This window comes from Mauremys mutica, chromosome 14 (assembly GCF_020497125.1).
Source record: "Mauremys mutica isolate MM-2020 ecotype Southern chromosome 14, ASM2049712v1, whole genome shotgun sequence".
Classification (NCBI taxonomy): Eukaryota; Metazoa; Chordata; order Testudines; family Geoemydidae; genus Mauremys; species Mauremys mutica.
In genome coordinates this window covers 19,064,593-19,208,771 of record NC_059085.1, presented here as the reverse complement: position 1 = coordinate 19,208,771, position 144,179 = coordinate 19,064,593, and the positions used below count along the sequence as shown (strand labels likewise).

General features: G+C 41.6%; 2 protein-coding genes and 1 long non-coding RNA gene across 4 annotated transcripts; 1 reads left to right on the top strand and 2 right to left on the bottom strand.

Annotated features, from left to right (window-relative positions):
• Positions 1-289: 289 nt before the first annotated feature.
• On the bottom strand, positions 290-16,102 carry SALL1 (spalt like transcription factor 1). 2 transcript variants are annotated; one of them, XM_044987195.1, is made up of 3 exons: positions 15,730-16,102; positions 2,842-6,254; positions 290-1,806 (listed from the first exon to the last, which is right to left on the bottom strand). In XM_044987195.1, the coding sequence occupies exons 1-3, from the start codon at positions 15,803-15,805 to the stop codon at positions 1,366-1,368; spliced, it is 3,930 nt and encodes a 1,309-aa protein (XP_044843130.1). In that variant the 5' UTR covers positions 15,806-16,102; the 3' UTR covers positions 290-1,365. The 2 variants fall into 2 exon arrangements, with proteins under 2 accessions (XP_044843130.1, XP_044843131.1); XM_044987196.1 differs by having other exon boundaries at positions 2,842-6,251.
• Positions 16,103-30,311: 14,209 nt separating this feature from the next.
• Positions 30,312-81,210, bottom strand: LOC123349383. Its single transcript, XR_006573514.1, has 6 exons — positions 80,833-81,210; positions 47,817-47,882; positions 37,020-37,188; positions 32,077-32,225; positions 31,882-31,989; positions 30,312-30,519 (listed from the first exon to the last, which is right to left on the bottom strand). It is a non-coding gene; the product is annotated as an uncharacterized LOC123349383 (long non-coding RNA).
• Positions 81,211-93,802: 12,592 nt separating this feature from the next.
• On the top strand, positions 93,803-95,110 carry LOC123349528 (uncharacterized protein F54H12.2-like). Its single transcript, XM_044987679.1, has one exon. The coding sequence runs from the start codon at positions 93,803-93,805 to the stop codon at positions 95,108-95,110; it is 1,308 nt and encodes a 435-aa protein (XP_044843614.1).
• Positions 95,111-144,179: the final 49,069 nt, after the last annotated feature.

Below are 144,179 nucleotides of genomic sequence, written 5' to 3'. Positions count from 1 at the left end.
GTTAGCAGCATTTTTTATAAAGAGATGAAGAATACCAAAATACCTCCAATTTGATGATTGGGAGTAGTGATATCACTGAATAGTTAAAAGGACAATGTTCCCACTCTTAGTGGAGATGCAAATATATACTAACCATTAATATGCAATAAACATATGTATACCACACATACATATAGATACACACACATACACATACCTGGATAGTCCTCTAATACCCAGGCGTAAGGTTAAATAATACATTCAAAGACATTACTAAATACAAATACACTTTAAAAACACAGAGACAACATTTTATCTGTTGCAAAAATGTATTTGATTACTCAAGTAAAATTACAGTATCTCTGTTGTTAGTATTAAATGTTAAAGAAACTGGACCTCTTTTCCTTTCAACTTTCCAAGAAAGTGCATGTAACAGTCCAAAGTTGTGTTTTTTTCCCCCCATATCTAATACAAAATAAACAAACACTATCCTTGTTCCCTTGGTCAAGAAGTAGGGCTTGGTCTTGCAAGGAACATTATGTACATTTTAATGAAAGTGATATTTCTTATTGTATATACAGGAGCATCTACATTTGTCCATGGAAGGTTGTTCAAGATGCTATACTTAGCAGCATTGTGAAAGTCCAGCACATTTTCTATAATGAATATACCTACAAGGCAAAATGTTACGTCTCAGTTTCAACTACCAAAACAACACTTTTGTATCTTCTCTAATAATCTGCGTGCTTATTACTGTACAGAAACTTATGAACATTTAAGACGACTCAAGTAAAAAGCACAATACAAATAACAGTTCAAAACGAAAAATGTTAAATCTACAAAAATTAAAGCAGTTTTAATTTTATAATAAAAATCAAAAACTGAGCTTGTAAAGGACCCACACTGTTCAGTCATATTCTCAGCTTTCAGTCCTTTTCTTAATTCTGTTTGGAAAATTAAACAATGTGTTGCTGACAAAATTTCCAGCGAGATCAAAGTATACATTTATATACAGACTTTTATTAGAGATCTAATGCACCACTGAGGTGGTGCATCAATACCAGAGTTCATGTTAAACTGGATATAGAAAATAAGTTAATGCCAGAAAAAGATCACCTAGCAGAACAGACTTGCAACTGCCATAAATGTTACAGCATGTTTACAGCACTCTAGTCGATTAGTATTTAGTTCAAAATACAGGAGACCAAAGTTAATGCTTGCATTTGTTTGCAAAGCAAGGTTATATCACTAATAAATAAGCTCTCTTAGAACTCTAGAAGTAGAACATAGTACAAAAGAATGTCTTTATAATGTTGTTGTTTGTAGACTTGTAAAAAGCAACCCTAGGTTGCACTATTTGCAGGAATGTTATTGATAAGATTTATTCTAATTTGTTACAATTTCTTTGTTGTCTTCCACAAAACGTGTAAAACGGAAGTTTGTCCCATTTTCATTGCTTGCCATTTTCTCCAGACCAGCTAGAGGTGCATTAGGTTCAGAATTCTGGAGCTTCTCCAGGCTTCCAGTCAACCCACTAATAGGTGAACTGCCACCATTGCCCAGGCTTCCAGGAATTGGAGGGATGCCACCATTCTGAATGACTGAGATCTCATTGGTCTTCATAGCCAAGCCATTAGAGAGTGCAGCTGCATACTGATTCCAGAAGCTGGAAGGGTCTCCGTTTCCTGACCTTGCAGCCAAATCTTTCTGAAACATTTCTGGGAATTTTACAGGATTGCCTCCTAGAAATGTCATGGGACCGTCCACCGAAAGTCGTCTGCCTCGTCTCGCAGGAGTGCTGTTCCACATGTGAGTGCCCATGTGAACCTGCAAGAAGGGAGTGGGTGGGGGAAGGAAGGCGGTTAGCAGTGGAATTCATTCTGACTGATCAAATATACCTTACCACAAAACAAAGAAGGCAGTCCATGTGTCTATTCTTATTTATGTAAAGAATACCACTAAAGGTAAAGGATGTAATATTCCAGTTCAGATCAGTAACAACAAATAAGATTCATCTGGACCTAGATGCCAGATATGCAGAATGCCCATATTTTTCCTGCTGAACAATACATTGCTTATTACTCTTTTTCATTACATGTATTTAGTTTATAATAGCCTTATGTTATCCAGTCAATTGCAGCTAGCTACTTTCAGGATTAAAATTGTTATGTCCACTTTCATTGCAATGGCAAGTATTGTATTTGACACTCTTTACCCTATAAATGTCCTTTTCAGACAGGAAGAAAGTATCCTTTACTGATTGCTCATCGGAGAGCCTCGTGTATAGACAGAATGGCCTGAAAGTAATTATTCATCTCACATTACTGGCAGAAATCTCTAGAGAAATACTCTGTCAACAGAAACATGTACACAGTAAAGTGCTCAACTAGTGTTCTAGAACTTGAGTATATTTGCTTTTTCAACAGATCAGTAGGAAATGTTAGTTACATAATCAAATCAAATAATGCCTATTAGTTCAAGAATTATTAGTTAGAAACAAGTCTGTTGTGCGAGTTATGAAAATAGTATATTTAAGATGCAGTGCTTAATAAGTAATGTACGCAGTACACTTCATGCATATCTTAATTAAACACCCTCTAGCAACATTCGGCTATCCTGTTTCATAGGCTACATAGTGAGTTTGGTGCATTTTATCAAACCAGAAATATCTTGCTGCATTAAAACTCTTCAATCCCATTCAAAACGCCAGGTGCCCAGCATGTGACAACCAAATAAAACCATTTTTCATACCCCGGATATCTAAAAGGAGCACTGTTTACAACACTGCAGATGTAAATGTAAACAAACAAAAACAATACAAAAAACCCCACAACAGCATAAGAACAGCAAGAAGGAAAGTACCTTAAGATTGCCTTTTGTCGTGAAAGCTCTTCCACATATAGTGCAGGCAAAAGGCTTTTCGCCAGTGTGTGTCCTTTCATGAATCTGCAAAGCACTAGAAGATGAAAATGTTTTCCCACATGTGTTGCAGTAGTGCTGTTTGGGAGTTCTTCGGGGTAGAGTTGGAAGCAGAACTGGTGATGTGGCAGAAGATGGCAAAGGCCCCAGAGCAACAAGACCAGGCGGTGTCTCTTTGCTATCCTGAGGAGAGCCGTGCAGAAAGCCATTAACCTCAGTTTTTATGAGAGATGACAATGAATTAGCAGGTATAACTGAAGAGTTCTGATTAGGGCCAATACTGGAATTGGGCTCAAAAAGCTGTGATGGCAGATCTCGCATTTGATGTGTCAACATATGCTGCTTCAAATTACCCTTTGTGGAAAAGCCACGATTGCAAACTGTGCAAATAAATGGTCTCTCTTTGGTATGACTTCTGTAATGAATGTCCAAGGCACTCTGACAAGCAAACGTTTTGCCACAAATGTCACACGCTGTGTTTTTAAATTTACCTCTATCTCTGAAAGGAAAGAGCATACTCAAAGATTCTTCTTTAATTATTTTATCTGTGTTACTAGATGTCAAGTCCAAAGCACCACCGTTAGCAGGGGTCGGAGACAAACCATTGGCAAACTCACTTGGTAAAGCTCTTAGTTGTTTCTCTTCAATACTTGGTGACTTGTGGTAATCATTAGTGCTGTTGGATGGGGACAAGGCCTGCATAGAAGAGGTAGACTCTGAGATAGCAGGACTTCCAGCACTTTGGCTTTCCATATCACCACCAATAGATGATGAATCATTTGTCATAACATCCCCCTCCACTGACCCATTTTCAACTGATTTTAAACTAGCTTGAAGTTGTTCAGCAAGTCCTGCATTGATCATCTTCATTTGTTTTTCTAAAGCAGCAATACTTGACATTTCCAGTGGCAGAGGGGAAGAAGATAAGCTGTCTTGGGACGCATCAACAGATTTAGGTGTATCTGGCACGCTGCTGTCAGGACAGTCTTCCATGTTCTCGTCTGAGAAGTTGTCTAGATCATCAAAATTCTTCTCATCAAAAGATCCTGTGTCAGATTCCATTGACTCTGGATAGTTTTCTGTGACAGGCGTATTGGGAATCTGTCCTCCCATATGCATTCGGATATGCTGCTGTAGCACGACAGCATTGGTGAACTTTTTCTGGCAGATCGGGCATGAATGTTGTACTCTCAGCGGGGGCATGGCACGATGAACACTGTAATGAGTCTTTAAATTTCCTTTAGTAGTGAAAGCACGACCACAAATTTTACATTTAAATGGCCTTTCACCAGTATGTGTGCGATAATGCATTTTTAATGCACTCTGGCAACTGAGAATTCGATGGCAAATAATACACTCATTAGGATCGGTTGCCTTTTTGTCAATATTTTCTACCAGTTGCTGCAATTTTGATGTTTCTGATGCCGATGTTGAATCTAGTAGTCCTCCAAATGGAAACTTTGCCTTAAATTGCTCCGACATTAGAGGCATCAGTGGATTTGTAAAAGTGACAATGCTGTTGGAGCCGGAGTCTGCTGCCGGTGAGCTCACAGAGCTGTTAATATTAGTGAAGGAGTTTGAAGTGTGAGTGTTTTCTTCTGTTTTGCCATTTGTGGTAGGCAAAGCACTGACCTCTGCCTCATCTGAATGTCCATTTGAATTTTTTACAGCAGGATCAGCTACTCCCAAGTCGCTTTTGACAGAACATGGAGGGCTAGCCGAATGATGGCTAATGGGAATAGGTTGAGGCTCCTCAGTTTTGATAAATGGTGTCAAGCTTGGAATTGTTGGGGGGAGTGGCAGGCCAACAGAAGTAGTCAAAGTAGACAAAACTGGCTTGCTGTCCAGCCAGCTGGTTACAGGTTTCTCTGGTGGGATAGACATCCCGTAAGGAATACCTGTGCTTGTAGGAATATTGTCCAAATGCTCTGGCACTGGGTATGGATTCATTTGAATATGAGGGTATTTTTCTTTATGACGCTGAAAGTGGACTTTTAAGTTTCCCTTTGTGGAGAATCTGTTTCCACATATGTTGCATTTGAAGGGCCTCTCGCCAGTGTGAGAACGTAAGTGAATCTGCAAGGCACTGTCACTCCCAAAGACTTTCGCACAGAACCTGCATTTATGTTTAAAGAATGCCTCATCAGAAGTACTTTTTGCTTCAAAAGCAGTTACATTTGGTGGCTTGCTTTTTCTTTGCTGTGCCAAGGCAGTCAAGGAGTTTAAATCCTCTGCAGGTGTTCCAAGATTGGACAAGGGGTTGGAGAAAACCGAGTTATTAGGGGCGGGTTGAGGTAGAAGTGGATTAGATGCAGGACTTAATAAACTGCTTATTGCAAAAGCTGGTGAAGATGATGCTGATACTGGTGGGTTGCTGAGCTGTGAGCCACCAACATTTGAAGCCACTTGTTCCGAGGACGGTGTTGTAACTGCTGCTGCCAGTATGTTAATATTTGAAGAAGAGCCACTACTGGATGGAATTATAGTATTGCCAGAGTTGCTCTGAGGTAGCTGTATAGGGGGTAGTTGTTTCAAACCACTGATGCTGGCAGATTGACTAGCAAGGCTTTGTGCTAATCCAGCTGCCGCAGCCAGCTGCTGGGATAAATGGGAACTTAGTGTGGACAAGGGGTTGGCAGATGTTCGTAAAGTACCTTGAGAAGGGCTAGAAGATGTTGACACGTCTGCGTTTTGGGAAGCCAACAATAATATTTGGTGACGAATTTGTTCAATCAGTTGCAACTGGTGGATCTGCTGTTGCTGTAAAGCCAACAGTTGCTCCATGAGGGCAGGTACAGCAAGCTTATTATTTGATGCACCATTACATCTCGCTTCCTGTGAGAACTGTGCTACTGCCACTTTCGTACTCTGAAGGTTTTCTATGATGACATTGCTATTTATCACTGAAAAGTTGCCTAATGCTGTCAGATCCCCTATTTGAGGTAGAGAGGTTGTTATAGCTGAGGTACCCATTGTGGAGCTGTTACTGCTTGTAATACTATTGTTGATGCTCTTGGAACTGCTACTGCTATTGTTAATGCTGGAAGCCTCCACATCCATGGATTCTTCCTTGTCAAGTTTGTTATGCTCTGAAAGGTCACTGCAGTCTACTTGATCTGTGTTATTAACTGTGTCATTCATCTGTTCATCAGGATTATCAGAAGGGGAACAAGGAGGGAAGGTTTCAGAAGGAGAAGCTGGATTTTCGTTCACAATTAAAACTAATTGATTTTTAGTACAGTTCTTCTTGTGTTGCAGGAGATCTGATAATTCAAAGAACTCAGCACAGCACCTGCCACAGACATGGGCATCCTTGTTCTTAGTGGTTCGATTTGCGTGACCCTTTTCTGTGTCTCCTAAAACATCAAAAGATGATGGATTAGAAACTGAGCAGAAACACAGAAATTTCTCTAGGACATTTTTATTTTAAATCTACTGTTTTTAACTCTCAGACTACAACACGCAAAGATTGTATGTGAGAAGAGATCAATATTAGTGCTTTCTAAATATTGCTCATGACTGATTTTAAGACTGTACATGGGTGTTGTATTAATCCCTATGTTTTAGATGATCATTTCCTTCAGATAATCCATCAAAATATAAAATACTATGAACTGAAGACATTGGGGCATAATGAAATTCCATAGCAAAGTATTGATTTCCAATATTTCATACTGCTTATTGTCTAGTTGTCCACTGAGCGCAAATCAACCATTTGAAGGACCCATTAGACTCTCAAGTTCCTGTCAACCTTGTTCATTTTCAACGGATTCAAAGATATCTGTGACAGTTGCCCCTGTCACTAAACTAATTTGTAGTCATTCAAGGTCCCAATCAGTTGTTGACAAGAAAAAAGTGCATATCACTAAGCTACAGACTGACAACTCAAAAACAAAACAAACAAAAAAAATATATATATATATATCGCTTTTGAGTTTCCACATAAGACCTAAGCTAACTTTGATTGTATAGCAAAGATTAACTTTTGATGTGAAAGCTAATTCCACTGTAACTGGAGACTTCGAGCTGAATAAAAAGGAAAAATCCCCAATAAATAAAAAAAGTAAATAAAGTATTTTTTCTAAACCCATTTATTATGCTTTGACTCATATTTGGTTTTAAGACTGAAGAATGATAAATCTGCTACTCTTCAGCAAAAGAACACTTTGTGGGATAGATTTAGAGCTCAGTTATGCTAGTGTAAATCTGGAGTAGCTCCATTAACACAGAGGAAATACTGTGGATTTACACCAGCCAAACTGAGATCAGGATCTGACCTCAAATCTATAAACTCTGCATAAGTTTTACATTTCTGAATAAACATCAAGAAAGATGATCAGTTAAAAGGAAATGTTCACATACAATAAGAAATAAGTCTTCGTTTTAAGTTTGATAATTCTATGCAATTTTACTTGTCTGAATGCATTTAAAAACTATTTGCACTTAACTGTTGTCAATTGTTTAACAGATTGTACTGAACCTCTCATTATAAAATCCTTTCATTTCATGTTTGTTTCCACTAGTTGCTCACATTTCTTATCACTGGGATCCATTTGTAAATTAAACATTAAAAAAATCTCTGACTCTAAACTAGCTGATCCTATTCAAAGACAGGATGGCTCCCTATTGTTTGCTCAGCATGAGGACACCAACTTCTGTTGTAGAAATGGTGTGTGGTCATCTTGGAAGGCTGTGAAAAAAAAAAACTGTTTAATTCAAGGATTACCTCCCTGCATGTTTCTCTCCAGTATTAAATCAGATAATAGGCGGTTTCCATTACTTCCAAATTAAATCTCAAAGAAAACGAAAATAAAAGTTCCTGTAAAAAGTTGAGAAACAAACTAATGATTTGTCTTAACAAATGAGAATTTGAAACTAAAGAGCCATTTCTTTTATAATGCAAACAAAGTGAGATGTGATGCAGATTATTAGCATTATTTTTTTTTTAAAAGATTTTGTTCCCTCTCTCGCTTTACCCAAGTATATATTGTATCTACTATGATGTAGAGCTTAGCATGAACACCCCAAAAATGCAGAATATCTGTTGCAATTGATATTTTGTTTAATTAACTAGTTGGTTCCATATTTTATAGATCTTTTACTGATGCATCTCTCAAAAAAGTTAAATGTAGGTGTGAAAATAGGTTTATATATACACATCTGTATTAACAAGCTATAAGGTATGAGAAGAAAGCAACAATTATGATTCAGTTTTTAAGTTAAAGTTTACTCATACTAATTAGTGTTGGATTCCAATACCATTTTATGTACTTTTAGAAATATTGTATAGTGTTCAAAAATAAAGGAAAATATTAAATGAAATTTATTAAAGTTGTGTACTTTTCTTTAGTCATTGTGCTATTTAACTCCAGATAAAAATAATATGACAAACATTCCACTTAAGGCTTTTTATTTTGACAACCTATTTCAAATGATGCATCCATTTCAGAAGCTTATTTTAAACTAGGAAATGCAATTCCTAATATATTCAACAGAAATGTTATTTCTTTCTCTTTGCCATTTCCATATGTAATGGTTATGTTTCCATCTACTTTTACAGCCAATTATGAAGGAACAAAAGCTATTCTGTTTGTTCACACATTTTCAACAAAATGCATTAAAACTATTATGTCAGCATGTTCTATTAAGCTCTGCATTCAGTGGAAAATACTTTTCAACCAGATCACATTTATCAAAACATAAAGCCACTTTAAAACACAGTTTTGCTTGGTCAGCTGTGCTTAGATAAATAATGGCAGATTCAGAACTAAATAACTAGCAAGGGAAATCAGAAAACTGACAATCAATTAAACACATTACAACAATTTGCTTCAAATATTTAGCACTTCTGTATGGAGATTAAAGAATATTTTAGTTCTTTAGTTATTTTTAGTTATTTTTTACTTGCAAAGTATTTGATATTCTTGCTTTACAAAGAAAGGTGATTTTGTACACATATTTAACTGCTACTTTTCCATACCAGAAATTGACTAGTGTTCTAGCACAATACAATACATATTAAAACATGAAATAAAGTATGTGTATATATTTATATTTTTAAATAGTTTAAGCACATGAATACTGCAGAAGTTAAGACGTCTGTCATATCATAAGAACAACAATAAACTACATCCATAGATCAAGCAAAAATAATATTGAGGGCTTAGATTTTTGTAACATTTTTTATCTTGATATTTGTTCATGAACTGCATTCACTAGGTTTAATTTTTGTTTTCTTAAATGCAAAAAATAGGCTTCTCTATATTAAAATAGATCTTAATTTTACAGTTACCTGTAGATTATAATGACTTCTACTATGGGGGGGGGGAGGGGAGTGACACTATTAAGTAATAATTGAGGTTTAAAATGACAGATCTTGAAAAGTAGATTTTGTAAAACTGATAGTAAGACATACAGCGTGCTTTCTACTGCATATTTAATCTCTATTGTATTCTAATCAGATCTGTTAGCTTTCTAAGTATTTCCTTGAATGATCTGTTCTAAATAATAGTAATTGGTGACCTGACTAAATGAAGTTTCTTTGTTGTGCCTATCATGGTGAAGAAATCTTCCATCTTGCTTTTATGTATCCTGTAAAGAATTAACAGTAAAATCAAATCTGCAGTGGGTAGCTATATAGAAAATTCAAACAGCAGTAATTATGAAAAAAAGTCCACAACTTTTTAAACGACATTAATGACACTTTGGATTGTTCCTTGTCAGATGTTGATTTTTCAGTTTACAGGTTTCTTAAGGATTGTGAAAAAAATTTTAGTGCTCAAACATTACTCATTTCAAACTTGGGAATTTTGAACCACTTGAGATGCATATTCTAGAATGAGAACCAAAACATTCCATAATCCTCAAACTTGTGAAATGAAAAAAAAAATCTGCTTTGCTTAGCGAGATGACTGAACAAGGACTTAAAATATTTAGAAGGTTTTGAACTGTAAGTGTATTTGTTTTCAAAATGATTGCTCACCAAAATTTCCATTATAATAATGATATGCTTCTGTGTCTATAAACTTTTAGCCAAACCTCTCTCTCAGTTAAGCAACTCAGAAACGTAATCTAAATCCCAGTTTGCATTAATTTTTTAAAAAGTGTCCCTGGTGAATAAAAATATTTTAATTAACTGCCCCCTTAACTGATCTACTAAGTGGGAAATTTAAAATCACAAGATGTTATTCTGAAGAAAACAAGTTATAATATATGGGGGGGGGGTGTTCACATTCAATTCAGTTTCTTAATTTTTCTGTGTTATAACTCGTAATTTGCTCAAACTATTTATTCATATATTAAATTCAAACAAGGAGTCTACAATTTAATAATAAAAAACCAACTAAAAAAGATTACCAAGCTATTTTAAAACTAGGAACAAATCCATCTAATGAACACAATTAAAAAATGTCTTCCCTACGGATGAATCAAAATGAACACTAGATGGGGTTCCAGTTGCAACAGTTTCTTCAAAAAGTTGAGTGTAGTTTCACTGTTCCAGTGACACGTAAAAGAAAGGCTCCTTAAGGTTATATCTAAACTTTGGCTACATAAACATTGGCAAAAGGACAAGAAACTAAATCCCTGTTGTTTGGAGGGTAAAACGGAGCTATGGGAACTACCTGTCAATCTCCTCTTCGGGGGTCTGGCATCTAAGGGGACAGGGGAATAGGGTTAGCAAAAGCAGCAAAGCTGATAAGGCAAAGCTAAAATAAACTACTAACTTCCTGCTATGCGACCAGTAAGACTCAATTCGGGGGTCACTGGCAAGATATTGAAGTACATATTGTGATCTGAACCCTGTCACCTTTCAATGGAAGGAAGCTAGCAAAGGTTAAAACAGCTAACACTTAAGTAACTCCTAGCACCACTCATACAAACTTTCTTGACTATATGCTCGTGTAGCAACCACTTCACTTGTATATTCCAATTTTTAATTCTTAAAGAAGATTTTATGAGATATAAGTCTGATGCACCTTAAACGGTTAGAAAAAAACAGCAATCAGTGCTATCTTCATCAGCGAATGTCTGTTTTGCTTTTTACTGTTTTGCAACTGTATTTTTCCCCTAATATGATTGCTTCAGTAAAAATGGACTGTTTCCACATATGGTTAAAACTGACTTGCACAGAAAACTTGAAGATGGTTAAATATATGAAAAGCACAGCCTGTAGATACCGAGTTGTGACTTATCACCACATGTTATATTAGATGCATGATAAGCAAAATAAATCTGGGAGAGTTGGAGAGAAATAGTGAGTGTGAAGGGAAACCCACACAACATGCCAGTTTAACCCCACTGACTTCAGTAGAACTACTTCTGACTTACATCAGCATAAGCAATATCTGATAAGGCCCACTACATCTAGTGCGCTGCCTTGCCAAAAAATGTAAGAAATATATATAAATTGTAATCAAGACTGATCAAATACAGTTATCTCACAGATGTTTAGTAAGGCTTCTTTTAGCTTATTATATCATGTACTCCTACCAAGCATTTGGTCTTGCAAGTGTTATTAAATAAACAACAAAATAACCCTAGTTCTGGGAACCATCTAATGCTACAGTGAATAATGAAATTCTATTATTTACTAACATGATGAACTGATTCCTCTACATGGAAGAGAAGCAAGTATTATATCTGCAGCAAATGCTAGCTGCATTGCTCTTCTGATAGAACCTTTGCCTTGAAAAGCTATGCTTCAAAATAATATTCTGCTGTATGATTAGGCCAGGAAGCTCCTATAATCTAAAAACCCTCCAAAAAACAAAAACAAAAAACACAAACCAACCCCCAACCAAAAAAAAAAAAGAAAAAAGAAAAAATAAGCTCAAAATGTAATAAGAAAATCTCACAATCTCAGTTATTAACAAAAAGAAATAATCCAACTGCCTTTTATACATTTTCCACCAGTTACTTGTTGAATATAATTTATGTCAAAAGTCGCTTCTATTAGTCCGATTTCTGTCCTGTTTATGCCAGTACAAAGGTATTCTGCGTGCACATTCACAGGATATAATGAAGCCAAGCTTCCTTATTCAATGACTGCACCAAAAATACATTTGAATTATTAAATCTTCAGAGTAAGGATGTACTGCATTGACCCTAAACTTTGAAAGAAAGTGTTCTAAAAAAAATAAAATGTATGTTGTCATAAGACATGGATGAAGTTTCTTTTCAAACTACTTTCTATTGACCTTTAACTATGAATACTGTGAATACAGTTCTAAACTAGAACTCAAAACAGATACGACAAATTTTTGACAGAAACATGATTTTTCATTTATTCTTAAATATTCCTTCATTTCACATTATTGCAAGTGTTGTTAAAGTAGCAGCGATGCCAAACCTGTCTGATTCCTGAAATTGTAACTGAGCTAACAAACCTGAATTCACTGCATCAAAAAAAGAAGAAGGGGGAATTTTTTGTTTGTTTTGTTTTTTTGCAATTTTGAGGCATATCATGAAAAAAATGTTTCGCACCTATCTCAAATGTATCCACTATAAATTTAAGAACATCTCAAATGCATAAAGCATTCCTTTAATTCACTTCTATAGGGTTAGTTTTACACTAATATTGCAACAGCATTCTAAATCCTGTAACACTATTACAAAACATACCCTCCAGGCAATGTAGTCAGAACTTATTGTCCAAGCATGTAAAACAGTCATAACCTAAAACCATTACTACTGAAAGGAGGGGAAAAGCTCCTAACACGGTTTCTAATAACCTACTGCTTTTTCTAGAGAACCAACGTTTAAAAAAAAATGTACAAAAACCCCTTAATTATTTACTTAGTTAACTTAAGTTACTAGCCAGGAAAACCAAATGAAAGATTATCTAATGCCATCATTTTAGGTGAAATCCAACTATTTTAAGTACATCATTTAGCAACAGGCAAGAAAGCTTCTCAGTTAACATTCCTTTCTCACACCCCCAGTGTCTTGCATCTGAAAACATGTGCAAAATCAGATCAAAAGACTAAAAACAGGAAAGAAAAAAAGGGGTGAGAGTGCAGGCGCGATTTTATTAAGATACTTGAAGGTGCTTTTATCAGCGTCCTTTAGCAAAAATTTTAAAAAATAAAGACTTTGTCAAGAGATGTGATTAAACAAACTGAAGATGTGAAAAATAGCCCTTTGATTCTCAAGCAAGATAAGTTAACTTCCATCTATGCTTTCCCTCTTTGCTTACTTTGTAAAGTTCAGAGCTCTTTTTAGGGCACTGGTGAAAGGATAAATAAAACCTAACCTTTCCCCAACTCATGCTTGAAATTTCAAAGCTGAAGGAAAAAAACATTTCAAGTTAAAATAAGTGTCTTAAAGTGAAATTAAATTAATTGAATTGAACCCGGTGGCAAAATAGCAATGCATCCAGACACATGAAAATTCACCACCCCGCCTCAAAATAAATAAAATAAAATAAAAAAGTTTCCTTCCAGAAATCAAAATACTTCACAGAAACTTTTAAACGGTTACAAGAAATGGGTGCTATTTATTTATTATGATCATGATGATGCAAAGAAAGGTGTCTCAATATTTAAAAAAAAAAAACCTGAATGATAACAAAGCTACCATAACATCCTTCCAGCTTTCCCAGGGAGACCCGATTTACTCTGCAGAGCTTGGTATCTTAGGTTACATTTGTTCCGAAACTCCTCAGCAGCCCCCGTGCAACTTGGGGGGAGGGAAGGGAAAGGGAGGGGGCTGATAAATGGAAAATGAATTAGGACAGTTCAGAGATCACAGCTCCCATGTCCCCAAACCTACCTCAGTGGCGACCCTGATATGCATGGTGCTGAAGGGGGGTGGGGAGGGTGGGAGAAGAGGGTTGTTTCCTGGCTGCTGCTTTCATGACTAATGCAGGGGGTTAATGGGGCTGAGGGAGAGCAGCTCCGGGCTCCTCTCCATGACTCACATCGCACACTGGCACGTCAGCTTCTGGCCAAGTCCCTCCGCAGCCAGCAATGTGCTCGCTTTAGGAGCGTGCAGGGTTTGCAAAGAGGGACGACTCCGAGCTTTTCTCGGAGAAGACGAGGAGCCCAGCACACCGAGCGGCTCGGAAAGTTCGCTGGGGAAGCCAAAGGTGCTGCCTCGCCTCGGGGCTGAGAAGTGCCACCGTGCCCAGCCCCGGGCAGGCGAAGGAAAAGGAAACGAGTTATTTATTCAGGGCCAGCTCTCTTCATCCCCATGCGATGTGCCCTGAGCACCGCCTTACGCCCCAGGACAGAGGGAAGAGCTCGGGAGATGACCCCTCCTGAGAGAGAGATTTGGGCTGAGATCTCAGCCACCCTCTTACCCACCAAAACCTGCCACAATGTCCAGAGCCTCAGGAAGTGCCCTGCAGACATGAAAGAGAAGCGCCCCCCCCCCAACTTTCCATCTTGTCCTTCCTCCCAATCTATAGTATCCAGATCTGCAGCCAGCCTCTTGCACGGACACCCGGGAACAGTTTTCATGTAACTTCCTGAATGGCCTGTTTATCCCCCGCGCCCGCCCCCCCATTTCAAACTCTGCCCCAAGGTGTGGGTCCCGCGGGTCGGCAGGCGCAGCACTGCCCGGCCGGGGAGAAGACCCAGGGGAGAAGACCCCCTCCCGTGCTCCCCGGCTGCTCAGCCTTACTGGGGCTCCCCCGCAAGCTGGTTGTGAAGTTCAGGCATCCGCCACCTCGAGGTGCGCTGCGCTGGGGCAGGGCAGGGGAGCGGGCCTGGCCTTTGGGACACAGGACGCGGAGACCCTCTGCCACCTTCGCCCCTGGCCCTCGAGCCTCACTCATCAGCCAGGCGCTTCCCAATCGCCCACTTTCTCGCTTGGATTTTCCCCCGTCCCACAACCACACCCCCCTCCTCAGCCGGTTTATAAAGTCCAAGCAGACACAGGTACAAGCACCCCCCTCCCCTTCAATAAAACTGCCTTTCCCTGCACCAACGCCGGGCTTCCGGACCCCCTTTAAAAAAAAATCACAGGCTCTCCAAAGCCAGCTACAGAGCAAGCCACCCTGGTTCCTCCTTTACCGGCTTCACACCCAAAAAAGCCCCCAAGGGAGAAAGGAAACAACCAGCCCCCCCCCCCCCCAACTAAAGCCAGCCGCAAAGCCGCCCTCGCCGGAGCCGCTGCGAGCCCGGATCCCGCAGATGCCAGGCGGCCAGAGCGAAGAGCGAGAAAAGTTACCAGGGGCAGGGAGGGAGCCAGCCAGCGCGTCAGTGCGGCGAGAAAGACTTTTATCTCCAGCACGCAAACTTTCTCCCCCCTTTAAAAGTGGGGGTTCAAATGCTCCGGAGGCGAGGGCTGCCTGGCAGCGCAGGTTTCCCAGCTATAGCGGGACTCCAGGGGGAAAAGGGGGCAGGCAGGAAAAAAAAAGTAGGAAAGGGGCTTTTCCCCTTGTTATGGGGGGTGGGCGCAGAGAGTAAGCGCGGTCGGCTCGGTGCATCCTTAGGAAACACACACCCCAACCCAAACCTGACTTTCGTCCCGCTCCTCACCAGCCTCTGGGGTGTGGACTACAGAGGGGGTGTGGGGGAGAAATCCATCTCTTCTGGGGTCAGACTGCCAGATCATCAACAAAAAAAAAGGGGGGGGGGAGAGACACACACAAATGCAACAAACACAGGAAACAGAAGGTTAATAAAATAATACAAACCCATCCTCAACCAGGGCCAAAATAGTACTATTAAAAAAAAAAACCACCACCACCAAAAAAACTCCAGCAGCTCCAGCGCTCTCTTCCCTTTCCCGGTGCAGTTTCCTAGCTGTCTCGAAGGTAAGTTGATCTATTTTGCGGGTGCGTGTTTGTGTTAAAATGTGTGCGAGAGAGAGATGGGAAGAACTCACCATTTCGCTGGGATAACGAGGCCAGCTCGGGGTCGGACTGGAAATGCTGAGGCTTCGCCTGCTTCCTCCGCGACATGCTGGCTCAAACATCAGCTGGGGCAGAATAAAAAATTACTAAAAAAAAATCTTCTCAAAATTACGGAAATCGAGCCTCCCCCCTCCCCAAGCCACGCCGCACCGCGCATGTGTCCTGCTATAATTATGATTATCAATAATGCATTGCGATTAATCATAGAGGGGCTCTTTGAAAGGCGATTGGCACATGGCCAGCTCTATTCAAACCCGCTCGCCTTAATCAATTAGGCGCTGATTTGCTGGAGACCCTTGTCTCTCTGCAGCTCCCACCCAATGAGTCGGTCCATGTGGCAAGAGAGGGGGCTGGATTTCCCCAAAGCTGTTTGGATACAGTTTAACCCTCTTAGCAACCAGCTGGGACTGTTTCACGCCATCCCTGTTACTATAGGAATGTGCCGAAAGCCTCCGCCCGCCCCCCCGCTAGCTGCTGTCCCGAGCTCCTGGTGGGGGGGGGGTTCTCGTTACAAAAGGGGGCCCAGAAGCAAATGAAATTCTCTCTTCTCGTTGCGCCCCCGGGAGCGGGGACTAATCCGGACGGGTCCTGCCCCCAGGCAGCAAACGCAGCGCGAGACAGGACCCCCGGGAGCAGCTCGCCCCGCCGCGGGGAAGCGCCCCGGCTCTGCCCGCGCAGCGGGGACACCCACCGGGGCCGGGGGGGGGGGGTAGGGGGTGACAGGCCGGGCTTTCCCCGACTACCCTGCCCCGCGCTCGGGCGGTGCCACCGCCTCTGCCCGGGACCGTCCCATCCCCGCTCCGCCGGCGGCCAAGTTCGGTGTCTTGGTGTAACCGCTGCCCCCATCGCAGCGGCACCGTCCCGCCCCCCCGGGGCCCGGGCAAGGGCGGGGCGGGTCGGTTCAGCGGCCGCCGGGCTGGCCGCAACCTCACACGTTTCCCAGGACAATTACAGCAAAGTTTGTGCCCGGCTACGTCACGAGCCCGGCCGGGGAGGGGGGGAGGCTCCGCCCCTGGCGGCGGCGCCGCCGCCGGTTGGCTGAGGCCGACGTCAATCCGCGGGAGGCGGCGGCCGGAGAGGGCTGGCGGCGGAAACCCGCCGACTCATCTGCCCGGCGGAGTCCGGGGCACCGGGGGGCGGAGCCCGGAGGGCACCGGGCGGCTGAACACGTTCCCCGGCGGGGGCGCGGCTGCGCCCCTCTGCCCGGGGTTGTCGGCGGGAAGGGGTGTGAATTCGGAGTGACACCCCCCTGCCCCACAGCGAATTCGCGCCCGACTTTGGTTTTCTGCCCGAGAGTCCGAGGCTGAGCCGCGCGGGGCTCCCAGCCCCAGCTCCCGGGCAGCCGCCCGCAGCCTGAGCGCGCGGGCCCCGCCGCCCTGCCAAGCGCCCCCTCCGCTCCACTCCGCCCGCTCGGCCGCCCCGCCGGAGCCCCGGGAGGTCGGTGCCTCGCCTCTTCCCGCGTGCGGCCCGGCGCGCAGAGCCAGCGCGATGGGCTCTGGGCAGGCAGCTGCGCGGGGAAACTTCTTCCCACTCCGGCCACGTACTTTTAACTCCGGGAGTCAGAACGGAGTTTATGACCGAGCAGCTCTTCGTGTGGGTCAACACGTTTAAGACTGGACCGCTCCCCCCGCCCCCGTGTGTGGACACATCGGTGTCTCTCTGCCTCTTTCTATGCACGTGTACAGTCGCGCACACACACACTCCTGTGTGTAACACTAGATTAACCACAGACGTGGTGTCTGCTAGACGTGCAGCAATTGAATACATCCTGCCCGAATCGCTCGGGCAGCACGAACACATCGTCAACCAATTTCGTAATCGCGGAAGACAAAGTTCCGTCCCAAAGTTAGGAAGGTTCTCTCCAGCCCCAGGATTGGGACGTTGCACCCACACAAATGCACCTACAGCCCAGCACGGGCAGATTATGTTTGGTTTATGGGTAGCGATGGAGCCCTTTGTATTCCTCGTTCCTCTGCACGTCAAATTCCTCCGTACTGTATACGAAAAGTTGGTGTGCAGGGTTATCTTGGTCTGAAGACGAGCAAGCGTGCTGCTGCTGTAGTCAGTTTCTGTTTCTGGGCCATTCACAGCACCCTCCTCCCACCCTCCCCTCTGGATTATTTACTCTGTGATTGAAACGACTCCTTTCCCCCGGTATCAATATTAACAAACTCTGTAAAAGCAAGAGGCTGATCAGATACAACTCATTTCAATTTCAAATGAGCCGGTGAAACCTAGAGAGCGAGAATCTCTCTCTCCAATCGAGGAACCGACTCACTCGGATTTTCTTCTCCCTATTAAACGAACTAGACTTTAAAATGTTTACCAAGGTGGGTGACAAAACATCAGTAACCCCTCTCCTCCCCCCAAGTGCCAGCCAAATATTTAGTCAGCTTTAGCAAACCGGACACTGAATGTGCTTTTCTTTTCTGTATAGGGTGGGCTTTTCTCCCCCTCTCTCTCTTTCCTCTCCCCGCAGTATTTGGTACAGTAGATTTTGATAAAAAGACAAACGAAGCTGTCAGTCGGGATGATGTTGAAGAATGAAGATAATAATGTTGCTATAGGTGGTATTTCAGATGCCATTATTTTTCACTGAATATTTAAAGAGATCTTTCGGCAGAGATGGATATATTCAGTGGTAGGTGTCAGCCTCCTTACCCTCACACACTGGAAAATATGCCGAATATATACTTACATGATATATGTATACATACTGATACACGTATATGCATATAACACCCACATAACCCCTATTCACAAGAATGTCTGCAGTTAGAATTATATCAATCAGTCGATTAGCTCCCCACGTCTTTAAATCTAGTTACTGTCTGAAAATGATTCGCATTTACAATTTCATGATATATTTGTTGATTAAATTGGGTTGTTTTAAAGCACTTTCCCATAGCGCTATGCATTTGGCGCCTGTAAGTGCCCGTTGTGAGCCTGCAATTAAAAAAAACAACAATGGTTTGGAGAAAGACTAATTTGGAGAGAAAAAGTTTAATAACTTTTTTTTTCGTTTCTTTGCTCCCTCGTCGTTGTAAAAACAGACGCTTAGTGTTTAATTTAGGGTCATCTGATTATTTGTTGTTTGTTTTCTTCCTCTTTGCTGGGGGCCGGAGATGGGGGGGGGCAGAGTGGTGTTTGCAGAGAGAGAAGAATTGGTCTTTATTGTTGTTGATAGCAACACATCAATTAAATGTCATTGCCGCGAACAGAAGTTGTGAGGGTTCACGAAATACTGTGATTTTGTTTTTGCTGGTTTCCCCCCTCTCCAGGTCCAGATGACCCCCCCATCCCCGGCACCCACACATCTTCGAGATCTTTCTTAGGTTATTTTTAAAAAAAATTGGGGTGGTGGGACCCATCATGTTTTTCCATGCAAATGAGCCCTTGGTTGGAAAACAACCGTGCTGGGGATCGATTTCCAGTTCATTGAGATGAGCACTGAAGGGAGATTGTAAACAGCGGATAATTTGCAGTTCATTCGGGTGAGAGACGATTTCAATGAGATGCAGCACACTAGACTGGATTATTGTTATTAAGGTTTGCGATCAGACATAACAACCTTAGCACTCAGGGGTTAAAAGCTACACAATACCCATATACTTATAATGCATCGTTAATAACGATCTGGGAGAAAATCCAATTGATTTCATATTTTCTGCAAATTTGCACCACCGGCGCAGCTTGTAAAGCGGAATTTACTTAGATACAGGTCGGTCTCTTCGCAGAGCTAACCCCGAACAATCAACCTTTAACCTGTGGCAACATTGTCTCTGCCCTAAAAATTAAAACACTTTCAGGGCAACACCGTCCCCGGGTCATTCATTCATTCACGTTTTCAGATGGCAAAAATCCCTGCATTTACGTAGCAAGCCTTGTTTTCTGTTTATGGAGAAAAGATACCGTGCAAACCAGATTTTAAATATTGCTGCATGTGCCCCCTAAACTGCTAATACCGAGCCGCCCCACAGCTAACACTGCTCACATGTATTTTAGAAATGTGGGTAATTAGGAGCTTCCAGATGCTGCTGTCAGATGGGAACTTGGCTTTGTGCTCCGATATATAATAAACTTTTGAGCCAGTCCTGGGGCGCAGCTATCCAGGAGCAGCTAGGCACTGCTATCTGGAATTGTTTTATTATCAATAGCCTGGAATCCCGCTATTCAATACGCGCATTTCAACCCTTGTGACTGGGTGGGTTTAGGTAGGACTACTTTTGTGGACAAGGCTGTCAACAACCTTCTCCCCTCCCCCGCCCGCCCCCCCTTTTTTGATTTATTTTCTAATGATCATTCCTTAAGAAAAAGAAAAAGGGCCAGAATGGAATCCTTCTCCATTATTACTGACAACTAATAATTGATCATTGCTCACAAGCGCGAGCTTTTAGCCAGATAATTGAATCGTAAGCAATACGGGTTGAGCGAAAGGCGAGAGAGAGGGGGAAAAAAACCCAACCCAAAACAAAACAAATATAAAGGCACCAAAGTGAAGGGGTTTTTTCTTTGTTTGTTTATTTTTGCGAAGATAAGAGATGAAAATGACTAATGCCACATAACCAGCCAAGGTGGAAATGTTTAATTCAATTCTTTCTTTGCACATTTGCTGCCTTTTGTTTGACCCGGTGGCCAGCAAAATTTTACACCTAGCCATCCCTTTTGAGCTTATTGATGAAGGTGCTTCTGAAATGATTATCAAGAGATTTACAGCTATCACTCCCCACCTACGGGAAAAGTAATAAAATCAATCCCTCAATCAATCAGACCCTTCCTGCCCCCCCATATCTTTTTAATCTATTCTTTCAGCTGTTTTATTACAATGCAAATCATTAAATATATTTGTTTCAAATTTAACAAAAATGCTCCTGAAGGACACTGCCAATTTAGATATAGTAATAACTAAGTAAACAGGCTAGATGAAACTAGTGAGCTAGTAAAGAGGCTAGAGGAAGTGTTTTTCCAGGCAAGATGGTTGAAAGCTGAGAAAAATAAAATGCATAGATAAAGGAATGAAACTATTAGAAATGTTCAATATAACTGCAGAAAGGAGGTTTTTGTATGTTCAGTCCCTAAGAGGGAGGTGGGGGAAAAAAAAGAAACATTGCAGGAGTTTCATGCATATTTCTTTTGTTTCTCTGTACATTTATTTTATGCAAAAGAGTTCTGGCAAAACTACACCCACCATAAATCCTATCCTATTATCCTATCTTTGTGTGATATTATGTCTTACTTTCTGTGTTAAGAATAAACCTGGAATTTTTTTTTTGCCATGTAATAAATTCTTTTTTTAGTCAATTCCTTTAGTTTGACATTATAACTGATTTATTGCAAGGGCACAATTGTATTCTTTTATATAGTATGTTCTACATTAACAATAAAATGCTACTTAGATTAGTAACAATGAATTAAAGCATATTTCAGGTAGGCTATAAAGGTCCAAAAATCACTGAAATGCCTTGGAATTCAGTGGTCAAAACTGCCAGTATGGACAAAATTAGTAGGGAATCTATAGGGAACTGAGAATTATCTTTGATGCCAAAGGGGATGTTTTTTTCACAAGCCACATCCCCTTCTAGCCCAGTTTAATTTGTGTATCAAAGCCACATAAAGCCACAGTGTACCTCCAGCAGAAACATAGAAGTTTAGAAATGAAATGACACATAGTTCTCCAACCTTATATAAACTGGTGAAATCCCACATTGGGAGTCAAAGACATTTACCACTTTCATGGGCTGTACCACACCACAAAAGTAACTTTGTATGGAATAAAAAAGCATGACGCAAATAGGTACACATCAAGAAAATAGCCTTAAATAAACCCTGATATCAGTTCATGAGATGGCCATTAGCTAAGTATGGCCTCCCTGGCATTCTTCTTTGAGAACGGTGCCTTCATGTGAGCGAACATATCTTTTCAGATTGCGTTGAACCTAGCCATCTAACAGTGAGAGCCTTAGTTTGGATTTTTTAAATATCCCTTAATTATCACAATTATTTAATACCATACAAAGCATTATTTAAAAGAGTAGAAAATATACCTATGGCAGCCATTAAAAGAAAAAAAGACAAAAAGAGATAGTTAGACGGTGAAATTGAATCTGGCATTAGTAAGAAGAAAATCTATTGTTCTTTTTATTTGGTTTCTCCTTCAGGATTTGCTTATCTTTGAAACACAATTCTGCAAGGTTTCTCTAGTCTGTCCAAATAAAAACACAAGGCCAAAATTTCATGACAATTGCCTAATAACTTATATGAGTTCCTACAACTACAAGGTAATCATCTAGCATGGGGTTAGACCCATTGTCACAACCTGATTGCTGTTCTTTCCAGAATCACCCTGTCAATTCATATTTACCAACAGTGTGAGTTTTCTACCTATATTTTGATGACTTACTTTAGTGTGATGAATAATAAATTATTACAGACTAAAAGTGTCTCAGACCCCAGGGGGAAATGTTGCTTGAGTTAGTCCCAAATTTCATGCCTAATTAAATAAACCTGACAACCTAACTCATATTCCTAACACAATTATCTAAAGTTTCACCAAATACAGTACAAGTACTTTTCATTACATAAACTTAATTTGCCTAATATTAAGGTGCACTAACTTAATGTGTGATGTTTACAATATGATAGCTATCACGCTATTTGTATGAACACAAGAAGTTGGTTTTGCAGAGTTTGGTTTCAATAAAATACATATACTGTGAATAATGCTTTACATTCCATTATTGACTAAGTACATTCTTCATGGTCCAAACTCTGCACTCAATTCAACCCAGCCCTGTCAATGGAATTGATTTGGTGTGTCTGAGAGTAAAATTAGGCCTGTTGTATGTAAATATATGTTTCCTTACTATCTGACAAGAGTATTTTCTGTTGTAACAGGGATTCTCTTCTTATGTGTGAGTCTCAGTATAATAAGGAGATTTTCTTGTGCACCCACCTGCTCTCCCTTTCACAATTTTGCAGATCACCTCCCCTCCCACTCATGAACATATGACATCCATGTAGAAACGACAGCACTTGCCCACTTGGAAAACAAAATTAAGACAGTACTGACTGCATTTGTAGCTGCACTTTAAAGCAATTCAGCAGCTGGAAACAAAGAAGAGGGACAGCACCATGTGACAAGCCAACTCTCTGTGGACCACCAGCAAGTGCTACACAGGCCACCAGTGACCCATAGGCAAATCTGAGAATGGCTGCTCTATAAAAATCAGAAATCAGTTACCATCTAGGAGGTGAAAGTCTCCCTTCCCTGCACATCAGACTTTGTGCATGGAAATCTGCAAGAAGAGAATGGAATTCACCTTCGCCCCATGACTCAAACTGGAAAAGTGGCCTCTACCCCTTTACATTCCCTATGTAGCAGGTGTAGCTGCAGTAGATGTTTCCCAAGCTGAATTATTTCTTTTTCTCACCTTTCATTGGCGTCTTTGTCCTACTTATATTTAGAACCAAATTCTGCCTAAAATGAAATTAAGAGGATTTCAGGGTGCAAAAGTCAGAGCAGAATTTTGCCCTCAGTAATACAATAGTTTTGTTAGGTCTAACTAGCTCTCTCCCAAACTTCCCATAGATTCATTAGGATCAGTTGGGCCCAGTCCTAACCAATATTTGGGGGCCCAATGACCCCAGTGGAAGTATGGCCTGAATACAAATTTAGGGTGTCATCTAAAACCGATTGAAGTCAATGGACATCATTCCAATGTCGTCAGTGAGTAAGGATTAGGGTGACCAGATGCCCCGATTTTATAGGGACAGTCCCAATTTTGGGGTCTTTTTCTTATATAGGCTCCTATTACTCCCCCACCCCCTGTCCTGCTTTTTTACATTCGCTGTCTGGTCACCCTAGTAAGGATGGTAGCCTAGGCCAATACATACACAGTTCTTATAGGTCATATATAATACAAGTAAAAAAAAATGTTTACACAAACCCTAATGCTAATGCTACATTTATTTGTAATTTGTTGACTATCATGCATAATTAGCTGCAAACACCTAAAAGGACATATTTCTTGCCCTGAGGGGGTCTGCAATATAACAGACCAAGCCTAAACTCTTCATTGATGAAATTCAGTCCTGTGCGGAAAGCATGGGGTTTATGTAGTACTTAAGTGGAGCAAAAGTCTTGTGCACTGGGGCACATTTCACCCTGTGCAAGCACAGCTACAAGGGGAGTTCTGTTGTCTGAGCAGTGCAAGATCAGGCCCATTGTCAGACACACATTAACACAGGCAACTTTTCAAATGCAAGATGGTATGGAGTTGTCAGCACTGACCATAATCAATGCTTAGAAAATCTGCCTGATAGCAGGATGCCTCTTTATCTCTATTTTAATCTAAAAATAATTAAACAAAAATACCTTTCCAATCTCACCAGTTTTAAGGGGTTAAAAAATAACTTCATGTGTCTTTAAAATATGCTCAGCCCTGCTTCTGCAGCGGTTGTAGATGCTCCAATTTTTATGCGGCATTGAGGCAGAAGCAAAGCAATCATATTTTAAAGTGACAGTTTTAGAATCTATTCTTATTATAACTCTACTGAAGTCAATGGAGTTAAACCAAGGATGAATTTGGTTCATTTTTACCCCCTCGCATCCACGACGAAATCCTATGTTTAATTCCATAATAAAATAAAATTACTGATCTTGTTTTTTCTAAATTGCAAATTCTGTTCCCACCCTTGCTTTTCAGCCCTAGACATTTTTAGAGTAAAATCCGATTTCACCCAGTGCTGCTTCTCACAGGACTTCCTTTGCCCCAATTGTAATGAATTACTCTAGAGTCGTACCAGCTCTGAGTGTGCTCTGGTTAAAAAGGTGACATGGACATGAGCCTAACGGGTGAGAGATGAGTAAGCCTACATTCATGAGCCTCAGCATTACCAGCATCATGCAGACAGAACAGGCAGCTGCCTGGGGCTGCAAAATGTTCGGTAACACTTTGCTGTGCTAGTGACTGTGCATTGTAAAGGGCCTATGTTAAATAATTTGCCGACAGCAACAAAATCCTGGAGCTGGTGCTGCCTGCCCTGTTCATGGAAGCCTGCAGGAGTTTGTTCACTGGTATTCACATGCTGGGCAAACAGCTCACTGCCTCGCTAAACAATGTGAATATGGCATTTGAGGTGTACTGTTCCTTAATGCACCTGTAATCAGAGGTAATCCTGGTTCTTCAAGGAGATTATACAACAAAGGTGTAAATACCAGATAACCAAAGACAGAAACTGTTATTGGCTGTTGATGGGACACAATGATTACAGATCCACTGAACAATATGGTAAACCAATAATACAAAACAGAATGTTGTAATTTGGTAGAATATCCTTTGCATTTCTTCTTAGCCTAATTTCCTTACTGTCATGCTCTTAACATCAATCAAGATGTTAACTGTAATGTCTAGAAACAGCCAGAATTTAATCTGGAAGAATTATACACATGTATGCCAGTACTGGAATTATATCTGTTTAAAGGAGTCACGTATCACTACAGAGAATGCATCGTTCTGTGCTTGTAGTATTGGCACACATCTCAAAGGTTAGACTAATTTCAGTTTAGAAATACAGTATTGGCAAAATAATCTTTGGAAATACAAATGTTATAAAATTAAAGATAGAAAAAAAATCTTAATATGCTGATATGCAACACAGTGGCTGTTTTCACTGTGCCCAATAAAGATCAAATATGAGCCAGAACCAAACCCTGGTTCCAAATAAACTCAGAACTTTGGATCCAGACTTTGCAGCTCATGCCCATCTCTACTATGTATCAATATGATTTACCTCTATGGTGGAGGTGCAGTGTGTACATACGAAGTATCTATAAATAGCATCGTCATCATAGGTCAGATTGGGCGTTTTGGATCTATATGAGGAGGATCCCTTGTCTCTGTGGGGTCTCCCCCCCCAGTGTAGAAAGGGGGGAGTCAGCTGTTGCCTCAGAAGGATTCTGTCCCCAGGAAATGAGAGAGGACTCCTTGCTAGTCCAAGGATTCATGAAGGTGAAGTGGAGGCCCCAGCAGACTAAGGAGGGGGAAGGGAGTACGTGCACCATACTGCTGCCATGAGACCAGCTGAGCTTCCCCAGGAATTGCAGTACCCCTCAGAGCCTTTACTACACTTGCATGGCCTCCTTCCACAGTACAGATCCCCCTTTAGCTGGGGCAGCCTTGGTCAGACCGGTCCCCAGGAGCGATGTTACACTACCAGGGGCAGCTCCAGGCCCCAGCATGCCAAGCACGTGCTTGAGGTGGCAAAACGCGGGGGGTGCTCTACCGGTGCCACGAGGGTTGCAGGCAGGCTGCCTTCGGCGGCTTGCCTGCAGAGGGTCTGCTGGTCCCGCAGCTTCAGCAGACCTCCCACAGGCTTGCCTACAGGAGGTCCTTTGAAGCCGCAGGACCAGCGGACCCTTCGCAGGCACGCCTGCGGGAGGTCCTCCGAAGCCGCGGGACCAGCGGACCCTTCGCAGGCAAGCTGCCGAAGGCAGCCTGCCTGCCATGCTTGGGGTGGCAAAATGCCTAGAGCCGCCTCTGTACACTACCAAGGATTGGAGCCAAAGTTGCCATGGAGCACAGGGCCTCTGTGCTGATGATCCTGTATCTCCTGTGAGCCTCTGTGATCTCAGGATACCTATGTGGTTTGTGGGTCAGACTCCTGTCTACATGACAGAAGACTACAGGGGAAACTCTGAGAGTTACATGAGTGTTACTGCATAAGGATCTGATCTGTCCCAGTAATAATACTAACACTTTGCACTGACATGGCACACTTACTGAGTAGCTGCAGCATTCTGTGTCCTAGATTCCACATAAACGACATGGCAATTACACTATGTTATTTGCATGGTTTTTAACTTATTTAATCATTTCAAATTATCAGTATTATTAGCATTTGATTATGGAAAGACCTAGGTGGTTCTGGACTGACATGGCATGGCAGATTAACAGTCTTTGAGGTCCTGTTTGTTTTATGTATGGCATTTTATTTCACTCTGGAAAGGGCCAGAACGTCGGACTTGCTTTGTACAAGATTGTAGCACCACCAGCTAAAACTTTCTTCCTCAAGCTAAATTCATTTAAAATTGTTATGCTTAACAAACTTCCAAATGGGAGTCTAATTGTTGATAGACATTTTGCATTGCATGTGTCTATCACTTTGATTTAATATGCATTTTCAATTAAATTAAAGGAAAGGCCTCTAAGGTGGCAATTTAACAGCAAGACATGTTGTGAATTCCAGATATTACAAATATCCAATTTTCAGTTTCTTATGTGTAAAAATAACCCTCAGAAAAATCAGAGTATTTTTATGGCTGAATTATCAAAAGCTTAACACCTTTGAAAATATTGCCCATTTTTTAAATTTGTTCATGTTGATCTAAAGCAAACCAATTCTTTCCCATTTATGTAAAATTTCAGCCATGTGAGATTTTTTTTTCTTCATTAACGATGAAAGAAATCAGGTTTTATGTGGAAATCCTGTCTCTGGTCTATTTTACCTAGTGGTATGATTTAATTTTCTCCTAGAGAAAACACACATCTGAATTTCTCTAAGTAATAGGTACTTCTTGTCATGTTTGATAAGAGCCATTTAAAAGGAATTCTAAATATACTCTGAAAGATGAGAGAGCTAAACCAGCTCTTATGTGTCCCTAAAAGAACACAAAACCAGGCATAGGAGAGCATGTACAGTACAAAGGAGACCTGTTTTATATCAAGTCTACTTTTGAAATGATCACAATTGCAGTTAACCTATAGGCCAAACTACTGATGGCTGACAGTAGCACAATCGTGATCTTTTTGTAACTTCATTTTAATTTACTTAAAAGGCTAGACAAAAATATTTTCAAACATATGTATTTTCTTTTAAATTTTACTACAAACATCTTTGCATTGTCCTTTTTTAATATAAATTGCTTGAGATCATTTTGTCCTTAGTGGTGCTGCAGGGTGTCCCCAAACCTATGCTTGATGGCAAGGATAAACATTCATTACACTTCAAAGCTGCCAAAACCTCTAGTTATTTTGATTTAGGGGAATAATTTAAATTAATCCCCATGTTTGTGTAGAAAATATGTAAAGTAATCCATTTCTCTGTCTGTCTCCAGCTTTGAGTCACTTACACTCTTACAAAATGCTTTACTAACATTTCCTGTCTTGAATAATTTGGGGAGAAAATGAATGCTTCGTATCTTGTAAAAGAATGCTCCTTTAGTGACACTAGACAACAAATATAACTCAGGGTTGTGGGCTTATATCGTAGCATAACTACTGTTGAGATCCATGCACAGGACAAGCTTGTCAATGGACATATTAAAACCTAATTCAATAAACATTATTTGTAGCCAAAGAGCCAGTGATGTTCTTTTAAGAGCTTTAAGAACTCGGGCTCCAATTCAGCAAAAGGCCAACTCATGTGCTCAAGGGCTTGCTCAGTCAAAGCCTAGAGAAGGCCTATGGTCAAGCACTAAGCATGTATTTTCTTTTTCTAATTAGTTGCTCCTAAATGGGGCCAAGTTATCCAGGAAGCTTAAGTTTTAACAGCATGAATGGATCAATCTGACATTTTTTTACATCTTTAAAGTTAACACAATAAACCTCTGAAGGTGTCATTTGGACTGTGTGCTGTGATGTGCACTGAAAGAAAAATGAGTCGGAACCTCAACTGTTGTAAATCCATGTAGCTCTTCCGAAGTCAATTTACAATTTACACTGGCTGAGGCTGTGGCCTAATACTTCTATTCAAATATGCAGGCGACAGCACTCTCCCTGAGCTGTAAGGACATTTGTTGAAATTGAACTGTAAAAGTACAGGGGTGGTATTATGGAAAACCAAAACAATTTAGAACCTCATCCCCAAGTCCTTTCTTTTCCAAAACTCCCATTGACTTGAATGGGAGTTTCGGCTGAGTAAGAACTACACGATCAGACCCTTACTACTGTATGAAATGAAGCAGTCAATTTTGTCTGAATTTTGTACTTATGAACTTGTAACAGTCAGATTGTCCTGTGTTGACTTATGCAATGTACTATATATGAATGATCAGAAATGTTTACAAAATGAATTAGTTTGACTCCAGCTTTCTAGCCGGAAAGTAATCAAAGTGAAGAGCCAAGCTATTTCTGAAATTCCAGCTTCTCCTAACTTGAAATACTGCATGCTTCATCTTTCTGCCTATTGGGGGAAAATATATATACTCTATACTGCAGTCACATTGAATATAGTTCATAATCATATTTAAAAGCATGGTACACACATTAATTACTTAATCCTCATGCTGCCCCGTGGGGTTAGTAAGTATTATTACAGTATATGATCTGGCTATTAAAATAATGTTAAAAATTGAAATTGACAACCAGTGAATGACTAGTCTGTGATTTGTAGCTATTTTGCTGTATTAAGTGTTTCTTAGTTTTTTTCTTTAATTTCCTCTGAAGTGTATAGGCACTCCTGGACACATGTAATCAGGACTCTTCTAATGCAAATATTTTCTTTATAGGCTTGTTCAGGGTTGGAGCTCCTCACCATTAAATCTTGGAAACTGATTTATTTTGTCCTCAACCATCTTAATTTAGCAAAATCAGAACTGTCTCTAGAACAATCTCATAATGAACATCAGGTTTTGTTGGCTAGTACATGGAAATGATTATTTAAGAAAACAGCAACATTATTTAAAATGTTTCTTTGGGCTGGATGGAGCACTCCCTCCCCCCCAAAAAATTATTGGCCCGTCCCAAGAAAGTCAGCCTCAAAATTTGAGAAGCATCATTTGATATGATGCTGGCGATTGTAACGGGCCAGGGCCAGGCTCCTCAGCTAGAGTAAACTATTGTACTGCCAAAGAAATCAGATATCAAATGGAGCTACATTGATTTACATCCGCTGAGGAGCTGGCCTACCTGCCTCATCTATGTTGTTGGTGTTTTGCAATCAGCAAAGAGTTCAGTTCCGTGGGTCAGATCCTCAGGTGATATAAATTGACTCAGCTTTATTTGCTATCTGACATTAGTGGAGCTATAATGATTTACTCCAGCTGAGGATCTGGTCCAGCATGTTTTAAATGAGATGTGTTTATGAGACACTTGAAGACCTGATTCTGCACTCGTCCAGTGAGCAAAACTCACACTGCATAAAGACTACAGGCTGCGGCCCCTTTTTAATTCATGCTTCCACAGTATATTTAAGAACTCACAGGAGTGGTGAGAACAAATAACATTTTAATAAAACAGTACAGCAGGATATTGCTAGCATTAACCAAAATGTTTCTAAAATGAGAGGTCACTAAAGGGTTAAATTTGGTGCTTAAGTAGTTTAACTTAAAGCCCATATTTGTGGCTTTTGCCATCTCAGAGTTACTAGAAGAGCATGTAGAATTTCACCCGTGATCTTTCCCCATTTTATAACATTGTACCTCTATACAACCCTTCGTCCTTACACCTCTCTAACCTGTATCAATTATATGAAAATACTATAACACTCTCTCCCCCCACACCCCGAAAGCAAGTATCAATAGAAAGAATGACAGTGGCTAGTTTGCACACTTGAAATGGTTTATTTGTTGCAATCCTGTGCACAAGATGTTTATCAGTAACCACCAGACAGCCATGCAGAAGAAAGAGCCTTAATTCTGTCTGAGACAGCCTCTTATTGCTATTGATAGTTAGCATCAGTGTCCAGTCTGAGAAATGGAACTGCTGCAGGCAACTTCAGTCAAGACATCCTATTGATCTACTGCTTCCTTTGCCTCCCTGAAGCTAGAGGAGAAAAATAAAAAAAGGAGGAAAAGCTTGCCGTATAAGGGGTGATGGAGCAATCTGTGCCTTACAATCATTCAAAAGGGGTGTGTATGTGCATGGATATTCCTGATATTCAGCACCTCAAACCATTGTAAATCATGCACACAGCCACGATAAATATAAATGTCAATATATTGGCAATGTCCTTTATATAAGAGGTGTCACTGGAACTACATTTTTAGCATGAAACATTTTTGCTGCTTTTTATTTTTCATTGACTTATTGTGCTTCTATTATACTCTGTCGAACACAATCAATCTAAAGCGTAATATCTGAGCCTCCTATTCATAAATAATACATATTTGGGTTATTTTCATTCGTATCCTACAATGAAAATTTACAAGCCAAAAAAACAAAAAAGAAACAATACGTGGAATGTTCTAATTCAGTGGATAAGAATATATTGCTGTGCTCAATTAATATGTTTTTCTGGGCATTAGGTGGACATCTTTATGGTACATACATGAGGGTTTATAATTTAGAGGCAGAATCAGCTCTAAGACTCTAACATAAAATGCTCAAAGAGAAACTTTTCCAAAGATTTTTTTTTGAGTGTGTGCTAAATGCAGTAGACTCAAGCACAATAGTAACCTGTATCTTGTGTGAGCGTATTATTTAGCTGAGCCCTGCCTATTACCTTTGGTATTTGATAATACACAAAAGGTGACCACATTACATGACGCACCTAAGAAAAAATAATACTTTATTGCGCCATACATCCAAGGACCTCAAAATACATTATACAAAGGTAGGCAAGTATTATTATCCCCATTTTACAGATTGGGAAACTGAGGCACAGAAAAGTTGAGGGCTAATTTTTTCAAAAGGCCACACACACAATCAAGTGCAGTTTTTTTTATGTGCATGAGTCATGGGAGCAAAACAAATGCTTGTGTGCGAATCACCTGAGCGCAGGAAGGGGCTCTGCTAAAATCCAGTGATAAAAGGCTTCATCTTTTCCATTTCTAATTTCTTATGAAAAAACTGAATCTCTTTGTGTGGCCCAAAGTGAAGGAGTATTCTGGATATGTGCTGTGCCAGAGGAGCAGCATGAGGGGCTGAGAGGGTTCTGCAATTAGCGTTGCCAACCCTCCAGGATTGGCCTGGAGTCTCCAGGAATTAAAGATTAATCTTTAATTAAAGATTATGTCATGTGATGACATTTCCAGGAATACATCCAACCAAAACTGGCAACCCTATCTGCCTGAAGGGGAGGGCTGTGTGTGTGTGTGAGAGTGAGTGAGTGTGAGAGAGAGAGAGAGAGAGAAGGTTGCTGGGGAGAGGGAGTGACAGGCTCCCCCCACCCTGCCTCCACATTACCTGAACTATGTGTTGGGTGCCAAACTGGTTTCATTCCACTGCAAACAGGGAGGCAGGATGGAAGGCTCAGAGGGAGTACACAATCCCTGCACCGAATGGGACGCAGATCTGCAAGACAACACACAGGTGGCAACAGAGCGAGAGGCACTGCTGGGTGGAGGTGGGGAAAGAGTGGGCTGCTAAGGGCATCCTTACCCTGTTGGGCTGGCAGGCATGGTTTGGGAAGGGCCCACAGAGCACACTCCCGTCACCACAAGATGGATTCCATCCCTGTGCATCTGCTCAGTGCCTGGCTGGGCATTCAGCATACGGGGTTATTAGATTAGCCTCTCAGCTCTGGAAATCTGCCACAACAAAAGCAATTTTACATTTCACAGGCCTTTTAAAACACGTTTCAATAGAAAATAAAAACAATAAGGAAAAAGGCTACATTTCATTTCCCCTTTTTATAGTTTGACTTTGCAAATGTTTTGTGTGAGAGCGGCACATGCCTTCAAGTGTCAAAAGATGCAATAACCTCACACGCAAATGGCCAAATGACAGAACTGTTACAGTGAACCAGAACGTATTAACCTGAGAATCCTGCCAGCAGCAATATACTCCTGGTATTTTGTACCAAACACATTTCATAGTCCTTTTAATATTTTACATGAAAGCAAGTGCAAGTTCACTTGATGAGTATTGTATGTTTATCAGATCTGGGAATGATCCTTACAGAATATTGTACCTTCTGAAAACAGTGATTATTTATAAATCCCTGCTTTGTTTGAATTCAAGTGCAGGAACAGAAAAACAAAACAGGTGTTTTCCTTTTTGGTGGTAACAAGAGAAACTAAGAAAGTTCAGAGGTTCATTCTGGTTTGAATAAACACCCAACATTTCACATACTTATAATTGTCTGAACTGCACAGAACTCTTCAATCTGCACAACTGGGCTCCCATCCTGCAATATAATTGATAAAGGCAGGCCCCTGTGCACATTAAAAGTCCCACTTATTTCAACAGGACTTGGGGTGAGTGTGGTCCACATCCATGTGGATCAGACTGCAGGATTGGAAATCTCTGTAGAACAGCCTCTCTCATAGCACACAGCACGACTGCTTTGGCTACAGCTGAAAGCACGAGGTGTGAAAAAATAAAAAAGATCATTTTGAAAGAAGTTTATCCCCCATTTTATTTAATACCAAAAAATGTTTGTTTGGGGTTTGGTTGGAATTTTAGACAAAGTTTGGTTCAGTTCGTACAGTACATCTGAACCAAATTGTCCATCTCTATTTCTTTGGTTTTACCAGAAAAACAGAACAGAAATCATTTTCTAATTATGGTAAAAGAGTTAAAAGAAAATCTAAAAGCCATTCTGGTGGTACTGTAAACAATGCATGAATGTTAAAATGGAGATTGCAATCATAGTGAACATCAGGATGTTTAGCATCAGTTAACAGACATTAAATAGACATCAGAGGATGGATTTCAGGCCCTACTTGCCCTTAAATTCCATACAGTGAGCATATGGTCATATTTTACTACAAAGAACTGAAATCAGTCCCAGGGAATCTTTACCTGAATATGAGCAGACATGCACTAAGAAAACGATGTCAAAGGAAATTTCAAAACTATATTTTCAGAACATCCCAGAGGGGTGTGAGATCTTGTCTTGGGGGACAGTAGAGTTAACACAGCTAGCAGAGGAGGAAAACATCAGAGGAAAACAAATTGACAGTCTGTATCAAAGATAATCAAATCCAGACATGTGCAATCCCAGCGGAAGATTCAAGGTAAGCTAAAAAGGTCCTGTAGTATGCTGCTAAAGCAGCCAGTACAAATAGAAGAGAACACCTCTCATGATCTCTATAGATCAGTGGTTTTCAATGTTTTCATTTGCAGACCCCTAAACAATTTTGAATAGAGGTGCAGACCCTTTTGGAAACCTTAGACATAGTCTGTGGAACCCCAGGGGTCTGCAGACCACAGATTGAAAACCACTGTTATAGATATAAGGGCCAGCTGAGGATCTAGCCAAGAAGGTTGTTGAACATTGTTGCATTGCCATCAGCATTATACCATGGTATAAAAATGGAGCAAAGAATTCAGAGAGTCCATGTGCAGTTAACCAGGAAAGCAGCTAGTTCACAACAGCACAATTTAGCATGTTTGCCAAAGAAGACAGGTTTTATATGATTCTGGTGGAAAAGTGCAATGCCGCCAGTAGCATTGCCGAAACATTTGCTTTGAAAAGGAGGAATCTTATTTCCAAGGTCAACCTGAGGTTTCCTGGGTTCAGTGTAAAATGTTTTGTGGGGCCAAAGAAATATTTACTGGGTTGTAGGGAGCAGGGAGGAGATGTGTCGTTTGAACATGTTTCAAGTCAGCCTGGGAGGTCTTTTTGTTTTTAAATATTTGCGTCTCCTTAGACAATTTTTGTGTGTGAGAGAGAAACTGGAAATGGAGAAAATGACTACTTCAGTGGATTTCAGCTGGGCTGATCCAGTGACATTGCTTTGTTTGCATCCTCCTCCAAAATGCTTTTCTTAAAGACATTTTCTTTCCACCGCATCTGATGAATTGATACAGCAGAGTCTTGCCTAATGTTTCTCAATCCTTTTTTGGTAAAACAAAGAGTTTCAGGGGATTGAGCAATGGCTTCCTTCATGTGGCCACTAACTACAGAAGCGCTGAAAGAACGGCCTCATATGCAGTGAGTACACTGAGAGGCAGAGTCTCTTGGGCACGGGCATAAATGAATTGGCCGCATAATACATATTTGCTTGACAATGAGCAGGTGAGTGGAACTTGTGTTACTGCATGCTAGAGATCATCATCTGGAGGGAGAAACTATCACCCGGTTCAGGAGTGGCAGTGAAAGGTTAAAAGAAATATCCAGTAACAATCATATTTTTAAAAAAAGAGAGAACTTCTTATATCTGCCAAAGGAGCTTGGGGGGAATTAATGTCTCAGAGTCAGGAAGACTGAGACCAAGTGAAATACTACTACAGCGGTTGCCAGAATGCCTGGAGAGACAATATTGCACATGCAGTTTAACCAGGCAAGTGCCAAGATCCTCTTGCAGATGCTGTGGAGCTGCTTTCAAATACAGGAATGTACTCTGAACCCAGTGCCCAGGCCCTCTCTGGCCTTCTTATTCGCTGATTATACCAGGGAAACCCATAGTGAGGTGTTAGGTCCTGAAACCAGGAAGAAGCTGAGGAATCAACGTTTTACATAAAACAGCAATTACAAAGAGATCTACAGTTCCCGCCACATAATCAGGCAAATTCCACAGAGTGGAGTAAAGAATCTAAATGGGAGAAAAGAGCAGAGGGGTGGTTGGGGGAAGCGGAGATGGTCCCTTGGGTGATATGTGACGGGATGCTTAGTCTGTGTCGGGGGTAAAAGATGAAGTGAAAATGTAACGAAGGAATGATCAGGTGTAGTCAGATGAGAGATAGTTAAATAAAGGAATGTGCTAACTTAAGATAAATGTGAAGAACTGGGCCTGTGTTTAGTGTAATGGTGCAGCCACCTTTAATGATTCAGGATTCAGAGAGGGAGAATCCCCTTGGATCCTGGAATACCACCCTAAATCCAGATAAATTCCATCTGAAGAGCTGGTAAGCAAAGAAACAAAATAAGAAAATGGAAGGAAAAGAGAGGGCCGGATTCCCATTTAATTGAGGCTCTAGCAGGTAAAGGGGCCTCACAGTGCATTTAAAGCACAGTTACGCCCACTTTAAGGTCCTTTCACACTGCCGAACGGCATAAAGGGGCATTAATGTAAATGAGAATCAGATTCAATGTATCTGCAGTATCTGTGAACAAGAAAGCTGCTGTTCAAGGAATCTGAGGAGGGCAGTGTGAAAAGAGCTTGAAATGTAAACCTCTCTGGTTGGCTTATGTTTCTGCTGGTCACATGACTCTAGTAAGACTGGATCAGGGATTTTCCATTACCAGGCAAGCAGGATTTTGCAAAAGGAGAAGCTCAACAGAGCAAATAAGTGCTGTGGATAGAACCCGTATCAAATCTCTACCAAATAGTTTGGTAAATCTCCATCCTTAACGCATCCTAGGGTAGGGGAGCATCTGGAAGTTCAGTGAATAACTTCTTGGGTATCCCCAAGTTTGGATATGACTACAGGAAGTTTGAATGTCAAGCCTTTGGAGGCTGGGAGCATTGCAGACTTTCAAAAGCAGCCACAAATTTGCAGCCCCCAAACTGAAAGTCCACATTTTCAAGCACACAATATTAGAGGCTTAAATTTTTGCTTAACCTGCAAAGTTGGATTTGCATGTAGAAACAGTATTTATCCATGCAAATTTGGAACTCAGATCTCCAACTAATCTAGTCGGTGCTAAAAACTGGCCTTCGGGGAATGAAAATAGTTGGGACACTGAGGTTTGCAAATTTAGAAAATTAATTGTGGCCACCATAAATAATTTTGGCCATGGAAGTCTCTGAGGGCGAAGACTGTGCTCTGTATTGCTCACTTCCTGATATTAGGTTAACCATAGATTGAAATACAGTCTGAGTGGAGGCTATTTGCACGGCTCAACTTGAAAAATGGTGCTGCTCCCGTGTCTGTTTGTGTCAAGCATGCAGTTACAATGATGGAGGAGTGAGGGGCTGAACCTGAGGGAGTCAGAACGAAGGAGCTGGTTAAAACCCTTTGACCCCACTCTGTCAAGTTAATTTTCCTCTGAATCGTACCTGTCTTTCTGTCATCTTAGATACCTCCAAAGTGCCTATCCCCACAGTATTTAAGCACTATGCAATGATTAAAAAGCACGGAACGTGTCCACAAAGGGCATCAAGCTCAGTAGCTCCTTCCTTTCCCAGTGGATGAAGCACTGTTTCAGAGCAGGAGGCAAAAGGGTATATGTATCCTCTTAGTATGTGCCTGTGCTCAAATGGGTGATGAAGATGAGCCCACAACTCTGGTATCTGGGGAAGCCTATTGCAAAAACAGGGGCAAAAGGCGGTAGGAGGAAGGAATAGGAACCAGCTTTATGAGCTAGCAAATGTAATGATGGATGGCTAAGTGCCAATAGAAGGCATAAATGTGATTGAGTTTGCACAGTTGTAACTATTAAAGGTTATTTTACTTTTAATTCTCTGTGATAGTTTCTCTTATTCCTTCCTTACCGAGACCCTTGATTTTCACTTGCTAGATGCTCGGATGCATTTGTCATACCCCAAAAGGTGATGTCAGTTCTTGGATGCCAGGAAACCTTTTCACTGATCAAAACACAGCTGCACACGCTTGCTTGATCTGTTAATGGGTGCCACGACTCTGGGGTATGTCTGTCTATACCTGTGAAAATAGATATAATTAGTATAACAGATATCATATATATATGCAAATGCAGGAGGTAAAAATGACTCATAATAAGACAAGGTTTTCATTTGCCAAACCTAATCAAACTATCTGAATAGCATAATCAAACACATATGGCCTATATTCGGAATACGGCTGTTGTAGCAACTTCAATGCACTCTTGATCTATTGTTTTAACACAGTCTTTTTTTAAAATGCAACCTTTTAAAAATGTATTTTGATTCTTTTTAAAGCATGCTAATTTAATCACCTGCTCTCAGGACATCTCTCTCCCGGCTAAGTTGTTTCCATTTCTTCCCACAAGTGGGCAAGATGTAGGATGAAGTCCACAGGGCCACATGAATTGCCATTCACAGGACACAGATCATAGGGTTTAAGACAGTGAAGGCAGCAAATTGCTACCAAGTTTATATAAATTGTTTTCAGTATAAGACAATGAGCAGAATATTTCCTAGTAGATAATCTTTCTATCTATCCTGAAATGCATACAAACAGCATTACTACCATACAAAGAAGCGGACAGCAATTTCAGTGTCTTATTACATTAGTACATTTAATTTTACAATTATCTCTCTTTCTTCTGGTTTTCTGGGTCTTATCTGGTCAGATCTGGCAAGCACTAGGCCCTTCTTGAGCAAAGAACCTAAGCATGTGAACCGTCAAATTGAAATCAATGAAACTACTCACATATCTAAAGTTAAGCACCTGGCTTGAGTTCTTTGTTGGACTGGGGACCTAAATGATTAAACCCCTGATCAAAAGCCAAGTCAATGGAAGTCTTTCCTCTAACTTCAGAAGGCTTTGGACCAAGGCCTAAATGTGAACAATTTTCCATAATAAAACCACCCCCACTACATTAATAACAATGCCACCATTACATAAATAACTACGACAATGTTGTTATGAATTCTAACAATACATATTAGAAGGCCCGATGTTCAGCATTATTTGTAGCCCAACGAAGTTTTGTCTGGGATAAGTGCTACTAAGTGCCCTTTCTTGCAATATAAGAAATGAAAATAGAATTGCTTTACCTACGGTTTCTGTTTTTTGATTTGAAGACTCATTTCACAACAGTTAATTTTGAACTTTTAATTTTATTTCCTTCCAAAGTGTCTGAGCAAAAGAATTGTTATGGTTTTCATCATAAGCTCCAACAGTGAGACATTTTATCAGACAAAGCTTTGAGTGCATGCAGATGTCTGCAATACATAGCAGTTTTTCTTTAGGATGTAACCAAATTAGCACAAACATCTTGGACAATTATGGGCAGAGCCCAGCTTCCATTTAGGCACCTAGATGAATCAAGTGTCTGTGTTTAACACTTTTGAAATTCTGACCATTGGAAAACATCAGCTTGGTAGCTAGGTATTATGAGGATGTCCATATTGGAGACCATTATTTCATCTTACAAAATGTATTTACACAAAGGAAAGTGGCATCCAGCTAGGCTGCATCTGATGTGGTTTTGTTTTCATTATTAAGACCATTTTTAGTATTCTGAATTCCCTTTAAACTTGAACGTGACTGTGAATGATTTTGGGTTTCTGACTAGATCATGGTGACAGATTTCTGTACACAGTGCCATGTTTTCTATTATAGAAGAAATGATACCTACGGTAGTTCAAACGTGTGCAGAAGCCCCTCTGAGTCATGTGTCACTCGCTGCTTTTGACTTAGTATGGCTATGTTTCTTTGTCCATAGATGTCAGGGGATGGAGCACTTTATGATGACCTGTTCTGTTCATTCCCTCTGAAACAACTGGCATTGGCCACTGGGCCAGATGGACCTTTGGTCTGACCCAGTATGGCCATTCTTACGATGTCAATGACTTCAGTGGCGCTAGATCAAGAACTATTTGCTTATCATGACCCCACAGGGTCAATCTTGTGAGGTACTGAGTGCATCTCTTGATAGCAATGGAGTTAAGGTCACACAGTGCCTCCTAAGAGGTGCTCAGTATTCTGTAGGACTGGGCCCATAAGCATGTTTCTCTATCATGTTTGTCTTTCATTGTCTATACAAATTGTGGTTTTCTAGCTTGCTACAGCACTTCTGTTGTTGAAAGGGATGATAATGTTTGTTTGCTTCCTTGTCTGTGTTGAAGAGGAAGTGAGAGGAAAAAATGTAAATCCTTTTTGAAGGGAGACTGCCAAGCAAGAAAATCCTTTGTCTGTCTGTCTGAGGTATTTCCAAGTCATCTCTCAAACTGGTATTTACAGCTACAATTCCTGGTGATGCACACACCTTGCTTTCAGAGCCATATATACAAGTTTATAATGCTGGACATGGTGTGAACAATTAATAGTTTCTTAGCTGATGGCATGATGACGTTTCTGATTACAGTAATACTCAACCTCACAGATTTTCTCATTTTTAAGCCTAAAAATCTTGACAATGCCTCTTTTTAAGCAATAATTATTAAATAGAAACAGTCAAGTTAAACTATCATGCTGGATACATATAGGTATTGATTCTGCACCTACAAAAGTTCCATTGTTTTCACTGGTGCTAGACCTTGCCTAAAACGTTCGTGTAAATAGTACTTAGTAGCAGTGTGTCTAATTTTTAAGCCTAAAAATCTTGACAATGCCTCTTTTTAAGCAATAATTATTAAATAGAAACAGTCAAGTTAAACTATCATGCTGGATACATATAGGGATTGATTCTGCACCTACAAAAGTTCCATTGTTTTCACTGGTGCTAGACCTTGCCTAAAATGTTCGTGTAAATAGTACTTAGTAGCAGTGTGTCTAACTTCTTGATGATTATTCATATAAACATTTTTAATCCATATTTCTTGAGGAAAACTTAGTGGAATAAAAGTATGTGTACACACGTTTACTTTATCATTAAGGTCCTGATTCCAGGCCAATACTTAAACACATGCTTAATTTTAGACATGCTTAAGTCTCATTGAGTTTGATGAGATGAACACACGATCTTAAAGTTAAACAAATGCTAAAGTGATGTTCCGAATGGGGATGCTTTCCTGAACTGGAATTAAATATGTCCTAGTTCTACCACTAAATTAACACCCATTCAAACTAAAGTTCTCAAGTCCTGTCCCCCCACCAAGTCCCACCAGTCCATCTATTTACCTCCTTATCAGGTCACTCCCAGGCCTTTCCTTCTTGGGTCTAACTCCCGAAGTTGCAGGTTTCTCTGCTGGAGGCTATGTGCTTCCAGAAGCCTTTGTATTCTACTCTGGTCTTCCAGAGAATCCCCTCTTTCTACAGCCTCCAGCCAGTCTTTATAGAGAATCATCTGATCCCTGCGTAGGTGTGTCTTCTTAGTAACTATCCAGGGTTGGCTGGCCCCAGGCCTCTAGCTCTTAAAAGGGCAAGCTGTCCTCTTACAGTACTTTATAAACATGCATCAATTACATCATATCATACCCCATGAGGTAAGGAACTTGGGGACAGAGTTACTGATGCTATGGCACCTTTCCCCACAGTCTACCTGCCGACCCTTTGATCCTCTTTGTGTATCGTGTCTGTGATTTTTGCTCTCCCACGCCACTGTGGGAGCATTTGGGCCTAGAGAAGTGTGTTTAGATTTCATACATCTCCGACCCTAAATTAATAGGATAGTCAGAGAAATGAACAATGGTGTGTGTGTGGGGGGGGGGGGGGGGGGGAGGTGGTGGTAAATTATCACAGGCCTGCTGAAATAAGCAACTGATGTCAATGGGCTTATGACACTTTATACCATCTCAGGAACTGGCCCAGACAATAACAGAAGAAAATAAGGCCCCAATTCAACAAAACACTTAAGCACGTGCTTGGCTTTGAGGATATGCCTAAATTCCATTCCCTTTCAACACATGCTTAAATGCTTTGCTGAATCAGGGCTGGACAGTCAAACATGAGAGAGACTTAAGTGGGGTGCCCAATAACAAGGAAAATGTGTGGGTAGGTTTCATCCCATAATTTCATTACTAAACTTGTTAATCAGGTCACCTGAGTTCAACAGCCAACTCATCAGAGTTACTTATTTTGATCTACACTCATGCTAATATTTTCCTGTTTACATTTAAAATATTCGGAACCCCCTGATTTATTCCTTATAGGACACTATCAGCCATGCACACAGTTGATCAGTTTTGGCAGTAATGGGCTATGCCAGAAAAATCACAGTTACACAATGCTATTTGGTGCTATTACAGCCTGATGCCTCTGTAATAAGCAGCTTACTGTGGCTGCTGAAATGATAACACACGTATCTACCTGAATAATACTTTCAATAATATTTAAAATGGCTGGCTCCTTAGGATAGTTATATTGTTAATAGAATATGTCAGCCAAAAACTATCTTGAAAACTCAAGAGGAAAAGAGACAAACTTAAAATGCTGAATGAAATAGTATTAATACCTCTTGGAAGAAAGCTTACGGAGTAACAAAAATTCCGAGAGTCTCATTCACTGCTGCATTACTCCATTAACATCAATACAGTTACCCCAGCATAAAACTGGAGTAACAAAAGGATTAATCTGCCCCTGAATCTTTTAGTTAAACAGAAATAGCTGAGACATAAACTATAGTCCGAGTGTGCACTTTAACAAAGTGGGTTTATGCAGAGTGTATAACGCAATGTATAAGACACTGGCTTTTAAAAATAATCACTTGGGTTCAAATTTGAGTTTCAAAATATATGACAAATTCTTGACCCTGCCTGTAAAAATCCCCAAGTCACGAGCCAGTAGGATAAAAATCTTTTAATTGGAGGGAAAAAAAAAGGCTTGTTGATGAGTTTGCTACACTGTTAAAATGTTTAACCACAGCCTGGAGCTACAGCAGGCATTACATCTGATGTTACTATTCATTAGAGCGCCTGGAAAGTACGCAACAAAATGCGAGCTGGAGCATTTTCTGTTTGTTTTTGAAGGAGATGCACCAACTAACTAAATGTAAAATAAGACCAGTTTCTTAGAGCTGAAGTTCTGCAAGTAGACTGGGGGCAAGTGTATTGGGGGGGTGTATTTTGCTCCAAGCATAGATAATTTAAAGATTCTCCAAAAACACTTAATAGCAAATGGTACAAGGAAATGAATTAGAGAGAAATAAATGTGACGACCCTGGTGACTTGCCTAGAACTAAATTCGGGAAGGGAAAAGGGCCAGATACACCAAAGCTACAGACCATTCTGAACCCATGCTTTGAACACATGTCCTGAATAAAAGTCAGAAATCCTTGTTCTGCTTTTGGCTGCGGTTACGGGCGCTTTATCCAGACAGTGTGCAGTGGGCTTGCTGGTTTCAATTGTCGACAACATTCCAAAATACTTCTTTCTCCTGTGAGATTGTCTGTGCATATTTTCAGCAGACATTAAGCAAATCAAATGACAATGCCTCTTTTTAAGCAATAATTATTAAATAGAAACTGCCGGATAAATACCTTCCAGTTAGTTAGAGACATTTCACTCTGGCTAGTTGTTATTAATTGGCTGTTGCAATCTACTGAGATTGCACTAATGAACACAATCACTTCACCCAGTGTAATGTTGGTAGTGCACAAGGACGAATCCTGTCCTCTCCTTTTTGCCCATGGAGAGCCCTGGATGCTGTTGAAAGCATTCTGCTCTGGGGAGAAAATTTGGGGATTCTATGAAGGGTGGGGAATGGTCCACACAGGGGCTGTGCCTGTGTCTGTGCACATTGTGGTTTGGAGCAAGCCAAAGGAGGACTGCTGAATTTGCAGCTATGCAAGATTGGCCAGCCAACGCCCTCCATGAGGGACAGGAGGTGCATTGCCAACAGGAGCTACTGTGACCTCAGGGTTACAGTGATAGCTGAGGAGCAACCCAAGGGATGAGCAGGGAAAATTCCTTAGCCTTCTCCACAAAAAAGCATAGCTTGGAAACATCAATCTCTGCAAAGTCCATGTAACTACATTTCCCTGTCACTGTCCCTGCCCTCTTTTTCCATGTTACACCCAATAGCAGTGTCTTGTCTTAAATTGGTACATAAGATCTTCAGGAACTGGTCTTCTTATACAATGGTACAAAGTATAACACAACGAGGCCCTGAAATCATGAGTAAGGCTTCTAGGCATTATTGGGATACAAATAATTACCCTGTCCCAAGCCCAGGCATGGTGTGTGAATGGGGAAGATTCAGTCTCAAATAATAATATTTGTGGAGAATATTAATTCTTTTTTTGTAATTGTCCTTAATGGCTCCATACACATAAAGAATTACTTTGATGGACCACACTGCCTAGAACAATGTGAGAAACTTACATGCACCGTGGAAAGCATATGATTCCATGATTCATTAAGCCTTATTTATTATGTGTAATTAGGCACCTCTTAGCTGAACCTAGGGTCTCCAGAGATGATAATACTTAGAACTTATATAGTGCTTTTCATCTTCAAAGTGCTTTACAAACATTAGCTAATTAACAACATAATAAGACATGAAAGGCCAGCATACTTACCCACTGTGCTGTCTAGCCCTTGTATAATTCACATTTTGGTGTTTTAAAATGTAAGCAGCATTTTGGGGAAGGGGAACTTTACTCGTTTTTTTCTGTTAAAAATCACAAGTGTCTGTGCAAATAAAATAACTAAAGAGGTGACGAAATCCCCAGAGTACTTCTCTTCCTTGTTACTATTTATTGCTCCTGGCGGATGGTAGAAAGAAATAGCTACCAGAAATGAAGGAAGGCATGTAAATTGCAACCAGCTTATCTGATTATTCTTACAGACTCTAGTCAGTCCACAGCTGCCTCTGGTACTCTGAGCCTTTGGAGCCACCATGATGGTTCCTTATGTGAGGCTGTTTTCCCTGAGACTCTGTTGCTTTTCTGGGGCCACCTAAGGCCACATTCTCCTGAGGGCAATCACGAGACAGTCAGTATGGCTATTGGACTCCAGCAGATGACCAGGCTGTGAGGGGAAAAGCCTTTATTTGAACACATCACTAAGGCTATGTCTATACTACCCGCCCGGGTCGGCGGGTAGCGTTCGACTTCTCGGAGTTTGATATATCGCGTCTCATCTAGACGCGATATATCGAACTCCGAACGCGCTCCCGTTGACTCCGGAACTCCACCACCGCGAACGGCGGTGGCGGAGTTGATGGGGGAGCCGCGGACTTCGATCCCGCGGCGTCTGGACGGGTGAGTAGTTCGAACTAAGGTAGTTCGAGTTCAACTACGCTATTCGCGTAGCTGAACTTGCGTACCTTAGTTCGACCCCCCCCCCAGTGTAGACCAGGCCTAAGAGCAAAGGAAGACTTAGGAAAGGACTGGCCAGGTACATTTCTTTCTGTAAAAAGTCCACGTTTTCCCACCCTTCCGTCCTTATATGACTTAATGTAAGATTTTTGCAGGGCCTATTATATTTCACATTTGTTGGATTACCTAGAGGCATACTGATATTAGCCATGCTGAGATGTGGGTAGAGTATTTCAGGCTTATTTCTCAATTAGCATTTCTTCCTGTGTGGCATGTGGTGGTATAACGTATTGTAGAATGCTTAGCCCCACAATCAGTGTCCTTCTAATTTTAATGATATATAGACACATGGAGGGCAAAGTAAAGGAGGAACAAATGATCTATAATCCCATTCAGTTTTAGTGACCAGTTTTTCTAATGATCAGTCCATTTCAATGATCATTTTTGCAAACGCAGAATGGCTGTGTGTTGTCTGAGCATATATATGGGTTTACTTAAGGATCACCCAGCCACCAATGAAAAGACCAGATAACATCATGGCAGTTTCTCTCTTCCCACTCCGAACAACGCCTACTGCTGCCCATTTGGGGCTTCTATTGTACCAAAAGGTAGAGAATTTGCAGACCAGTGAGAATATATAAAGCAAAGCAGAGAGAGCTGGCAAAACACTACACATCCCCAACACTGCCCACACAAAACGCCTCAAATAAAAAAAAAGGTTCAGAGTGACTGGCTGTGTCTAGTCAGAACCTGCACAAAGGGGTGCATCAAGGATTTGGAAGTGGAACATGTGCTCCTAGGCCCTTCTTGAATGCAGCTGAGCATTCCAGCTTGAATCCTGAGAGCCAACAATCTTGCAGGGAAAATGGGCATATGAGATTCCGTCACAAACACGGGGTCTAATTAAACCAGTTACAATGTAAAAATGCTAAATGTAGAACAGAATTGTCAAAAACATTTTATACCTAACGTGGGAATTCTAACTTTTCCGTTCTTATTTGTGTAAATTGTGCTACATTTTAATTTGCCTGAAGAAGTTTTGATAAAGTTGGTATTGCAAAGACAGGTGGGTATTTGATGGTACTGTTGCAGGGCCGCCCAGAGGGGGGGGGCAAGAGGGGCAATTTGCCCCAGGCCCCGAGCCCCACAGGGGCCCCCACGAGAGTTTTTCGGGGCCCCCGGAGCGGGGTCCCTCACTCGCTCCGGGGGTCCCGGAAAACTCTTGCGGGGCCGGGCGCAGGAGCTTCTTTGCTCCCGGTCTTCGCCGGTGGGGGGGGGTCCTTCCGCCCCGGAGCGGAAGGACCCCCCGCCGGCGAATTACCGCCGAAGACGGAGCGGGACCCGCCGCCGAAGTTCAGCTCGGTCTTCGGCGGTAATTCGGCGGCGGGGGGCCCTTCCGTTCCGGGACCCGCCGCTGAAGTGCCCCGAAGACCCGCGGCGGGGGCCCCCCTCCGCCGAATTACCGCCAAAGACCGGGCTGCGCTTCGGCGGCGGGTCCCGCTCCGGCGATAATTCGGCGGCGGGGGGGGCCCCGCCGCGGGTCTTTGGGCACTTCGGCAGCGGGTCCCGGAATGGAAGGCCCCCCCGCCGCCGAAGACCCCGGGCCCCGGGAATCCTCTGGGCGGCCCTGTACTGTTGGTCACGGTTGGGCTCAGTAAAACCTGCTATGCTGATCAATGGATTATCAGAATTAAATGACACACTTCCCAAATCAGCTCTTACTCCATTACTACCATAGAAGACACTGCAAAACTCCACCAAACAGCAGTGTTCCCTAAAATATTTACAAATGCAACCTTTTACTGCTTTCCTGTTTATAGCTTAGAATTACACAGATCTGGGGTGAAGGATAAAGCTGTTTTTATAAATCAAAGACTACACTGAGTTTCCGTAAAGTGAATTCAGTAAAGCAAAGCAGGGAAAACAATTTTGATATTAGCAAAAGGGTCATTTAAATCTTGTCAGTAATCTACTAGTATGATGCATCTAGTTATTTTTGAATGATTTGCTGCTAAAACAAGTGTAGAACACATGCATTCATTCTCGTAGCACAATGCTTCTTTCTTTTTTTGTTTGGTTTTGTTTTTGGGTGTTTTTTTTTTGGCTGGGAAATATGGGCAATCAGTTTATATGCATCAGTCCCTTTAGAATTTTACAACTTTTTTTCCCAGTCTAAGAATAGCCTAAGAATAGGGTACTGTATGCTGCACAGTTATACTAATGAAGAAGTTGGTTATAATAAGGCTGAAATAACTGGCCTTTTTCTAAGCTTTTAGACAGTTAATAATTGGTAACTAACAGATCTCTGTTGAGCTAAGTAGCATAAGACAGTGATAATGGGTATTCTCCAGCTCCTCTCTAATAGTCATAACAGCTATTCTGCGGACTAGTTTAACATTAATTATTACTTATGCTGTTGTCACTGTGATGTGCTCCTTATTATTTTCTTTTTCATAAATGGGTTGCTCTGTTGATGAACTTTTGACAAGAGTTGCCTATAGAAATAACCCTGGTTTTCATTTGGTACATTTAACCTGAAAAGCCAGGATTGAGAAAGAAAAACTAGATTTCAAGCTGGAAGGTAACTGAACCTATTATTTATATAGGTTTGATATATTTGATGTATTTTACTACTGTCACCAAATGTAGATGATGCTCCAACACCACCCACTTCAATAGCTTACCAGAGTGGGTTTTTTTGGATTTTGGTATCTTTAGTATGATAATGACCTAGGTTAGGGTGTACATTCTGCAAGGAATTGCCTAAGTCTCCCTTTCATTCATTCATCTATCTATCCATCCATCCATCCATCCATCCAGAAGTCGAAGAAACTTCTTTCAGAACAGCTCTGTTCTTCAGTGCCCTTTCTTGGTAACAGCCTCTTGTACTGCATGACATTCTGGAACTTTGATCCAATAACATAATCGCTACCTTGTGCGAGATATTTTGGGGCTACTTTCTTAGAAAACATGCTTGTTGGAGGACCTCATCTTGTTGATTGAAATTACAAGATTATTAAACAGCAACCCAAACAAAAAGTGATAACTCCCAACTCAAAAAGCTCATGTAACCAGGGAGCATTTATCAGGACAAACCCAGACAAAGACTCCTCTTACACGTACCATAGACAGTCTGACTCCCTCAGACAGGGTTCAGCTTTTATAGCTCCTGACATTTCTCCCACTAGCCACTGCTTCAGTTAAAAACACGAACAATAAACCCCCCAGTAGCCCTTAATGCACCAGAGATGGTGCAGACCTGCAGAACTTCCCTTCTCTTTGTGTAGGAACATTCCTCTGGAACAAGACATAGGGCTCAAATGGCCTCTTGCCTTGTAACTGCAGTGTATTCAGGGATTTAGTGCCTTTCAAGTTAGTAGATAAACATTTAGCTTTATTATACTTAAAATTGACATGTTCCTACCTATCGCCTTTGCCAATGCATTTCATTTCCAGTCTGAAGAACTATGGGTTGAGTTGCTGGAGCAACCTGACAAGAAAATGAAAGAGAGAGAGAGAGAGATGATGATGGCTGGTGAGCCTTGGGAAAGAAGAGCGAAATAGCAAAACAGAAAAACCATTCATTCAGAAAGCCAGGTTCTCCTCATGCCCCTTGGATGTTTATAAATGACACCGCTTTAGGAGCTGGTTTCAATATATCTAAGGTCACCCCTTAACCCAATGGGATTTAAACCCTATTACACTAGGTGATGTGCCAGTGACAGGATTAGTGATTGAACAGGTAACAGAGGATACATCCCACCATTTTGTTTCCTCAGGGGTACATGAGTAAAGCAAGGTCTATAGGGAGATGTTTACAGTGTTGGCTTTCGGTCTCATTGGCATTTGCTGTGGCAAACATCCCATCCCCAACACTATCAAAGCTCACCCAGTCTTTCAGCAGTGGCTGGATGGAATGCAGAGTGGTTAGTTCTAGTATGCACGCTTGGCTGTTAGAACTAGACAGTTCAGGATGTGAAGGCACTCACATTGGTCCTCTCATGCTGCCAGGGTGCACACAACCTTCCCTTTTCATTTCTTTCGCTCTTTCACTACCACATTCAGTCTCTCTGGGAGAATGAAACAATCCTTTTCTATTAGATTCTTCTCCAGCTGGTTCCAAACAGTGTAATAAGCCAATTACCCATTAGAGGAAGCAGCAGAAACTCTGGCTCTGATCTTAGCTAAGTACTTACATGGGTTTATTAATGCAGCATTTGAGCATTCTCCAAGTATTTACAGATTTATCCTAACAGATATTTTTATCCCCATTTTACATATGGGAAATCGAGGCACAGAGAGAGACTACATTGAAGGAGCTGGGAACAGAACCTAGCTTTCATGAACAATAATCATAAGACTATTCTTCCTTCTGCCCGTACTTTCAACTTTCCTTGTAGTTTCACCCTGGAAGGTAGTTTGAATGGACTTTTTGAATGAAAGAAGTGAAAAAAGAGATCAGAGCCAACAGAGAAACCAGGCAATAATGGTAATGGAGATGCTTGTCCTTCAATCTGTCACACCAACAGCAAGATGGGGCTCTTTGCATGCAAGCAGATAGCCATTGCAAAGAGCTAATGGGAGTTTCTATATTGGCTGGACAAGATGGAATGAGCTTCTTCAGTCAGGCAATGCAGCAAGTAAAGATGCTGATGACAGCATATGGAATATGATGGATGGCTGGAGTGACAGAATATCATCTATGTATCCATGTTTTTCCTACGGTGTCTAGCACTATCCTATCTAAGCACAAATTTAACAATAGTGACAGTTAATGAGCTATAGATAAATCTCAGCCTATTACATTTGTTTTTAGGTCAGTCTTCCCTAATTTACACCTTTGCTCATTTCTTCCTCAACCATTGAGTCACAGTGGTGTTTTCTCACAAATTATGGATGTAGCTTTGTGACTTGTGGCAGGAGTGTGGCTCTGTGCACCTGTTGATGCTTATTCAATGGAGCTCCTTGCAGAAAAACAATATAGCCAACTGGTGAGACTTGTTATGAAACTGCAAACTCGGTGCTTTTTCATAATATTTATAATATTCATAATGCTTTGTGCACCTGCTACTTCATTCGTAGTCAGAACTGTTTGCAGTAAAGAGAATTCCCGTAACCAATATAACCTGCAGCAAAACCTGGAACTCAGTTCATTTTCCAAGTAGTTAGTATTTAGTAAAAAGGCTGCAAGAGCTTAGCTTTGTATGTCTACTAGTACTTTTCAAGAATAAGGCTTGTGAGACTCTCTTAGTGAGGCATAGAATACTTCTAGAAAGTTGTCCTTTAAATCACATTTTCAGAGATAGAAACACAAGCATTTGGAGCAGCATCTTTCTGCTGTGTCATGCAAACCAGTGCTTGTCATCCTCCAGTCAGCAGAGGCTCCCTTCCATTCATTCTGCTTCCTTCGATTTTTAAATGTATTCTCCTCAGCCAGGCTATGATTGCCATCTTACCGACTCACTTGTAAGGCAACTGCTTCTCTCAAGACTTTGTGCATAAAGAATCAAAATAAGTTTTGGGGGCTTGAGGATCTCTTGTTCTGAGCTCCTGTACATAGCGATTTTCCCTCTCATTTGTTTCATCTTTCTCAGTCATATACTTACCCACTATTCACGTCGCTCCCAAAGGATGTGTGCTGACTTACACCCCATGTGACCCATGAGGTCAGTACAAGTCAGAGCAGTGGGTCTTATGGAATTTTGCCCATGGCTTCTAAAAAGGCGATAATTCCAGGTAGGACATTTCAACATTGGTCAATAGTTTCTCCTATTAACACGCTACTGAGACCTGGCTAACACAACACACACACAGGGCCAGGTTACTTCTCAAGCTATCCCAACACTGCTGCATTTAGACTCCTGGCAAAACATATTTTATTATTGGGAGTCTCATGAAAGAACCAGGATTCCAGAAGGGACAGCAAGCGATGATCTAGGGTTTATTCTATATAATTTTTGTTTGAATTATTCTAGAATAGGACTTGACTGGGGAGAGCATAAAGCTGGACACAAACAGCAGAGCTTTTGCCTTGACGCTTGGGAGAGTTTGCTTGTGACTCAAACTCTTGGAAGGGGAAATGGCATTTAGAGCAATCCACAACTCCTGCAGAGTCATACTAGAGTAGAAGCAGACTGGAATACATCTAGTTTGAAGATTTATTAGTTCAATTACTGTTTTGGGAGCAGAGGCCCTAATAAATTATTAGATATGCTATTGGGAAACTGATTGTTGATGAAAGGAAGAAGGCTGGAACTTGGTTAAATAGACATAATCAGTGCTATGGCTCAGTTCTGGTTGATGTATATTTACTTTTATTGTTTTTCTGTATACGATTTCTATTCTGTTAATATTTACATATATTGGTGAAAATAAGTTACTTTATGTTCTCCTGTTTGGCTGTACATGTGGGTGGCCTTTAAGAAAAGGAGCTAGAAAGTTACTATAGGGCCTATTTTGAGCTGCTTTTGAGTCACTTTTAATTATAAGAAATAATGACACAAAAATAGTTAGGGAAACACACTGAGCCTCATTCTGCTCTGACCATAACTGAAACCTGTAGTAACACCACTGCCATTAATGAAGTTACACCAAGAAGAGAAGAGAATCACATCCTTTGCTTTCAGGAGGTAGAGTGAGTGGGTGCTGAGTACAACACAAAAATTAATAAAAGAAACTACGAGTTATTTGCTGCATATTAAACTAGTGCTAGTGGGTGACAACCAGGACCCTGCCCCAACACATGCTTGATATTGTCTCAAGGCAAGTTGAGAACATTTAGGTGGGTAGAAAGAGAGCCCCCCCCCAAAAACTGCAGTTAAAATATTCAGCTGCACTGAGCCAAATCACTTTGGCCAGATTCTGCCGCCCCCTCCTCCAGATGAGTAGTGCTTTACTCCTCAAGGAGTCCCCTAGGCCCACTACTCACCATGAGAAAAGATGGCCTTTTAGTAACATCGTTTTACTGTGTAGACTGATCTACTATGGCTGTAAAATACCACTGCAGTTCTTATAAGGATGATTCCTTCAGGAAAAAAGGAGTTTTTACTGTATGGAAGACAAAATGATAATGCACTTCCATGCCAAGAACAGTGTGAGAATAACATGAGCTCTTTACCACCACATGCTGCACTGGGAAATTTACTCCCAGACACACCTTGACTGAGAAAAAACAGATGGGGAATTGTAAGAAATAACTTGCTTCATCTGATAATAAATTCGCTTTGCAGAAATACACCACAATGCATGAGGGAATATACTTTCCCAAGGTTTAAGCTTACTTTTCCCAATCAGCATGAGACTAGACAGTTTTTCAAAGCAGCTGCAAATAGTATTCCTCTAATGGATAATGATAGTTTCTAAAATACATGGTTTTTGCTTATGTCACACTAGAACATTTTTGAACACCAACACAGACAGCCTCAATGGTCCTGTTAACTTCCCCAATGTAAATACCATAGCAATTATTGTAAAGATAAATATTTACATGCTGGGAGATGAGAGACAACTAGTTGGAAAATGACTGCTTAGAGAAATAAAGGAGTCATCCAATGAAAATTAGAAAGAGAGGTCTTCTTTAATAGACGCAAGTCCTGCAACTACCATACAAGAGGAAGTTTTAAGGAAACTTATTAGCTTGTCCAAGTTCAGGTTCACAGAAGCATCAGTCATAAGGAAGTGAGACCAGGTTTAGAACATCATGCGATAGACTTTTGAAATGCCTGCTCTCAGAGCCCAGACACACATGATTGGTAAGTTCGAAGAGTTCTTCACAGCCAGGGCATTATCAGTTAGCTCCTGCATGCGCCACACTGTTTCATATAATGTGCTCAGCTTTGAACAAATCATGCACGTAGAAACATTTGCACATATAGGCATAGGAACTGATCCTACAAAGGACAGCGCTGTAAAGTATCAGGGCCATAGAGAAGGTGTACCTTTACGTTTGAGCAAGTCAAAGGTCAGAGCCAAAGTAAAGCATGAGAGATCCAAGGCTGATTAATTTTGTTTCTGGAATTAAAATTAGCCTATGCTCTTAGAGTGAGTTATGAAAACCTTCCAGGTGAATATAATGAGAATATGGGGTGAACATACCAGAGAATTTCTGCTGTATTCCCAGCTTAAATTATTATAATTAGATTCAAGGTTCCCACTGAAATGGATTTATTATAGTAATGTGTTACAGAATTTAAGAAAAACATTTTGAATGGTCTGTTTTATAAACGTCTTGAAACCTAAAATTCCTCGACTGTATGAACTTGAGATCACAGAATAGAGTATTCAGTTAAAGCTATATAAATCTGTGTTGGTTTTGCTTCTTTCATAATAGTAAGCCAGCTCCTCAGCTGGTGTAAATCAGTGAGTAAACTGTAAATTGACTTCAGTGGCGCTATGTAGATTTGTATTGGCTGAGAAACTGTTTAAAGCAGATATGTTTGCTTAAGAAAAAGATATTAGAAGTCAACATTTTGCAGCAGTCTTAGATATATTGTCGGTGAATAATTAAAATCAGGGTGAAAAGGAGCCCCTTGCAGAGAAGAAATTCAGTTCTGCCACCTAAGTGGGAAATGTTTTATGCGCGAGTAATAATGCAGTTTATGGTTTTCTTGTAATGCATTGTCCTAACTTTAATCTTGAATCATTTATCAAGGTTCTCTATTGTACTATACTAATGGGTTGCTTTAAAAGAGCCATGAAAAAAATAATCTGCGCCTTAAGCAAAATCGCCATTTGTTTTTTCCTCTGACAGGGAAAAAAAACCCCTTCCTCTCTTTACTGGAGATGAGTTTTTCAGTCTGGCTGAGGTAAAGCATGCAAAAGTTCTGATGCTTATCTGACTAATCCGAACTACTTGGGCTAACTTCATTCCTGATGTAAGCAGGCACAACTCCGCTGAAGACAAATGGAATTAGGCCCATTTACACTGAGGATGATTTTTTTTCTTGCATCTAAAAATATAGCATGAAATTTTACCACGAGTCAGACCATTATGTCAATGGTTCTCAAACGGATTTGACTGGCCCCCGCCTTCTTTGTGTCTGTTATTATCAATCTCCCTCTTCCCCAAGTACATATACCTCCACCCAGCTCTGAAGGCAGAGCAGAGAGCAGCAGGCCGGGTACCAGCTCTGAAGGCAGCGCTGCACCCACTGCAGAACAGAAGTAAGGGAGGCAACATGACAAGTGATGCTCCCCCCTCCCCGCAGTTTGAGAACCACTGCACTAAGTTATTTAAGCTCAGTGAGGCTGTGTGGGTGTGGGGGCTGTTTTTGGCCCTTACACTGCAAGGACTTGATTCTGATTTCACTTATCTAAGTGGAATAACTCCATACACATGCAGAACTGGTATAAATGAGTTCAGAAGCAGGCCCTAAATCTTCTGTGTGTGTGATTTCTGACACATCAATCGCTTCTGCGTCTGTGCAGAGGCCACAAGAAATAGCCTACTGTGCTGTATTTCATATTTTCTGGGTTCAGTCCCAGTAAGGCACTGGAAGGGAATATCCCTTATCCAAACCTTTCAAAAACGTTTGGGGTCAAGTTTGATACTAAAAATTGGTTGGCGGTTTAAGAGCAGCGATTCTCATTTTATCCAGACTTCCTGACCCAGACTTTCTTGGCATCCTGGGCAGTCTTACTATTATTGCTAAGTTTTTGTTTATTGTAAAGGAAAATTGTTGATCACTGGGGATCCAAGGAAGTATTCTGTCAGAGTTCAGTTTGCTTTATCCCTTGGTTAATTAGAATCCTACTCACAGAACATACACCAAAGTGGAAAGTACTGGAGAGACGTCTTCAAACAGTTACAAATATTTAAGTGAAATATCAAGTAAAATTAGTTCTATTTGTATTTATATCTCAAAATATTTTGGGGGTGGTGAGTGGAGGGAAGAAATGTAACGGGCAGCCTAGTCTATACTGCTTCTGCTTGGCTTTGGGGCTACGACCATGTGAAAGTTCTAGTTTTATATTGGCTGTGTCATCTTTTGGGGATTTGGGGCCCAATCCTCTACCTACTGACTTCACTAGGAAGACTGCATGCCATTGCAATGACATGGCCTTATCAATCATTTTCATTCAAGACATTTTCATTCTGTAAACAGTTTGATCCTGTTGCTATGGGAAAGGAAGGCCCAGGAAAGAAACAAAAATGCCAGGCTCATAGGGACATTGTGAGTTTTAATTCACTGCTGTTTGTAAAGTGCTTTAGCATCCTCAGGGCTTGTCTACACTTAAAATGCTACAGTAGCACACCTGCGCAGCTGCAGCACCTCAGTGTAGACACTACCTATGACACTAGGAGGGTAATCCTCCTCCCCCAGAGGCGGTAGCTAGGCTAACGGAAGTTCCTTCAGCCTAGTGTTGTCTACATGGGGACTTAGGTCAGCTTAACAACACCGCTCGGGATTGTGGATTTTTCGCACCCCTGACCGATATAGTTAAAGCAATCTAATTTTCTAGTGTAGACCAGGTCTCAGACAGGAGGTGTTGTAGACGTAAACCATATTTATTATTATTATTATAGTATCTCAGCTCCTGTCTTTCTTTACCCCAATTTTCCTCCTATGAACATCTCATGTAAAGTATACAAGTAACATTTATTATATTTATGGAAGTCTTATTGACATCAGTTGGAATAAAATGAGTTCAGGAGGAGGAAGAAGTGTAGTCTATGCCTCAAAAGAAAACAGAGTGTAATAAATATATTTTGCAACAAATCCTCTCATTAAATAAAATGTAGGGAATTTCACAGAAAATGTTGATTTTTATATCTTGTTCTAATGGTGAAAATGTTTAAAAATTCTGTTGATATAATTCAAAGTTCTGATTCCCTCCTCTCCCCCAAGGAACTTTACAGATGGGCCCATTCTCCCCATGTTTTTTCTTAATCTAATTATATAGACATGTTCACTTTGAGTCTGATAAAGGCACTTGCCTCTACCGGTGACACATAACAGCACATGCCCCCGTTCAATTTGCTAACATATATGTGCAATGATTAAATATTTGTAATACACGGAATGCATTGTCACTTATTTTACTGCTCTCTCCCAGACAATACTTCCTTTCTTTACTGGCTTCCTGAAAAGTGTATGGATTAAAATAAATCGCCCAGTTCTAAAGAACTGTAACTCTTTCATACTTATATGACTTAATCCAGAAGTAACTATATTTTTAGTACTTAAGTTTTCATTAAAATTTACAAAACGCCCTTGACTGTACACTGATTTATTGTTGTATTAGGTAAAACTACACACACTGTATAGAATACCATGTTACTCCACTTGTAGTCTGATCTAACACGTTATCGGTGATTGCAAGTACATTTTATAGCCCCAGCTGCTGAATCGAAAAGAAAAAAAAAAAGGTGATACAAGCATCAATCTCCAGGATAAAATCAGACCACTTTCTACCACAGTTTGACCTTAGTGATGCCTTTGGATAGTCTTACTTGTCTAAGTCCTCACAACAATTACCAAGGGACAGTTAGAAAATGCAGCTTTAATGGTGAGGGCTGGAATTACTAGCTGCATCAAAGACTTAAACCTCAACCCTGGAGATTTCCAAGCATCGGAAGAATTTGACGTAACTCTGATACTGCTACAAGAAATAAATGGAATAAGGCTGCAGAAACCATTCATATATTTTATTTGTGTTCTTTATCGTCTGTACCCTGGAATTCTGTAGTGTCATTAGCAGATATAAAAAGCTATAAATAAAAAAACCTATAGATAACAGACCTTAAGATATACGCTATCGTTTGCTATATTTTATTTATAGCACAAGGAAACACAGTTAATTACAGGTCACAGAAATGTTAATTTATGTCATAATACAAGTTACAGTCCAAGAAAGAAGCCAGCTTATTTTTGGACTGCTACAATTTAGCCTTATAGGGCCTCTGTTAATTCCAAATGACACAATTATCCTAATAGAGCCACTGTTAATTCCAAATCCCACTGCCTGTTAATAGAATGAAGTATAAGCAAAGAAATTCAGTAGAATAAGTGTCTCTAGTCAGCCTATTTCACAGTCCTGAATAGAATATTCAAATCAAAATAACCAAAAAAATTCAACATCTGTGATACAAAATACTGAAGGTTAAAAAGGATGGGGTGAAAGGAATCATTAAAAGGCTATTTTGGATAAAAAAAGCAATTGGATTTATATTAGGAATGTATTTAATAAATCATATTTGTTTAGAAGTAACAGAGTTACCTGTTAATTTATACAAACCCTTTATTAAAAAAGCAGTGATTTTAATTTTTACAACTACATTGATGACTTAGAAAAGAAATATAAAATATACTTATATATAACATAGAGTAACAAAAAATCTAAAGAGACAGCAACCCTTTAATCTATTCTAATGTATACAAGATGATTATTAAGATAAACACTATGTGAAGAAGGCTGGAGTTAATTATATTACATACAAGCACAAACTGGTCACCCTACAACTTACAATTTATGGCCCTCTAATTTGCATTTAGTATCAAAGGTATTCAATTTTCAGGACTTGTAAAATAACGTGATTTGAGCAGTTATAAAGATGATATGCATTTAACTAACTTCTAAACTATGTTTCAATCTTTTCAAAACCAGTTACATACCATTTCAGGAATACACTAGATATTGTCATGCAACTTGTAATTGCTGCAGTAAAATGGTAAAGACATTTTTGGAAAGAAAATAGCATTATTTTCAGTAGAAGGCATTGATTTGTCAAATCTTATACAAATACATGAAAGCAGTAGGGCAATACATATTTGAAATACAAAATTTGCAAGCCTATGTTTAGATTCACCTCAGAAAAAAAATGCATACAAACTATAACTTCTCTCTAAGAACAAACTGGCAGGCTACTTTGTTTTGTATTAGGATCTGACTACCACTGAAGAGCAGACAATTAATCTCTTCTGTACGATACTATGACCTGCAGGTCTGCTTTATAGCCAGTGATAAACGTAACTTTTGTATTCACAATATTACCACTTTTTTTCTACCGTAAAAAAATCCCAACAAGCCCAACCCTCTTGCAGAGTTTGGAGCTCTTTAACGACTGTATTAACACTTAGACATTACTAACATGTATTTTCATCCAATGTTCCTGCAGCTAGGCCACTCTTGGGCTTTCTAAATCTCTAACAAACAACTTTTTTGTATCTCTTCACTATAGATTTAATTTTATATGATGAAAGGGGAGCTCTTAGCAGAATACAGGAGAAACCCTTCCATGATAATCTCCCTATGAGGATATATAACAAAGGTATGTACTTTGAATAGAGGAAAAACAAATCTTAATTTCTATTGGATTTATATATGAAAATTACGTGCAATGAAATAATTCATTACACATCTTGAATAGCTCACGGTGTTAAACAATGTATGGCCTGATCCTGTATAGTAGTGAGAACATGTAACTTCTGTTGAAGTCAATGGGGTTTCTCAGTACTCTGCTTTTCTCAGGATCAGGCCGGAGGTGAGAGACAATCTGAGATGATCTTGGTTTAGAAATGGTGTTAAAGTACATATTGTTTTTATAACATGATTTTACAGCCTACTAAACAGAGATCTGTTTTCTGTTGCAGAAAACCAATTTCATCATTTCCTTTACTTCACCACATATTCCTAATGTTTGTTCATTCTACTTAGTTGCTCACAATGTTGGACTCTAAGAACATCCATCGGGGTTAAAAGAGAAATAAATTAAATTTACAAACAGTGTTGCTGTACTGTGATAGTAAGCAGAAATGCAACAATGTTAACTCTTTACTTTTAATAGTTCACAACACCACTATACCCAGTTAGCCTACTTGCGGACAGGAAAACTAAAACAAAGATCCAGAAACAGCTGAAAAGCCACTCACTGTAACAAAACCTTCCTGGATAGCTTATACCAGCACAAATTTCATTACAATCACAGAACTCACCTCTTTCCCTGCCAGTGCCGATGTCTTCTCCAGCACGGTCTGTGACCATGTGCAAGCCTGAACTTTATTTGCTCATATAACATCTGTCTAATTTAGGTCCAAATTTTGTCCTGTGTCTTGCGGCTTCTACTGGAGACAAAGGGTGAAATACTGGCTCCATTAAAGTCAATGAGAGTTTTGCCATTTACTTTAAAGGGGCCAGAATTTCACCCAGTGGGAGTTCTGTATGTGCGTCTGAGTAAAGAATTTGGCCCTTCTTGTAAGCTCTTTGGAGGCAGGGAATGTATCCTCTTACGTGTTTGTATGGGCTTGGCAATATAGAAATAATAAATACTAACACAATTTGGACTGAACCCTGTTGTACATTAGTTAGGCCTTCACCCCTTATTTGCAAAAGTTTTAAATGTAAAGGGACCATTATTTTTGGAATGAGGAAAAACATTTATTTATCTAAAATGCCAATGAATCTTTGATCTGATATATTTCTAAGTATATAACATGTTAGAATCTTCAGGCTGACAGGCCCTATAAAATGTAAGATTACTAAGTACTGTACGATAGCTGCAGTTAGAACAGATTTGGTTTTCAGTACGGTCTTATAGCACATCTGTGCTTATATCAGTGAAAGTACAGTTACCGGGAGCATTCATGGTAATAGTGGTTATTTATGTAGCTTCACTGGTGTGCACTGAAGTTTACAGACAAATAGGACGGCAAGGTGCTTGACCTGAGAAGCCGACAACCTAAATAAGACAAACAACCTAGTAAAAAACCAGCAGAACGGGTGGATGGGAAGGGGGAGGCAATGGAAAGTAAGGGGAAAGAGAAACTGATCTTTGAGAGCATTATTTGCAAGGAATCCAGATCAGTTACTATGTTGCAGTGTCCTGGAGTTTGTTTATGCAGAAGGAGGAAGGGCCAAATGTAGGTGGAATTCCACTGAAGACAGCACCTGAGTTACAATGGGGATGACTTTTGGCCCAGAGCAGATGTCATCGGAATTGAGAGTAAAGTGGGAAGGGCAGCTGTTAAAAGTTGTGTTTGGAGAGGGGATCTGAAGGAAGAACATTTTATTTCAGCCTGGGTCTATCAGTAGGATAACAGAATGTTCTAAATAAAGTGCTGTCCGTTTATTGTATTGTGGGAGGGGAGGGAGGAAGGGAATGCCGGAATCCATCCCCTATTTTAAATGAAGTTCTGTGTACTTTTTGCAGCAGCTTTTCAGAGAAATGGTGCCTAATTCTTAGAAAGTCAGTCTGGCATTGCTGCTGTTTGACTAGGGAACCACCCTCATGATTCCCCTCTGGTCTGGAAGTGGAATTATTTCCTATTCACCAGCTTAGTTTTTCTTGCTGTTCTGACTAAAGGTTAATGTTTCACTACTTGGCTGAATCAAGATCACCAGTTTCCTATTACAGTTTGTTTTGTTTTGGTCCCATCTATGAGTCTGATTTCAGCAGGTTTTGACTAATCCAATTCTCTGAATGCTAAGCACAATAATACATTTTATTAATGTATAACAAAATGATTCCACAAAAAGTGTTTTAGGTTTTTTTAAGCTGATTGGGTCAAGACTACAGCTCCCTTGTGACAGGGTCTGCTGTTTGCAGTGGATCTGACAATGAGCCATGCTGTGGAATAGCCAGTTTCTGATATACATGAACACAGAATAAGAACATGAGAATTTAAGGGGGGGGAGGGGGCAGAGAGGAAAGCTATTCAATCATCTTGCTTGTTTGAATCTATGTCCAATCGTCAGACCAATGCAAATCAAATGAAAAAAAGGATCTTCCAACCCAAACATTCAGCTCCCATTCCAGAGATTCAGTCTTTATATTAACTACTGCACAGGATTTGAAGTATGAAGTCATTTTTGAAGGCCTCTCTTTTATGCACTTGCCCAAAAGAAAATGAGAGTAAAAACACAGAATTTTTCAAATTGATCTGCTATTGTGCGCTTGTGCTTCCATTCAGAGTGACTAATTGGATAATTTAGCCATAAAACCAGCCTAAACAATGTTACTCTGTTGAAAGTCCACCTTTCTGCCAAGTTGGCAGCCAGTTAAACTAAGATCATTTGAACTTGTATTTGCAAAGTTTTGTCTGAAACCCAGGGTCATTAAGACTATTTTTGTAATATACTAAATGAAAGCATTAACCATAAATGTTCAGTTCAAGAAAGGAAATCCTCAGCACTGAACTATTTGCCTAAGTAAATATCCAGCTAAACTGTGAAGCCCCAAACTCTCTTCTCCAAAGTAAGATGAAGATGTTTTAGTGCTTTGAACTAGAATAAGTCACTAGAAGAGTAAGAGGAAGCATTGAGCTAAAGAAGGAAGCCGAGCCAGAAAGGCAGAGGTAGCAGCCTATTTCTCTTTGTTATCAAGTGAAATGACTCCACAAATATGACAATAAATCACTGCAGGAATCAATCTGAGCGGAGGCAACTGCTCCATGCTGATAATGCATCAATCAATATTTAATGTTTACACTTTAATTAATCCGCACGTAGGAAGCATTCTTTCAGTGACAAAAAAGTGATGAGAAATAAAACACCTTTTATATCAAACAGCGACGAATGGCTGCCTATCTGTTAGGCTTTGATTGGGCCCTCAATTGATCATTGTAGCCTTTTTCGATTGCACCAGTGTACAATGTCACATTTGGGTATAAAACAAACACAGGCTCTGAGGGGAAAGGAGAGGGAGGAGGGGGAGCTGCAGAATCTGGTTTTGGATGATTACAACTTAATCAGAACAAAGGAAGGCTGATACTGAAGTATGGATTCTTTGAAAAGACAGAGGAGAGGCAAATAAAATATAGGATTTTCAAAATTTGTGGCAGGCACCTATCTCAACAGACTTCTGTTGTGCTCCACAAATGGTGATATATAGCTCTTTAGAGAGACAAAAGTCCGCCACTAAACAAAATTGCCACCTCTGACACATTTCTTCCAAAAGCTGCCAGTGAAGATACCCTTTTATTTTGTTGCTGTTCATTTGTGATAGCATGCATGTGCGAGGTGCTGTACAAACATAAAGGAAGGCACAATCTCTGCCCCGGGTAACTTACCTTTTTTTAATTTTTGCACAATCTATTACATTTTTGTGACCTTTTTTTTTAAATAAGTCTGATTCAGTGTTCACTGAGGTCAGGGGAACAACTACTATCAACTTCAATGGGCATTGGATTGGTCTGTAGATGAACAGCACTGTGACGAATGGTCATTAAAGACAGCTGAAAAGACCATGACACTAGTATCAAAAGCTTTTAATTTATTCTTTAAAAACCCCTCTCTAGATCCGAGGTTTTCTCCGTTATTTTTGTTATTTTTTTGTTTATTTTTCCAAAGCATAACATTCATTAAGTTAGCTTATAATAGATACAATAATATATTTTAACAAAAATATAACTTTCTCGAGCTAGGCTCAAGCCCAAAGATTGGATCTGGATCTAGATTCAAACTTCCTCAAAATTCAGGTAGTTTGAATCCTGGGTTTTGGCTTAGCCTGTTACAGAATCTGCTATAGAATAGAAAAGGGCCTTGTCATGCCATTGTAAACTTTTATGTAGCATGCCTACTATAATTAAGAATTAAAGATACCAAGCTGGGAAGGGTTGCAAGTGCTTTGAATTAAAATTCAAAATGATCTGGACAAACTGGGGAAATGGTCTGAAATAAATAGGATGAAATTCAATAAGAACAAAAGCAAAGCACTCCACTTAGGAAGAAACAATCAGTTGCACACATACAAAATGGGAAATGACACTCTAGGAAGGAGTACTGCAGAAAGGGATCTGGGGGTCATAGGATCATAAGCTAAATATCAGTCAACAGTGTAACACTTGCAAAAAAAGCAAACATCATTCTGGGATGGATTAGCAGGAGTGTTGTAAGCAAGACACGAAAAGTAATTCTTCCACTCTGCTATGCACTGATTAGGCTTCAACTGGAGTATTGTGTCCAGTTCTGGGTGCCACATTTCAGGAAAGATGTGGACAAATTGGAGAAAATCCAGAGAACAACAGAAATACTAAAGATCTAGAAAACATGATCGATGAGGGAAGATTGAAAAAAAAACTGGTTTGTTTAGTCTGGAGAAGAGAAGACAGAGAGGGGACATAAGAGTTTTCAAGTACATAAAAGGTTGTTACAAGGAGGAGGGAGAAAAATTGTTCTCCTTAACTTATGAGGATAGGACAAGAAGCAATGGGATTAAATTGCAGCAAGAGCTATTTAGATTGGACATTAGGAAAAGCTTCCTAAATGTCAGAGTGGTTAAGTACTGGAATAAATTGCCTAGGGAGGTTGTGGAATCTCCATCATCGGAGATTTTTAAGAGCAGGTTACACAAACACCTGTCAGGGATGGTCTAGATAATACTTAGTCCTGCCATGAATGCAGCGGACTGGACTAGATGACCTCTCGAGGTCCTTTCCTGTCCTATCATTCTATGATTCTAACTAAGTGTCCTGAATCTAAACTATTTTTCATGAAAAAAATGTCGGCATTTTATCAAACATCAATGGGGAAATCCTGCTTAATCTCTGGTAACAAAATATGCTGACCCAACCTTTGGATTGAGCTTTGGATGTGAACTTCCCAGAAGATCTGGATATTGGTTTGGGCCTAGCTCTAAATGCTCATACCACAACAGAAGGGATATCAAAGTTATAAACACAAAGAAACCTGAACACAGTGATCTTTGGCTACGCTTACACTGCGTCACAGTGTGGACTACAGGGGTGTGAATTGCAGCATGCGACCAATGCTGTGTTGTAATGGCCCCTTGTGGACATTGCTGGCGCAAACTAAAAAGTATCTAGTTCTGTCTGGAGAGGACTACGTTAACATGGACCGTGTTAACATGAACTAGGTACATTTTAATTCACGCCAGCATCATCCACAGCACTTGGGCGTGCACTGCAATTCACACCCCCATAGTTCAAACTGCAGGGCCATGTAGTCACACGTAGTCCTCACAGTTGGATAAATGCAGGCCAGATGTTTTTGGATTCCACCCGTGTGCTGTTAGGATTCAACAATACACTTTTCATGATTCATCAAATTGCTCCAGCCACTGCACAGATCCATGACTAACATACAGAAGTATCAGCTTTGGAAGTGTTAACGTTTTAGATGCAAAGGCCCTTAAATCCAGCAAAGCCTTAAAGCGTGAATGACATCATGAAACTGTCATTTCTTCTTTACAAGGTTTGAAATACGGCAACATACTTTGTTCTAAGTGTTTGTAATGGGGTTCTCTACTCACCACTGGGGTGCCTCCTTGTGTCTGTGTCAGGGGAATAGCTCCACCTGGGTCTGATGCCCCTTCCCGTCTCTCATTTGCCCTGTGGCCCTTCTCACGAACCAGAAGTTGCCGTGCTTCTTCCTCAAGACTTGGGACACTTCCTCTACATGGCTTGACCCTCCGGCCAGGCCACTATAGTTTTTCCCTTCCAGGGTATCATTCGCTGACTGGGTATGGTTCCCAGCAGTCCTCCAATTCAAGGCAATGCCTCTTTCCCAGTGGCTGGTAGAAGAGCCCAGGCCTGCCCTCTACTCTGGGTTCAAGCTCAGGGATCCTTGAATCAGTAACTAAGGTCTGCACCATCCCATGCCTTGCTGCTGTTCCCCTGAGCTTTTTCCTTCCCCACCTCTATCTGGCTTCTCCTCCATCATCCTTTTGGGCAAGCCCTCCTTCAGGGCCACGAGCCCAGGGCTCCTACTCTCCCCCTGCATTTTCTCCCTTCCCTCTCTAAGCCCAGATAGCGACTGCAGACTTTCACAGTGCAGCCTCCTTCTGCCCTGAAGCCCTAGCCTCATACCACCCCTGCCTGCTACTGCCTAGCTGACTCCATCACCAATCAGTGCATGCCTATCAATTCTCCTAATTTTCCTTCAGGTGTGGCCTATCAGGTTACTTAACCCCTTCTGAGCCACATTAGCCCTTTCCAGGCGAGTGTGGGGGTGAACGCCCCATCCCGGTGTTCTTAAAGAAAATGGAAAAACAAAGAATATGAAATTCAACTGAAAATGTAATAATGAAGCCATTCTTAGCTAAAGCCTCTAAAAATTAATGTTGTTAATTTCTGACACCATTTCCAGTGATAACCTATCATACCTACATATATTTTCTTCTTCACACGAAGTGTCACCTTTTAGATAAAGAAAAAAGCTAGGATTTCACCAGCTTTATAGAAAATGTTTTACCAACATGTGCTCTGTAAAATCCATAGGTACACCTCGTAAATAGCTTTTTGTCTGATTTTACTAACAAAGCCTGCAGAATGGACACACCATACCCACACCTAGAAAAGAGTTGAGTCTGTAGTTTATTTTTCCATAAAGCCTTTTTCCTCCTCCCATGCAAATTAGATGAACTAGCTAAAAAGGGCACGGCCAAAAGAGAAGAACACCCTGTTGTGATGCCTGATCAACTAAATACTTATGGAGATAAAAAAAGGAAAATGCTACTGTGTATGTGCATCAAAATGCCCCTAGGGTAGCTTTCAATGGCACCGTTAATATTTATGGAATAAAGACCTACTTATGGCCCATGCAATCATGGTTTCTCTCACCATTACACTCACCAAAACTGTCACTTGCATGGTACATCCCTGCCCTCAAGAAAATAATGCAATAGTAATAATTGGAGATATACCAATCTCCTAGAACTGGAAGGGACCTTGAAAGGTCATTGAGGCCAGTCCCCTGCCTTCACTAGCAGGACCAATTTTTGCCCCAGATCCCTAAGTGGCTTCCTCAAGGATTGAACTCACAACCCTGGGTTTAGCAGGCCCATGCTCAAACCACTGAGCTATCCCTCCCACTAATGCACTTGCTGTACTTAATATTGTTGCTGAGAGACAGAAAAACAACTGGCTACATTTTCTGAGGATCTTATGCTCTAGAAGTGTACAGGCTCCTATGTGTGAGTCATTAGCCCACACACATATAAGGTCAAATCGTGGGCCCTCGGATTTGGCTTGGACCTTAAGGGAGATGAACAGTCTGGCCTTCAGAGACGTTTCTTGATCCTGAGGTGGTAACTCCTTTCATATGGCTACACAGCCTTCACACACATAGGCAGCCCCCTTATCTGCCCTTCTCAGAACAGGAGCCCATGAATTTGCCCCACCTAACTGCTGTGGGCTGAGGAGGAGCAGCAAGGGGGTTCCCTCGGGTGAACTGACAGGCAGCTACGGAACACCTGGAAGGGGCTGCTGGCACCCCTAACAGTGCTGTCGCCGGCCCAGGTCTCTGCAGCGGAGCTCTCTCCTTGCACAGCACACAGAGGGAGTGTGCATCCCTTCGATCACCCAACCCTCACCAGCCTCAGGACCAGAGCTGAGTGAGGATGGAGGCACTGCTGTTTGGTATAGTTAAAGCTAAGCTGGAAAGAACCCAGACACCTGGACAATAAGGCATAATCTTGCAGTGGCAGGGAGATGAGCTAGGACTTTGCCACATCTTATTCACTTTTAGCATCTTATGACACACAGGTAAGTCACACCCGAAGCAACAGAGCACAACAAAGTAGTGTTTCAAAATTCACATTAAATGGGTTTAGTTCAGTCCTCCATCCTCAGTGGAATTACACTGGTGTGAAAGAATCAGGCCCATGGATTTTACAACCTGTGCTTATGAAATAACTTCCCTCCAGCCTAAAGAAGTAGGAACTAATTTCACAACCCTAAATGCTCTTATTTTTGTCAGTGCAAAGGATCAGGTCCCAGCTGTAAATCAGCATTGCTGCATTAAAATAAATAGATTAATACCAGTCTACACCAGCTGGGGAGCTGGTTCATATTTTTTTTTTTAAATACAAGATAAACATTAATGCTAGGCCTGGAAGGTCAGGGCGTCTCGAGAAACCTTTAACCACGATAAGCACTAGGCTACGAACTATAAGAATTGACCCATCTTTTTAGATAGCGGAGAATCTAGAAATAAAAAAGGATTTTAAATAACGGAGGAGAAGGATATATAATTCAAACTGTGCTCTGGTCTATTCATACGAGTCAGGGTTTGCAGGACTGGGTCTTTTGGGTTCCGAAACAAGTAAAGGAGAAACCGGTACCACATTTTGTTTTGAAATATATTAATTCATAATGTTTACATAGAAATTATCTTATTAATTTAGAATCTTGACCATTTGGCTGATTCCTTTTTGGTAAACAGTTTTGCTTCACTTTGCAGGGCAGTACTCAGGATTGCTTACGCTGGCTAAATGCCGGCTGACTTTGCAGTGTCAGTCTCATTTACCCTAATTTCTGTTGCCTATTCCTGAAGCAGCACACGTTTGCGTTAACTTTTAGCCTGTCCTGCCATGTTGTCCCCTGTAGTTTGGATAATTGCTTTGTTTCATACTCATCCAATTACAGGGTAAATATTTGACCCGACATAGAATTAGCTGTTATCTAATGGAAGCCCTTACCAAGTTATAGCTTTAGATCAGGAGACTCAAGTGAACCAAAAAAGTGGAAACCAGAAAGAAAACTGATCATACTTAGTCCTGCCTCAGGGCAGGGGACTGGACTAGATGATGTATCGAGGTTCCTTCCAATGCTACATTTCTATGACTCTATGGTTTGTAGACATTACAACTGAAATCCTGGCTCCACTGAAGTCAATGGCCAAAGTTCTATTAATTTCAATAGAGCCTATACAGGTCTTCCAGTTTGTGTAATGTCAAGCAAACCAGAGCTAGTGTCTGGTGGGACATGGTACCACCTTTGCTGCTCCGGGAACACTACTTGGTGCAATTGCTGAATGCCAGCTTGAAGAAACCATTGATACTGTTGAACAACAAAAGAAAAGATCCACTATTCTCCCTCCTACTTCACCACTGCTGAAAGGCTAAGAGCTTATTATACAGCTAGTGAGAATAGCAAATTTGCAGCAGGAGATATCTACCACCTGTGCTAGTCAAAATTCAGCCAATATAGCCTGAGTTGCCAGCTGCGGATGGAAACCAAGAGTAGTGGCTCTGGTTCAAGTATTAAGTCAGTTTTGGAGGTATAATATTAGTGCCAGTGGACCCATTTAGGAGTGGAGGGGCAGTATTTTGGTACTCCTCACAGTAATAGATTTAGGCCATGTTTAGCTTTGTTAGTTATGTTTTTCGTTATATTCTATTTAGTGCCCAGAGGCCTAATTTGTAATTCTAATAATAAAAAGTATTCTAAAGCCCTGGCCAAACACAAGCAGGTTCTAATTCTATTTCACCTCAAAGAAAAGAGCTAAGCTCTTAAACCCCAGCTTCTTACAATATTTCCTCTTTGTGACATACACAAAAATCTGAATCCAACAGTGCTCACCCAGAACAGTTTTAACTCAATCTATCTGATCTTGTATAAAATTTTACCTTCTATACTTTCTTTTTACTATGTTACTTGCAGCATTGTGACACAGCTCATATGCTGGGTAGACAAGGCCTTTTGCAAGATAAATTGCAGTTACAGCAGGAAACAGTTCTATAAAGAGGAACTCTTGATCCGACAAAGTTTTTCTTTACTAGTAGGCTTTTCTATAGTGCTCATCACCACAATATCTTAGCACCACATAAACACTGATTAATACAATCATCCAACTCCTCTCTGTGAGATAGGGCACTACTGTCATCCCCATTTTACAGAAGGGAAATTGAGGCACAGCGCGATCAAACAACAGAGGGAGATGGCAGAGTCAGGATCTGAATCCACATCCCCTCAGTGCTTTAACAACAAGACCATTTTCCTCACTGAGAGGAGCTCCAGTCTTCTGCAGCAGCAGCAGCAGCTTATTTCCTACACATCATTTTTGTCCCTTCCATAACTGATCACTTAAAAAAATGAATGACTGGCCTTAGCTGCCCTTCTCTTGGACTAAGCAGGTCAAGAATACTCTAATTTTTATGATGAACAACTATTCTTTCTGTCTTCCAGCCTTCAATATTCTTTATTAACTTTAAACAGGCAAGCCCAGAGGCCTTTGCACTTGACTAATTTGGACTAATCTGACTATTTATTTATTGATATATTTACGACAGCTTGGTGAGCCCATCTGCCAGATGGTTTTTTGGAAGCTCCTGGAGTTCTGCGAGTCTGCGCTGAGTAATAATACATATACGCAGTAAGGTTTTCCCTGGCTAGATGGGAGGCGGGGAGGTCAGATGGGCGGGAGTAAGGGCAGGTGAAGAAAACAGAGGATGGTCAGGTTGAAGTCGATGCAATGCCTTTTCAATTTATTTTATTTCTGGTTTTATATTAACAGCTACAGTGGACAACTCTAGGGATTGTACTGGCACATATGACTAGGAAGGACTGAAGTCAGAAGACAGCCATTGAAGAGCGGTAAATAAAGTCATAATGCTGGTCTACAAACAGATTGCCCCAGTTAAACAACAGGTGTGATAATGAACTAATTTAGGGCTTATCTACACTTACAGCACTGCAGTGGCACCAGTGCAGCTGCGCTGCTCTAGCGCTTAGTGAAGACGCTACCCACACCAATGGGAGAGCGTCTCCAATCAGCATAGGTACTTCACCTCCCCAACAGGTGGTGGAGAAGCCCTCCCACCAACATAGCAGTCTATACTGAGGGTTAGGTCAGCATAACTACGTCATTCAAGGGTGTGGATTTGCCATACCCCGGAGTGACGTAGTAATACTGACATAATTTGATAATGTAGACCATGCCTTAGTTAAACTGCTTCAACTGCATTTGTGGACTCTCCTATTAGTTTTAACCTGGCTTAGCTTGCTCCTCATGTAAGGCAAATTTAAAGTGATGTAAGAATGTCCACATACACAGTCGCACAAGTTTAGCTAAATTGTTAAATCTTTGCCATTTGTGTGTATGTAGAACAGACCGTAGGGGGCCAAATTAACCTCCTGATATATAACTTTTCTGATATTAACAGGCTTATGCCAAGTTAGAAATTGCCCTGAAACCTCATAAATCAAAATCGTCTCATTGTAGGTTGTTGGGTTTTTTTTTAAAACGAAGCTCAGGTTATTAGCTCCTGAATATTAAATTTCATCTCTGTCAAGAATAGACCCAACTGGAGAACAAGCAAAAAATCTGGATGAGAAGTTGGAGCATTTGAGAGGTATTGGAACAGTTACCTACCTGGCAACAATCCCAGATTTGATCCAGAGGTTAGCTGAACTGCCCAGAAGTTATTGCAATATTTGCCATGTTTGAAAATAAGCGTAAAGGGGGAATGTTTCATTATTTTTCCTTCACTTCCAATTCCAGGATCTTGCATTCTGTGCCAAAAAAATACTGAGAATTCCAGTATTTGTACAACTGTAGTTTCCCAATGTGAATGCAGTTACTAGGACACATTTAACACAACAATAAAACAACTCAAATTTGTGCTGCTACTGAGCTCATGTTAACGGAAAGTATTTTCAATGAGTTGGGTTCTTAGTAGCTTACTTAAGGATACAGAATATGTATCCTGTTAAAGAACTAATAATTCCATCACGTGTAGATTAATAGCTTTCTACTGGACCACTAGTCATGGTGACTTCTTATGAAAACTTGTTTTAAAATAGAAATTAACCTAACCTCTTTGCTGACAGTGCTGTAGCTGAAATGGAAGAGACAACAGGGAAGCACGGCTCACCTTATTTAGATTGGGTAATTAAAGACAGCTAATAGGAGTGGAGATAGAAAACATACTAAAGGACTCAATCTTGCAAACACTTAGGCAACTGTGCCTTATTCATGTGAGCTGTTAAAGACAGTGGACCAAATTCTGCAGTCCTTAATCAAGCAAAAGTCCTCCATAAAGAGATGATTAAGATCTTCCTTTAAAAAACACAAAATGTATAGTTCCTCTTGTATGGTTATAACAACACAGATACTCAGAGCCTGTGGATTTCAGAGCATTAATTGCTAATCCACAACTGAACTGAAAGGTTCTGGTTTGTTTGTTATGGTTTTACAGTATTTAGTTAAACTTGCCAACCTTCAGTTCCCAGGAAGTCATATTTAAGTTTCTGAGCAAAATACTTTATTTAAGGAATCCCCATTTTGTGAAAGATCCATTTCTCATGGTCAGCTATCCTTCCATATTTGTTATGCTGGTTTCCATGAATATGTTTAATAACATGTGATTTGCTTATATGCAAAATCCAGGGGTCTTTTTTTTTTTTAAATGAAAAGCATATACTTCTCCCTGAGAAGTGAAACCATGAAGTCCTGGAAACTAAACCACAATATAAAAGTTTCTACTTTCCTTACATGACGTTCAAGGATTGCTGTTTATCAGTGACAAATAGAAAGTACTTAGTATAATTATTATAGCTCAGATTCTAGCCGTAGGTGATTGCAGCTATAAAGTTTCCCAAATAGGAACAATGAGCCCTATGAAACTAATGAAAAAAATCGCCAACTTCCTCACTCCAAAGTCTGATTTTTACAAGGACTCCATTTCTTTTAGGTTGCCAAAAATGAACAGTTTATTTGAATCTAAGTTAGGTCTTCAGGAAAAGAACTGTAATGTAAAATTGAATAATGTTGCACCAACGACAGGATAATTAAGCAGTTTCAAAAGCCAACAATATTTCGGTTGCTCTTACTGTAGCATGTCCCAATAATGGAAATATAGAACTCCTATTCTAATGATAGCTTAGCTAAAGATACCAAAAATCTAGTGGTACCCCATGCTATATCACTGTCCTGTAATCAGGTGAATTAGAAGTGTAATGACTGCTTTGACACAAACTGGTATTTAATATGCTGAAATGTACCAGATTTTTCCCTTCCCCAGGCATTAGTAAAATCCCCAAGAAAATTAAAATCCAGGTCATAGCTAAATTCCTTTGAAACTGGGATTTAAATAAAAGAGTTTCTTTGGTGTAAGAATTTTTTGCGCAATTACATTTTTATAAGGTTAAAGTTAAAAATAAATCCAAAATCTTTTTAGGAGAGAACATTTAAAAACAGACTTAATGTGTTCAGAAACCCATCACACATGTGCCTGTCAAACAGATGCTTCCCCATAAATTAATTTGAGTAACTCTCTTCTCCAATCGGAGAAGAGAAAAGAGCTGTTAAGGGCAGTTTATGGGGTGACATTGTTTTGACTGACAAATCTTTCGTGCTCTGATTCTGTCGTTCACATCAATTATATTTCTCAAACATCTTTTTGAAAATGAAATGAAAATGTGTAGCACTTGGTAGAGCAAAGAAATGGGAAAACTGTTGATTTTTAGTTGGCTCCATCCATGCAAAAGTGGATCCTGGTTTTAAAAATTGTTTATCAGTGATAAAAACAAGGATGGGACAAAACTCCTGCTGTCATCAGTTAGAAAAGAATCGGCCCCCAAATGTCAAAGTATTCACATCATCCTTTTCTTCTAATGTTCTTTCTTCATAGCGTTATTTATCATTAGAGCAGATCTAACAAAATGATGGTGTTTAGTGAGCCTAAATCCTATTCTATTTATGGGACTTTGAAAAATAAATCAAAAAAGAAAAATTTGAGGCATAGCAGAAGTTTTGCTAGCATTTTTAAGTCAGGCAAAATTAGCTTTTTACATTGTTTTGTTCCAATTGTACAAATTTAATTTGCCATCTTTAAAAAAAAACCCACACAATTGCTAGAAAAGGAATTAGTAGATGTAAGGGGGTTATTAAACATTGGCATTCACCCATTGCTCTTACACAGAAAAGGCAGCACTGAAAAAGACAAAGCTGATTAATATGAATGGCAGCTAACCTAAAAACTAAAACTTGAACAGAATGGTGTATGCTAATCTTGCTCAAATACAATTATGAAAGCTGAATTTGCTGGTGTTTGTCATTACTATGCAGGCTGAGGGTTTATGTGAATGACATCTCTACAGTACTAGGCAATCCAGTAAGAAACAAAGAATTTTATCCACAGTCAGTTTCCCAACTGCCCTGTCCATCCAGAGCTGCTTGAATAGCAAAAGACTTTACAATCTAGGGTTATTTGTGATAAACTTTGTCTAAAAACAACCCATTCATTACTAGAAATGTCCTTAATCCTCAAGTTGCCTGTAAGGAAAAGATTGAAATTCTGTGTTGTTTATTTGCTCTGTTGGGTCCACAACCAAAATAACTCAACATGTTAGTCACATTAATAAAATACCTGCCAGATCAAAAATCTTAATAGTCAGCCTTGGTCATGCCATTGTTTATAGATGTTTGTTTACCAGCATATCTGGAGACATAAGGAAAACCTTAATAGCTCTGGCCACTCATTAGCAAAGAACCGTGGAGCCCTAATCCCATAAAGATATTAAACTATTTTTCCTTACAACAGCAACAAATGGAGGGAATTCTCATTACTTATTAAGATGTGGTACATTCTTTGCATATTGAGTTTCTTCTTATACTTTGAACTCTTATCCCTCATCATTCTATTTCTGAGACTAAGATCAAAGTAGATCGGCCTTACAGAGCTACAGATGAGTGGACGCATTTCAGAGAATATTAATGCCCTCTTGAAGAGCAAAGCAGGGAAGGAGGTGTAATCCCCTAAAGAGCTAGCCCTGGGAGTCTAATAATACTGAACAACTGTAGCATGCTCGATGGATCAGCTGTTAAAGAGTGTAGCCTCACGGAGGTGGAGCTGCTTCTCCTTGTTTAACAATGTGGCCCAATTCCCAAAGCGGTAGTGAGACTAAGTTTTTTTGGAACTGGTGAATCATGTAAATGTGGATTCTGGCAGATTGGCATAGAGCAATGTGTTTTATAGTAGAAAAAATAAGTGGCCAATTTTGTGTGTCTTGATTTTCTGGCCTCTCTCATTTGGGCCGCTGACTTCTCTCCTCGCCTCTGGTTTTAGATGTTACCTTTTGGTATTTTGCCTACTCAAAGGTTATTGTTACTGATGAACTGGCTGGACGTACTGGTGTGGGATCAGATAGTGTTCTCCCTTGATCTTCCAGCAGCTGATCCTGACATACAAGGTTTATTTTTTGCCTTTGGACTGCTTGCCAGACTTTTAAAGAAGAATTACTTTAGACCCTTGTTAAAGCTAAGAGTAAACATGCTAAGTACTAAGGCATTTGGTGGGTATCATTATATGAAAAGAAGAAATGTTATATTCATTACAGAGGAAAATCTAGCAATAAAAAGTATTACCTGCATTTATAGCCCTTGTAACCTAATTTCTGTGACAAAGCGAAGAAGTAAAAACATTCCATTCTGCCTTTCAGTGACCCCTATAAGAACCCCCCCATGGAGTCATTTAGGATAGTAATTTGAGTGAAAATACATGCAGTCTTTACTTTGCCTGCTCGTCTTAAATTAAAAAACCTTAGCAATGGTAAACATAACAGCATTTTAAGATGATTGCAAAATGCCTCCAAATTAGTAAGCAATTAAAAGAAATAATAACTTAAAAGACATTTTCCACAGCATAAAAGAGTGACAAAACATGGAGCTGCGTTGTGCAAATGTTAAATTGTACATAAAATACCCCTTCAATATATGCTGCCAGTAAAACCCAAGGCACTGCAGGTCATTAAAATGTCAGACTTGGGGCAGAGTGGAAAAAATGCCGTGTTTAAAAGTAAACATGTAGCCCTTTTATAATTATTTTCCCTTAAAGTTAACTGTGCAAAAGGTATGAAAGAAAGAAAGAAAAAAACGAGTTTGCTCTTTCTGTGTTTCTAAGGAACAGCGCTGCATCATTGGGCTGAAGGGTCAAACTATGATCCCAATCCTGCCCCTCATCCATGTAGTCTGTGGAGGTCTTGCCATTGATTCCAATGGGAACAGGACTGAGCTCTACTTATGGAACTTCAATTCATTTTCTCTTAGCCAGCTTTCATAAAAAGAAACAGGCTTGTTCTCATCCATGGTGTAAACCCACTCACTTTACACCAAGAATGAACTGGATCAACACCTGTTTTAGAAAACACAGGGAGCCCAATAATCAAATATACATGTACAAATATACAATAGGCTATCCAAATGACACAAACAATCTCATACTGACAGATTAATACCTGCTCCACTCACCTTTGTGATAAGTGTCCAAATATGGGGTTTGAACATTATATTAAGGAGTTCAGACTACTACTGGGCCCAATCCCGTACTCCTCATACTAGCTAAAAACCTGCATTGAAGTCAATGGAAGGTTTAGCCTGAATACAGAGTGTGAAATCTTATCCTACTTGGGCATAGCTAGGAGGCAATCTAATGTTACTTAGCTGAATCATCTGTTTAGTTTTTACTAGCTCATTGCAAATGAATCAATAGACAGCAATAGAATTACTTGTTTCACATTTGTGTAAATAAGAAGAGAAGAGATTTTATCAAGCATGTTTCCACACTGAAAACAAAAAATGGTGAGACATATGCTGTTGTATTCTGTAGTCTCTTGTCTTATTTCCAGAGCTCTCTAAGTCAGTCACAAAAAACAATGAGGCAGAAGGATATCAATCACATTCCAGTTTTGTTTCCCTCCTACTGGAAGAAAGCGCATCATGGCCCTGAATAAAAATGTTCCATCTCATTAATTTTGTATATTTTAAGCAAAATGTCTGGAGATGAAGTTGATAAATGTTTGCCCTGTATCATTTACTGAGTTGTGTGTCTAAGCCAATACCAAAAGGTGCTTAATACACCAGTTAAATTCAGTCCAATACGTTTAACTGAGAGAAGAATTGGACTCATAACATTCAGATAAATGCAATGGTTATGAAATAAGTTTACTACTTTAAAACTAGAACTTCAAATTTGGGGCTAAATTCTGCACTTGGATGCATGTTTTTCTTTTTTCTTTTCAGTCAATGGGGACTGGGCACATGCATCTAAATTTGCCCCTTAGGGTATGTCTACACAGCGGCTGGGAGCGAATCTTGCAGCCTGGGTCAACAGGCTTGTGCTAGTACACTAAAAAATAGCAATGTGGACATTGCAGCTCAGATACTGAAGCCTTGGGGGGCGGGTTCACAGCCCAAGCTGGAACATCAAAGGAATGTCTACACAACTATTATTAGTGCACTAGCCCAAACCCTGAGTGTGAATCTGTTGACCCAGCAGCTGTGTAGACACATTCTTAGTATCTCCTTTCCTTAAAACTACCTAATAATATTGCTGAAAGTGTATGATGTCAGGATTACAAATCAGCAATTAAATCAACATCCCTCTGGTTTCTATCTGACAAATGCAGAGTTCAGAGAGCAGGTCCACACTACGGGGTTAAGTCAATCTAAGTTATGCAACACCAGCTACGTGAATAACGTAACTGGAGTTGATGTACCTTAGGTTGACTTACTGCTGTGTCTACACCATGCTGGGTCAACGGGAGAAACCTTATGCTTCTCGTTCCCCGGAGTCAATGGGAGAGTGATCGGCAGTCGATTTAGTGGGTCTTCACTAGACCTGCTAAATAGACCCCTGGTGGATTGAGCACCACAGCATCAATCCACGGTAAGTATAGACAAGCCCAAAGTTAAGTAAAGAGACAGGAATGAAACAGAAAATGCCACTCTGAGATTCAATGTTCAGTTAACCCTTCAGTGCTTCTTTAACAGGCCTTTGCTTTAGAAACAGTTCTTATCAGAAGAAAAAAATTTCATCACTACATGAAAAAAATATACATGAATTTCTGTGATAAAATATACTATATTCAAAGTGCAACTATATGGAAGAATATACTCTCTCTCAGATATTTAATTTCCAATATTTTCATTTATAACACCTATAGTCTAATATATTTGAAGGAAAATCAAATGTATTAGAAAGTGCAAGTATACCGGACCATATTTAACCTTGGTGTAAGTGAATGAGTCAAAACCTCAGCAGAAGAATCCAAAGACTTAAGTCTTCTAGACAGTCTAAGACAGTGGTGGGCAACCTGTGGCCCCCATGCAGCCCATCAGGGTAATCCACTGGCAGGCCGAAAGCCAGTTTATTTACATTGACTGTCTGCAGGCATGGCCACCTGCATGTCCCAGGGGCTGCAGCTTGCCGTTCCTGGCCAATGGGAGCTGTGGGAAGTGGCGGCCAGCATGTCTCTGCAGCCTGCGCCACTTCCCGCAGTTCCCATTGGCTGGGAACGGCAAACCATAGCCACTGGGAGCTGCGGGCGGCCGTGTCTGTGGATGGTCAATGTAAACAAACTGTTTTGTGGCCCAACAGTGGATTACCCTGACGGGCCGCAGTTTGCCCACCACTGGTCTAAGACTTAAGTGTCTACATCAGGCATCTGAACCAGAGCTGAGTAAATAATTCATAATGAAGAACAGATTTGAATTTCACTTGTTTTTTCCATTCATGAATTGTCCCAATTCTATTTATTTAATTTTTTTCAGAAGTGATGGCTCCAGTTCACAAAGAACGTAAAGCTCCGGAGTAGCCCTACAGAAGTCAGTGAGACCACTCAAATGCGTGAAGTTAAGCATGCAGCTAATAGATCTTTGGTGTATGTAAAAAGCACACTTTGCTGGTTTGCTACATACCACAAATGCCATCATTACTGTCTTTTGACTTATAAAACTAACAGCCGCCAAATCAGAATTGCAAATATTAATGTAAAATGTGTATGTTGAGCTTAAACTCAATGGACTTTTCATAGATTCATAGAGTCTAAGGTTAGAAGTGACCATTAGATCATCTAGTCTGATCTCCCGTACATCACAGGCCATTCCATTTCACCCAGTTACCCCTGTATTGTACCCTTTGCCCGTGTTTGCTACAAAGTTGGCAGAAAGTGAACATAATATCAGGACAAATTTGTATAACCTTCAAATAAAACAGTTAAGTCCATGTGTGTCTTCCTTCTTATTCTCCATGTTTTCTTCTTATCTTCTCACTGCTGTGCTTCCTCCCTCTTCTGAAGTCTGCACAGGTATCCGGGAGAGTGGGCGGTGCTCCCTGGGAGCCAGAGGGTGCAGGGAGAAGGGGACAACATTGTTGTTCCCTCAAACTAAAATTTGAGAAGACTTGTCTAGGGGGTGCATCTAGTGAAAGGAAAGGACACAACACCATTTTCCTCTTCCCTCCCTTTCACTCTTTAATACAACCCTCAGTGACCCTGGCTTCTGTCCCTAGCATTTAACGCAATTATTAACTCTGCCTCCCATATGCCCCACTCCCTTTTTGTCTCTTCATCCCCTCCTCCAGTTCCACCACCTCCCAGCTCCAATTCCGATCTGTTTTCCTGCTTGTTCTGCATTCTCTGTTCCCCTCCAATGGGTATTTCTATGATGAGTGAGGCATGCTTTAGATAATATTTATTGAGAGCTAGATTGTAGAGTTACTGCTAGTCCTGAGAAAGGGGAAGCATGAAGTTGTACTGCCCCAGGAGAAGAACAGGGACCAAATTCTGACTCATACTTACTGTTTGGTACTTGACTTCCATAACTTGCTTCTCTGAGCCAGGAGAGGGGAGTTAATCTGCGCCACCCTTTGCCTGGTGCTGATTACTTTCTCGTGGGCCAGCTCACCCTTTCTGGCCAGGGTGTGTGACTGTGGGGCTGCTGTGTAGATGTCCCCTATCTACTTCTGCCTATCCATCCCCATCTACATGGGAGAGGCCCTGTGGAGGTTGTTTGCACTGCTGTGCTGTATCCAGTGATGCAGAGGAGCCAGAGGATGCCTGCAGCAAATACCTTGCTCAGGTACATAATCTTGTCTTTAATTAATGAAAGAAATAACTTATAAAGGGAACACACTAGTGAGGCTACTGGTTTTATTCTTTCTGCACCTGGTCCCTGACTCTCCATGCATGAATCAGTGGGTGGTGTGACACTGCACAGTGCCCTGAAGGACGTGTGGCACCTCCAAGGTGGCCCTCTCCAGCATATCTCCACTTTTAATTGTGTTTTTCTAAATTCCCTGACTGAACAAATTGTAACATGTACAATGATTTAGCCTACTCTTGTTTGTATTGTTACGACAGTGCCAACAGCGCTTCAATCAGTATTTGTGGACGTGCCAACAATTTTCTGGATCTACTGTAAAGTAAAATGTTGTTATGCGTCTCCATATCTTTAACAGTCTCATCAGACTTTTTCACATTGTCCAAAACAGGCTCAGTCCACAAAGTTTGTGTTTTCCTGATGCATCTGTGCTCACTTCACTCTTCTATGCTTGCTTGTTTTTCTCACTCACATTCTCAGTTACCTATAGCAGCTATCTACAATTACTTCATAAAATCTTACCACTTTTCTGTGATCACTGAATGTGAACAAAGTAACATTTTTTTATTCATGATAGCTTTATCTGGCCAGCAGTCCTTTTGCCAGTTTCTAACAGTCTTTGTTTTCTAAATTCAATAAAAGTCTTCTACCTTTGTAATAATATTGTATCTGTTGTGACCTGTCTAACCTGTTTGCCAAAACCCAGGGTTATTTGTCATCTTTTGATTATGTCTCATATCTGGTAATTGAGTCTGTATATGCCTATTTATTTATCCTTAAAGACACAAGGCCTTATTTTTGCTGGTGGATTGTTTGTAGGACTGCAGAACTAATGGTGTTACAGCACCCTAAGATTCTGAAACATGAGCAATTGAGATGGAAGAGATATTTTGGTCAGATTATTTCAAACTAGGACTGTCAAGCAATTAAAAAAATTAATCGTGATTAATCGTGCGATTAATCACACTGTTAAACAATAATAGAATACCATTTATTTACATATTTTTGGATGTTTTCCACATTTTCAAATATATTGATTTCAATTATAACACAGAATACAAAGTGTACAGGGCACACTTTATATTTATTTTGTATTACAAATATTTGCACAGTAAAAAACAAAAGAAATGTTATTTTTCAATTTACCTAATACAAGTATTGTAATGCAATCTCTTTATCATGAAACTTGAATTTATGTGGAAGAAAACAATGTCCTCACTCTGAGTTTGAAGCAACAAGCCTGAGGCAGCTTTATTACAAGCAATTGCAATTGGTTGGGAGAGTACACATGGGCAGGGATTCCCCTCCCTAGGCAGGTCTCTGCTAGATAAACAATTAGGGCAAGCTTTTATACCTTTTGTTACATACAATAATGAGCAATAGCTGCATTTTGTTATACATATTTCTTTTTGATATCTTACTTTTTAAATTAATTTCTGCCGCAGTCTACATTCCATTCTTATCTAACACAAAGGTCAAACAGTATTTCTTACACTCTGTTCCCACTCACTTTCCACCTGCCTAGACCCTGCCTTCAAGTCTCACGTTATTAGAGTTGGTGTCAGTCTGACTTTGTTAGCCTGACTCTTGCTTTATTCCTAGAGACTAAGATATCTATGTTCAAATTCCTTTTATCCCTTTCTCCACTTCCACACTTACAAATGTAGATTTATGTACAAAAAATAACTGCATTCAAAAATAAAACAAAGTAAAACTTTAGAGGCTACAAGTCCACTCAGTCCTATTTCTTGTGTGGCCGATCGCTCAGACAAACAAGTTTCTTTACATTTTCAGGAGATAATGCTGCCCACTTCTTGTTCACAATGCCACCTGAAAGCGAGAACATATAAATGTTTAGCATATCTGGCATGTAGATATCTTGCAATGCCGGCTACAGAAGTCCCATGCAAATGCCTTTTCTCACTTTCAGGTGACGCTGTAAATAAGAAGTGGGCAGCATTATCTCCCATAAATGTAAATAAACTTGTTTGTCTTAACAATTGGCTGAACAAGAAGTAGGACTGAGTGGACTTATAGGCGCGGTTTTGCATTGTTTTGTTTTTGAGTGCAGTTATGTAACAAAAAAAATCTACATTTGTAAGTTTCACTTACACAATAAAGAGAGGGCACTATGTATGAGATTGCACCTCACTTGTATGAGGTGAACTGAAAAATACTGTTTCTTTTGTTTATTATTATTTTTACAGTGAAAATGTTTGTAATAAAAATAATAATATAAAGAGAGCAGTGTACACTTTGTATTCTGTGTTGTAATTGAAATCAATATATCTGAAAATGTAAAATGACATCCAAAAATATTTAATAAATTTCAATTGGTATTTTATTAACTGTGCGATTAAAACTGCAATTAATCACAATTAATTTTTTGGAGTTAATTGCATGAGTTAACTGCGATTAATTGACAGCCCTATTTCAAACCCTTTCTTTTGTTGCTGTTGTGGTGGGGTTTTTTTTTTTGTTGTTGGTTTTTTTTATGGTTTTGGTTAACCTCTATTTAGATCAAAGTTCTCACAAACAATTACAGTGTTGCCAACTGTTGTGATTATATTGTGAGGGCTGTGACACTTCGAGTTATTCTTAAAACCGCAGTTCCTGGAGTTATGTGAATATTTGAGAATTGCAGCTTTTTTGTTGTTGGTTTTTTTTGTTTTTTTAAGTACTAGTAAGTTTTTAGCTTTCATGCTTGTGAAGAAAAGCATGAAAATGTGAGACTCCTTTTCCCACTGTACCATGAAGGATCAAAACCAAAAGGCAAATAAAAGAACCTTACATGTATTTTTAACTTCATGTTTTTAACGCAATCTTGTGACTTTTTGGGTGTGTGGCGGGGGGGGGAGCTGAAATGATATTTAAATGTTTACCTCTCAATTGTAGTATTCTAATCTTTTGTTGTGAAATCTCCAGTTCTCTTCTCCTCTAGAGACAAAGAAATCATCCAGCAAAACCAGAGAAGCAAAGAGTTCACGTTCTCGATATTTCTGAGGTAAAAACAAGCAGGAAAAAAACTTTTAAAAACAAAAGAAAACAAAATCCCCTCAACTCTCAAGCCTTTCAGGTTTTCTTTCTACCCCATGAGGATGCAAAAAAGGACAGGGACACATTTTTTTTTCTTCATTTGCAAGTCACCTTTAAACCATGTTAAGTGAGATTTATATGTGAATTGGAGTATTTTTCTAAAGCAGTAAATTGCCTGTTTTGACAGGCTAGGCTCTCCACCACAGCCCCGTCACCTATTTAAACTAGAAGTGAGGCAATGGGGACAGATAATGACCTCTTCATTAATGAACCCACTACTTTTAATTACTTTTAGATTTAGGAGAAATCTAACTGGTTTTATAAAAGCGCCTCCTGCTTAATTAGCAAAAATCTCCCTTTGTTAGGAAAATGGGGTTGTGTGATAGAAAGAAGGAAGTCATACTGAGAAAGATGTAATTCTTACCAGCCTCTCTGTGGTGTAATTGGACATTTGACCCCATTTCAGCAAGGAACTTAAGCATATGCTTAATTTTAAGCATGTTAGTTGACCTACTGATATCCAGCATGTACTTAAGTAACTTGCTGAACTGGGGCTTTAAATATGTCCACTATTAATGACAATGCAGAATGCAACCAAATGATTTTTTTAAATTATTATTATTTTGGGAAGAGACTAAACTCTCAATGAAGTCAATGGATGAAAGTGGCTGGGGAGTGTATGTATTAGGATAAACATTTTTCTTTTGACAAACTCATTCAGAAGCAAACCAGGTCAAGGGATGATTTACGAAACTGTCATTGTCATATGGTGTTAATGTGATAGCTGGTTTCAACTGACATCTGTGAGAAACAGTTGGATATACCTCTTCTTTTGCATGAACTAGAGTTTCTAATTAATTATGCAAAGCTGAAAAACAAATGAGTACACTGAAAAATAATAGCTAAAATCTAAGATAAGGTGCACTCTCACACCTTGTTCAGTTATCGATACCTATTGCATTGACCACAATGGTTTCATTTTGACAATCGACTTTTACCAGCAATAACATATATTACTGATAGCACTATTGCTGATTCTAAGATTCTTTTATATTATGATTTACAATCTCTGTAAAGCTAAAGGGTTAATATAGGCAAAAGCATGCAACAAGCAACATGTGTAACTTTCACGAAATTGGCATTCATTAACATGGATTACTTTGCATACAATATAAAATTTCCTTCAGTATCAGGCAAGTTGTCTTTTTTCCATGTATTTGTTTCAATGATCTAGCAAGTTTACTGTGTACAACAGAAAAAAAAATCCTGCATCTGTTTCTCTTCCAATATATGAGAGCATTGAACATACAACACAAGGTTATGTTCAGTCTTTTTTTGTTGTCACAGTTCTCTTCCATACCACTGTTTGCACAGTGTCCTCTGTTCATGTAATCAAATGTTATACATTCACTCTAATCAAAACATCAGGCATGTTGAGTTATCCATGTGACCACCAACGAGCATATCATCCCAATTTGCATCTCACAGAGTATCATTTTATCATTTTCATAACCATGTCTGAGTAGAATCATCCCATGGTTTAGTAACCTTTTATCACTGTGGAACTTTCCTGGGCTTTTTCACCTTTAATCTCATTCTGGAATATGTTTTTTTTTAAAGAGAAATTGTCTTCTCAGCTATAACTCAGTAGAAAAACCTTGTACAGAAACACTATTTTGTAAGCTCTTTGGGAGAGGGAATCTCTCACTGTTTGTTTGCAGAGCATCTTGCACAATGGGCCCTGATCTCAGTCTCAGCTACTGCAAAACAAATATTAAATATATTAAATTGAATAATACTGATTAAGGGCCAGATTTTCAGAGGCCTGTAAACAAACAAGAGAAGGTGCCAAGTTCCAAGCAGGAAGAAATCACACCATGAATTGCCTTCAAGAGCCTTTCAGCAGTCTTGGCACTCATGACTTGGCTTCTATTTTGGGGATATCCTCCTTCAGCATAGACAATCAAGTCATTAGTTGCTGGGGCTGTCTGAGGTCCCCCAAAAGTGAGGGGCCCCAAGCAGTGCTTTGGTCCTGCCTCCACCATATAACACTGACTTCACCTGCAAAATCTCAGATATGAAAACAATCGTTTTGATCTGTAAATCACATGCTTGCACGCATGAACAGCCTGTTTGCATGTGTAGCAACAGGATTTGGGTGCACATGTGCAGGATTTTGCAGGCAAACCAGCTGCATGCCCTCCCCTTGCACAGACCTTTGGAAATCAGCCCCTGTATGTGTACACTTAGACTTAGAAGTGAATGTGTTTGAAAGGAAAGTAGTTGCAAACTAGACCCTCTTCTACTTGTCTACCAAGGCATGAGGTATAACAATTCTTCTTAATGACATCACAAAAACTGAAAGCAATGCTACTGCACAAAATTACAGTGATTGCACCATGGTCAATGACTGAATTATCATCATAGTTGCTGAAAACTATCAAAGTCTCAGAGGTTTGTTATTTGTAATACTGAGGCTCTGATCAAATAGTATAAAGGACTGATTTAACTAGTGATTAGATTAGAGTGCAGAACTATGTAATTATAGTGACATTCGACATTAGAAGAAATTCCATCATTCAGTGACTGAGACGGATCTGTCTTACCGTGCCACATCAAAATCCAGCATGCTTGTCTAAGGCCCAAGTGTAATGACATCAAGAGCAAAAGAGATGAAGACAGCGTTCTTATATGTATCAGGCGACAGCTACAGGAGCAGAGGTCCTAATCACATCAGCCACACTATCAGAGGCTCGTTCACCTGCACATCTACTAATGTGATATATTCCATTATGTGCCAGCAATGCCCCTCTGCCATGTACATTGGCCAAACCGGACAGTCTCCACGTAAAAGACTAAATGGACACAAATCAGACGTCAAGAATTATAACATTCAAAAACCAGTTGGAGAACACTTCAACCTCCCTGGCCACTCGATTACAGACCTGAAAGTCGCGATATTATGACAAAAATACTTCAAAAACAGACTCCAAGGAGAGACTGCTGAATTGGAATTAATTTGCAAATTGGACACCATTAAATTAGGTTTGAATAAAGACTGGGAGTGGATGGGCCATTACACAAAGTAAAACTATTTCCCCATGCTTATCTCTCTCTCTCCCTCCCCCCCCCTTCCTTATATCTCCTTGTCAATTGCTGGAAATGGGCCATTTTCATTACCACTACAAACAGTTATTTTTCTCTCCTGCTGACAACAGCTCACCTTAACTGATCACTCTCCTTATAATGTGTATAGTAACACCCATTGTTTCATGTTCCCTGTGTATATATATATATCTTCCTTCTGTATTTTCCACTACATGCATCCGATGAAGTGAGCTGTAGCCCACGAAAGCTTATGCTACAATAAATTTGTTAGTCTCTAAGGTGCCACAAGTACTCCTATTTTTTTATGGTTAAAATATGTTGAGGGCTTTTATAAAGACAGATGGTGATCAATGGTTCTCCATGTCTACTGAAGGCAGGACAAGAAGTCACTGACTTTATCTGCAACAAGATAGATGTGGGTTAGATATTAGGAAAAACTTTCTAACTATAAGGATAGTTAAGTATTAAATAGGTTGCCAGGAATTCCTGTCCTTGGATGTTTTTAAGAACAGGTTAGACAAATACCTGTCAAGGATGTTCTAAGTTTACTCAGTCCGGTCTACGCATGGGGGGATAAACTAGATGATCTCTTGAGAGCCTATCCAACTGTACATTTTGATGATGCTATGATAGGTACTAGTACTACAAGCCGCATATTTTAAATGCTGTCTTTGGCAGACATTTTGCAGCCGTTGTAACTTTTCTGCCACAGAGAAGAACTGCAAGATAAAAACATATGTCAATAATTTGATCATGTTGTCCATGGGGTATCAACAGTCTAAAGAGAATACAAAGAGTTCAGTGCAAAATATCAGAACAACAAAGAGCAGGAATTAGGATGTGCACTCTGCCTTTCCATTGTTCATGTATTATGTGTTGCATCAAGTTGGGCGATATCCTATTACGCTTCCTTGTGACAAGCAAATGTAATACAATCCTATATAATGGGATAGGAGGAAAATTTAACAAAATGTGCATTTTTCGGTTATGATTTGCTGTGTACAAATATCACAGAAGTACTTGGGTTACCTATAGGAAAACACAAATACGCAGGATTTTCTTGGCTCATATTGTACCACATTACAATAGCCTATTGATTTGCATATTCTTTCTCATTATTATCTGGTAATTGAGCTAAGTAAGTAAATACATACTGTAATTACCATGTACCCTACAGTAGCATCTAGTCTGAAGAACAGAATTAACCATGTATTTATCCTATAGCTACATAGCAATCTGTATTATATAACAAATGAATAGTAGTTTATATATAAAGATAATAAAAGACATGGCTTGCCCACTCTGAGTCACAGGGACGCCACACAGGCATATGCATTCATGCAGATGGATTGCATTGCTGAGCTGAGGTCTATTGTTATATTATCATTTCTCTACCAGGTTAGGTAGTAAACAGCCATTCATAAGTCCACGGAATGTGTTCAGAAAAAAATGCCTTGTGTTGCAACATAAATAAATTGCTTGCCAACTGCTTTGCCAACAAACTGGCAACCTCAGAGATGATTCTCTCATATCCTCAGGAAGATGATAAAACCTGTTCTGACCAAGAGCCAGTAGAAATGTTGGCAGATCATAGCTGGATGAGTGAATCCACAATAAATGACGTCCTTGATAACCAGGAATAGTTTGTCAATGATGTTTGCAAAATCCAGATACTTCTTTCACTGAGAGTGGAGGAGGAGAGGAGATTTCAATAAAATGATGTAATTAATATATTTAATAAGTATGTATTCCATCATAATTCTAATTGATAAAATTATTTTTCCAAGTGTTCAAAAATGAATACAGATTGGAAAAAACTTAGACAAAGGAGAAGCATCTACTATAGAAATACAATAATACCAGATGCAATGTATTCCCCATTTTCTTGGCAGCTATTTCCTTTACCTTTTCTCCTTCAGGTTCTGAAGGCAAAATTGGCAAATGGATACAGGAATAACTAGTCATTGTGAGAACCTCCTTTCCATGGCCGGAATGAGGGCTATATTTGACATTCTCCAGGCCTAGTGCTCTTCCAAAAGTTCACCTTCTGAAAACTCATCCATTGTAATTTCTTATTAAATGCAAAGCTTCCTTTGAATGCCCATAGATTCACAGAAGGTAGGTCATGTTGCACAAATTCTGTCAGTGCTGGATTGCTCCCTACAGTATCTTATCTAGAAGTTATTTTTGAAAACAATAGATTTAATTCAGCACAGTTTCCCTTTATAATTAATGGCATAAGGCTCAGGGTTTGGTACACAGAGAACTCAGCCTGCTTAGTGCCATAGGACAATCCCAAGAATATTCATGATGCAGGTGAGATATTTATTGATTAAAACACACAAAAGGAAAGAATCATAAGGCAAAACCCACTAAAATTGAGTGAAGATGCAAAACAAACAACGAAAACCTATCTCCCTCTTTTAAAAGTGGGTGATTACTGGTTAGAATCTCTTAGTCTGTCTTTGGCAGGGAAGAAAGGGTTAGTTCTGTTGTTCAGATCTAGTTTGGGAATAATCATCACTTTCCAGCTTTTGACAAAGCAGACAGACACAAGGTGGAGGAACGACAGGATAGTGAAGATGAGGGAAATACAGCTTCTGTTGATGTTCTCAGGATAGAGGGTGGTTGGTCAGTCATGGATGGATGCTTTAGGCTGGCAGGTCGGTCGGCCACAACAGCTGTTGCTTTGGCATCTGGCTCGCCTCGTCATCTGATTGTTCTGGCTGGTCTCTCTACTTCACTGGTGCTTTTCAGGCTGAGCAGAGCTGTGCTGGTTTCGTGCAGTGCAGCTGATTTCAGGATCAAGTACAAAGCCAAGACAGAGAGAGAGACGGGACAGGAGGGAGATAGTGGGGGATGGAAAGGGACACAGAAGGGAGAGGGGAAGACAGAACAGGATCTCACATGTATTATGCTGGGGTCCTCACTGGCACAGCAATGATGGTCTCCATTGGATTATCAAGGTTTGATGTCACAGCAATAATCCTTCTGCCACAGCCACGAGGGTGGTAAAAGTTCCTTTTTGCCTCTTTTCAAGGGCTCAAAAGAGGCGATAGGTGGAATGACCCATCCTTTCATTAATTTGCCCATCAATTAGGCCTAATTTTCAAAGCACCAATTTTCATCCATTGATTTCTGGTCACCTACTCCCATTGTTTACCAGTCATAGTCTTAAAACAGTCATTGAGTGGTATCAATACCACCTTCTGTTTAAATTAATTCAGTCTTTCCATCTCCTCCAATCTTCTTTTAAACAATTTTATGTAACAGGCCAATGCAACAATTCATGAATCTTTATCTATTTTCCATAAATTAAACCTCTCGCTAAGGTCGGCCTACTAGGAGTCAATTATTACAACAGCTCTGAGGAACACAGATGCTGCTACTACTCCACTCTGTGAGGTACAATTTCCTCCTTGCTACTGGGCTGGTCAGCTTGACTGACCACTGGGGTGGGGCAGAATAGAATTTTGCCCCTGCCTCCTCCCCACTCCCTTTTGGACCTTGTGGCAACTCCTGGGGAATGGGGTGAGAGCAACAGCTGCATGCGCCAGGTCTGTGATTCTGCTTGGTTGCTAATGTGGGCTGCCCAAGAGGCACAGGAGAAGACTCCTGACCCCCTCGTTCCCTCACACCATGTCCTCATCAGGCTAAAATAAAAGGAGCCAACCACACCAATAGGGTTTTTCAAAAATAGGAAAAGGGACAAGTTACTCATAAACTATAACGTTTTTATGGTGAATCCCCATCCATGGTACCTGCTCAGCAACTATTTTGAAAGATATTTCACTGTATGTTTTTATTGACCAATGATGTGTTAAAAGCCTCTTTAAACTGGCTCAGATTTTTAACTCGGTGGGTTTGACTTTGGCAGGGGGTCATACTATAGAATTTTGTATTTCCCTTGTAAGCCCATTAATTAGCACCAGATAAACTAAATATATAGCTGCTTTATACTTTAAAAAGAAGTTCAAGCAACAAACAACCATATGAAGAATGTTGTCTGCCAGGCTTTGTTAGACAGTACTTCATGTAAGTTTCATGACTGCATTTACTTTTAATTGATCCTGCAGCACCGTGCCCCTTATGGAGTGTTTTAAATCAATGTCAGCCATAAAGTGATACTAAACTGTACAAGATCCGTTTTTTGGTTGCAGTTAAAGATAACTTATTTATGAGGACATGAGTAAAACTCTTAGCGTATGAATGTAAATATGGCCAAAATTCTTTCAGGACTCTCTTTCTCCAGTGTTTTATAGATTGAGGAATGTCACACATCAAAATGTAGATTATTTTGGTCTCCATTCATGAATGATTCAGCAGGGATTTGTGAATGTTTTCCATTCACCTTGCCATTCTGGGCTGTATCCCATTTTCTCCATCCCTTTATTAGCTGGATAATACATTACTTTATCTCAATTATAGAATATGATTTATAAATACATGGGTAAGGAGCTCCCTGATCAGCATCTTAAAATGTGTTTGGGCCTTATTTTGGATAGAAAGAATAGTCCACCTTAGCATTTATAGGATCACAGCAAATTATTTTTGCCAATGAAAGTTTTTCTATGAAAACATTTTTTTTCATTTTCATCAACATTTTTAAATGAAAGCAGATTTTTTTCCACAAAAATTTCCCTCTCATCAAAAAGCTGAAAGAAAAATTTCAACCAACTCTAGGCAGCAACCAGCTTATATCATGTGCATAAGTCTTCAAATTTAACTAAAAACAGAGGAAACTGTTTACATGTAGTTTCTTTCAATATTGTGTTAACCAGTGGGAGTGCTTGCTTAGAGCAAGCAAACACCCTCATTGGCTCAAGAAATTTTGAGCCAATTTTTCATCGCATCCCTAAACTTCAGTAGTTACAATCATGTGTGCTATGTTCATTACCAGAAGTGGGTGATGACAGTGTATTCTTGGAGAGGGGTCCTGAATGCTGAACGTTGCTTTCCATATTGATTTAAATTAAATACATTTCCATGAACGGGATCCTGTAATCTAGAAGAGTAGTATAAGGGCCCTACCATCAATCAAACCCTAACCCCGCCCCTAACCCCGCCCCTTGACCCCTGTAGTCCCTCCCACCTGTCACCGGAAGTCCCACCCTCTGGGGGTATTACTTCCGGGGTCAAGATGGCCACATGACCGGAAGTGAGGTGGGTCATGTGACCCCTCTAAGAACTCCTCCCACCCCCCTCTACCAATCAGGAGGGGTTTCGTCCCGGAAGGACCACCCCCCAGAAGAGATTTGCCCAATCAGGGTGACTTCCGGGGCGGGTGACCGGAAGCGAAGTGGGTCATGTGACCCCTCTAAGAACTCCTCCCACCCCCCTCTACCAATCAGGAGGGGTTTCGTCCCGGAAGGACCACCCCGAGAAGAGATTTGCCCAATCAGGGTGACTTCCGGGGGCGGGTGACCGGAAGCGAAGTGGGTCATGTGACCCCTCTAAGAACTCCTCCCACCCCCCTCTACCAATCAGGAGGGGTTTCGTCCCGGAAGGACCACCCCGAGAAGAGATTTGCCCAATCAGGGTGACTTCCGGGGGCGGGTGACCGGAAGCGAAGTGGGTCATGTGACCCCTCTAAGAACTCCTCCCACCCCCCCCCCCTCTACCAATCAGGAGGGTTTCGTCCCGGAAGGACCACCCCGAGAAGAGATTTGCCCAATCAGGGTGACTTCCGGGGGTGGCCACATGACCGGAAGCGAGGTGGGTCATGTGACTCCTCTAAGAACTCCTCCCACCCCCCTCTACCAATCAGGAGGGGGTTTCGTCCCGGAAGGACCACCCCGAGAGGAAATTTTGCCCAATGAGGGTGACTTCTGGGTTGGGGTGAGCGGTCCGGAAGTGGGTCGTGTGACCCCTCTAAGAACTCCTCCCACCACCCTCTACCAATCAGGAGGCGTTTTGTCCCGACAGGACCACCCCGAGAGGAGATTTTGACCAATCGGGGTGACCCCTCTAAGAGCTCCTCCCAAGGCCCTCCGCCAATCCGAGTGCAGCACCATTACCCCATAAGTCCCAGCGCCGGACAGAGGAGGCCATTTCTTACCAAGCACACGTGTTTTAGAAAAGCGTGGAAAGGCTGCCGAGAGGAAACATGGACTCCTTCACCACCCCCGTCAGAACTTCGGACTTTGTTTTAGACCCAAGCACCATACTTATGTGGCGCAGGCGCTACGGCAGCGACAGTTCTGAGGAGGAGGAGGGAGTGACCGAGGGGAGCCCTTTGGCCCAGCCGTTGATGGATACGTCGGAACCCAAACCCGACACCCTCGTGAGGCACCCCGAGGAGCCTGATGGCCTCTCTTTGTCCACCCCCTCAGAGCCTGATCGCCGCTCGGAGGAGTCACCGGTGGACAAGGCAAACGGAAAAGACGGCGCTCAGGTAAATGAATGATTAAGAAACGACGGTAGAAGAGGGGGTAATGAGGCTAGGAATGGGGTTTGTGTAAATTTAAAAAAAAAAAAAACAACCAAGCAGTTGGTGTACTTATACTGTTTCTTTTTCTGAAAATCTCTCAACAGCTCGACAATGCCTTTCTAGACGCCTTAAAGAACTTGCGTATCAGTAACCCGGTGGGAGTAAATAGATCGAACATCAGCTGTTTTTGCTCATGTCCTTTTCACAGATTTTAAACCAAAAAAAAAAAGGACAAAATGGAAGAATGAACCAGCTCAGACTTACCAGGGGGTGATGGCGTCCATTTTACAGCCGTCTGTAAAAAACAAAACAAAACAAAACCAAAAGATTATGTTAAACCAGGCAATTAATAAAATTTTTATTTAAATGTGTCAATATGAGTGTGCGTGTCCATTTTTCATACTTGTGGTAGTAAAAGAATGAACCAGCTCAGACTTACCAGGGGGGTGATGGTGGCCATTTTACAGGCGTCTGTAAAAACAAAATGGAAGAATCAATCAGCTCAGACTTACCAGGGGTGATGGCGTCCATTTTACAGCCGTCTGTAAAAACAAAATGGAAGAATGAACCAGCTCAGACTTACCAGGGGTGATGGCGTCCATTTTACAGCCCTCTGTAAAAACAAAATGGAAGAATCAACTAGCTCAGACTTACCAGGGGGTGATGGCGTCCATGTTACAGCCGTCTGTAAAAACAAAATGGAAGAATGAACCAGCTCAGACTTACCGTGGGGGTGATGGCGTCCATTTTACAGCTGTCTGTAAAAACAAAACAAACAAAAAAAAAAGATTATGTTAAACCAGGCAATTAATAAAATTTATTTAAATGTGTCAATATGAGCGTGTCCATTTCCATACTTGTGGTAGTAAAAGACGGTACCAGTAGCAGTCATGTCTACGCCGACGGCTCTTTTAAAGAAAATATATTACAATCCCAGGGAAGTTGGGAGCTTTGGCGGAGTGAACCCTCTTTTTCGAGAGGCTAGAAAGCATAGTAAAACTTTAAATAGAAGACAAGTAACAGCTTGGCTTTCAGACCAGGATGCTTACACTTTACACAAACCGGCTCGAATACATTTTAAAAGAAACAAGACCATTGTTTCAGATGTGGATGCGCAGTGGCAGGCAGATTTGGTGGATATGCACCGGTTCTCCAAACACAACGGCGGTTTTAAGTACATCTTAACAGTGATAGACATTCTATCCAAATATGCCTGGGCCTTAGGCCTAAAAGACAAGACGGGTGGTGAAGTATCCAAGGCCTTTAAAGCTATTTTCAGCGAAGGTCGCGTGCCTCAAAAATTACAAACCGATCGGGGGAAAGAATTTTTAAACAAACCTTTAAGTGGATTGTTAAAGCGGCATGGGGTTCACCATTTTGTTACTAATAATGAAGTCAAAGCAGGGGTTGTGGAGCGATTTAACAGAACTTTAAAAACTAGGATGTGGAGATATTTTACAGCCCATAACACCTTTCGCTACATTGACGTCTTACCTGACTTTATAAAGAGTTACAACCAGAGCTTTCACAGAACTATACGTACCAGACCCCTTGATGTTAACCCTTCAAATTCTCTGAAGGTATGGAAAACGGTTTACGGAGATGGTTTTAAAATAAAACGGGTTGTTGCCCCTTTTAGAAAAGGTGACCACGTGAGACTATCTAAAACCAAAGGCGCTTTTGAAAAAGGTTATGAACAGATGTTTACCGATGAGATATTCATAGTGGATGAAGCCTTAACCAGGAGCCAAAGACCTGTCTACCGATTAAAAGATTATGAGGGTGAGGCAGTGACTGGATCTTTTTACCCTGAAGAATTACAAAAAGTAAACCCCAAACGAGACAGGATTTATAGGATTGAAAAAATTCTAGCGGAGAAAGGAAAAGGGAGAAAAAAACAGCTACTGGTGAAATGGTTGGGTTGGCCTGATAAATTTAACAGCTGGGTGGAAGCTTCTCAGCTCTGTGACATTTAGACACGAAACAGAAAAAAAAAAATCCTCCTGCAAAAGACAGAGAAGAAAAAAATTAATAATGAGCGATGGCGGGTTTTACATCACTTTGCCCAGCAATGCCAGCTCTGCAGTTTTTCCCCAAAACACCATCTCGAACTTTACAATACGGCTAATTAAGCCCTTGGATCTCCCTGGTGCCTGGGAGGTGGGGTTAGTGGAAATACAATACCCGCACAGCTGGAATACTATCAATGAAGACACCCCTTTTGAAATCACCTTTGGCGATAAGACGTGGAATTTTATCCTACGACGAGGTTATTACTCGACCATACCTGAATTACTGGAGCATATGAACAGCGCCGTGGCTCGTCACCCCGGACCACCTGAGGTGGTCATGAACTACGACCCTGTGGGCAGAAAAGTGAGACTTAAATCTACCGATTTTATGTACGGGTTTTCTACTGGCGGGGAGCTAGCTAACATTCTGGGTTTGGGCCCCAAACGCAACGTCCAAAAATTTTCCTTCTCGGCAGACATCACAGGGGGTTTTAACTCCTTGTATCTGTACACGGATATCGTAGAGTACCAGTTTGTGGGGGACTTTTCTGTTCCCCTGTTACGCTGCGTCCCTGTCCGAGGAAGGAACAATGAGTTTGTTACCATCACCTACGATAAACCTCATTACGTCCCTGTCAGTAAACACCACATCGACACCATTACCATTGAAATAAAGACAGATCAGAACAGAGGCGTTTCATTTCGCTTTGGCAAGGTGATCGTCAAGCTGCATTTGCGACCGCGGAGAGAGCGAGGTTTCTAAAAAGAAAAAAAGCAAAACACTATTATGGCGATCGTAAAAAATTATGGCGACCCCACCATCTACAGGAACTATTACAAAGCCCAGGCTGGATATGCCCTTCCTGGATATCATGGGGCCCCCGTGATGTACGGGGCTGGTGTGGGTGGAATATTTCGTAGCCTCTTTCGAAAAGCTGTACCGCTTTTGAGGAGAGGGCTAGAAATTATTAAACCCCACGTAAAAACTGCCGCTCAAAACATAGCTAAAGACGTGGTAGGTCATGTCTCCCGGGCTGTTCTGGAGAAGGTGGGGAATACAGCTTCACAGGAAGGAGCGGGGCTGATGTACATTAAAAGGAGGAAGAGAAAGAGAAATACGTCATACCCGCGACGCACAGGTCCCCCGAAACCCTTTAAAAGAAGGGCTTTGACACGCAGGGCCAGCCATAAACGAAAGTCCAAGAGGAAGCCTGGGCAAAAGAGGAGACGCGCGCTGCCTGCTAAAAGAGACATATTTTAATCGATATGGCTTTTGTTCACTGCGGGTCTGAAGAGTGCGCCAAATCCGAACTAGACTTGTTTCAAATAGCCCCTACGCAGACCAGCATCGAAAAAAGCATTTACATTGAGGTGCCACCTCTATCGGCCGTTACGGAGTCTGCCCCCATTGACTTTTTTATAGCAGGGAATGGCATAGATTATATGGATTTAAACAACACGCTGCTTTACCTGTGTTGCAAGATTGTAAAAGGAGACGGAACCGAACTTGCCGCGGACGCCGAAGTGGGCCTGGTGAATTACCCTGTGGCCTCTATTTTCAGCCAGTTGGATGTTACTCTGGGAGACCGCCTTGTAAGCCAAAGCAACAATTGTTATCCTTACAGGGCCTTTATAGAATCAGTGCTCAATTACAGCGATGACACCCTCGCCACGCAATTTTCTGCCGGTCTGTTTTACAAAGACACTGCTGGACAACATGAAAAAACAGAGTTGGATGGAAGGAATCTAGGGTTTGTGAGGCGTGCAAAGCTGACGGCCGAAAGCAGAACGGTAGAGCTGCTGGGCCATCTACACAGTGACCTGTTTTTTCAAGAAAAACTTTTGTTAAACGGAGTGGATGTGAAAATTAAACTGACGCGCAGTAAAGACGCTTTCTGTTTAATGGGCAGCGCGGCTGAAGGCTTTAAACTGCGCATTGTATCAGCGTCCCTTTTTGTGAAGAAAGTACGGGTGGCCCCGGGTGTCCGTCTGGGGCACGCGGAGGCCCTGCTTGCCTCTAATGCTAAATACCCCGTGGACCGTGTGGGAATGAAAGTGTTTAGCATCCCTGCGGGCAGCAGGGTCAGTAACCAGGAGAACCTGTTTTTGGGACAGTTACCCAAAATGCTCGTCCTAGGGTTTGTGGATAACGATGCCTTTAGCGGAAGTTACACTAAAAATCCCTTTCATTTTAAACATTACGATATAAATTTTGTGGCCTTGTATGTGGATGGTGAACAGGTACCGACCAAGCCTCTGCAACCGGACTTCGAGGCAGGACGCTGCGTGAGAGAATACATGAATCTGGTACAGACAGCTGGTAAACACATGAAAGATCGTTCTTTGTTAATTGACCGGGAGGAGTTTGCACAGGGTTACACCTTGTTTGCCTTTGACCTGTCTCCCGACCAGGAATGTGCAGATCATTATTCCCTAATTAAAACTGGGAACCTGAGAGCAGAAATACGTTTTGGAAAGGCTTTGACAGTCACCGTTAATATGATCGTGTATGGGGTTTTTGACAATGTCATAGAGATAAATCAGAGAAGAAACGTTCTGTTTGACTACATGTGAACATGGACACCGTGCAGCTCTCACGTGTCTTATCAACGGATCCTTACACGAAAAAGAATTTCTTAGATGTGTTCCCTTGTGATTGGCTCCCTGGAGGCAAGCTGTCTCAGAGACCCCTAGGTTTGGTGGTGAACACGCATCCGCACAACCAACCGGGTGAACACTGGCTCGCCCTGTATCTGGCGGAGCGTAACCGTGGAGAGTTTTTTGACTCATATGGGCAACCCCCGAACAGCGTGTTGTTTCCTAAAAGCATTATGAAATTTTTAAACAAAAATGCCACAGACCTGGTGTTTCACAATAGACAATTACAAGACCCCCGCTCCGTCGCCTGTGGCTATCACTGCGTGTTTTTCTTACATCATCGTAGCAAGGGTTTATCTTTTGAACGGCTTTTAAAATTGTATTCTAATGACTTAGTGCAAAATGACCGGATGGTAATGAATTTTGTAAAGAGTAAATTTAAATTCTTGGGCATGCCTAGCCTTGCTCAAAACATGTTTCAACAAGCCCAGACGTGTGTATCTTGTAATGATTTTTATAGCCGTGTTACCCAATAAAACACCCCAAGTGTGGGGTTTAAAGAAATTGATGTTTGGTGGGTTTTTTTTTTGTTTTTTAAATGACCAATTGAGAAAAATTACACAGATTTTTTTTTAAAAAGTATAGAAATGTTTTATTTAAAGCAAAACATTACAAGTTTTAAAAATTTTAGAATGTGAAAAAAAAAAAACATTACACACTGAGCCACTGGGCTCTTTTAGCCAATTTTTTTTTTTTTTTATAGGGCAAAAAAGGGGTCACGGATTCTTGATCCGCCCCGGTGTCAGCGGTCGAGGCCTTGAGGCGTTCCAAAAGGTCTCTGTTGGCCGCATTGCCCATGACGGAAGAGGGTACGTTCAGTTCCGCCATGGCATTCATAAACACATCCCATCCTTTAGGTACACGTTTGCTAGGTACAGAGCGCGTTTGGGTGACGGCCCTGACTAAGTCAAGCATGTTAGAACCATTAACCACAGAGCCTTTGTACACAAAAGACCCTTTATCGTCCCATGAAGAGAGATTTTTATCCTGGCCCAGTTTATTTAGCAATACTATTGCATTTTTTTTAAAACGCTTATTCACGTTATCCAGCACCTCCTGAGCAACCGAGTCTGAGTTCTTTGGTGTTTCTGGGGGTTTGGCAGTTACGCTTTGTTCCTGTTCCGGTAGAAACAGACTTATTTTCCCTTTATCCGCATCGCTTTGCTTCACGTACGTTAGGTACCTTTGAAGCACGGCGCTGTAAAGTTTAGCCTTTTCGTATTCGGCCAGGTCAGTTCTTTGAAGAACAGACTTCATTTCAGCGTCCAGTAAGCGAGTCGCTGTTGTTCTGATATTTTCCTCTGCCGGAGGGGATGCCCTTAATTGCTCCAACTGGTGGCTGGGCACCAGGTACATTTTTTCTGCATACTCCATTATCGATTAGTTAAAAGCCCTGTTATCAGAGGGATAGCAAAACTTAACAGAGGCCCGATAAACCCCCCAGACTGCTTTACCAGAAGCTTTTTTCTTTTAAGCGAAACGCTCTTATTACACAAAGTTTTTATAAGCGTGCGTTTCTTTTTTAACACACGCACTTGATTCTGTGTCAAAGGTACGTTTCCTTTTAAGGTATTGAGCGCTATTTCTGAAATGGCCGCTACTAGATCGTCAGAGGCCGAACACAGTATAGCCCTCCTTTGCTGCGGGGACGATTTGCTAAGTAATTTTAAAAGGCCCAGGTTTCTCTTCACGCAGCTAGACATGTTTTCAGTCAGCAGCCCCAGCTGTTAAAAAGGGGCCTGCCGATAAGTCATCTCTTTTTATACCCAGCTGCTGTTTTTTTTAAAGTATAAACCACCGGCCAGTCTGGAGGGAAAAGACCGGTTCTTAGTCTATAAGCTTCTGGTGTGGAAGCATTTAAATCCACCACCAGGTAGCCATAAGGTCTTTTGGTAGCATCCTCAAAAGCTTCTAGAAAGAATTGAGCTTTGCCGGGGTACATTTGCCGAGCGAGCGTGGTGATTTGTAATTTGTCCCTGGGGTTTTTGAACAGAACCATGTACTTTGTGTTTAGGTTAATCGTGCGACTCTTTTTTCCCTGACAAAATACGTTCTGAACTATATACATAATGCTCAGGTTTCTGTGATGCACGTACTTGGTAAAAGCTTTTTCAATTTCATCGCTTTCACAAGCAGAGTTCATCAGATCGTCTATGATAATCATATTTACTTTATTAGTAGGAAACAAACCGTCATCATCCAAAGCATCAGGCAACCCCTCCACAAAATTGATAAAGGGATATTTACAGAGCAGTTCTTTATACAGAGGTTGCCAACAACTGTAACACCACACGATATTCTCAGGCATAACAGACAGTGTTTGTTTGGCATTATCCAACACGTTTTTTATAAAGTAACTTTTTCCGCAGTTGCTAGGCCCTGCTAGAATTGCAGAAAAGGGGTGTTTCCACCTCGTATCCATTTTTTTTTTCAAAAGCCGTAGGGCAGGGTTGTAAAACCTTTTCCTAGGACCCTCTTGTTATAAACCACTTTTTGTGTTTTTTTAAGGGTTTTTGTCTCTATTTGCCACTGGTTTTTGTTTCTTACAATAGAGGGCTGCTGCACCTCTATCTTTTTCGAGGTGTTTTCTCGCAGACCCGGGCAGTAGTCCAGGACTAGGTCTTTCAAACTGTCAAAGTTGACCTTTTCACAGTTTGCTACGTTTAGGGTAATACCTTTGACTTTCATACAGGCCTTTCCTCCAGACAGCTTATACCCGTATGTTTTTGGACCTGCCGACACAAACTCGGTGATGTGTTGATCTGGTGGAATCTCGCTTGTGAGGTCCCCTAAATAATCCCCCAGAGGGGGATTCCAGACACCCTCCCTTTTCACAAATATCACCGAGTCAGTGTCGTGGTACAGGCACCGCTCTTGCAAACCGTCTAGGAGGCTGTATAATTCTAAGCGGGCATAAGCGGTGGTGAAACAGGCTATGAAAACATTGGTATTGCCAGAGACCGTGTACCGTTCTTTTGCATGCTTCCAAGACACACACGCTGTTTCATCATCGATAAACTCGCAGGATGAAACCTCGTAATTGGGGGAAAATAGGTACTGCAAGAGTTCATCAGGGTCTCTCACGATGCTGGTGTTGGGTAGGTTGGTTCTTTGGCCAAATTTACCCCACAGAGAATTTAAAAACAGTTTAGCGATTTGGCGTTTAGCAGGGTTTGATCTGATTTCGTGTTGGCGTAAATGCACGCCTTCTTTCTGGTAGAAATCGCTGACGTACTTGTTTTGTTTTTCCTCGTTTGTGCACCAGCTGGGATACCCCGAAGCCTCTTGTTTCTGGCGGAGGTGTAATTTTATGTACTCTGAAAAGAGTTTATCAGATTTTTCATTAAAATGCCAGATTTCATAGATTTTAGCCACCACGTACCCCTTCGCTATGGCCGCGTTCAATTCCACCGTGCACCAAGTCCCCAGGATGGCCCGCTCCTCGTCAGTATGGGCGCATGTCTCCCGCTGCTCGGTTTCAGCACAGGTTTGGCATAGCGGGAACATAAGCTTGCCACCCACTCTGACAGGTAACAATGGGAAAAAGAGGCCTCGTGGGGGGTACACTTTAACTTTTGCGATTCCAAAATAATTTGCCAGGGGTCCAAATTTGTCATAAACTATATCGGGGTGTCCGATAGGGTATTCTTTGGTTTTGTTTACAAAAGGGTACAGGCTGGTAAAGTCATAATAGTGGATTTCTTCCCCGGGGTTAGGCTTGTAATACAGACGGATAGCGTTTGTCCTCCCCCCAAAAAGAGCATCCCTAGGCACAAGAGGTTGGGGTAACTGGGCTCGGTTTAAAAAGTCTGCCAACTCCCTGTCTGTTTCTTTCATTACCTCCCACTCGTGCTCCCAAAGAGTCCTCACTACAAAACCAAATCGTTTCAGATAGTCAGCCTTGAGCTGCGTCTTGTAATAAAGAAACCCAAAAGATGTCCCCGTCATAGGATTTTGTGCTTTTTCACAATAACAGGTGACACAGCCGTGGAAAAAACATCCATTAAACTCAAAGGCTGTGCGTACCCCATCAACATCGGCATAACCGTCTAAAAAGTAGGGGCCTACCTGTAGTTCCCCACCCTGTAAAGCATGCCGTATCTGTATATTTTCTTTGTGAGAGGTATACAACAGCCACTGAATAGACGGGGTCGAATATCTCTTTTTCTGCCTGTGATAGTTGTCTGGAGGGAGAAGAGCTACCGTGTTAGGCTCCAGAAACATAAACCTGTACATAGCCATGCAAACGGATGCCAGTGTTATGTACTGGAATGGATCTATGCACAGTTTTATCTCGGTGAATTTACCAGGTTCTCTCTCTACTACATTTCCCTTCTCCGTCATTTTCATAATCTCTCCTCTGTATAGGATACAAGCCTGTCTCAAAATTTTGACATCCTGCTGACAGTAATACGCGAGCTCTTTCTGCAAGTCAAACACCTCAGAACTGTGGTCCTGATACCAGTCGAGAAACTCTGCTTTTTCTCCGGGCATCATGCTTTCTACACCATAGTGTGCCACACCGGGCATAGGCCCCACATAATTTTGATTTTCTAAAGTGTTAAAAAAATGGGGAAAATACCCTTTGCACCCTTCAAACCCCATTGCCTGCGGTAGCTTGCTAAGCTTCATGGGCAAGAAGTTTAAAGAGTCTATAAAACGAATCCCCAGGGCCTTCACTTCCACGCACATTAGTTTACTACCCTGAGTAATCAGTTCTATGCACATCTTTTCCTTCAGTAACTGCCTAACGATGAAATACGCATCATAACCTTTGGAATTGTGCGCTAGGAACGTGTAGTCCCGAAACTCTTTGCCGATAAAGGTCTTAACAAAGACAGACAGACACTCATCGCCCTTAAATTCCCAGGATTTTTCGGGCTTTAAGGACGTAGCAAAAATGTAATTGGGAGTGTGCACCCCAGTCTCCTGCATGCATTCGAAATCATAAAAGATATACTTTTCTGAGGATTCAGGCTTTCTAAGGCTATCCATAAAGCAAAAGTGACTGTCTACATCACCAACGATCGAACCCTGACACTGCTTACATCGTCTCCCTTTACACTTATGCCGCTTGTTCACGTAAGACTGACACTTATCACATAAAGTTTTAGACAGGCATTCAACTTGGTTTTTTGACGCACAGTCGACATGTCTGTCTAAACACTCTTTGGATCGACAATACAGTCTACAGCTAGGACACCGCAGCTGCACGCCCACGCTGTCTGAGCACGTTACACTCAAGCAGAGGCGGCAACGATACCTGCAAGAGTGGTCGTGACTGTACACCGTATGGCAAAACTCACAATAATTTTTCGCTCCGAACAACTTTTTCACATCCAGAACTCCATAGTAATGCTCATCGTGCAACAGGATGAAATAAGTCTTGGGGTACGCTAGGCCTCCTGTTTTGAAAAAGCCCCAGCCACCTTTTTCCGTATACAGCACCACCTGTATGTTCACTCCTAAATGCTGTTCAAACTTTGCTACGTCACTCAACAGAACCTTTTTTTGATCTGACCACCCCAGTTGCTCATGCAACTTTCTCGCCTCCGCTAACAATTTCGCGTCCGTAGGTTTACGATCGGACATGACGGCCAAAAGGCCACCCGCAAAACACAGATTGGTACCGGCGTAAGTCAGGTCTACCAAACACTGTCTTTTTTTATGAATAATTTGACTACTCAGAATAGAATTTAAAACTCTACGAGCACCCCCACCCCTGTTTTTTACAACTGTCACAACAAGGCGCAATGTCCCATCGAGATGCAACTCTCTATTGCTCTGTAGCAGCTTTGAGGTGTGATTTAAGAAATCCTCAGCAGATAGCTCATCCCTAGTTCTTCTGACTGAAAACAAAGCGTTAGCTAAATTACGGCTCTCTAAACGTAACTGAACGTAATCATCAGGGCCTACCCTACCATTAATGTCATCGAGGACCGACTGTATTCCCCGGTGTATGGCTTCAACAACCTGCTGAGCTGAATTTATTTGCTCAAGGTTGACAAAACGAAATTCCTCACAATATACCGACCCCCCGAATCTAAGTAATTCACGTTGCCAACTTCTCACTCTTTCCATATACACCTCTGCATTTTCGGAGTTACTTGGGGGTTCCTCTACAGGATCGTTAGCGACATCTTCTACATCAGATGCTATTTGAGGGTCATTGGGAGAGGAACGGGGCCCATCTAGAGAGCCCTCTGGGGAATTTACTAAACCAGAGTCTGATTCCATCTTCCCATTTTCAGAGAAGCCAGTCTGAGAGCCTCCAGTAGGAGGCATCTCTTTTTGTTTTTTTTTCCTCATGAACTCTTTAGCCCTTTTTAAAAGTTTTACAACCACCCTGGCCTGGAACTTTTTGGCAGCCATCTGTTTATCCCCCAAGCGCTGTCCCCCCTTTTGTTTACACATGAGCTGGTGTGAACCCTGGAGGGTGCCCCTTTTACCCAGGCCCCTTTCCACGACTAGTCATGCCTGCTTAGAGACACCCTTTCCAACCCTCCTGTCTTTCAGCATTGCTCTGAACAAAGAATCATATTTTTCCCAAGTCTTTCTAGAAGGCCGTTCTTTTAGACTCCCCAAGGATACAGCATCCATCACTTTTCTGATGGAAGCATCAAACTCTTCCCAAACACTAGAACTCGGGGGAGCTGCGGCGAGCTTATGGTTTTGGGAGAATGTTTTGTCAGTGCTCTGTGTTTTATTCACAACCCCTAGAGCGCATGCTCCGGGTTTGTGAACGTGGGCATTTTCGCTCACAGTTTTCTCAGGGCTTGGTGTGGCTGTGGCCGCTGAGGAACTGGAATCGTGTTTGTGTGGTTGCAACACCTCGGCATTGCAGAAGCTTCTAGTCCATGGTTTTTTATATGGAGCCCATACACTACATGCTCCAGGTCTGCGCACCTTCAGAACCCCTAGAGTGCGTGCTCTGGGGTTGTGAACGTGGGCATTTTCGCTCACAGTTTCCTCAGGGCTTGGTGTGGCGGTGACCGCTGAGGAACTGGAGTTGTGTTTGTGTGGTGGTTTTTTACCAGAGTCTTTTGTTTTGTCCTTGGGTTTCACGTATATGAGGTCTGGGCTGTTTTGCGTTGTTAAAGGTCTCAAAGCAGATTCCTGGTTCTTTAGTGGTTCTGGAGGAGGTGTCCTTGTCCTTGTAGCGCTGACAACAGCATTTTCAGAAAGGTTGCCCCTGCCTATGAGGGAGAAAAAAACCATAACATTTTACAAAAAAAAAAACTGAACTTTACCATCTACTCTCTCACCCATACCTATGTATTTACTTAAAATACAAAAGCTCATAGAACAACTAAACCAATAAGCAAAGTATATTTACAGGGCTTCATGCATCCTTCAGTCACTGATGCTGGTGAATTTTCCTTTTCAGCCGTCTCCTTCCTTTTTCTTTTGAGTTTGTTTTCCCTCTGGTCTAAGGATTTCTCATGTTTTGACTGTACTGTGAGCAAACACATAAAACCATCTTGTAAAACTTAAAAATTATATATTTCATTCAGTAGGGTGTTTTTCTATTTTAAAAAAATCATAGCTTTACCACAAAATAATCCATTTTTGGCCCTACAACAAACAATTTTTAAAAACATCTTATTTTGCAAAATAAAAACCAAAACTGCTTTTTAAAAAAATCCATTATGCACAGTAAAAAACCAAATACTTTTTTTAAAAAACCTATGCCCCAGCTTTATAACACACACACACACACACACACACACCCCAAATCATGCTTGCAGCCACACACACTTTTTTCAAAAAGCCACATGTTACTTTTCAAACAAACAAGAAAAAAAAAAGCCCCCAAACCATGCATTTAAAAACCCATGTGTTTGGGCCTTCCCCCTCCTCAAACCCCACATTATGTACAGTAAAAACCAAATACTTTAAAAAAAAAACCTATGCCCCAGCTTTATAACACACACACACACACACACACACCAAATCATGCTTGCAGCCACACACACTTTTTTTCAAAAAGCCACATGTTACTTTTCAAACAAACAAGAAAAAAAAAAAACCATGCATTTAAAAACCCATGTGTGTTTGGGCCTTCCCCATAAACCCCCCCCCACATTATGTACAGTAAAAACCAAATACTTTTTAAAAACCTATGCCCCAGCTTTATAACACACCAAATCATGCTTGCAGCCACACACACTTTTTTCAAAAAGCCACATGTTACTTTTCAAACAAACAAGAAAAAAAAAAAAAAAACCATGCATTTAAAAACCCATGTGTTTGGGCCTTCCCCCTCCTCAAACCCCACATTATGTACAGTAAAAACCAAATACTTTTAAAAAAAACCTATGCCCCAGCTTTATAACACACACACACACACACACACACACCAAATCATGCTTGCAGCCACACACACTTTTTTCAAAAAGCCACATGTTACTTTTCAAACAAACAAGAAAAAAAAAAAACCATGCATTTAAAAACCCATGTGTGTTTGGGCCTTCCCCATAAACCCCCCCCACATTATGTACAGTAAAAACCAAATACTTTTTAAAAACCTATGCCCCAGCTTTATAACACACCAAATCATGCTTGCAGCCACACACACTTTTTTCAAAAAGCCACATGTTACTTTTCAAACAAACAAGAAAAAAAAAAAACCATGCATTTAAAAACCCATGTGTGTTTGGGCCTTCCCCATAAACCCCCCCCACATTATGTACAGTAAAAACCAAATACTTTTTAAAAACCTATGCCCCAGCTTTATAACACACCAAATCATGCTTGCAGCCACACACACTTTTTTCAAAAAGCCACATGTTACTTTTCAAACAAACAAGAAAAAAAAAAGCCCCCAAACCATGCATTTAAAAACCCATGTGTTTGGGCCTTCCCCCTCCTCAAACCCCACATTATGTACAGTAAAAACCAAATACTTTTAAAAAAAACCTATGCCCCAGCTTTATAACACACACACACACACACACACACCAAATCATGCTTGCAGCCACACACACTTTTTTTCAAAAAGCCACATGTTACTTTTCAAACAAACAAGAAAAAAAAAAAAACCATGCATTTAAAAACCCATGTGTGTTTGGGCCTTCCCCATAAACCCCCCCACATTATGTACAGTAAAAAACCAAATACTTTTTAAAAAAACCTATGCCCCAGCTTTATAACACACACACACACACACACACACCAAATCATGCTTGCAGCCACACACACTTTTTTTCAAAAAGCCACATGTTACTTTTCAAACAAACAAGAAAAAAAAAGCCCCCAAACCATGCATTTAAAAACCCATGTGTTTGGGCCTTCCCCCTCCTCAAACCCCACATTATGTACAGTAAAAACCAAATACTTTTAAAAAAACCTATGCCCCAGCTTTATAACACACACACTCACACACACCAAATCATGCTTGCAGCCACACACACTTTTTTCAAAAAGCCACATGTTACTTTTCAAACAAACAAACAAAAAGAAGCCCCAAACCATGCATTTAAAAGGCAGTTTAAAAAAAAAAGTTACCTTTTACTATGGGATAAAGTGTTGCAGGGACATGGTTGTTCTGTTCCCCCCCCAAATGTGTGCTTGGGCCTTCAGGTTATAGAGCAAGCAGAAACATGTTAGTATTACCACCAAATCCCTATACAACCTGGGTAATACTTTTCTTTTTTTTTTAACAGTATTAAGCACAACTATAGTTAAAATGGTTTTTACCTTGGCCTGGTTCCATGCTAAACAGATCCACCCCTGAAATACATACAGGCACCATTATTTACTAAGACAGCCTGGGCAAAAAGTGGCTTTATAGTTTCAGAGTTAAAGGCACAAGGCCTTACCTGTTTTTGAGTCCAGCAGCTCTCCAAGAAGGTTTTCTGTTAAAAAGGACAAACTCCAGCACACCTAAGATTTTTATAGCCTCTCATGCCCATTGTTTTTCAAATAGTTGCTAAAAGGTTAATTTAATCACCACAGGTAAACTGCAACACACCCTTTTGTGAGCTGGGTTGTGGGGGTGAGGGTTGTGTATGCTTAAATCCATTCATTTCAACAGAGCCTGGATAGCTCAGTGGTTTGAGTAATGGTTTGGTAAACCCAGGGTTGTAAGTTCAATCCTTGATCTGGGGTAAAAATGAATATTTGGTCCTGCTAGTAAAAAGGCAGGTCTTATGAGATAAGTATATCTCCATATTAACTGTATTATACTCAAACATGTCTGAACTAGTCCTGGCTCTATTTTTTTTTTTATTGTAAGCACATTTTTTTTTTTTAAGGATATTTCCCCCCCTCCCACAACATACATTTCACACACAAGCACAAAAACACAAAAGCTAATTCTCACAAACTATTTTATTTTAAAAAGACATACAACTCCTTCAAAACAAACCAAGATGCTTCATTAAAACTTAAGGGCAAAAGGCCTTCTAACAAAACACAATAATCACAACCCCCTTTTTTTTTAAATTTACAGCTACCAAGTTTTATATCGCATGTTTGCCTCCTCACCATTCGCTAACTTAAGCCTTTTAGATTTCTTACAAATAGTCTTTTTCTTAAGCAGGGTTCTGTAACTTTTTGTGCGAACTAGACGATCAATATAACGTTGTAAGCAGGCATCTTCCGGCTTGGTCATTTTCTTTAAAACACGGTCAGGGTCTTCACTGAATTGCACAGCATTTATCAAAGTCACCCCTTGTGCTAAATGTTCTTGGGTTAGGTACAGACATTGCATAGCATAACCTATGGCAATAACAGTGTTTAATAAGCTTTCCAAACACAGCTCAGCACACAGGGCCCGGAGCTTGCAGTTTATATCCACTGAAGTCCAAGTCACACAGTCATGGTGTCGTTGGGCTGGCGCATCTATAGCACAGCCCTCACAATCTTCAAAAAGCTTTTCCCTAAGGCAGTGTTTAAGAACAGCATAAACAGCAACGCGTACAATAGTCCGCATAACTTTTTTACGCTCACGACGTGGCACTGGCTCGGATAGTTCTATGCCAAGCCTCCTCCTAAATTCCTCAAACCCATCATCCTCGGAGCCCTCTTCAACAATTTGTATTGGTGTTGAGCAAAAACATGGTGGGCCGGTTCATCTTCGCTGCTTGATGCAACGCTGTCCAGGGGCTCTGGGTCCTCTAGAAAGGCATCGTCGAGCTGCTAAAAATTTTCAAAAAAAAAAAGAAACAGTGTAAGTACTCCAGCTGCTTGGTTGGTTTTCTTTAATTTTTACACAAACCCCGGTTCCTAGCCTCGTTACCCCCACCACCGCCGCCGCCGTTTCTTAATCATTCATTTACCTGAGCGCCGTCTTTTCCGTTTGCCTTGTCCACCGGTGACTCTCCCAAGTGGCAATCTGAGGGGGTGGACAAAGAGAGACCATCAGGCTCCTCGGGGTGTCTCACGAGGGTTTTGGGGTCGGGGTCCGGCGTATCCAACAACGGCTGGGCCAAAGGGCTCCCCAAAGTCACACCCTCCTCCTCAGAACTGTCGCTGATGTAACGTCTTTTCCGTGGACGGTCAAAGACCCTCGGGGCTAAAACAAAGTCCGAAGTTCTGACGGGGGTGGTGAAGGAGTCCATGTTTCCTCTCGGCAGCCTTTCCACGCTTTTCTAAAACACGTGTGCTTGGTAAGAAATGGCCTCCTCTGTCCGGCGCTGGGACTTATGGGGTAATGGTGCTGCACTCGGATTGGCGGAGGGCCTTGGGAGGAGCTCTTAGAGGGGTCACCCCGATTGGTCAAAATCTCCTCTCGGGGGTGGTCCTGTCGGGACAAAACGCCTCCTGATTGGTAGAGGGTGGTGGGAGGAGTTCTTAGAGGGGTCACACGACCCACTTCCGGACCGCTCACCCCAACCCAGAAGTCACCCTCATTGGGCAAAATTTCCTCTCGGGGTGGTCCTTCCGGGACGAAACCCCCTCCTGATTGGTAGAGGGGGGTGGGAGGAGTTCTTAGAGGAGTCACATGACCCACCTCGCTTCCGGTCATGTGGCCACCCCCGGAAGTCACCCTGATTGGGCAAATCTCTTCTCGGGGTGGTCCTTCCGGGACGAAACCCTCCTGATTGGTAGAGGGGGGTGGGAGGAGTTCTTAGAGGGGTCACATGACCCACTTCGCTTCCGGTCACCCGCCCCCGGAAGTCACCCTGATTGGGCAAATCTCTTCTCGGGGTGGTCCTTCCGGGACGAAACCCCTCCTGATTGGTAGAGGGGGGTGGGAGGAGTTCTTAGAGGGGTCACATGACCCACTTCGCTTCCGGTCACCCGCCCCCGGAAGTCACCCTGATTGGGCAAATCTCTTCTCGGGGTGGTCCTTCCGGGACGAAACCCCTCCTGATTGGTAGAGGGGGGTGGGAGGAGTTCTTAGAGGGGTCACATGACCCACTTCGCTTCCGGTCACCCGCCCCGGAAGTCACCCTGATTGGGCAAATCTCTTCTGGGGGGTGGTCCTTCCGGGACGAAACCCCTCCTGATTGGTAGAGGGGGGTGGGAGGAGTTCTTAGAGGGGTCACATGACCCACCTCACTTCCGGTCATGTGGCCATCTTGACCCCGGAAGTAATACCCCCAGAGGGTGGGACTTCCGGTGACAGGTGGGAGGGACTACAGGGGTCAAGGGGCGGGGTTAGGGGCGGGGTTAGGGTTTGATTGATGGTAGGGCCCTTATACTACTTAGAAGGCTGGTTCCGAAGGATTCTTACAAAGATTCAAGTCCTTCACTCTTTGGCTAAGATTTGATGCTTTTTAGAATAAGTTGCAAGATTTATCCGTAAGGTTTCCGATAGCACTCATCACCATCGTACACAAGCACATGACCTCTTGTAGCTGCCTACCAGACACTTGCCACTCAAAAATGGACTGAGGAAACCAACCTATTTCAGAAACCTCATCAAACTGCAATCATACTGTAACCATTTGGGATACTATGAACCTGGGCTTCATCCACACTGAAAGGCTACATAGTTAAGCACTGGAATAAATTGCCTAGGGAGGTTGTGGAATCTCCATCATTGGGGATTTTTAAGAGCAGGTTGGACAAACACCTGCCAGGGATGGTCTAGATAATACTTAGTCCTACCATGAGTGCAGGGGATTGGATTAGATGATCTCTTGAGGTCCCTTCCATTTCTATGATTCTATATTCCATTGATAGCTCTATGCAAAGCTAAGCAGCTAGCATTCACATGAGTTCCAGGAAACCTTTCCTCAGGGATATTGTCTAATCTCTCTACAGCATCTAAATTGTCATATACTCATAATCACTAAAGTATCTGCTTTGAGTTTTACATTTGTACAGTATGAACCCTAACCCTAAACCAAAACACAACATTCAGACAAACACAGTAGACCAGATCCTTAACTCATGTACATTGGCATAGTACTATTTTCTTCATTGGCGATATGCTGATTAACTTCTCTTCATGACCTGCCCCACTAATAAGCTTACTCATATATCCACTGTGAACCTGTTGAGTGTTAACAGTTTTGCTCTGATGCTGGTGAGTTCCATTCATTAATAACAAAAACCTACCAACTAAATTTCCTTGTTTGGGAAAACATTTTTGCTGAAGCCCCTAATTTTAGTGCCACTGGAACCCAAAAGCAACAGAAAAATTTGGAGAAAGGTGTGCACGTACCCTGGCTGGTTTCACCACAGAGCCCAAAACCAAGGAAGCTTTGAATTTTTCTGTGCAAGTTACTAATGGTTCTACCCATAATATCCTCTCAGCCCTCCAGTCCCATTACAAAATATAACAAAATGTTATTTAGTCATCTGAGGCCTCTGTGCTGTACATTAATCCAGTTTCAGGATCTGAAGCAACCATAATTATTTGGGATGTTGATTCTTTAAAGAGGTCCTCAGCATACAGCTGGGAGGAAAGTCAGGAGTAACCTTATTTCCTGAAGAAGAAATAAGGAAGCAAATCTTACCATGTCTCGTAGGCTTTAAGGCCAGAAGGGACCATCATGATCATCTAGTCTGACCTTAGTAGGTTGGATATTGTGGCACAGGCTAGCCAAAGGGACGGGCCCAAAGGGACAGGCAGACTTGTACTTGGGCAATTAGCCTGTCACTGGAATGTCCACACTACTATTTTTAGCATGCTATCTCACCACAGGCCACAGAACCTCACCCACCTGCTCTTGCAATAGGTCCATAACCTCTGGCTGAGTTACTGAAATCTGCAAATCTTGATTTAAAGATTTCAAGTTACAGAGAATCCACCATTTAGTCTAGTTCAAACCAGCAAGTAACCTATGCCCATGCTGCAGAAGAAGGTAAAAAACTCCAGGGTATTGGCCAATCGTGGTATTCAGGTTAGCTAAATCAAGTTCATTTGTCAATTACCTGTTTCAGGAAGGAGGAAAGAGAACATATAGTGGTATTAATGAAATCCTGTTATATGGCTCCAGGAAACCCACAGCTTGGGAAAATATGCCATCTCATATTACTCAGGTATGTAACACACTGACATATAATTACTGCATACATTGTGATGAAGTGTAGGATAAGAATGCTTTACAATCTTTTAAGCATTTAAATTTTTCCTTTTAGCTCCTCCTAGGGACAAACCATAGCTCCTAAAGGCCATATGGTGGTGGAAAGGATGCAAAAAAAGTCACGGCAAGGTCAACATGACAGAACTTAAGACAGTAAAATACTGATAATGTTGTGCCTAATGCTGTATAAATCAGAGGTAAGAGATTATATTCAAGAGAGAGAGCGAGAAAAGGGGGATAAAACAATGGCAGGGCTATCGTAAGGTTATTCCAATTTCTTTCTCGTTCCTGAGATTTAAAATTTTTAAAACTGCTAATCTGGATGGTTACCAAAGCACAGATTTCACAATTTACCTAGATCCTCCCACTGCAAAGTCAACAGAGACTTGCAGGGGAAACTAAGGGAGGTTCTGCTTGAGGATTATTCCCCAAATCATTGCATTTGTGTGTGATGGGGAGACAAGGGATGGGATTTGCAGAGTTAGGGTTTGTCTACACTGCAGCTGGGAGAGTGCCTTCCTGGTAGGGTAGATAGACATGTGCTAGCTCTGCTGGAGCTCGAGTGCTAAAAATAGTAGGTTGGATACTGTGGCACAGGCTAGCCACCTGAATACGGATCCAATGGGACAGGCAGACTTCATAGAATCACAGAATCTCAGGGACCTCAGGAGGTCATCTAGTCCAACCCCCTGCTCAAGCAGGACCAAACCCAACTAAATCATCCCATCCAGGGCTTTGTCAAGCCTGACCTTAAAAACCTCTAAGGAAGGAGATTCCACCACCTCCCTAGGTAACCCATTCCAGTTCTTCACCACCCTACTAGTGAAAAAGTATTTCCTAATGTCCAACCTAAACCTCCCCCTCTGCAACTTGAGACCATTACTCCTTGTTCTGTCATCTTCTACCACTGAGAACAATCTAGATCCATCCTCTTTGGAACCCCCTTTCAGGTAGCTGGAAGCAGCTATCAAATCCCACCTCATTCTTCTCTTCTGCAGGCTAAACAATCCCAGTTCCCTCAGCCTCTCCTCATAAGTCATGTGCTCCAGCCCCCTAATAATTTTTGTTGCCCTCTGCTGGACTCTCTCCAATTTATCCACATCCTTCTTGTAGTGTGGGGCCCAAAACTGGACACAGTACTCCAAATGAGGCCTCACCAGTGCTGAATAGAGGGGAATGATCACATCCCTCGATCTGCTGGAAATGCCCCTACTTATACAACCCAAAATGCCATTAGCCTTCTTGGCAACAAGGGCACATTGTTGACTCATATTCAGCTTTTCGTCCACCGTAACCCCTAGGTCCTTTTCTGCAGAACTGCTGCCCAGCCATTCGGTCCCTAGTCTGTAGCAGTGCATGGGATTCTTCCGTCCTAAGTGCAGGACTCTGCACTTGTCCTTGTTGAACCTCATCAGATTTCTTTTGGCCCAATCCTCTAATTTGTCTAGGTCCCTCTGTATCCTATCCCTACACTCCAGCGTATCAACCACTCCTCCCAGTTTAGTGTCATCTGCAAACTTGCTAAGTGTGCAGTCCACACCATCCTCCAGATCGTTAATGAAGATATTGAACAAAACCGGCCCCAGCACCGACCCTTGGGGCACTCCACTTGATACTGGCTGCCAACTAGACATGGAACCATTGATCACTACCCGTTGAGCCCGACCATCTAGCCAGTTTTCTATCCACCTTACCGTCCATTCATCCAGCCCATACTTCTTTAACTTGCTGGAAAGAATACTGTGGAGGACTGTATCAAAAGCTTTGCTAAAGTCCAGAAATAGCACATCCACTGCTTTCCCCTCATCCACAGAGCTGGTTATCTCCTCATAGAAGGCAATTAGGTTAGTCAGGCATGATTTGCCCTTGGTGAATCCATGCTGACTGTTCCTGATCACTTTCCCCTCCTTTAAGTGGTTCAGAATTGATTCCTTGAGGACCTGTTCCATGATTTTTCCAGGGACTGAGGTGAGACTGACTGGCCTGTAGTTCCCTGGATCTTCTTTCTTCCCTTTTTTAAAGATGGGCACTACATTAGCTTTTTTCCAGTCATCCGGGACCTCCCCCGATCGCCATGATTTTTCAAAGATAATGGCCAATGGCTCTGCAATCACATCCGCCAACTCCTTTAGCACCCTCGGATGCAGTGCATCCGACCCTATGGACTTGTGCTCATCCAGCTTTTCTAAATAGTCCCGAACTACTTCTTTCTCCACAGAGAGCTGGTCACCTCCTCCCCATACGGTGCTGCAGAGTGGAGCTGTCTGGGAGCTGACCTTGTCTGTGAAGACAGAGGCAAAAAAAGCATTGAGTACACTAACTTTCTCCACATCCTCTGTCACTAGGTTCCCTCCCTCATTCAGCAAGGGGCCCACACTTTCCTTGACTTTCTTCTTGTTGCTAACATCCTGAAAAAACCCTTCTTGTTACTCCTAACATCTCCGCTAGCTGCAACTCCAAGTGTGATTTGGCCTTCCTAATTTCACTCCTGCATGTCTGAACAATACTTTTATACTCCTCCCTGGTTATTTGTCCAATCTTCCACTTCTTGTAAGCTGTTTTTTTGTGTTTAAGACGAGCAAGGATTTCACTGTTAAGCCAAGCTGGTCGCCTGCCATATTTACTTTTCTTCCTACACATCGGGATGGTTTGTTTCTGCAACCTCAGTAAGGATTCTTTAAAATACAGCCAGCTTTCCTCGACTCCTTTCCCCATCATGTTATTCTCCCAGGGGACCTTGCCCATCAGTTCCCTGAGGGAGTCGAAGTCTGCTTTTCTGAAGTCCAGGGTCTCTGTTCTACTGCTCTCCTTTCTTCCTTGTGTCAGGATCCTGAACTCGACCATCTCATGGTCACTGCCTCCCAGGTTCCCATCCACTATTGCTTCCTCTACTATTTCTTCTCTGTTTGTGAGCAGCAGGTCAAGAAGAGCTTTTCCCCTAGTTGGTTCCTCCAGCACTTGCACCAGGAAATTGTCCCCTACACTTTCCAGAAACTTCCTGGATTGTCTGTGCACTGCTGTATTGCTCTCCCAGCAGATATCGGGGTGTACTTGGGCAGTTAGCCTATGTCACTGCAATGTCCACACTGCTATTTTTAGCATGCTACCTCAAGCAGAGCTAGCATGTCTGTCTGTCTGGGATGGGAGGCACGCTCCCAGGTGCAATGCAGACACATCCTATAGTTCTGCTGAACCTGAGATCCACATGAATCTTGGGGGAATCATGGGCTCACCTGGCCAGAAGTCAAGGGCTTCTGCACTTGCCCTGGAACCTCCTCCCTGGCAGTTTAGCAGTGTGGCTCCAATCATTGCTTGTGGCGTCCCCTGCAAAGCCCAATTAAAGGGATGATGTCATAGACTGGAGAACCTCTGCAGGAACGTTAATACAACCACAGGATGTATATCTAGTAAGGCTGGTGGGGTGGGTGATGATGCACATGGGGAGCCTCTGTGCATGGAGCCAAACAACCCTACTGTGCTTCCCAAGACAACCACCATGCTTAGGAAGGAGGGTTTGGTTCTTTTATCCTCTGACAACAGAATGGTATAACAGGGTTTTGTAGATTATTCAAAGCAAGTATATTTGGGTCCCAATCCAGCAAAGTACATGCTTAACTTTCAGCATGTGTGTAATCTCATCAAGAGGACTAAGCATATGCTTATAGTTAAGCTTATGTCATAGTGTTTTGCTGTAACAGGGCCTTTACAATTGAAATTATCTTCTGCTCAGATAATGCTTGACAGCCTCAAAGGGCCTCCATTGCTTCTGCACACGATGAAGCATCTTTACTATAGGCAGGAGGAAACTTAACTAAACACCTTTTGTTTCAGTTATATAGCCTGCTTCCCATTCCTCTGACAACTTGGTGCCAGGATTTAAACCTTGGATGCACAGCCCACTTATAGAGGCAGTTAAAAGTATACACAAAGGGGAGGGTTTTCCTGGAAAGAGGAGAAAGGAAGGCTACACACATACACACAAACAAGTGTATGCATAAATGACGTCCTTAAACAATAAAATGAGTCAGATAGTCCTAACGGAGGCTGAAAATTGTTCTGTTCCCAAGGAGTGAAGGACCTGAAAGATTCTTCCTGAAACAGTCTTCCACGCTACAGAATCCCATTTATGAAAATGTATTTACCTGGGCATTTACCATGTGAACCTTTCCCAAGATAAGCATACGCTTTAGAGAGCCAACAATGGCATGCCCTCTGAGATGCATCTGTGAGATGCAAATTCCTGAGAGTTGAGGAGTAGAGCTGTGCAAGAGGTGGCCATTTCTCTTTCTAGGGGGTTCAGCAATTAACATTTTTGCTTGCTTATTTTGGTTTGCACCCTGTGTCTATTGCATGGTGCCTAAGATTCTCTGGTTTCAGGGCAAAACTATAAATCCCACCCTAGAACACTTGGGAGTGAGAGGATTCGCTTAAAACATAAGTGGAGTCACTCTGAAAGATGCAAGTTAGGCAGAGTTTTTGCATTAGCAGTGAAACTAGGCAAACCTGGGCTTGTTGTTCTTAAATATTTGCACAACTCTGGTGTGAATTGTTTCCCCACTTGCAAAGGCTCCCCACCATAAAGGAAATCCTTGTAGTAAGGAGGACTGGAGGTAGCTCCTCCAAGAGCCAGTTCAGCTCTGCTTCCTTAGAGAGCATAGCCTAGCTACTCAACGTTGTCCCCTTTAGCTGAAGAGCCTCACCTTTCCCAAAGGGTGAAGGAGCAGAATCTTTGCAAACCCCCACATCCCAAGGTGAATTCATACCCCCCCACACACACACACTTGCTGCCCCGTCTATACTAATGATTAGTGAGTTTCACTATGAAATCCTTAGTCTACACAATAACTTAGATTGGAGTAGAACAGCAAATAGGAAGTGGGACGAGACAACAGAGGGGCATTGGCAGTGGCAGAGGCAATGGAGGAAGTGGGGGTGAAACAGGAGGCAACAGTAGAATGGGGGAAGGAAAAGTAGGCGAAGAGGCAACAAACCGGGGAGAAGAGGAAGCACAGGTGTGCAGCCCTGTCAGACTGAGCAGGATCAAAGGGACTTATGAAGCCAAGCAGTGTGGGGAAGCAACGCAACAGTAACAAAATCCGTATTTCCTTCCAATAGTCCTCCCAAACTGACAAACCTCCTTCTAAAATCTTTGTTTGAAATTTAACAGCACTGCCAAGAGGTGAGGCAGGAAGGGTGGACTCGTCTTCGGTCAGGCAAGCTCCCACGATCACCACAGAGACGTACAGTGGTTCTACGCTGATGTGTGGCCTCATCGCATTGCCTCAAAAATATGATCATGAAGAAAACAAAACCTGAGGACACATCAAAATGTTCATAGAGTTTTTCTGTTTGAAAGGTGAGAAGAGGCTCTGATTTGAGATGGGCTGACACTCAGGGTCAGGTCCTGCTTTTCAGATAATATTCCTATCTGCAAATGCAAACACCCTCATCAACTAAATACCAGTTTCTATGCTCTTTCCCCTCCAGCACATCCTCTTCTCACCAAATCAGCCACCTTTCTCCTTATTTTTCCTCATCACGTGGCTCCCCAACATCTCTGAGGCAAATTCATCTTTGAGAAGCTGGCTGGTAGGCCCACTGCTCCCTTAAAATAAGGTAAATAGCCCTGACCATTGCTTCTGCATCTGGGAAACACTCTGGTCTGCTGACCCTAGTAAACCAGGGCCAGGGAATATTCATGAGCTGCATATCGCTCAAAGGTGGATGCAAAATGAAACCAGTATCTCTGTGCAACCAGTTCAGTCTTAGATCACCCCATTTTTACTTTTCATTGTTTCTTTGGCTATAACACTGGTAGTTCAGACTCAACATTTTTCATCCAGATCTCCTTCCTAAAATACAGAGAGAGACTTTGAATTCATTGTGAGAAGTAAAAGCAAATTCCTTCCTGTCACCCAAACCTACCTCCGATTTCAGCGATACATTTCAGTTGTGTGTGCCTGGTGACATGCGGTAAAACACCAATATCTTACTGTACTGGATACTGATTAGAAAAAGAAATGTGTTAGATGTCAGGCCTCAAAAAAGCAAACTTAACATTCTGACAGCAGCTGGAGAGTGATAGCCATAATGAAGCGCTGTCCCTGCTTAGATCTGTGCCAAACAACCTAACTTTCTTCCAGCTAATTCTCCATAAGAGACAATCTTTCTTTACTGTTCCAAAGAAACATGTTGTCAGTTCCCACCTGCTGGCATTGCCAGAAATAAAACCACAATTGATCAGACGCAATAGGTCAGGAAAGTAATGCATTGAACCATTGTCTGTGTAACAGGGGAATCGCTAGCATTGTCCCCCTTCCCTCTAACTGCAGCAGTTTTGTTATGCTTTTATTAAACAATAAGATTTTTAGAGCTAGAAATATGTCCTTTTTGGAATTTAACACGGAGGCAAAATTCAGGCTTGCTGCCAGGCTGAAAGTTCGATATCATTTGGAAAACAAAATATGTTAGAACAGCTTTTGGGGGAAAGAAAACGCAGATGTCAGTCTAGTGACACAGAGTAATCTATCTGCTCAGTGCTTGTATTTTGCTACCAATTTTGTATTTTTCAAAAAGGACAATAAAAGAATTGTGCTCTCTGCTAATTAATGACAAGCTGGTAAAAGCATCTATCCATTGTTCCATTTATTTCTTCATTTCCAGCAGTTAACAGCCCTGTTCTGAAATGAATCAATGTCGTTTACACAATGCTGTCACCCCTATTGTTTCTTTATCATCCTTGCATTTTCATAAATCGGAGGTGTTAATTCCTTAATGGCTTTTCTCAGAGCTTTAAAATGTATGCAAAATGGTAATCCGCTCTAAACAATTCATGTTTACATGGGAACACTCTTAAATATGTTTACTATCAAAATGAATCCTTTGTTTGGATCTAGCCCTATCTGTTTGTTTTCCAAACACTGAATCATAGCAGGTATGTGGAGTCTAATTTTAATTAGCAACACTATCAGGTAACACTATCTTTTTTTTTTGGAGTAACACCCAACTAGTTCCATTCACAGGTGAAAGGCCTTATATTTTTCCCATAAGAGCTGTTGTCTGTACAATATACAGCTGTTGTGTAATATAAATTAGATTATTAAATACAGATGAGTTTATGTATGTCAGGGTTTGAAGGCTTTTTTAGTTTGTGATCCAAAGACCACAGATATCAATGGAAAAACACCCTTTGTTGTGGCCTTTGGTTCAGGGCCTAAGTTAGCCACCTTATTTACGTATTATCACTTAAGGACACAAAGAGAAAATATTATATGTAGAATTTCTGCATAATAGTTAGAGATTAGCAGAATAGATTTAAACTGCTTGTGGGAAGGGAAATCCACTGTAGGAGCAAACTAAAAAATAAACTTAGTAGGGATAAATCCTTCTTAGCAGCTGAGGCCAATGAACAGATTTCTATGGTACTGCCAGGAGCATCAGATTTGATATGGTCCCCTCATATTTAACAGAAGATGTTAACTTTTCAATAGCTTCTTTTGGGATCATCCTTTGTTAAAAGACAATGAAATCCCTGCTACAGAATTTTCTAGGATGGTTTAAAAAATAAAACACATTTTAAAAAAGGCTGTAGACTTTGGACAGATCACTTAATCGCTCTGTGCCTCAGATTCCCATCTGTAAAATGGGGATATGAATACTTCCTTTCTCCCACTTGTCTCTGCCTTGTTTATTTAGGCCAATGGGACTACTCACATGTGTAAAGTAATACCTAGACTGGGGCCTAAGATTGCAAGCTCTTTGGAGCAGAGACTCTTTCTTCCTCTGTATATACAGTGCCTAGTAAGAGTCTCTGAACTCATTTGGCTTCTTGGAAATATTGCAAATAATAAACAATAACAGAAATTATTACATTATTACTATTACATTCAACAGGTTTTTAAAAGTAATTTCTGTAGAACCCTATTGATTTAATTGCTCTCAAATCATGTCGATTTTTCCATAAGTGATTTATAAAGGTCACCCTCATCACAGACCATCTTTTCATTCTGCGTCCATACAGCACCTAGCACAACGGGATCCTGGTCCGTGACGGGGGCTGCTAGGTGCTACAGTTATAAGACTAATAAATAAACAAATAATAATACTTCATATTTACACCCAAAAGCCTGTTCCAAAGCCACTCACACCAAAGAGAGTCTTTACATTGACATTAGAGGATTTTGGAGCAGGACCCACATGAACTGTACTGAGAAAACTTTCTATGAGTTATACACAAAGAAATTTAGGCTAATGATTTTTCCGGAATCAAAGCACATTTCTTTAAAAGTGAGCTTTCAAATCTATTCTGAACTAAGTATGAAACAGTTTGATGAGGGATATGTTGGCATTACAATAAATATAAAAATGAGAAAATACCTGATTTTCTCCTGGAAATTAATGTTGCCAATTCCAAGCAGTCAGAGGAAATATGTGAGAAAAAAGCATTGGTGGTGATAAAAGGAAGAGTTTGAGTAAAAGAACACTCTTAAATATTATTGCTGTAGCTCTGTTTATTTCCCTTTTGTATCAAGTTAAGGAACAGATTAGATATTGCTTAGAAGTGACACTGGAGTTTTCCAATAAAGTGTAGTGAGTGTAAGATCCATGTTGCTTAAAGGATGGATTCCTCAGAGTACATCTAAGGCTTTGTCTACACTAGCACTTTTGACAGCAAAACTTTTGTCAGTCAGATGTGTGAAGAAAGCACACCCTGACTGACATGATTTTCACCGACAGAATGCCAGTGTGGAAAGTGCTATGTCGGCGGGAGAGCTTCCTGCCTCTCGTTGGGGGGTGGTTTAACCAGGCCGGCGGGAGAGCTCTCTCCCACCGGCATAGAGCAGCTACACTGGAGACCTTACAGAGGCGCAGCTGCAGTGATACAGCTGTGTCACTGTAAGGTCTGTAGTGTAGACAGCCTAAGACTGAAACAGACTGAGAAGATCAAGGCTTGGCAGTGACCATAACATGCTGCTGCACAGCAGTCAAACACTGGAGTGGAGCTGCCTCTCCTTTAGGCTCTTGTTCTGAATTTTGTTAATCACCCATTGTTCTAGGTGGGAGAGCCAAATTAAAGAACAGGGTGATCAAAAATAGCTCCAATTCATCCGGCGTAAGCAGGTCATCTGAAATACTACCGCATTAGGAAGCTATAAGCAGGAATTAGAGGCTTACCAGGGGACACATCATTAGAAGTGGGCAAAAAGGCCAATTAACTGAGGCGAAACAAAAATTATTTTGTAATCTTACTAACTGTGAAACATATGCCCTTACTAAACACTGGAGAGTGTCTGAACGCTCATATGGCAACACCTGAAGCCACAGACACACCAGGCTATATTTCATTGCTAAGAGATGTACAGCATGGGGAAAGAAACAAGAACTCTTATTACTGTCCTTCAAATTCAAGACGTTAAAAAAAACCACCCTCATCACTTTTGTGATATTTCTTACAATTCTCACAAAAATATTGATGCTATAGATTGCCATTTCTGTACTGTTAACCACGGGTAAAGTATGCATCAGAGAGAGCCTTGTGTACACACGGAAGCTGGAGCCCTCAGTACTTGCGGGAGTCTCACCTAGCACTGGAATTCATTATGAAAGATTTATTCTACAAAACACAATAAGAAAAGCTAGTGTATTTCCTAACCAATCCAAGCCAGCAAGGTCTGAAAAGTTTACAAGAGTTGCCTCTCTCATAAGATTCCAAGCCTAATTCCACGACCAAAAAGGTTTCGAATAAGCTTCACATACAGATCCAAAAGCATCACACAGCATGTTCCTCACAAACCTCTGAGGTCTGCCAATCATTTCTCATTATGGGCTAACTCACTCCCAGACTCTGTGGGATTTGGGGACAGAACACATCCCTGCCTTCCTGGTAGATAGAGAAGCTGCAATACAGCCCAATGCGGCCGTTATTTCAGCCCATAGATTGGTGGCTATGCTCTACATGGCACATATAGTGCCAATCTATAAAAAGGGGAATAGGACAACCCAGGGAATTACAGACCAGTCAGCTTAACTTCTGTACCCGGAAAGCTAATGGATCAAATAATTAAGCAATCAATTTGCAAACACCTAGAAGATATTAAGGTGATAAGTAACAGTCAGCATAGATTCGTCAAGAACAAATCAGGTCAAACCAACCTCATAGCTTTCTTTGAGAGGGTAACAAGACTTGTGAACAGGGGGGAAGCGGTAGATGTGGTACATCTTGACTTTAGTAAGGCTTTTGATACAGTCTTGCATGACTTTCTCATAAACAAACTAGGGAAATATAACCTAACTGGAGCTTCTATAAGGTGGGTGCATAACTGGTTGGAAAATGGTTCCCAGAGAGTAATTATCAGTATATTACAAAACAGTTCACAGTCAAGCTGGAAGAGTATATCAAGTGGGGTCCTACAGGGATCACTTCTGGGTTTGGTTCAGTTCAATAACTTCATCAATGATCTAGATAATGGCATAGAGAGTACACTTATAAAGTTTGTGTATGATACCAAGCTGGGAGGGGTTGCAAGTGCTTTGGAGGATAGGATTAAAATTCAAACTGATCTCGACAAACTAGTCTGAAGTAAATAGGATGAAATTCAATATGGACAAAAGCAAAGTATGCCACTTAGAAAGCAACAATCAGTTGCACACATACAAAATGGGAAATGACTGCCTTGGAAGGAGTACTGTGGAAAGGGATTTGGGGGACATAGTAGATCACAAGCTAAATATGAGTCAACAGTGTAACACTCATGGGCGGTGCATGAATGGGTGAAACCTAGCCCCAGCCCTGCCTCTCCTGCACCCCCGCCAGGGCCACTGGCCCCGCCCTAGGCTTGTTGCCCCCCCGCCCCAGCCCTGGACTGGTGGGAGGGTGCGCGGTGCACAGCCGCAACCTCCCCAACCCTGGAGGGCCAGAAGGGCAGGTGGGCTCATGGCTGCAGCCCCTCTAGTCCCACAGTGCCAGGAGGGAGGGCAGCATGGCTCTAGCCTCCTCAGCTCCGGAGCTCCAGGAGGGCTGAGTGCAACCCCTGTTTGAGCCAGGGCCACTGCACAGGGGGACCCAAGCTGCATGCAGAGCAGGAAGTTCAAGCAGGGGGGATGCTAGGGGTGGAGTGTGTGCCAGGTCACACATGGCTGTTTGGGCAGGCACAGCCTATGGTACTAGCTGCCCATGGTAACACCATTGGGGGGGGAAAGAAAAAAATAGAAGCAGCCATCGTTCTGGGATGATGGGTGTGTTGTAAGCAAGACACAAGAAGAAATTCTTCCACTCTACTCTGTTCTGATTAGGCCTCATCTGGAGCACTGTGTCCAGTTCTGGGCGCCACATTTCAGGGAAGATGGGGACAAATTGGAGAAAGTTTAGAGAACAGCAGCAAGAATGATTAAAGGTCTAGAAGACATGACCTATGTGGGAAGATTGAAAAAAATGGGTTTGTTTAGTCTGGAGAAGAGAAGACTGAGAAGGGACATGATAACAGTTTTCAAGGAGGAGGGAGAAAAACTGTTCTCAACCTCTGAGGAAAGGACAAGAGGCAATGGGCTTCTTCAAATTGCAGCCAGAGTGGTTTAGGTTGGACATTAGGAAAAACTTCTTGTCAGGGTAGTAAAGCACTGGGATAAATTGCCTAGGGAGGCTGTGGAATTGCCATCATTAGAGATTTTTAAGAGTAGGTTAAACAAACACCTGTCAGATGGTCTAGATAATACTTAGTCCTGCCTTGAGTGCAGGGGACCGGACTGGGACTGGAAGACCACTCGAGGTCCCTTCCAGATGTAGATATGAATCCATTAGGCCTCTCTGTTGTGCACTCCAATGACTTCCTCCATGCAGTCTATTTGAGGGAGTCTATTTCATGGTGTATGTGGAGGATGTTTCTCCCTCACAGAGGGATAACGCAGGTCCAAAGTGGCAAAAATGGTCTTGTGTTGGCTCTCTGCAGTGGAGTGAATTTCACCTGATGATATGATGGTATCAAAGAACAAAGTGCATAAAAGTGACAAACACAATGTGAGTGGAAAACAGATGTAGAAGTGTTTCGGGGATAAATAGATTGTAGATAAAGTTGGAGGTGCCATTTTCAATTAACAGGTCAGCTGACACTGTTATCCTAATAAGTTACACACCCCTCTAGCTTGAGAAAGGAAAAATAAACATGTTATATATATATATATTTAAAGTTAAGCAAACTATTTCTGTAGATGTGTTTTGGTGTCAATATTCCTGTGCCCCCCACAGTAAAATCACCTTCATTTTGAAATTTCCTTTCTTATCCTGTGTCGTACTAATGATCTCATGACACTGCCGTTGACCTGCATTGATGGGACCTGTTTTCTAAATTACAACCATGAGAGCTTTGAACTACAGCGTGGAGGCGGGGGGAAGATATATTCAGCCTCTGAAAGGCCTCCAACTTTCAAACTGCAAATCTCCAAAACAAAGCAATAAAAACTAAAGCTGCTGCCATGGAATAAACAACTGGAAAACCCTGGCTGTAGAGTGAATAGGGGTGGAGAACGCTAGGTTGTTGGTGATGTCTTCAGACCTCGGGGGGCAAACACTGGCCACACTGCAGCTTCTAGGCCTTATCACTTTGAATATGACTACACTGTACGCAAGGAGCATGACTGCAAGTTGAGCAGACATACCTGAGCTAGCTTTAATCTCAGAGACTGCTAGCAATAAAACTGCAGCATCATGCGTTTCAGTGCTGGCTAGCTGCGCTAGTAATTACCCAGAATTCTGGTGGGCTTATACAGCCCATCCTGGCCGCTGCACTGCTCTGGTACCTGAACGAGCTTGATTAAAGCTAGCTCAAGTATGTCTACATGAGCTGCAATCACACAATTGCTGTGTAGACATACCCCTAAATTTCAGCCCTTTTGTTTCCATCATCTATAGCACAAGACATTTTAGATCATGACATCTGTTTGTGGCTGCGGCTAAGAGGTAAACAATGTGGGGCCTGATCCAAAGGCCACTGGAGATACTGGTTTGGAGTTGACTTCAATGGTTTTTGGCTCCAATCCATGTTGAAGGAGCACAGACAAACTGAAGGAGAATTAATAAAAGGGATTAAAGGGACAGATCCTGATTTCACTGAAGTTGTGTCAATTTATACCAACTGAGGATCTGTTGTCATTTTATTCCTCTGAGCTTGTGACTGAAAAAATACAGATTTCCCATTATTTGACTTAATATATGAGGGAATTCTTTCTACACCAAGGCAAATAACAACAGCTGTGTAGAACTATTGACTGTTTGACTACACTGCCTCAGCTATACACATTAGGATTATATACACTATCATTTACAAAAAGGAGACCTGAAGTATTCTGCAATTTATGTTTTTCAAAGATATTACCTAAGAAAATCACGCTTGAATGAGCCTGAGCTGAGAGTTTTGGCAAAGCAATCTGAACCTGGAGTTTTTTAATCCAATTCTGTTGCAAATACAACTACTCTGATTGTTTTGATTTAATCAAAGCTGTCTGTTAACTCTCTAATTCTAACATCTTTTCAATGCTTGCTCAAACTGACATACATGTACTCTGTGACTGCATTATGTAGTTAACAACTTGTTATTTGGCCTATCAGTTGCTGAATATTCAGACCATTTTTGGAATTGTTCAAAATGTAAAACTACTGATTGCCTTTATCGCTGATGTCTCTCATTTCCTTCTCAGAGTTCATAGTTTTTACAGAAATCAATTAAGAAATATACAGTGATGTTCTATTTTTAACTTCTTAGGGGGGTGAAGGTTTCCAGATTATTTTTGTAGTGAAAGGAGGAAAAGCGTTGGAATGAGGAGGAATAAAATATACATTTCATCTTCTAATTCTATCTCCCTATAAAATTATACATTCATTGTTTTGATTATTTAGTCAGAAATCTAAATATGAAGTTAAAATTGCTGTTAAAATTATTTTTAAGAAAACCACAGAACCTACCATTCAAATTTGGATATAATTACAGTCTTTTGCTTTTAAGGCTTTAAGATTAACTGGTTCCCATGTATGAAAATTAGTTTCTTGCTTATGTTTTTCAGTAGCTGTTGAAGTTCATGATGTTTTGGGTCCCAGTTTAAACAAGGAAATATTTCTAAGTAGCTAGTGAACATTATTTAACCCTTGGAGGGACAATGCTGTCACTCGTTTAATGGGGATTAACATTAAGCTTTGAATTTAAAAAATGCTTCAACAAATACAACTTGTTTTCCTCACTTACATAATGACAACTAGTATTTTCAAGTGAAGGAAGGTTACAAAGTGTAAAATTGAGCCTTGCTGTTATAAAGGAATCTCTTAATGTCTGGCAGTAATCAAAATCAAAATCTCATATATGCCAAGTCTGGCTATCTGCACATATACTTGGAGGATAAAATAAATTGGGACTATGTCATTTGATTATTTCTGTAATCAAATATCCCATAGATTAAATGAAGCATTACTTGACTATCATTGAAAGGAATAAAACAGAGGGTATTTATTAACTTATTACCAGCTACCACCACTATTGGGAACATGTTCAATAATTCTTGTGCCTATTAGTATTTCTTTTGGTTTCCTGAATGCAGCAGCTTTCCATAGAGAAAGTTCACATTTCTGTATCATCTGTGTAACGAAAAGCAGTTGTGTTATTTGTTTAACAAATCCTCAGCCTCTGCTGGATGAATTATCTATACAGTTTAAGTCACTTCAGTCATGGTAAATTTACTTTCACATCAAATTTTCATCACCCAAACAATTTATCGTTGTATGGGCCTGATCCAAAATCAATGGAAAGATGCCCATTGACTTCACTGGGCTTTGGATTAGGCTTTACATGTACATTAGCATAATGACTCATTATTTTGAGTTTATTTTGTGATCTCATGCTGACTACCTGATAAGCCTGTTTCTCCCATCATTGCTAGTCAATTTCTGGCCCACCCTTCAATGAAAGGATCATGTCTATTCTTATTTAGCTTTGATTAACATCATTAACCTATCATACACTGACGCGACTCACACAGCAAATTGGTAAGCCAATTTCAGCAAGCAACATAAAGCACAGAACAGCTTGGATTGTCAGATAAACATACCCAGAGGTGCAGTTAGGATGCTGAAATTATTAGGTGAGTGATAGGAAGCCAAAAAATCAGTGAGGCACTTGAACAGAGAGTATAAACATAAATATCCAAAAGCATGCCACAGTGCATGTGTATTTTATGTTGATGTGCAAATATATTATCTGCTAAGGGTTTATTTAGACCGTTTTTGTATTCCCTGCAATTCATTTATCTGCATAAGGAAGAGGCACTAACAGGACAGTTCCTTATGAACAAGCAGCCCTGTGTGTTTTCCACTGCTGTTTATAATCCTTCATGCTCATATCTATAATTCATGAGCAAACTGTTTCGTGAACGTTTCCATAAAGGTTGAGCAAAGTACGGCGCTGTTAACATTCGCACTGTCATGCACAGAATCGAAATGTGCCCACTCTCATTCTATTCATCACAGCTCAAAGACATTTTGGCAATGATATTATCCAAATATTATTAAAACTTTGAACCCTGTCCCCATAAATTATCGCAAAATGGCTTCAGAGCCATTAGGCAAGGAGGATGTATGGGCTCCAGTTGCTTTGGAGTAATTATGTGCTTAAAAGGAAGCGTGGCTAAGCATTCTACTAGTAAAAAGAGAAAAGCTATGATCATTTGTTACTGCTTCAGTGCTATGCACAGTACTGTTCACACAGGTCAAGCCAACCTTACAGCAGGACAATTATCTGCCTAGAGAGACCAAACATCTGTTATTAAGTACGCACAGGCACCACTGCAACATGCTAGAAATCTTGTCCACTTCATTGGCTGAGCTTATGGTAATGTACTTCAAACACTTGGCTAACTCTGCACAACATCCCCCCTTTCTTATTGTTACTTCAACAGTTCAGCTTTGAAATATGCAGTACCTTCACTCCCCCATTACTTCCTTTAATATGCGCACAGCTGTTAAAGATGCCGGTGTAACTTTAGATGAGTCTCTGTCTTTTTTTTTTATTTGTTTCGTTACATTCTTGTGCATTTATAAGTTACCAACTGAGCAGTGCTGTAGAGATAAAGTAGAGCACAAAAGCACAGGGTCACTCTGTTTTTGCATTATAAAACAAATCCTCCTTTGATTTCTGTGTTTCAAACATTCATTAGGCTGTTAAGAAAGATGAAGGAGGTCATTTTAATTTTATAGGTATGAAATATAACCTTCCCCAACCCCCAAAATAAACAAACAAAAACAGAAACCAAGAGTCTTTTTTTTTTTAAATTAGTTCTGGAGTAGAATATATTGCAAAAGTTGGCAAAAAGAGAAACACAATCAGGTAAAGAGAGATGACTTGATTAGGACATAAAGAGGGGCTAAGTGGATGTGTGACTGCAACCGAGACACCAAGAAGCAGTGTAGCTGAAATCTATTCCAGGTGGGTACTGTAAATCCATTCTGGGGTTTATTGATCCAAGGTTGATTGTTTTTCTCTGGTAAAGAATGTTAGCTAACAAACCTGCAACTGCTGACAAACAGGTAGAAGATCTTCTCTTTGTCTGATAATTTACCTGAAATAAGGAAGAGATTCTGAACTGTATATAATTTGCTCCGCTCCTAATAGATTTGATGTTAATAGACAATACTTTTCCCCCTCTGATAGAAATTGCAGATGTAACTGACACATTTACATTCACAGGGCACAGCAACAACCTTAAAGGAGATCAGTGAGCTGGTGGCAGAGATGTCAGGGTAAGAAATTAGATCCATCTTTTCTGTCTTAGCCTTTTCTAAGGCATCTATCACTGGGTAGTAATGGGAGCTTGGGAGAAGGAGGAAGAGGATGCTAGATGGAGGAGCTGCAGAAATTCAAGACCCTAAAAATATTTTTTTTACTGCAAGGAAAATGAGCAGTTTGTATTTGTTTTTGTTACATGTTCCCAGTAACCACCACCTGTAGTCATTTTAAGAGGGGCCTCTACGGCCAGCAGATTTATGCTTGCCTAATATACTGTCTATATACGCTTCCTTTAAAAAAATCCCAGAGTCCCCTTCTGAAAAATAAAGTGAGGCAAGATATTGGCCTCGGTTCTACAAATGGAAAGTAAAAAATGAAGAGCAAGACAAGGAGTAGTGGGGAAGTTGATCCTGAATTAAAGATAGCAAGAGAAAAAAAAAGGGGGGGGAAAGGGAAAAAGGAGGATCCAGGGAACTACAGGATAGTCAGCCTCACCTCAGTCCCGGGAAAAATCATGGAGCAGGTCCTCAAGGAATCAATTTTGAAGCACTTAGAAGAGAGGAAAGTGATCAGGAACAGTCAACATGGCTCTGTGGATGAGGGGAAAGCAGTGGACGTGTTATTCCTTGACTTTAGCAAAGCTTTTGATACGGTCTCCCACAGTATTCTTGCCAGCAAGTTAAAGAAATATGGGCTAGATGAATGGACTATAAGGTGGATAGAAATCTGGCTAGATTGTCGGGCTCAACGGGTAGTGATCAATGGCTCCATGTCTAGTTGGCAGCTGGTATCAAGCGGAGTACCCCAAGGGTCGGTTGCGGGGCCAGTTTTGTTCAATATCTTCATTAATGAATGAAGGGTGGTGTGATTGCACCCTCAGCAAGTTTGCAGATGACACTAAACTGGGAGGAGTGGTAGATACACTGGAGAGTAGGGATAGGATACAGAAGGACCTAGACAAATTAGAGGATTGGGCCAAAAGAAATCTGATGAGGTTCAGCAAGGACAAGTGCTGAGTCCTGCACTTAGGATGGAAGAATCCCATGCACTGCTACAGACTAGGGACCGAGTGGCTAGGCAGCAGTTCTGTAGAGAAGGACCTAAGGGTTACAGTGGACGAGAAGCTGGATATGAGTCAACAGTGTGCCCTTGTTGCCAAGAAGGCTAACGGTAGTTTGGGCTGTATAAGTCAGAGAAGCATTGCTAGAAGATTGAGGGATGTGATCATTCCCCTCTATTCGGCATTGGTGAGGCCTCATCTGGAGTACTGTGTCCAGTTTTGGGCCCCACACTACAAAAAGGATGTGGAAAAATTGGAAAGAATCCAGTGGAGGGCAACAAAAATGATTAGGGGGCTGGAACACATGATTTATGAGGACAGGCTGAGGGAACTGGAAATATTTAATCTGCAGAAAAGAAGAATGAGGTAGCTGCTTTCAACTATCTGCAAGGGGGTTCCAAAGAGGATGGATCTAGACTATTCTCAGTGGTAGCATATGACAGAACAAGGAGTAATGATCTCAAGTTGCAGTGGGGGAGGCCTAGGTTGGATATTAGGAAACAGTATTTCACTAGGAGGGAGGTGAAGCACTGGAATGGGTTACTTAGGGAGGTGGTGGAATCTCCTTCCTTAGAGGTTTTTAAGGCCTGGCTTGACAAAGTCCTCGCTGAGATGATTTAGTTGGGGATTGGTCCTGCTTTGAGCAGGGGGTTGGACTAGATGACCTCCTGAGGTCCCTTCCAACCCTGATATTCTATGATTCTATGAAATGCACAGCTAAGCACGTGATGGATATGAGGAGGAGCCAATTACAGCTATTCTCATTTGTATCACATCCGTTTTAACATATCTACTTGTTAATAAGGGAGCAGTTGTGCAGGGGGTTTGAAATCAGCTCAGTGTGGTGGACCGTGCCTTGTGTCTAACTTAACATTCACCTAGGCCGAACCTCAAAGGATTTGTGGGATCAAGGCCATTGATAAAACACACTTGTCGGAAGGATTTCCAGTTAGTTTCTAGTTCCTACAATAGATTTTCATTCCTTCCTTCCAAAGCCAAACTCAGACACACACACACACACACACTTGCTAGAGGTGTTCTCCCTTCCATGACTAGAACGGGTACTGGATCCATAATGGTCAGATCGATAAAACATGGTTATTTTTGTCTAACAATGGTCCATTAATTTAATACCTAACCCAGAGAAGGCATTCGGAGCAAATCTGCGAATGAGTAAACTAACAAAGACGTTCTCTTTGCTGTTTTATAAAGGTTCAGGCTTATGAGTGTATGGTCTGAATTCCAATTCATTGCCTACCTTCCTTTGAATTAGAGCTCAAACTCTTACCAGGGATAAGAAGCCTTTATAATGTGTTCAGTACAATCACTTACACACTCTCACTGAAAAAAGGGCAATCGATCTCTCTGCATAGGCCCTTATGATGGGTAAATTTTGAAATTTGGTATATATACCTTCTCTGGCATTCCTCAGATACAGAGGGTAGTAAATAGAAAAACTCTTTGGGGGACTGGGACGGTTAGGTGATACACTTGATCTATGTTCAGTGAAATGAGGAGATACCCTTCCCAAACTGCTCAGAAAGTCAGTTCAAAAACCACCTTGAACACTAACCACAGAGACTCAACTTGACTGACAATATTACCACACTGTAGATTTCACAATACAAGAAAGTGCGAGAGAAACGGTCTCACTTTTTGTTGTTTAAAATACGTGCACCTGTGCCTGCCCCTTTGTTATTACGACTCCTGCCACAGTAGTGAAAGGGATGCAGCTCTGCACATACCTGAGCTTCTTGACAGTCTGCCGTGCACAGTACTGGAAGCCAAGAGCTGAAGTTTTGGACTAGAGAGAGAGACACCAGGGACATCATAAGCAGCCAAAACAACTTCAGAAAAAGTCTCAGAGACGTTGCATTGGTTTGATTATATATAATTAAAAGAGAGGATCCAATAGCCCTGACTCAGGTGGAATGAAACCTTATCTGTGTGGATTATAGGGAGAAATGTATATTGAGTGGGGAACATAATGCATGGGGCTGAGATGTTCTCAGGTAGTAACTGGTGTGTAAAGAGGGAAACTGAGATCCTGACTACACTGAAACAGAACCGTGATAGTTTCAATCATGATTAATATCTAAGTTATTTCTAGCAGGGCACTAGCACAATTTTCCTTGTCCAAAATGGCCAGGGATTTTCTCCAGCAATGACAATAGATATGCCTACTAGCCATTCCACATATAAAGTAGCGGGTCTTCGGGGCACTTCGGCGGCGGGTCCCGGAACGGAAGGGCCCCCCGCCGCCGAAGACCCCGGGCCCCCGGAATCCTCTGGGCGGCCCTGCTCAGGTATACTGAAGGAAGCTGGAATGCATTTGAGCATTTGGGTCAAAATGAATATTTTAGTGATAGCAAGTGTCCTGGGGAACCAAATAGAATTTGACTATCAAAAGTGTCCCCTACACACGCACGTGAAACTCTCTCTGATTTCCCATTAAAGGACTAGGTCTAATTTGTAGCTCTTACTTATGACACACTGGATTTTACATGTTCAGTATCATTTTTTTCACTGAACTCTGCCACCAATTGCTTGTCTCTTGAGAGAAGTTTCATAGGGAGGTTGAAAAACTAAACCTTTGCCTGTCTGTTGGCTTCAGATGCATTTGTTTGGAGATTTCAAACCTGACAGGCCAAAAGCCATTCAGCTGATCTTTAGCTTACACAGCACAGTAGCATTTTAAAAACACTCTTATGTAGGACTGAACTAACTGTAATGAAGTCAAAAGTAAATAGAAGTCGCTGGTAGGTTCATATGGTCAATACTAGCAAAATAGTTATTGAAATGTATATTAAAATCAGCACAGAAAAAAGACCTTGGTGAAAATCCAGCTGATACAATACTTGTATTTTGTAGCTCATTATCTTTCATAATTCAACCCAAATATGGTTCTACCATATAAAGTACTTGAAATTTAGATACTGCACGCATTATATATTATTATTAGGTATCAGTGGGCACTATATCAAATGTCTTCAACCTATAGATGTAATTCTATATTAAACTCTTTAACTTGATTTAAATGACAGAAAAGATTTAATTCTCTATTAAATTATTGAAAGTTTCAGAGTAATTTCTATAGAACCCTGATCAGTTTCTACAGAACTCTATTGGTTTCAACGTTATTAAATTCTATAGCATTTTTAATAAGGTATCCATTGTGCCATCAATTTTTATTTATCTCTTTCCCAAAAGAAAAATGTTGACATAAAGGAGTTTCATAAATTACAGATATCTCATGGTCAGCTTTATAGAATATACCAAGCCCAGACACAACTCTTAAACTCAGCATTTTCTAATCCATTTCTACACCATTATCAACAGACCTTCCTGGGTCTGACCTGGGAGCATTCAGCATCCTCTGCCCGTCCCTGCGATTCCCACACCGAGTCCACCCAGACGGGGTCCTGGGGAAGCCAGAGGGTCCTGCACCCCCACTTCGCAGTCAGACGTGACTCTTAGCCAGCCAGTAAAACAGAGGTTTATTAGATGACAGGAACACGATCTAAAACACAGCTTGTTGGTACAGAGAACAGGACCCCTCAGCCGGGTCCATCCTGGGGGGTAGTGAGCCAGACACCCACGTCTGCACTTCACTTCACGTCCCCAGCTAGCTCCAAACTGACTCCCCCTCCAGCCTCTCCGCCTCTGGGTTTTGTCCCTTTCCCGGGCCAGGAGGTCACCTGATTCCCTTGTTCTCCCACACCTTTAGCTATCTCCTTGCTATTGCCCCGGCCATTAGTTGGCAGGAGACATAGTGTCGGCCATTTATGCACACTGGCCCTTTGCTCTGCAACAATCTCACCCCCTAGAGACTTCAGAAATGCATAGGGGAAACAGAGGCACCCACACAGTATTCAGAGGAAACATTAAGAACAGTCCCACTTCGTCACACAGTACAATTAAAATTATTTTCTCAAAGGATGTTGTTTGTCAATGTGCTAACAACAAAGAAGGGTGCATAGCTGTTTGTGTCACCATAACACAAGTGATAGTAATGGAGGTGTTGTGACTAAAACACAGAATTGGGAGCTGGGAGGCCTCTCAGATTTCCTGTGTCACACTGAGCAAGTCTGTCAATCTTATTGTGCCTCAGTTTCTGCATCTGTAAAGTTGAGATGAGAACAGCTACATCACAGAGGCGTGTGGGGCTTAATCACTGAAGGATAGACTGTGCCACCCTATTCACTCTGAAAAGCATCTTACCCATTAAATAGTCCCATTCACTTCAAGGAAATAATTTGTGGAGTACGATATTACTCAACATGAGTAAAGGCATCAGAATCTGGCCCTTTGAAGTGCTCAGAGATCCTTATATGAAAGGCACTATATAAAAGCAAAGGTAGATAAAAATTCCTGGAACCCATATAAAGGAAGCTTCACAAAGAGAGATTCACACACATGATTGATGGCTGTTATTCATAGTGCATATTAATTAATGCAGCCTTGAAACTTGAGAAAATTCTCTATGTACTGACACTGCTAACTCTCCCAACATTTTATATGGTAGATAGCTTGCCCTTAACAGGTCACTTATATAGTTTCCTGTATTGTCTGGCTACTCGATGTTTATTATTTTTGTATGTAGGATTACATAAGAAAAAAAATCAAATGATTATGCAAATATAATTTACTTTTAGCATAATATTTATTTACATGATGATGCTAATTGGGATGGATATTTATATAGGAAGGTATTTACTTACACACTGATGAGACGGGAAAAAATAAAATGATTTTTAAAAGCTCAACTTCACATATTAGATAATTACCAGCTATATTGAAAGAACTCAATAGCATGAGGGAATAGGAACTCCTCTAATATATCAGTACTTAGAGTGCACACAAAGAAAGTTTATGGAGAAGGAATGAAACATTCCTGGCTGAGGGAGAGTGACACATGTACACTTGTTAAATTTCTCACAAACGTTACAGGTTACATACACTTATTCATACAATATTACTTAACATTTATACTGTATACAGCACCTTTTCTTTTATTGGGATCATATTAGCATATACCAGGAATTAGAGTGACACTGATGATTGTTTGCAGTAAAGGTTACAGAAGAGAGTTATCATGTTTGAATTGTTATATGTCTATTTCTTTAGTAAACCTGAAGAGGAGGAGGAGGAAAATGAGAAAATGAGTGGGACTCGGAGGGAGAGAAAGGAAGAAGGTGGAACATATGCAGAAGTGATGTGTAAAGTTACACATCATGAAAGGCACCCTGCTCATGCTTTACACTATGAATTGTCTCAGGCCTGGTCTACACTAGGACTTTAAATCGAATTTAGCAGCGTTAATTCGAATTAACCGCTCAACCGTCCAAACCAGGAAGCCGTTTAATTCGACCTAGAGGGCTCTTTAGTTCGAATTCGGTACTCCACCCCGACGAGGGGAGTAGCGCTAAATTCGACATGGCTATCTCGAATTAAGCTATGTGTGGATGCAAATCGAACTTAGTAGCTCCGGGAGCTATCCCACAGTGCACCACTCTGTTGACGCTCTGGACAGCAGTCCAAGCTTGGATTCTCTGACCAGCCACACAGGAAACGACCCGGGAAAATTTGAATTCCTTTTCCTGTCTGGGCACTTTGAATCTGATGTCCTGGTTGGACATCGGGGCGAGCTCAGCAGCACCTGCAACGATGCAGAGCTCTCCAGCAGAGGAGTCCATGCAATTCCAGAATAGAAAGAGGTCCCCAGCATGGACAGACCGTGAAGTCCTGGATCTGATCGCTGTGTGGGGCGACGAGTCTGTGCTTTCGGAGCTGCGCTCCAACAAACGGAATGCAAAGACCTACGAGAAGGTCTCCAAAGCCATGGCACTCAGAGGATACAGCCGGGATACAACGCAGTGCCGCGTGAAAATCAAGGACCTGAGACAAGGCTACCAAAAAGTCAGAGCGGCAAACGGACGCTCCGGAGCCCAGCCCCAGACATGCCGCTTCTACGAGGCACTGCATGCCATTCTAGGTGGGTCTGCCACCACTGCCCCACCAGTGACCGTGGACTCTGAGTATGGGATAGTGTCGAGGGGCAGTTCCTCGGCGATGTTTGCCGATGGGGAAGATGAGGAAGGGTTTGTGGAGGACGACGCAGGCGACAGCGCTTACAATACCGCTTTCCCCGACAGCCAAGATCTCTTCATCACCCTCACAGAGATCCCCTACCAACCCTCCCCGGCCGTTAACCCGGACTCAGAATCAGGGGAAGGATCAGTCGGTAAGTGCTATAAACATGGAAACCTTTATTTTTTAAAAAACAGGAATAAAAAATATATAAAAACTATATAAAAACTTTTCCATATAAAACTATATAAAAAGAAGGTCCACACATATAGGGATGGAACAGAAATCCTCCTGGGACACTTCCACGAAGCTCTCGTACAGGAGCTCGAAAAGCCTCCGCAGGAGGTTCCTGGGGAGAGGTGCCTTATTTGGTGCTCCGTGGAAGCACACTCTTCCGCACCAGGCCATCCTAATGTACAGTGGAATCATTGCCTCCACCAGCATGGCAGCATACGGTCCTGGTCTGTGCAGGGATTCTAGCAGCATCCTCTCTCTCTCTCTCCGAGTGACCCGCCTCAGGGTAATCTTGTTCGGCGACTGCTGCATCTAATTAGGGCAATTAGTGTACTGTTACTATTGTGAATGCTTGACTTTTACTTTGCATAGCAATGACCTTCGTTTAACAGCCACGTGTTGGAGGCTGCAGAGGAAAAGCATACAGTGATCTTTCCTGGGCACAGCCGCGAGGGGCTGGAACAGGGTCAGACTTTATGCTTTACAGATTGCCTTCAGCGGGAGGGCACAGCTATCCATTAACTGTTAAGCAGCCTATAGTGTAGTGCTTACCAGGCCTGGCTGCTACACGGATTCAGCTGTACCGCCCCGCTTGTCCGATCTCCTGTGCAAGACCACAGCCAATGAAAGCGTATTCCGAAATCTCGAACTTGTCCTGAGAGCTCGTGAGACTAGGTGCCCTGTATGGTATTGTTCACTGAAACTGAGTAGACTGTGTTCAGTGTTCGCAAACATGTATCTTTTCAAGGAAATCACTTCCTTTTTCCCATCACACAGCTGCGGCTCTTTCCCGAACTGCCCCGGCATCCCCCTCACAGAGGCTGGCGCAGATTAGGCGGCGAAAGAAAAAGACTAGGGACGACATGTTCTCGGAACTGATGGCTTGCTCCAGAGCCGAGGCGGCCGAGCAGAGACAGTGGAGGGAGACCCTATGTCAGCACCAGCAATCACACAGCGAACGGGAGGACAGGTGGCGGCAGGAAGACCAGCAGGCGACTCAAACGCTGCTTGGGCTAATGAGGGAGCAAACGGACACGCTCCGGCGCCTTGTAGATGTTCTGCAGGACCGCAGGCAGGAGCAGAGAGCCCCCCTGAACTGTATCTGCAACCGCCTTCCCCCGCCACAAAGTCCTGTCCCCCCTCACCAAAAATCACAAGAAGGAGGGGCGCTAGGGAGCCGTGAAAACTGTCACGCCACCCCAGCAGAGCGCTCATGTACCAAACAGCTCTCATTCCCTAAAGTATGAGAAGTGCTTCCCTTCCTGGATCACCCAGTCCCAAATCCAAGTTTCATCCCCCACTGTGTAGTTGAGTATTAAGAGTAGTTTGTTGTTATTCACTGTTTCCGTCACATTTTCCTTGTCAGAAGACTTTGTGTGAAGGTGGGGAGGGGTTTTTTAATTGCATAGGACAGCCTCCATTACCAGGGTACAGACTTGGGGGCAGGATCAACAGCAGGACACACACAGACTGCAGTCACTAGGCACCAGGGTCATTCTGGGAGGTGAATGCTGCCCTGGGTCAGTCTGTGAGGTGTATGCTGCCCCAGGGTCCTAGCGCCTGCCATCCACAAATGGCAAGGCAAGCTGCCCTTACCATGCACTTCCACCCTAGCCACGAGCCTCTCCGATGCCCTGAGCCCCAGCAAGAGCCCTCATCCACGGACACATACTCACCCTTCCCACACACCCCTCACCCCTTCCTACGCCCCAACCCCCAGCCCAGAGCCTGCATCCAAACTCCGTCCCAAAGACGGCACCCCTCACCCCTTCCTGCAAACCCACCCCTTCCTGCACACCCACCTGCAACCGTCCTCCCCCCGGAGTCCACTGTAGGAGCAGGAGCCTGTCATTCCTCTAGTGTAGAAGCGGTCTGTACATCAGTGCACACCGTACCCACCACAGTCTGCGTCCATGTTTCAACCCTTGAACAGGAATTCATAATTAAAGAAAACTTTGTTAATAATCAGTGTTCCATTAAATTTATTTTAAAACGTGTGTTGGAAGGGGGGAAACCTGGAGAACGGGGTATGTAACCGCAGATCGAAGTCAACAATCACTGAAACAGGCTCAGGTTCAGCTTCTCTGTAAATCAACTGGAGAGTCATAGGTTACCCTGCTCTCCGAGGAACCTAGCTTTCAAAGCCTCCCGGATGCACAGCGCTTCCCGCTGGGATCTTCTATCGGCACGGCTGTCTGGCTGAGCGTAATCAGCAGCCAGGCGATTTGCCTCAACCTCCCATCCCGCCATAAAGGTCTCCCCCTTGCTCTCACAGAGATTGTGGAGAACACAGCAAGCAGCAATAACAACGGGGATATTTTTTTCGCTGAGGTCCGAGCGAGTCAGTAAGCTCCGCCATCTCCCCTTGAGACGTCCGAAAGCACACTCCACCACCATTCTGCACTTGCTCAGCCAGTAGTTGAAGAGTTCCTTCTCACTGTCCAAGGCGCCTGTATAGGGCTTCATGAGCCAGGGCATTAGCGGGTAGGCTGGGTCCCCGAGGATCACTGTAGGCATCTGCACATCCCCAACCGTTATTTTGTGGTCCGGGAAGAAAGTACCTGCCTGGAGGCGTTTAAACAGACCAGAGTTCCTGAACACACGCGCGTCATGAACCTTGCCCAGCCACCCGACGTAGATGTTGGTAAAACGTCCCCTATGGTCCACCAGTGCTTGCAGCACCATAGAAAAGTAGCCCTTTCGGTTAATGTACTCGCTGGCCTGGTGGGCCGGTGCCAGGATAGGGATGTGAGTCCCATCTATAGCCCCACCGCAGTTTGGGAATCCCATCGCGGCGAAGCCATCTCTGACGACCTGGACGTTTCCTAGGGTCACTACCTTTGAGAGCAGTTGCTCAACGATTGCGTGGGCTACTTGAATCACAGCAACCCCCACGGTAGATTTGCCCACGCCAAAGTGGTTCGCTACTGACCGGTAGCTGTCTGGCGTTGCAAGTTTCCAGAGGGCTATGGCCACTCGCTTCTGCACAGTCAGGGCTGCTCGCATCCGGGTGTCCTGGCGCTTCAGGGCAGAGGACAGCAAGTCACACAGTTCAAGGAAAGTGCCCTTACGCATCCTGAAGTTTCGCAGCCACTGTGATTCATCCCAGACCTGCAGCACTATGCGGTCCCACCAGTCCGTGCTTGTTTCCCGGGCCCAGAATCGCCGTTCCACACCATGAACTTGACCCATTGCCACCATGATCTCCACTGTGCGGTGTACCCTGCTTTGTGAGAGGTCTGCGTCACTCTGTGACTTCCTGTCCTCACCGCGCTGACGGAGCCTCCTCGCCCGATTTCTCAGCAGCTGACTGTGGAAGAGGTGGACGATAAGGTGCGAGGAGTTGACAACGGCCATAAGTGCAGCGATGATCGCAGCGGGCTCCATGCTCGCAGTGCTGTGGCGTCCGCGCTGTAACCGACCAGAGAAGGGCGCGAACAGATTTCCCGCCGGCGCTTTCAGGGAGGGAGGGCGTGATTGACGGTTCAATGATGACAGTTACCCAAAACCACCCTCGACACATTTTTTCCCCCAGCAGGCATTGGGGGCTCTACCCAGCATTCCAATGGGCAGCGGGGACTGTGGGAACTGTGGGATAGCTTCCCACAGTGCACCGCTTCCAAAGTCGACGCTGGCCCCGTTACTGTGGACTCAGACAGTCGAATTAGTGTATTTAGTGTGGATACACAAATTCGACTTCATAAGGTCGATTCCACAAATTCGAATTAAGTAGATTCGAAATAGTCTTGTAGTGTAGACGTACCCTCAGAATCCAGCCCCTATTAGCTATAAGGGAGCCTGAATCTAAGGGGGTATAAATAACTGAAACTTACACGCTGAGGAGTAAATCGGGGAAGCAATTAACAGAAGGGTATAAGAAGGCATGAGTTAAAGCTGCACCTTTTAAACACACTCTTCCAGCCTCTTTGGGTGCAAATCACACCACCTTAGACTCTCTTACTAGTGCATAACTTACTCCGCCAGATAGAACGCTTCTGAATTTGGCCTGGTGTTCACACCCCATGACAAGTGTGGTCCACCTCTTTTTGTCTGAACAGCCATACCTACTTAATGTGGGCTCTGCTCCTGCACCACTGAACTCATCATTGAGTTTTGCTAATGACTTCAGTGTGAGTAGTACAGAAGTAAACTCACCCACTTTCTGCCACACTCCAAATACTCATCACCTTACAGCAGGGCAGAGGGGTTTTCCAAAAGACAGGACAAGTATGACATCGGCTCATGTCTAGTATCCCCAGGTCATGTTTACAAACATTCATTGAAAAAACAGCAAAGAATCCTGTGGCATCTTATAGACTAACAGACGTTTTGCAGCATGAGCTTTCGTGGGTGAATACCCACTTCTTCGGATGCAAGAGTGGAAATTTCCAGGGGCAGGTAAATATAAGCAAGCAAGAAGCAAGCTAGAGATAACGAGGTTAGATCAATCAGGGAGGATGAGGCCCTGTTCTAGCAGTTGAGGTGTGAAAACCAAGGGAGGAGAAACTGGTTCTGTAGTTGGCAAGCCCTTGGTTTTCACATCCTCCCTGATTGATCTAACCTCATTATCTCTAGCTTACTTCTTGCTTGCTTATATTTACCTGCCCCTGGAAATTTCCACTCTTGCATCCGACGAAGTGGGCATTCACCCACGAAAGCTCATGCTGCAAAACGTCTGTTAGTCTATAAGGTGCCACAGGATTCTTTGCTGCTTTTACAGAACCAGACTAACACGGCTACCTCTCTGATCATTGAAAAAAGAAAGTTAAGAAGGGCTTCTACGCCACTGCAACTTTCTCTAGCATTCTGGAAAATTTTAGCTAAACTTAATTTCCTGAGTGTGGTACCAGCAGATAAGATGTATCAAACTAAGAAATATTTTCACAGCAGGATTGCTGGGTCAGAATACCATATTAAGAACTTCATCATTCATTTAGAAGCAAGCACACACTTGATCTATACATGATGTACATACACCATTCAGAGCCATACATAGCCAGATGCTGAAATCATTCTTAACCAAGTCAAGTTGGCTACTTGGTAAAAATACTCTAATTTTATGCCCAACCAGTTACATTAATTCTTTGTGTTCCCTTCCGAGAGGCAACATACAGTACAAATGCTCACGGTAATGATTTGTCTATGAGTCTGAGCAAGGGCCTTTCCCGACCTGCTCTAAACAAGCTCCTCATTCTTTGTAAAAAATTCCTGGTGTATTAATAATGAAATTAACAATGACATAATGTTCAGCTCTAGCCTTAGCCTCAAACTTGGTTCCTCACTCAGAACTGCTCTGCGCTCACCCTCTAGACATTCTCTCTCAAAAGAAGGAACCACTCCCACCTCCCCTAAATCCAGGTAGAATAACAAATGACAACCGTGAATGAGTCAGCAGAGCCAGTCAGATCAACACTGTTTAGACGAACATTGCCAACCTGTTACTCTTTTACTGTAAATGTATCTTGCTATAAATCACTTTTAAATCCCTGTTCTTATTAATAGCATTCATTTATTTAGGAAGGACTGGTTCACAAATCCTTGCCACATAAACATCAGAAACAAAAGAATCACTACAACAGTGAGCTTTTGTTTCAGGAGACATTATAGAGGCATAGAGTCATCAGATCTCTCTCTTTAATTGGGTGTCACCATATTACAGAGGGAGCATCATTGCAACACTCATGACATGTCATTTCTAGTGATTTTATTAAACTGAGTGAAATCTCTGATTACACATTTAACAGAAGAGGCATGTCTATCAAATGTTAATGTTAAAAAAAAAACTAAACTCCTGTTTTCAGTGAGACAATCACCAGAGACCATTCAAATTTAGAGTCAAATATGACTAAGAATTGAATCTGAGCTGCACTTGTTCCCAGCCAAAAAACCAGCACAAAGCTAAAGGCCAGAAAAAAATGTTCAGTGGGGAGACTTGTGCCACCCTTGCAATCTGAACACTCCCTCATGCTCCCAACTTTCCTTGACGGCCTACTGGGCAGTTGTAGGTCCCCATTGCTCATGGGTTTCCCATACTCCTTCTCTTATCCCTATCTTGTTAAGTCAAGTCCCATGATATTCTAAGTAGTCACTGAACAAGTCTACTCATGGCCGCCTTCTGGACAGTTAACCACTAGACACAAAACTATTGTGAGGGTAGAAAAAGTAAAAACAGGGAATAGAGAGGCAGCTTGGGAAGGGAAGTTCCTCAGAGAAGTTTTCTTCTGGCCTGCACCTCACGTAGTGTGTTGATTGGGTAAGGTGGCAAGAATGTGAAGATGAAATTGTGCTCTTAGGGAAACTCATATTCATGCCCAAACATCAGAACAAATAGTACAAATATTAATATCAGCAATTCAGTGCCCTATGGTTCAGCTCACTTTGACAATGAACATCTAGATTTTCTCTTTAGCTGTGAGCTGCATTTTTTAAAGGAGCTGTAATAATCAAAGCTTCTGAAGGAAACAGTCTGTGTTATGGAACTTGGTAAGAACCCTTTTAAACTCCTTTCCCTCAAAACAATGTGATTTAGGGTGAAGCACATTTTTATAAGGCTTCCCATAATTGAGAAGACATCTGTTAAACTGCAGGTGTCTTCTTTGTCTATCTCTTGCCTACTTGATAATAGATGATCTAATTTGTGTCTCTACACAGTTTCCTCCTTTATGTAGGTGACAGAGATAGAGTGATACCATCCTTCAACTCAAAGGAAAAATGACTTCCCTGCAAGATGCGACTGTACTTCCCATCACGTTAAATGATCAATCATGAAGTTTTACCAACTTCCTTTGCAGCTCTTTTGTTATGATGCTGTGACCCTAGTGCCTGTTCAGTGTAGGTATCTCATGCTTTTCAGAATGCATCTCCTGATTGCATAAGGAGCTGTGTGGTTCTTTCAGAACCTCAGTCATGAACACAGTGCCTCCTGTACTGTGAGGATTTCGTGCACAAAATAAATCTGTCCTCCCTTCCCAATTTCTTCCTCTTCTCCTTTCCCACTAGCCATTTTCTCTCACTACTTGATTGCCAGTTTGATTGCAAAGTGACCAGAAACCATTAACATTCAGTGAAGGCATCTTTGAGGAGTACTAAATTCTCTCTCACGCACACATGCACACACAGTTTTATGTGAAAGCATAGTCTCCTATTCCTTGTAGGCAAAACAAGGGGTACTGGGCTTTAGAATTCAAAAGAGGTTTATTCTGGGCTTTTTTTGTAGTTCTTACATAGTGTTTATATGAGGGTGATTCTGCCACTAAATTATTTGCAAATGCTTATCTTATTGGGGGTGGGGGCATGAGGTGGGGAGAGATTTGGAGCCAATTTGTAATAAGCAAGAGCAGATTGACCCAGATTAAAAGATACAATTAGTCTGTCTGAACAGTAAACCTGAAAAGTACTACTTACAACAAGTTATTGTTTTATGACAAAAGGAGACACCCTGGCAGAACAATAAAGCCAGTGCCACAGATAAGAACCTTGCAATTTACTCAAAACACTATGGAAAAACCAGTTCAGAGATATAACAATCCCTCAAAAAAAAAAAGATATACAAATGTTATCAGGACAAAGTTAAGTTCAATGACACACACATATTCTAAACATTATACATATGTACATACATATATAAATATACCAATATGACTCTGATTCTATTTTACATGAAGGATACCTCTCACAGCAGGGGTTCTCAATCTTTCCAGTCTACTGTGCCCCTTTTAGGAGTCTGATTTGTCTTGCATACCCCAAGATTCAACTCTCTTAAAAACTACTTGCTTACAAAATCAGACATAAAAATACAAAAGTGTCACAGCACACTTAGTGAACAATTGCTGACTTTCTCATTCTGTCTGTATGAAATTTTAGTTCCTACTGACAGCACTAGTGCTTTTGATGTCGACTGTTGTAAAACTAGGCAAATATCTAGATGAGTTGATGTACTCCCTGGAAGACCTCTGCATACCCTTGGTTGAGAATCACTGCCTTACAGCACACTGGAGGCAAAATTCTGGTCAATTAAAATCACTGCTAATTGACTTTAATAGGGTCAGGATTCCACCTTGGCAGCATCAAGGGGCTCTAAAGTAGGCCTAAATTTCATTTACAATCATGTTAAGTCTCCTCTACATGGCCAGTACAATGTAAAGTTGCCTTAGAGTAAATGAGAATCTGGCTCCATCATATAAACATATTCACATTTGTATTTCTATGTACACACACATTTTTAATATATCTGTATAATTACTACAGAACAAATTTCTTGGGGGCAGGGACCACATCTTTTTATGTTTGTAAAGCACTGAGCACCCTCTCAGCACACAGATAATAAGCACTACTTGTGTGTGTGGCTGTGGGAGGGAAAAGCTTGGGGGAGGGAGGGAGAGCAAATAGGCAAATATTTCTAAATAGAGCAAATATTTCTAAACAACTGAGCAGAATGAAAGCAACCTCACAATTTATTTAATTTTGTTTACTAGATTTTTTTCATATCTAACATTAATCATAAAAATAAAGGCATTAAAATATTATGCTCTGAACGCATACTCCTAATGGATATCGGTGCCACTGACATTCAGACTCACCCTACCGGGATGCCACCATGTTCCAGTGCTCTATTAAAACTCTAGTCTGCTGAATGTGGTGAAGGGGTGGGATTAGGGTTATTCTAGAGGGCCAAACTCTGCTTCCGTTGCTCATACATGAAGTCTCTGTTTGACCTAAATCATGTAACCTATGATGTGGAGGAACTCCAGTAAAACCTTGTCTAGTTAAAGACACAACAGAGAGACAGAGGAGAGCTGTTCCCGTGATACAGCTAGCTTCACCTCTGTCCCCTTTCCGGTCTCTCTCAGAGCATTTCCTCTGATCTTGTGTCTTTATCTACCCTTGAGTGGAATTCAGCAATTCTCCTACTCTCAGACCAGGGCCTAGGCTACAGTACCCTCTGGATCAGCCATTCCTTCTCAACAGGACTGACTCAATTTGGGCACCTGCAGTTCTTCCTTTTGGGGGTCTGTGAGCAGTGGTATATAGTGACCAGACAGCCTTCTTTAAACCAAAGCATTGCTTATTTTAACAGGAACAAAGCGTTTAGAGAAAAAAAAGATTTTAAAACAACAACCTGTCTCTCTTATCTAAAGGCTTATCGGCCACCTGTGCAGGCTTGGATTCTTCAGACACCCCCATCAGGTGCTTGTCTCTCAGTCTGGTTCACTTGAAGAACTATCCCGTCTCTTGAGAGCGTTCCTTTTTGAAACCTGCCACAGTTCTCTTGGTGTCCTGCGTCCACAGGACTCTTCCTGTTGTGGCTCAAACCAGTTTTGCAGATTGAAATTTTGTCCTCCTCTCTAGCCAAAGTTCATAGTCGTGGCATTGTCCCTTAGCAGCACTCAAGTGTTTGCTATGGGGGTACTCATCTTGAGCCAGTCTTTCTCCTTCCTCCTTGTTTTCCCCGACAGCCCCTATTAAATTAAGCCAGCACACGCATAGAGTAAACATCACAACCACCAAGCCAACATGCAGTATTCATACATTATTACAGAATTACAGAAAGTGAAAGATGCTTTATCTGCCTGAAACTGCATGGAGAATATGAATAGACAGAATGGAACAGGAATTTGTCCAGGATACAAGGGCGGACTGGTGAACATTTGCTATGGGATATACCATTACCACAGGTGGCAGGACCTCAGTTTTACACCTCATCCCAAAAAAGCATCACCTCCATAGCACAGGGAACCTCACAGAACCAATGCCCCAGCTCTGCATTACTGATTGAAATGGAACAGTCCCACTTATTCAGTCACCAGCAAATAGCACAACTGCTGTTACTCTTTAGTCCTGTATATGTGAATTCTCCATTCATGGCTGCTGCTCCCATATCCCTGTACCTGTTAACAGGTGCCTCTCCTGTGATCTACTGCCAGCAATGGACATAATATTGGGAAAATATGACTCTCCGGGGGGAAAGGTTTAATCTTGATATTCAATTTTTTTTTTTTTTTTTGGCTTCTAATTGCAGACTTGAGGCAGTGCACAGCAATTATCAGTCTGCAAGCGTGAAAAGAAGTAAATGCCAGTCAGACTGTATGGCTGTTTTGTGCACAGAACGACTTCTGCAGAACTCTTCCATGTCAGTGCTGGGCTGGCAGCTTGTTCCTTTAGTTTAATGGCCGTGATTCAGCTGGTAACTGGATGAAAAATTGCAGCAGGTTCCCCTGTTATGATTCTTTCATGCATCTCTGTCAATGGCAGTTTACATTCTGGGATTGAGATCATTTGTTTCCTGCTTGTTCACAGCTTCAGGCTTTTCTTGTTTGCAACCATGAATTTACAACCCTTTCTCCCCTCCTAGCAAACCG

Bases quoted from the DNA above. Each gene is read 5' to 3' on its own strand.
- LOC123349528 (XM_044987679.1), top strand. From the start codon at position 93,803: ATGGCTTTTGTTCACTGCGGGTCTGAAGAGTGCGCCAAATCCGAACTA.
- SALL1 (XM_044987195.1), bottom strand. From the start codon at position 15,805: ATGTCGCGGAGGAAGCAGGCGAAGCCTCAGCATTTCCAGTCCGACCCC. The intron at 6,255-15,729 runs GTGAGTTCTTCC...TTGATGTTTTAG, and splicing joins CTCGTTATCCCAGCGAAATG to GAGACACAGAAAAGGGTCAC. The intron at 1,807-2,841 runs GTACTTTCCTTC...CCCTTCTTGCAG, and splicing joins CGACAAAAGGCAATCTTAAG to GTTCACATGGGCACTCACAT.